This window comes from Schistocerca cancellata, chromosome 5 (assembly GCF_023864275.1).
Source record: "Schistocerca cancellata isolate TAMUIC-IGC-003103 chromosome 5, iqSchCanc2.1, whole genome shotgun sequence".
NCBI classification, from domain to species: domain Eukaryota; kingdom Metazoa; phylum Arthropoda; class Insecta; order Orthoptera; family Acrididae; genus Schistocerca; species Schistocerca cancellata.
In genome coordinates, this window is record NC_064630.1 from 419,079,408 (window position 1) to 419,223,586 (window position 144,179).

A 144,179-nucleotide genomic window follows, 5' to 3' on the forward strand; every position below is an offset into this window, starting at 1 on the left:
CAGAATTATGTGACGAGAAAAATAATTTTGATGTTACTTGAAACTTAGCAGGAAAACTAGATGCAAAGGATAAAGCAAAAAGGCGCTACTTACTGCGTTCTAGATGTTGTTTAATGGGTCTGCAAGTATTTACTTTCTCCAGCAAATAGATGTATATGTTCCGAAATGTTTGGATGAGACTTTTCCTATTCTTTCAATTACCACACGACCATTGACAAGAAAGTCCGCTATGATTTTTGCTTTAGGTGTTAATAAACTCTATTATCACTTCTTCTTCCTAGATTTTGTTATTGATTTCAATTTTTTTCTAAAATGGACTGTCCCTCATAATTTCAGTTTCACCTTTCACCTTCAAAACTGCACGGCAGATAGCTCGAAAAATACGCGCAATTTTGGCGCTGACGTGTAAACGAGAATGACCACTCAAAACAGACGAAAATCAGTACACGAATAAAACGCCAGGGGAGCTACAGTAGACTCGCTTGTCTCGAGTAGTCAAACGAGACAAGAAAGTAAAAGGGAACTGAGGAGGGACTAGTTGCACAGCGATTGTTTGCAGAAAGCTTTGTTGTCCATAGCAGCAAAAATGTCGCGAGGAGGAGATAATGAATCATCTAGTGTGTTATTTATAACACGGAAACGTCGCCATGCAGTGCGACTGACATCATACGAAGGTAAGAATTCATCTGGTCCTTCAGTAACTGGTCAAATTAACTGTTTGATCCTCGAGGCAACTAGCCGAACATTGTACATTTTGCAAGAGCACAAGTCCCAGAGTGACTCAACGGAAAGCTCAGCAAACTCGGTTCCGCGCCGTGTTAAGACTGCTGTCGGCAAGGTACATGATGTGCCATATGGGTGGAACCATCCTTCTAAGACAAAAACAGGTGGATAAACAGAAATTTAAAATCAAGTAGTATGAGATGGAAGAGGGGGTGCAAGGATACGTTACAAACATGGCAGCCCTTTTGGAATCCGTTACCTTGTATGACACTCGTAATTTAAAAAGGAAAGCGGTTATGGAGATATCAAATAGATAGAGAAACCCGTGGTCTAGGATGCCGGCACGGTAGCTCATTGTGTACTCTGAATAAAAAAAAAACTGAGTAAAGGAAACAACGATGAACTTGAACGGATGTCTTGTGGCGTCCGCCCAGAGCAAACACAACGAACTATATCGAAGAAAAAAAAGGGGGGTAGGGTCTTTCATTCATAATCAAAACGCCTTCGGTCCCGGGTTCGAATCCCGCCGCTGCTTAAATTTTGGTTAATAACCAGCATTGGCGGCCGAAGACTTCTGGCATAAGAAATCATCCCTCATTCTGACAACGGCCTTGACAAAGAGGGCGGAGGAGCGGACAGAGGTTCAGGACACTCTCTTGTTCTAGGGATGGGAAACTTCCCCTAAAGGTGGAAGAATCAGGAATGGTCAACGGCATGAGGATGCAGAAGGCAATGGAAACCACTGCATTAAAGGCACGTAACGTGTATCCACAGGACATGTGCCCTGTAATTGAAGAAGTGTATGATGACCTCTCCATTGGCAAAAGATTCCGGAATAGTCCCCCATTGGGAACTCCGGGAGGGGACTGCCAAGGGGGAGGTTACCATGAGAAAAACATTAAATAATCAGCGGAAGGATAACGTTCTGCGAGTCGGGGCGTGGAATGTCAGAAGCTTGAACGTGGCAGGAAAATTAGAAAATCTGAAAAGGGACATGGCTCAATCTAGATATATTAGGGGTCAGTGAAGTGAAGTGGAAAGAAGATAAGTATTTCTGGTCAGATGAGTATAGGGTAATTACAACAGCAGCGAAATGGTATAACGGGAGTAGGATTCGTTATGAATAGGAAGGTAAGGCAGAGAGTGTGTTATTGTGAACAGTTCAAAAAACGCTTCAAATGGCTCTGAGCACTATGGGACTTAACTTATGAGGTCATCAGTCCCCTAGAACTTAGAACTACTTAAACTTAACTAACCCAAGGACATCACACAAATCCATTCCCGAGGCAGGATTCGAACCTGCGACCGTAGCGGTCACGCGGTTCCAAACTGTGGCGACTAGAACCGCTCGGCCACCCCGGCCGACCCTATCTGTTATTAACAGCTGGTTGTGTCAGCACGTTGTGTCTGAACAGTTCAGTGATAGGTTTGTTCTTATCAGAATCGACAGCAAACCAACACCGACAACGATAGTTCAGGTATACATGCCGATGTCGCACGCTCAAGACGAAGAGAGAGAAAAAGTGTATGAGGATGTTGAAAGGGTAATACAATATGTAAAGGGATATGAAAATCTAATAGTCATGGGAGACTGGAATGCAGTTGTAGGGGAAGGAGTAGAAGAAAAGGTTACAGGAGAATATGGGCTTGGGACAAGGAATGAGAGAGGAGAAAGACTAATTGAGTTCTGTAACAAGTTTCGGCTAGTAATGGCGAATACTCTGTTCAAGAATCATAAGAGGAGGAGTTATACTTGGAAAGGGCCGGGTGATACAGAAAGATTTCAGTTAGATTACATCATGGTCAGGCAGAGATTCCGAAATCAGATACTGGATTTTAAGGTGTACCCAGGAGCAGACATAGACTTAGATCACAATATCGTAGTGATGAAGAGAAGGCTGAAGTTTAAGACATTAGTCAGGAAGAATAAATACGCAAAGAAGGGGGATACGGAAGCACCAAGGAATGACGAGATATCGTTGAAGTTCTCTAAGGCTATAGGTACAGCAATAAGGAATTGCTCAGTAGGCATTACAGTTGAAGAGGAATGGACATCTCTAAAATGAGCCATCACAGAAGTTGGGAGGGAAAACATAGATACAAAGAAGGTAACTGCGAATAACCATGGGGAACAGAAGATATACTTCAATTGATCGATGAAAGGAGGAAGTACAAAAATGATCCGGGATACTCAGGGATAGAGAAATACAAGTCGCTGAGGAATGAAATAAATAGGAAGTACAGGGAAGCGAACACGAAATGGCTGCAGGAAAAATGTAAAGACATAAAAAACGAAATGATTGTCGGAACGACAGATTCGGCATACAGGAAAGTCAAAACAACCTTCGGTTACATGTAAAGCAAGGGTGGCAACATTAAGAGTGCAATGTGAATTCCACTGTTAAATGCAGAGTAGAGAGCAGATAGGTGGAAAGAATACACTGAAAGCCTCTATGAGGGGGAAGATTTGTCTGATGTGATATAAGAAGAAACAGGAGTCGATTTAGAAGAGATAGTGGAACCAGTATCATAATCAGAATTTAAAAGAGCTTTGGAGATCAAATAAAGCAGAAGGGACAGATAACATTCCATAAGAATTTCTAAAATCACTGGGGGAAGTGGCAACAAAACGACTATTCACGGTGTGCAGAATGTATGAGTCTGGCGACACACCATCTGACTTTCGGAAAAGCATCATCCACACAATTCCGAAGACGGCAAGAGCGGACAACTGCGAGAATTACCGCACAATCAGCTTAACAGCTCATGCGTCCAAGTTTCTTTCAAGAATAATATACAGAATAATGGAAAAGGAAATTGAGAATGCGTTAGATGACGATCAGTTTGCCTTTAGGAAAGGCAAAGGCACGAGAGAGGCAATTCTGACGTTGCGGTTAATAATGGAAGCAAGACTGAAGAAAAATCAAGACCCGTTCATAGGACTTGTCGACGTGGAAAAGCATTCGACAATGTAAAATGGTGCAAAATGTTCGAAATTTTGAAAAAAAAAATAGTGGTACGCTATAGGGAGAGACGAGTCATATACAATATGTACAACAGCCAAGAGGGAATAATAAGAGTGGACGACCAAGAATGGAGTGCTCGTATTAAAAAGGATGTAAGACAAGGATGTAGCCTTTCGCCCATACTGTTCAATCTGTACATCGAGGAAGCAATGACGGAAATAAAAGAAACGTTCAGGAGTGGAATTAAAATTCAAGGTGAAAGGATATCAATGATACGATTCGCTGATGACATTGCTATCCTGAGTGAAAGTGAAGAAGAATTAAATGATCTACTGAACGGAATGAACAGTCTAATGAGTATACAGTATGGTTTGAGAGTAAATCGGAGAAAGACGAAGGTAATGAGTGTAAGTAGGCTGTTTATGTTTTCTTTATGTAAGTAGGCTGTTTATGTTTTCTTATCGGCAACGTTACGTACCGCTCTATATGAAAATCACTGGCTGTGCTGTGTGCAGTCTGTGGCTAGTTTGCATTGTTGTCTGCCATTGTAGTGTTGGGCAGCGGCAGCTGAATGTGAACAGCGCGTAGCGTTGCGCAGTTGGAGGTGAGCCGCCAGCAGTGGTGGATGTGAGGAGAGAGATGGCGGAGTTTGGAAATTTGCAATACTGGATATCATGAACTGCTATATACATTATGACTTTTGAACACTATTGAGGTAAATACATTGTTTGTTCTCTATTAAAGTCTTTCATTTGCTAACTATGCCTATCAGTAGTTAGTGCCTTCCGTAGTTTGAACCTTTTATTTAGCTGGCAGTAGTGGCGCTCGCTGTATTGCAGTAGTTCGAGTAACGAAGATTTTTGTGAGGTAAGTGATTTGTGAAACGCATAGGTTAATTTAGTCAGGGCCATTCTTTTGTAGGGATTGCGTTGCGCTAAAAAAATTTTGTGTGTCAGTTTAAGCAAAGTCATGTATAATTGTTCTAAGGGGACGTTTCATATGAGAAGTAGTAGAAATGAGAACAGCGAGAAACTTAACATCAGGATTGATGGTCACGAAGTCAATGAAGTTAAGGAATTCTGCTACCTAGGCAGTAAAATAACCAATGACGGACGGAGCAAGGAGGACATCAAAAGCAGACTCGCTATGGCAAAAAAGGCATTTCTGGCCAAGAGAAGTCTACTAATATCAAATACCGGCCTTAATTTGAGGAAGTAATTTCTGTGGATGTACATATGGAGTACAGCATTGTATGGTAGTGAAACATGGACTGTGGGAAAACCGGAACAGAAGAGAATCGAAACATTTGAGATGTGGTGCTATAGACGAATGTTGAAAATTAGGTGGACTGATAAGGTAAGGAATGAGGAGGTTCTACGCAGAATCGGAGAGGAAAGAAATATGTGGAAAACACTGATAAGGAGAAGGGACAGGATGATAGGACATCTGCTAATACATGAGGAAACGACTTCCATGGTACCAAAGGGAGCTGTAGAGGGCAAAAACTGTAGAGGAAGACAGAGATTGGAATACATCCAGCAAACAATTGAGGACGTAGGTTGCAAGTGCTACTCTGAGAAGAAGAGGTTAGCACAGGAGAGGAATTCGTGGTGGCCCGTATCAGCATATCAAACCAGTCAGAAGACTGATGACCGAAAAAAAAAGAGAAACAATAGTGCCTTTCTTTTAGGCACAGCATTATTCGCTTTTGAGTCATAGTCATGGCAGACGTTTCTTGTTTACAGGTGACGTGTCAGCTGATGGCAGTAACACAAAGAGAATGCGCTGAGATCGTCCCGATATTAGGAGAGAGGAGTACACATGTTATCGCAGAAGGTTAAAACCAACGACACCGCTATAGTCTACCGATTACCCATTGTGTGGTTTTAAAACTTTTCCGGAAGTTAACTGAAACCGGCTGTGTTGCAGACAAACTGAAATGTGGATGGTCAAAACCGGTTACAGATGATGAAGCATCAATCGCTTTTCTGGCATAGCTCAGTAGGAGTGCAGGACGTGGTACCCGCCGCATCTCGCATGAAACTGGGGTCATCCGTACATAAATAGTGAGAATTTTGGTCACACATAAATGGCACCCTTACAAAAAGCAAATATTACAACATCTCATCGAGGAAGATATAGGTTATTCGGTTCAGTTTACATTATGTGGGACGAGCAACCTAAACGAAAACCGCCGTTTACCCATCACCGCGCTGTTCGACGCTACATGATCAAGTCACATTAATGCATATGTTCGACGTCAAGGTGCAATTACCACTTACAGACAGCAGGTGGCAACACTAGCAGTCAATGGTATAGGCCTGTAAATAGCGTGCCGGGGGAACGCGGAAAACGGTGCAGTCGTTCTCGTAATGCGGAAACGGAGCGATTTATTTGACGTCCAAAAGGGTGTGGTCATCGGCTTTCGTGCCAAGGGTGAAAGCATTTCCAAAATTGCTAAGTTTGTAAACTGTTCACGCGCTGTAACGGTTAAAGCACACTCTGCATGACAAAATGACGCTATCGAAATCCGGCGCCGAGGCAACTGTGGTACATCATGGGTACCAGGGGTGAACGACGGCTGCAGAGATGTGTATGGGCGAATAGACGTCCAACTGCTGAGCAAGTGACGGCCCAGATGAACCAAGGGGCACGAACACCGTTCCTGAACGACCGTTCAGCGAACATTGCTGCGTGTGGACCTCCAAAGCAGGTGCGTGGTTCATGCACCCATGCTGACTGCTGTTCATCGGCGACGAAGGCTGGAATTAGCATGCCAGTACCGCAACTGAGTGGCGACAGGTGGTCTTTCATACGACAGATGGCCGTTGGCGTGCACGGCGTGAGTTGCCAGAAAGCAAACACCTGCAACAATCGTTGGAAGGTTCCAGGCCCGAGGAGATAGCGTGATGGTCTGGGGATTGCCTGGGTGAATTCGTTATTCTGGGAGACACAACAGATCCACACAAGAATGCATCCATCCTACCCCTACATGCAGTTTGGTTTTCATCGGCACGATGGCGTCTGCCAGCAGAACAATGCAACGTGTTACACAGCTTGAAGTCTACCTACGTGGTTCGAAGAGCTGCAGGATGATTTCACGCTACTCCCCTGGCCGCCAAACTTCCAGGATTTGAACCCAATCAAGAATTGTGGGACCACCTCAATCAGGCTGTTCGCGCTATGGATTCTCAATCGAGAAGCCTGGTGCAGCTGGTCACGGTACTGGAGTCCACATGGCTCCACATCGCTGTCGGTACATTTCACAACTGCGCTGACTTTCTTCTTACACGTGTCGTAGCGGACCGTGGTGGTTGTTCAGGTGTCTGACTGGTGGGCACATTAATGAGACTGGACAGTGTAATTTCTATGTGAATGGAGAGGTTAATAAACAGAACCAGAGACATTACTGAGGTATCAAACCGCAATAATTGAATCTATCCAAGGTTGTTGTAGAATTAGAAGTCATAGTTTGGTGAGAATGGGGGTTCTCGTATTGCTGGGCCCTTCTTTGTTCACACTGACATCAGCCCGTTAACTGTAGTTAGTAGACACAGATGTACTGTCGTCGCTGCTGTTTGGAAATAGGACATTTCCAACTTTGTTACAGAACGATGGTGCTCCAACTCACTACGGGTTAGCTGCCCGGGCTAACTGGATATCAAGTTTCCCCAGAGTTGGGTATATCGTAGAGGACCGATGGATTGGCCACCATTCTCCCCACATATGAATCCATTAGATTTCTGTCTTTGGGGACATGTGAAGGCAGTTATGTGTGTGGTGTAGATCAGAAGTCTTGCACACCTCAAAGAGCTTATTCTTGATGTCTGTGTTGCATTCTGGTACATGCGTTGGTTAAAGTTCACGAGGAGTCGGTGAGACGGGTAACAGCAAACTTATAGGATGCTGGACACCACGTTAAGTACATATTGTTGCTTTTATGTATTCCCACTAGTATTTCACCTCTTGTGGAGAAAGTGTGACATGATTTGAGGATGAATGATGCTTTGCTCAAATGAAAGACACCATTGTTTTGCTCGTGTAGTTCTCGTGTTTGATATGGCACATAATCCCCTTTTTATTTGAAAATTTCGAGCTACTTCCAAGACGACGGCTTCCAAAATGGCCACCTTGTTGATAACATAAACTCACAGACTTTCCTCCTCTCCCATCTCACGCCACTCGCTTATAAATATCGGTTTATGCATCTGCTTTCAGTTTAGAAGGATGTTTTCAAACCCATGGACCACCCTGCACAACCAGATCACTGCAAATGAGAAATACTTAGGTAGCAAAATCGTCTCAAGTCTGCGATACTTGAGATGATCACTGTATAAATCACTACAATCTGTTCAAGTATGACGATAATAAGTAAATCTATGATCAATGACAAGTTATAGGTTTCCGTGCTAGTAGAAACAAAGATAGGTAGTCGATGTAGGAGTACATAGCGACAACAGTTGTTAGCTGTGCTATGTTCAAGCCCCAATGTGTGTTGCAGGAATGGTGAGTGTAACACATTCTTTCACGTGCGTGATCAAGCAGGTGGTGTCATCTGCAGGAAATTTACTTCAGTTAATTCTGTAGGCTTTCTGAAGCACTGTGGGGCCACGGCTCGAAAAACTGAATTTAATATTTACAGACATTACCAATGAAAATGAAAGTCAGAACTGAATAAGAGGCAATACATTCCAATAATTAGTTGAAATATAGTTAAATAGATTCTCTTCTCCTGTCACGTGTACTCTTAGTACTACTTCTTATATCAGTATTTACAGTAATTGTCTTATTACGCTGCATTTAACTGCCTTACTACACCGAATGAGATACACCCACTTAAACACTGTCACAGTTAAATTACTAACCACGACTTTGATAAGTGAGATCATTCCAAGCTCAGCTGGAACAAGTCCACAATCTAGGTCTGTGCGAGCCAATAATACTGTGAAAAGCAGAGAACTGTCAGTGACATATGCACAAACACAGTGAAGCAAGAAAAAACAAAAATCAGGGTACAGTAACGCAAGCCAGTCAGAAAAATACGATGTGCAGATATCATGCAGTAGCTGACACAATGCATAAACAGAGAATTGCTGGAGAACAAAGGTGTCAGGTCCTGCGTGCTAGCCTCTGGTCACGTTGCTTGTCCACGTCCTGGGGCGCGTTCTCGCCAGCAGATTGCCGTTGGCAATGACTGTATTGACACCACTGACTATGTTGGTTTGTCCGCATGTGTTCCGCAGTCTTTCTGGCTGGAATATAAGACGTCTCTCTCCCAAACTTGCCACACACAGCTGTAAACAGTCAAACTTGTCACTAAGGGTGAAGAACATGCTGGTATCCTACTGACCAACTGCCCACCAGATCGGCGAATCGTAAGCTTTGTCCATTTAGACTTCCCACATAAATAGGGGTGATTACAGGGGCACCTGTGAGGGTTTGTTGTCCAGTTGATCCTCTGGTAACTGCCACTTAGACTAAGGTGTGGGCCCTTGTGAAGCGATTCTGTGAGGGAGGAGGGAATAGAGGCCGGTCCCACCACCTTGTTCTGCCTCCTCATACTGCTAGTGTAGGCTCCACTGTGCCACTTGTGCAGCTTACGATGTCCACCGGTTGGGGAATGAGAGAGAAGTGTTTCAATCTGGTGCCGGTAGGTCCGGCCTATGGGTGTTCCAGCATCTATTACACATATGTCTCGGAGACCACCACTGCAGTTCACATGTTCGAAACCAAAGAGGCGTACCCGGTAGGTATCTGCCGAACCACCGTGGTACTGCTGTCCGTGCTGGTAAACGGAGGTGCAGCAGCATCCATGACTGGCACCCATGAAGGATATCCGCCAGACTTTGACGGTAAGTGTTAAGAGGTTATGTAATAGTGTCACAGTTATTTCTGATCATGCTTCACTCAGAGCCTCCTTCTGGATTTTAAATGGTTTTTTCATGCACTCACATTCTTTATTAGGGTGTGGATGAAACAAACGCCTGCAAAAGCTCTTAATCCCGATTATATAAAAATAATGAAAATTTCTCTGATGCAAACTGAGGGGCCGTTATCCGTTAAAAACAACCTTAGAAAGCTCGTCAGCTCTTCTATAGCAAATGCTTTAATAATAGCTTTTGCTGTTGTTGTTACCATTGTGGTTTTGGATCAAGTATGGAAATCTAGCTTGTAAAAGGCATCTACAACGATTATTTACATCAATGGGGGAAGGATCCAATATGATCTATAGTCTATGTATTCTTTCCCAAGGTTGTTTTGGTGATATAGTAGTAGTAGTAGTTTTATTCATCTGCAGACCATTTTTACAAGGATATTGGACATGTACTGATATTACAACTTAAGAACAACAAAAATAACGTAATTCTTTTACATATTTACAGTTTTAGTTTGACAGGGAGGGTCTTATAGGAGGAACCATCCAGGCATTTGTCTGAAGTAATTTAAAGAAAACCTAAGTCAGGATAGCCAGATGAAGAATGGAGCCTCCACCCTCCCGAATACGAGGCCAGTCTGTTTAGAACAGTACTACCCCATTCGTTTTATCCCTAGTGTACAATAATGTTTTACAAAGAAGTTAATTAACAATGTACAAGGCTAGCGCTACACTGTACATTCACTTCTTAATCCTAAACACTGCGAACACTACATACTTTATACGCACATTGTTCCGTATTGTAACATTATACACATTGTCAGCCGATGTCAGGACGCTAGCGACGACCTCTGTTTTCCACTCTGCGTATCGCAAACTTGCCGTTTGCTAGCCTGAAAAACTGAGTCAGCATCCGTCGATAACGACAAAACGTTGAGTTCAGAAAGAGAGAAAAGTGTTAATATTGTACAGAACATTGCATAGCTTTCAGAATAATTTTTTTCCGGAAAAGGAAGAAAGAAGGCAGAAACATACTGTGAAAGTTTAATGTGAAATGATATGCTTTATTATTGTTGTTATCATTTATATGTCTTACATATTTATATCTGATCCCTTCTCTGTGTTAATTAATTAATCCTTCAGTATATAGGATGTATTGCTTAACAGCTGTTTTAAATGCCTTTTTAAATAAATCTGTTTTAGTAATCGCATCTCCTTGGGTAATTTATTATACAGTTTTATTCGTTGCGGAAAATGCTGTTTTGAGTTTTATGCTAAATGTGAATGTAAGTTCAATCTTGCTCTTGTTCCATGGTCACGGGCAGAACCATTTGTCCAGTAGTCATCAGAATTATTTTTGATGTGTACAGCTGATCTGTAAATGTAGCTAAAATCCCCAGTGTTTTGAACAGGTCTTTACCGTGGGTTCAACTGCTACTTTTGGTAATTATTCTTAGGCCCCTTTCCTGTAGCTTGAAAACTGTATTCGTGTTTTGTGGATTTGTTCCTCAGGAAAGAATTGCATAGCTAGGAACTGAGTGTACAAATGTATAGTAAGTAACTAAAAGACACTGGCTCTGACACATTGATCACCCCAAGGGCATAACATGTTGACATTCAATTTGCAAGTGGTTTTATGTGTTAACCCTGCAACAACTGAGAAAAAATATTCATTCATAGGTCACAGTAAAAATGATTGGTACTGATTGATTCCGATTACAACGACTGCAACTACCAATTCATTTATCAGTGTGTGCAGAAATTCCCCGCCAGTATGTTTATCATCTTGCCAGGGTCTTCGTGCAGCTTATTCCTGAGTGCCCTCTGTGCAGAATGCGTATCTCTTCTAGTGTTTTTCTGGAATGGCAGTTTAGTGGCTGCCGTTTCTCTAGATTTCAGGATTTGTCTCGTTAGAATAGAGTGCCAATGCCTATGAGTGGAGAATGTTAGGACGTCTCTTGATGTATTTTTGGGCATTCGTTGTGGCCAATCGCAGCCTCGATGTCATGTCACTCTGGAAAGGATTGTGTCCTATGTCTTGGCTGTCGTAACTAGTTTTGCAGTGGCGGAAACTCTGTGATTTTTCATCTGTTATATCTCTCGTGTAGATAAGAATAAATGTTATCAATCTTCTGCAACTGAATGTTTATTATTATGTTTATTATACATGTTTCATTGAATCATATTAGACACCTTCAGCGCATTCCATTGTGCACTTTGTGAGATAACGTTAAGTGAATATACTATACGTTCTCAGTCAACTACACGTCTCAGTTTTATATTTCATTGCACATAACCTCATTTGATATTCACTGTACGTGTCGTCGCTGCTTGGTTAACCTAGCTGCATTCAAAAACGTTTACATGATTTTATTTGTAGTGTTGTTGGTTAAGAGATTCAGTTATGCTTGGCATATATGTCTATTTTCAATGAATATACAGAATCTGAATAACGTTTTTTGAAATTTTGTATTGTTTTATTTGTACACATACACTAATTTACAATAAATACAAAAATAATTAAAACAAAGAATTTATTTTAAAGTCGAATGCCTCTGTTTGTAGAAGCAACATAATTGAGAAGTTCCTCACTGTCTTCACAGATGAAAGGCTTTTCGTGATAGCAGGCGACATCATGCCAAGCGATGCCATCATTGTAGACATTGTTGAGGATAGCAAGGCATGATTCGTTAGTGCCGTTGATGTCGAATTCTGCATTGTCAGGTTGGCGGAATTTCTTGTGACCAGTTTGACTCCAAGGGTTGAAACTGAAGCCGGGAGGAATCTGATTCGTAGGAGCCATCTTCTGGCGTGTTGCTGACCAGAACCATCCAAATATGCTCTTTGGCTCAAGATCACGGCGGTTTTCACAGCCTTTGAAGTCACAAAGACGTCCACTTGTCCATATGTAGGGTACGTCACCTATAAGGAGAAAGATGTTATCGTTATATACGATAAGTAAGAGCTCAAATGTTAAATGTAGGGACTGACTCGAGTAACAATAGTTCACAAATTCCCAGAAACTGTGATTATAATTGTTTCTCATTAACAAAACTCAAAGCCTCTGGATGTCACCATCCCATAGAAATTTATTTGTGTTTAGATCATTCAACTGTTGTGTTCTATGTTATTAAATTCTCCAATCTAAAATGCACTACAAATTAAAAATTATTTCTTTTACTTCATTCAGATTATAGGGTGTGTCGGTTATGTGTGAGAAGCTAAAACTGTGTCCCACAGGCAGTCTGTCACCAACTGCGCCAACCAAGAATGCCGAAGCTGACTCAAAGCTTCAACTTGTCACAGGCTCCTCCCATCCCTTTCAAAGTCTGGTAATAAGTTACCAATGTAGTCAGTTATGTGCAGGAATGTCTCTTCGTACCTTGCTGTATCAGCCTGAAGGCCAAATTATTTTCTTCCTGAGTTTCCATGGAGATCAGATCCATACAGTATTCTCTGCATATGTTTCGAGCGTCTAGCCAGTCAACACGACTATTGCGGTACTGAGGTACATTACCGCTGAAGAAGTAATTATGACCATTGAAGAAAAATTGCTTTGGTCCTGTAACAAAATGAAACAAAAAAGTAAATTGCATTCACACAAAGTCCACTAAAGTTTATAATCACTAAGTCACATTAAAAGAGCAATTATAGGTTTTATGATGCAAACAAATTATTACAGATCTACATTAAATATCCTTTCAAATCACAATGACTGTGTCCAACAGATTTAGCTTCATGTATGTAAATGACAGTTTATGCTGTTTTTATTTGGTCTTAAAAATTATATTTCTTCTGGAGCTCTTTTATGCAGTAATAAGCCATCCATTTTTTACTGATGTAGCCATGTAAAAATTTTAATACGTTTTACCAATAACCATACGCCGAAGTACAGAAAAAGTGAAATACAAGCACGAAAGCTAACCTGGAAGAAATTTGCATGATTAAAAAAGACAACAAAGTCACGGACGTAGGAATACCTATATTTCTTTCTTAGTTTCTTCCAGAATTGAACATGTAGTGGAGAGAGGAACCATTACCCCACACTGCCCTTGGGTGACAAAAGTCATGGGAACCTCTTAATATCGTTTCGGACCTCCTTTTGTCTAGTGTAGTGTAGCAGTTCGACATGGCAGACTCAACACGTCGTTGGAAGTCCTCTGTGGAAATATTGAGCCATGCTGCCTCTACAGCCGTCCATAATTGCGAAAGTGTTGCCTTTGCAGGATTTTGTGCACCAACTGACCTCTCGATTACTTCCCATAACATGAGATTCATGTCGAGCGATCTGGGTGGCCGCGTAATTCGTTCGAACCGTCCAGAACGTTCTTCAAATCAATCACGAATAATTATGGCCCGGTGGCACGGCACGGCGCATTGTTACCCGTAACAATTCCATCGTTGTTTGTAAACATGAAGTCCATGACTGGCTGCGGTTCGGTTGGACCAGAGGACCCAGTCCATTCCATGTAAACACAGCCCACGCCATCATTGGGCCACGACAACTTTGGACCGTGGCTTTGTGGGGTCTGCGCCATACTCGAATCCTGCAATCAGCTATTGCCGAATGAAATCGGGCCAAGGTTTTACAGTCCAAGCCAATACGGTCACTCACCGCAGTGAACGTTGATAAATGGACTGGGTAAACTCAACTTTGCCAATGAAGTGTTACCAACAACGTTGTTTGTCCTTCCGTGGAACAAGTCTACATGTACAGTCATACCCTGTAAGTGCTTGGTGAAAGGTTCCATGTACCACTGCTAGCCAATAGCTTCTCTGTTCCAGTCGCAAAGGGAGCAATGGAAAACAGCTCTCTATGTGCTTCCGTACGAGTTCTGAGCTCTCTTATTTTGTCTGTATGCCACGGTTCTTACGCGAGACGTATGTTGCTGGTATTGGATCGTTTTTCAGTCTGTCACAAATGCCAGTAATCTAAACTTTCTCAATAGCGTTTCGTGAAAAGAACGCCTTCTTCCCTCTAGGGATTTCGATTTGAATTCAGTTAGCATTTCCGTAATATTCGCGTGTTGATCGAAACTACTGGTAACAAAGCTATCAGCACGGCAGCTTAGATATTTATTCGACGTGCCTGTGACAAGTAGCACACTAATAATACTGTATTCGAACATTACAGGTTTATATTTGGTGTAATGAATGGCAACTTTCTATATATGTGGAAAAACGTAAGATAATGCAAATGAATAGGAAACTGGTGATGGTGTTCACTTCCATACAAGAACAGACGGTACAATGCCTTAGACAATGTGGTTTAGTGGGATCTCTGGAAATAATGTTAAGAGAAGGTCAGCAGTAACAGATGAGTATGGCATATTGCGAAGTGTACTTTCGCTCAGTTACGGATTCATTTTCAGTACATGGAATCCTTAGAGGATAAGGATGATGTTGGTCATGAAGAACTGCATACAGAGACACAGGTTACCTCTTGCTCAAAGCGTTTGTGATGCAGTTCATATGTTACCATCTTTCAGAGTAGCTAGCATATAAAATGAAACTGACCACATTTTTATTCATTAAAGTGTCTTCTGTGTACATGTAATCACTCAATAGTGTGGTATGAACAATGAAAAGTTTGATTATGTCGTATCATCCAAGGATCATGGTGTTATACAACAACTGGCAACGCGCATTGATACTACAGACACTAGCGATGTCACGTTGCAAACCGCAAAGACGAATGGGGGAAGCTAAAGAAGACACGCCCTCTCTCTCAACACAGCAGCGCTCTCACACGTAGGTCAATATAGAGCCGAGCATGGAAGCGCTGTGCCCCAGTTCATGATGTCAGCTGAAACAGTCAACATCATCGAGTATGACTAAAGAGTTACTCAATGTACTTTCATAAATCCTGAACATTTTACCTCAAGGGAAGAGTTGTAGCTGTATGGATCTTGTGATGCTTTAATAGTCAATAGTCAAGCACTCCTGTGGCTAAGGATTTTATCAAATTAAGTGAATCTTTTTATCATTCACGTAATAAAGTGTTGTAGCTCAGATGAGCAACCTCGCAGAGCAATTAAAGAACCGACAGCTGTTGCTGGACTATTGTAGTTTCGACTTGTAATAACACATTAAGCACATAGGTCTAACAGAACAGCATTAAATATCCAGTTAAATTATAATGATATTGCACCTATAAGATTAATCTTTCGTAATAAGAGAAGACCCTGGTATATCATGGTAATGGGTGGAAGAACACAGTGGATGGGTGTACATCGATTTATATACTTTATTAGTATTTTTGTACCTTAATCACATGAAACGCGTAACCTGGTGCCTCAGACGCAAGCTGGCGAAGGCATGGGATTTATACGGAGGAGAGACGAGACTACAGGACTAACTAGCGACCAGCCCCGCCTTCACATAGGTATCTACGACTGGACGACTTGTCTGACGTAGCGGTATTAAATTATATGTACAAATGAATCTCTGTTCCTATTAGTGAAAACCGTATCAAAATCCCAACAGTAGTTCCTGAGATTAGCCTTCACACACAGAAGGAAAAAGTGCGGCAGGAAACCTTAATTTATTAATATGTGTAGATAAGGGACAGCACTGGTACTCGAGAGGTGTAGAGTTCCAACCTATGACCGAATTACACGATCAACGTTTCCTGTGGTTTTCCTAAATCATCTCACGCGAATATCGTAATAGTTTGTCCGACAAGTTAACGGCGGGTTCGTCCGCTGTGTATTTTTAATTTGCGCCGGTAGGTCATTGGTATGGCATGGTTAACAGAGAGAACACGCTCCGTTATTAAATGTCACTGACAGTGTAGCCTAATACGAAAACGCACCTCTGTATTTAATGAATATTAAAGGGACAGTTTTTGCATGTAAGAAAGTTTCCCTTCAGCACACAATCTATTGCAAAGTGTAAATTTATTCCGACTCAGTTTTTGAGGTACGGATTCTAGTAGCATGTTTTGTGAAAGGGGAGATTTTTACTTTCTGTCGCCTGTTCTGTCGAAAGAGTCAAGTTAAAGAATGCGGATCAACGTGAGCCGCTGGCGCACGCCGCTTGCGTCTTATTGAGAATTCTTGAAGCGATTGCTCGAAGCTGGCCAAGGCGGTGCTTTCTCTTTCACACTTTAGTTTCACTGACATGTTACATATCTGCAAACACATGCGTCAACTCCCGATGTGGGAGACGCTAGTTACACCTAGTAACTTATCATAGGCACGGTGTATGAAGAACGGAAAAGTACATCTTTTTACGTTTATATCTACATCTACACTCTTTAAACCACTGTTAAATGCATGGCAGAGGGTACTTCTCGTTGTACTGCTTATTAGTGCATTTTCTCATCTCATTCGCGTGTTGAGTATGGGAAGAGTGACTGCTTAAATTCCTCTATGCGCTCTATAATGAGCCTAATAGTCTTCGTCGTACCCAAGGGAACGGTAGGTAAGGGACTGTAGCATATTCCTAGACTACTCACTTAAAGTTGATCCTTGAAATTTGTAAGCGGGATTGCGTAAAATAGTTGGTTTCTGCATTCAAGCGTCTCCCAGTTTAGATGTTTTGGCATCTGTGTGGCGCTCTCCCACGGGTCAACAAACCTATGACAATTCGTACTGTCTTTCTTTCTATACGTTAAATATCCCTTGATAATCCTATATGGTGTTGGCGCAGCAATGTTCTGGGATGCATCACATCTGTGCTTTGTAAGAAATCTCCTTCGTAGACTGACTGTTTTTTCCCAGTATTCTAGGGACTGCACAGGATCTGGTGGCTGATGGGCAGTGACCTATTCTTCAAAGCGCTGGACGGGTTCGTTCATTTGTTCACAATGGGGGGTCTACAGCGTTTGCCCGCCTTTCGGCCAGTCGGCAGTGACAGAATCGAGGCGCACACCCTACAATCTTTCTTAAGTGATGTTACAGAAACCATTCGGGAAAAAAATTTATTTTTTGGTTGGTTATAGTTTTATATGTCAGCTTCATGCTGACGTGCCCATCATTCCTTAATGGTTATACTTATTGTGATGTTTGCATGGAGGGAAGACACTGCGCGAAATTAGAAAAAAAAAATGGTTCAAATGGCTCTAAGTACTATGGGACTTAACATCTTAGGTCATCGGTCCCCTAGACTTAGACCTACTTAAACCTAACTAACCTAAAGACATCACACACATCCGTGCCCGAGGCAGGATTCGGACCTGCGACCGTAGCAGCAGCGCGGTTCCGGACTGAAGCGCCTAGAACCGCTCGGCCACAGCGGCCGCCTTGGAGGGTCTCCTAAAGTTGCTAGTAGACATTATTCCGCTGTCTTATCATGATTTAACCTAGCCACCGACCTATCCGCACTCCCCTTTGCGAATAGTGTGTGATAAACGGTGCTGTCTGAGACTTTTATTCCTTCCGCAGAATTTTGCTGCGCTGCAACCTGTGACACAGATTCCTACCTGCGAAGTCTTAGCGTGTGGGGTATCTAACGAAGCTTACTTTTTTGGATGAGCCAGATCACCCTACGCTTCACTGTTTACTTGTGATTTCGCAACCATTTCCAAACTTTCGATGCGTACTGATGACCGCAGGATGTCAATATCAGTCGAGTAATTATCGTTCTGGCGTTTCGAGTTGTCAGACGCAGACTCATCATCATCTACCTTTTACCAAAGTCACTTAAACCGACTGTTTTCCTCATTTCTTGGCCAAAGTGGTGACCAATGAATTTTCTTCATCATCAACGGCTGTTAAAAAGTACAAGGTTCCGTTCGACCAGGTCTAACCACCACAAGGGTGGATCGTCGTATTGTGCACCAAGTACATCGTAACCACCTTTCATCTGCGCCTACTACCCAAGAACAAGTAACAGACTCTCTGCAACATTCTCTATTGTTCCGCACCATTGATCAGATTTCGCAACTCTTGGTCTTGTGGTAGCGTTCTCGCTTCCCACGCACGGGGTCCAGTGTTCGATTCCCGGCGGGGTTAGGCGTTTTTTTCTGCCTCGAGATGACTGGGTGTTATAGTGTCGTCTTCATCATCATCATTCATCCCAATTATGGTCGGAGGAAGGCAATGGCAAACCACCTCCGCTAGGACCTTGCCTACTACGGCGGTGCGGGTCTCCCGCATCGACCCCTATGCTCCTCGGAGTACGGGACATTGTCATCATCATTGATCGGAGATAATCAGCAGCTGGACTTGGAAATTCGCGTCCCTCGCTTAGGCTGCAGTAAATACTACAACAGAAACGGACACGTTTCGGGTGGTGCCGTGACAAAGGGGCATACATTCTTGTTCGACGGACATTCGGGCACCCTGTAGCACGCCGACTGGACTGTTGAATCGCCTAATCTTAACATCACAGAAAATGTCTAGGACTACATGGAACAACAGATGAAATATAGTAACAAAGATTCCCACAACTTGTTAGCTGAACTGTATCCAAACATCAGGCAGTGGCTTCAGATGGATGTGGCATACCTGGAGAAACTTGCGGACTCTCTTCTTATACGAGCCGTTTTGTCCGATTTTCTTTCGTCAGTCGTGTGTTCGATATCAGTTTGCGCGTGTATGGGGTCACACGCTGCAACAACGTTACGCCACGGGTCAAAATCAACATTCCGTATCGATATGTTCAACAGGCTCGACTTCTGAGAAATACTGAAGAAATGATTTAACACAATTTGCCACTCGTAATACATCTACATACGTACTCTGCAAGTCACCATACGGTGCATGGCGGAGGGCACATTGTACTACTTGCAGTCATTTCCTGTCTCATGAAAACGAGTTAAGAGAAATTCGGGGTCGTACAGAGGCATATAGTCAGTCGTTTTTCACTCGCAGATAGAGCGAGGGAAAAACGACTGTTTATATGCCTCCATACGAGCCCAAATTTCTCTTACCTCGTCTTTGCGGTTCTTAAGCGAAATGTAAGTTGGCAGCATTAGAATCGTTCTGCCATTATCTGTAAATGACGGCTCTCCAAACTTTCTCAGTGTTGCTCAATAAGAAAGTCGTCTTGCCTCCAGGGTTTCCCATTTGAGTTAATGAAGCATCTCCATAACACTCATGTTTTCATCGAATCTGCTGGTAACAAATCTAACGGCACAACTTTGAATTGCTTCGAACTCTTCCTGTAATCCGACCTAACGGGAAGTCCAAGCACTCGTATAGTATTCAGAATAGATTGCACTTATGTTCTGTATGCGGCCTACTTTATGGATGAGCTACACTTTCATAAAATTCCTAATATAAACCAAAGTCTACCATTTATCTTCTCTGCTACCTCGCCCTAGCCGTCTACAGCTATATTCCACAATCCACCTGGCGTTATGTGGTGAAGGGTAATTCTGGCGGCATTATCTTATCCCCCTTTTCCCTGTTTCATTTTCTTGTGTGGTGTGTGGGAAGCATGACTGTCGTTAAGCCCATGACGAAATGTTCAGATCTTCGTTGGATATTCTCTTTCTCTTCTATCAGTACTACCTGGTAAGGATTCCAGATTGATAAAAAATACTCAAGACCCACTCGAACAAGCGCCTTGCAATCCACTTCTATCATGGATGAATTATACTTCCTTAAAATTCTTCCTACGAATCTCTTTGGCATGCGATTTTCCTACTATTCGTTTTATGTAATCTTCTACTTCAAGTTTCTTCGGGTATTTCAGCAATTTGTTATCAACAGTATAATTGTACAGTAGCGGATTTGTTTGTCATTTACACACAGTATGTCACATTTATTTACGTCCAAGGTCAACTAACAGCCCCTGCGCCATTCAGCGGTCCCCTGCATATCTTCCTGCAGTTCGCTACAGTCTTCTGACGTTGCTAATTTTTTACAGTCAATCACATCATTTGCAACTAAGCTAATGAATGTTCCCAATGTTATCCACTGACCTTATCACAATTCCTTGGGGTACTCCTGAAATTACCCCTACATCTTTCAGTTTTGTTGCGTTGACTTCTATTAGCAATGAAATCTTGAGTTAAGTCACAAACCTGGTCCACCACTCGATAAACTCGTAGTTTTTCTGTGAGGGGGGGGGGGGGCGGTAATCGGTTCTGTATCAAATGCTTTCTGAGTTTGAGGAACACAGCATCAACCTGGGCGCCGATATCTACAGCACTGTATATCTCATGAGGGAAGCGAGCGAGCTGAGTTTAAGAAGATCTCTGTTTGCGAAACGTTTAATGACTTTTGTAGCGGAGATTTTCGTTCTCCAAAAACGTCATAATACCCGACAACAAAACATGCTTTATAATTTTGCAGAAATATGGAAAAACCTCGAGAAAAGTTGCGCTATTGTGTTTGAGCACAAACGTACCTGTGCAACGTCGTCAATATGTTGCAAGTGTCAGTCGGGGTCTGTGTAGTTGTCAGTGCGTGTTATCGAATTTCAGTGCACTGGAATTTGACCGAATTGTTGGAGCTCATATCGTGGATGCCGAAGGATTTTGTGTTTCCAGAAGCACCGTACCGAAGATTTATAGCTCGTACAGGGTTGGTTGGGTAGTTGATTCGGGGGCGGCGATCTAACAGAGAGGTCATCGGTCTCATCGGACAAGGGAAGAACGGAGAAGGAAGTCGGCCGTGTCCCTTCACAGGAAGCATCCCGCCATTTGCCTGAAGCGATTTAGGAAAATCGGGGAAAACCTAAACGAGGATGGCCGGATGTGGGTTTGAACCGCCTTCCTCCCGCATACACGGAAAGCGGGAAAACATCACCCGCTAAGTCACAATGCTGACGACAGTGTGTGTTGAGTGATCGTGAAGGACGATCATTGAAGAGGATTGTGACCTAAAATAAGGGGACGACAGCTGCAAAAGTCACTGTAGAACAGAATGTCGTGCGCGCGAACTCTGTCAGTACCAAAACAACACGAAAGGAGATCCAGAAGCAGGGGATTGCAGCGCGACCTGGAATTCCAAAACCGTAACAGAAGAAACGTGTCGCCGAAGCGATAAAACCTGGATTGTGGAGCAATGGAAGAAAGTCATTTGGTCGGAGGAGACTTGTTTCACACTGCTGCCAACTTCTGGCTGAGTTTACGTTCCCGGAGTCAAACATGCCGGTGGTTGGGTGATGATTTGGGCAGCCGTATCGAGGAATTCCATGGGCCCCAAGGTTACTCTGCAAGGTCGCATTACTGACAAGGATTACGTGAACATTTTGGCTGACCAGGTCCATCCCATGGTACAATGTTTGTTTCTCAATCGTTACGCTGTCTTCCGAGACGACAGGGTCCCCGTTCACACAATTCGCATGATCCAGGGCTCGTGCTGTCGGTACGAGGATAAATCGTCGCACGTGCTATGCCGACAACAGTCACCAGATCTCAATATTACTGAGCCTTTGTGGTCTACTTCGGAGAGAAGTGTCTGTGATCGCTATCCATCCTCGCTACCTGAACTAGACGCTATTTTGAAGGGAGAGTGGTGTAAGATTCCCTTGCAAACCATACAGGATCTGTTTTATCCATTCTGAAACGACTGGAAGCTGTTTTTAATGCCAACGGCTTTCCTACGCTGTGTTAGGCATGGTAATGGGTTTTGCTTATGGTGTTTCCATATACTTGTTCACCTGCTGCAGTCCTTTGGAAGTGTGTCCTACAACCGTTCTTGATAACGGGAATGACCTGCCCTGCTTTTTTCTAGTTGCTAGTTACTCTTCGTTGCTGGTTGACCACAATAAACTGCTGCCAGCAGGGGAACAAGTTCTTTCGTATAATCTTACAGGTATCCCATCCGGTCCACATGCCTTTCCATTACAAAGCGACTGTAGTTGCTTTTCTATTACGCGATCAGTTATCTCGGTTTCTGCTGTCTGATTAGAATACTTGATGTGAGAGGAAAGGTACAGTGTGTGAAATGTGTGTATGTGTGTCCTCACTTTGCGAGCACTTGGCGGGCACGGGCAGCGACAGGAACCTGCCGGGCCGCGGCTGCCGCTGCTGGCCCACCTCGCTGATGGCCGGCGAGCCCACCACGAGCGCGCAGCCGAACACCGCCAGCATGCACACTGCCACCCTCATCTGCAACAGGCACACACCACCACTGTAAGAGTGACGCAGCCACAACATAAAAAGTCTGAAAATGTCATCATCTAAATCATACAGTAGACAAATGCGCTGTATGGTTAGTGTTATCACTTCAGGAAATACAAAAATCCATACATTCTGCATTGACAGAAATGGTAAATGCTACAAGAGGACCCTGAATAAGCACTACCAATCTACACTGAAGAGCCAAAGATACTGGTACACCTGCCTAATATCGTACACGCAGAAGTGCCACAACACGACGTGTGGACTCGACTAATGTCTGAAGTAATGCTGGAGGGAACTGACACCATAAATCCCTGCAGGGCTGTCCATAAATCCTTAAGAGTACGAGGGGGTAGAGATTTCATCCGAACAGCACGTTGTGAGACATCCCAGATATGCTCAATAACATTTCCGGGGAAAATGTTTTTAGTTTCGTTCACGATACAACGTAATGCTGTTAGACTCCTCAACGTGTTTCATCCATACAGTGCTAAGTGGAAGTGGATGACTGTGGTTGGCAGGTATCTCAATATAATGGGCGATGTGCAACAATTACTCCTCTTAGAAAAAGCTATATTCTCTACGAATTTTGAACTTCACCGTATTAGCCAACGTACTCTCTTACACAGTCCTCACCCTGTTCCATCCCTACCGGCACTGTTTTGCACACACTTATTTAACCGCGGGTAACACCACGAGGCCAATTCTAGTATAATGATATTGTCTCAACATATAGTATTTAAATGAAGCTGGAAAGGAATTGAAGTTACTTTATTTCATTAGGCGTTAGTGAAGTGATTGACGAAAACGTGCTAAATTATGAAAAGGATTATACTCACGAAGAATAAGCGAAATGTTTATGCGAAATCACTTTAGTGAACCATTCGATTATTCGTTTTTTAGTTGCTAGTATTTTTACCTTGGAGTCTATCTCGATTTTTTTTTGTTTCTCCGTCCTTCGTCGGATAAACTTCTATGCTTATGTTTCTCTTATGAAACTCGGCGTCTAACATTCTGCAGGCAGTTTATGTTGATTAAGTTATCTAACCTCCGTCACCTGCTCATAGCGACGACTCATAAGCAACAAAACGTTGCACGTAAAACTTGACATACACTTTAAAGCATAAACAGGAAAGCGTTACTCGTATTACTTTTGCCTGTCACCGACCTCACGGCTGGTCGGTGTGGCCGTGCGCTTCTAGGCGCTACAGTCTGGAACCGCGTGACCGCTACGGTCGCAGGTTCGAATCCTGCATCGGGCATGGATGTGTGTGATGTCCTTAGGTTAGTTAGGTTTAAGTAGTTCTAAGTTCTAGGGGACTGATGACCACAGATGTTAAGTCCCATAGTGCTCAGAGTCATTTGAACCATTTTGAACCGACATCACGAATATGTTTTCGATCTTTTGTCTGTCAGCTTCAGCTTCAGCTTCCGCAAATAGGATCAAGTTCTTATTGTGCAGCCAAAAGTTTTAAAAATGGAAACGAAGTCATAAAGAGTACGCTACCCAGTAAGAGACGTCGAAATATACACTCCTGGAAATTGAAATAAGAACACCGTGAATTCATTGTCCCAGGAAGGGGAAACTTTATTGACACATTCCTGGGGTCAGATACATCACATGATCACACTGACAGAACCACAGGCACATAGACACAGGCAACAGAGCATGCACAATGTCGGCACTAGTACAGTGTATATCCACCTTTTGCAGCAATGCAGGCTGCTTTTCTCCCATGGAGACGATCGTAGAGATGCTGGATGTAGTCCTGTGGAACGGCTTGCCATGCCATTTCCACCTGGCGCCTCAGTTGGACCAGCGTTCGTGCTGGACGTGCAGACCGCGTGAGACGACGCTTCATCCAGTCCCAAACATGCTCAATGGGGGACAGATCCGGAGATCTTGCTGGCCAGGGTAGTTGACTTACACCTTCTAGAGCACGTTGGGTGGCACGGGATACATGCGGACGTGCATTGTCCTGTTGGAACAGCAAGTTCCCTTGCCGGTCTAGGAATGGTAGAACGATGGGTTCGATGACGGTTTGGATGTACCGTGCACTATTCAGTGTCCCCTCGACGATCACCAGTGGTGTACGGCCAGTGTAGGAGATCGCTCCCCACACCATGATGCCGGGTGTTGGCCCTGTGTGCCTCGGTCGTATGCAGTCCTGATTGTGGCGCTCACCTGCACGGCGCCAAACACGCATACGACCATCATTGGCACCAAGGCAGAAGCGACTCTCATCGCTGAAGACGACACGTCTCCATTCGTCCCTCCATTCACGCCTGTCGCGACACCACTGGAGGCGGGCTGCACGATGTTGGGGCGTGAGCGGAAGACGGCCTAACGGTGTGCGGGACCGTAGCCCAGCTTCATGGAGACGGTTGCGAATGGTCCTCGCCGATACCCCAGGAGCAACAGTGTCCCTAATTTGCTGGGAAGTGGCGGTGCGGTCCCCTACGGCACTGCGTAGGATCCTACGGTCTTGGCGTGTATCCGTGCGTCGCTGCGGTCCGGTCCCAGGTCGACGGGCACGTGCACCTTCCGCCGACCACTGGCGACAACATCGATGTACTGTGGAGACCTGACGCCCCACGTGTTGAGCAATTCGGCGGTACGTCCACCCGGCCTCCCGCATGCCCACTATACGCCCTCGCTCAAAGTCCGTCAACTGCACATACGGTTCACGTCCACGCTGTCGCGGCATGCTACCAGTGTTAAAGACTGCGATGGAGCTCCGTATGCCACGGCAAACTGGCTGACACTGACGGCGGCGGTGCACAAATGCTGCGCAGCTAGCGCCATTCGACGGCCAACACCGCGGTTCCTGGTGTGTCCGCTGTGCCGTGCGTGTGATCATTGCTTGTACAGCCCTCTCGCAGTGTCCGGAGCAAGTATGGTGGGTCTGACACACCGGTGTCAATGTGTTCTTTTTTCCATTTCCAGGAGTGTATTTTAGTAATAAAGATAGAAACAGACTTGCATGGATAACTACGCTCACATACCGAGCGAGGTGGCGCAGTGGTTAGACACTGGACTCGCATTCGGGAGGACGACTGTTCAATCCCGCGTCCGGCCATCCAGATTTAGGTTTTCCGTGATTTCCCTAAAGCGCTCCAGGCAAATGCCGGGATGGTTCCTTTGAATGGGCACGGCCGACCTCCTTCCCCATCCTTCCCCAATCCGATGAGACCGATGACCACGCTGTGTGGTCTCCTTCCCCCAAAAAACAACCCCAACAACAACTACGCTCACATTCAGTCGGAGCGATGTTGCAACACATATCCGGCCACTCTGGTTGAGGAACTCTTTGTTTTACCTAAACAACTGCAACCTAATGCCGAGATACTTCATTTACAATGACTGTCGCCGATTTATTCGCTAATATTCTTCCGGCTGAGTTTGTGCGTAGTCCACAATTTTCTCCTATGTGTCAGTAACAAGTAATGATGAAACTTGAATAATATATGGGAAGAACTGCTACAGCATAGTACAGAAGGTAAATGAAAGAAATACGCAATGAGACGAACAGATATCACACTTTTATTCAAAGGCAATAATCACTGCGATTCATGATGGTTCCCTGATGATTAAAAAGGGCGAGAGGTGGTTCTTAAAAGGGTGTGTGATCACCACGGACAGCAATGTATGCTCTATAAAGCTCTCTCACCCCGGTTACAAGGGTAGTGAGGAGTTCCTGTGGCAGGGTGTTCCCTTCCTGCAACAGCGCGGCTGACGACTGCCGATGCACGCGGAACGTGCTGCTGTACGACTCCCCAGCGCCTCGCACACGATATCGATGGAATTTACGTCGGGGGAACGGGCAGGCCAGTCCTCGCATCGTACCATGAGCACCTCCATCTGCGCTATTCGATGCAGTAAAAATGAAGTCAGGACCGAATGCACCTTTGAAAAGCCGAACGTGGGGAAGGACCAGAAATACGAGCACGTTCACCTGTGTCTGCACCATTTCAAAAGATTTGGCGGTCAGAATCCTCCTGCAACACTGTACTTCCCCGCACTATAGCACTTGGACCACCAAAACGATCATTTTCGACAGTGCTGGACGTACCCTCATACGGCGAGAGGTGGGAATCCGTACTGCAACCAGGAACGTTGTCGAACATTTAATGCATGGGATTGGTGAAAAGCCTACTGATAAACATAGGCCATAACTTATCCAGTATCTTCACGGGGTCGCCATGTTTGCAAGCCAAATACACACATCAAAAAAAGTTTTGCATACCTCGGTTTCCAGAACTCCTGAAGATAGACGTCGACTGTTCATATTGTATCGCAGACATAGTCACTTTGACTATTCAGAGATGTCACTAAACCCGCCAAAGATGTAAACAACCATGCATGAGCAGCGCCTATTGGACGGAGGCGTGTTCGACAGCCTATCAGTTCCAGTCATTCCACCAGGAAGGATGTAGACGGCTCTTGTTGTCTGTAGTTCAACCAAGCCTAGACTGTCAATGACGCGGTTCGATCGCGTCCGCATTGTTACATTGTTCCAGGAAGGGCTCTCAACAAGGGAAGTGTCCAAGCGTCTCGGAGTGAACCAAAGCGATGTTGTTCGGCGGACATATAGGAGATACAGAGAGACAGGAACTGTCGATGACATGCCTTGCTCAGGCCAAGGGCTACTACTGCAGTGGATTACCGCTACCTACGGATTACGGTTCGGAGGAACCCTGACAGCAACGCCACCATGTTGAATAATGCTTTTCGTGCAGCCACAAGACGTCGTGTTACGACTCAAACTGTGCGCAATAGGCTGCATGATGCGCAACTTCACTCCCGACATCCATGGCGACGTGCATCTTTGCAACCACGACACCATGCAGCGCGGTACAGATGGGCCCAACAACATGCCGAATGGACCTCTCAGGATTGGCATCATGTTCCCTTCACGGATGAGTGTCGCATATGCCTTCAACCACACAATCGTCGGAGACCTGTTTGGAGGCAACCCGGTCATGCTGAACGCCTTAGACACACTGTCCAGCGAGTGCAGCAAGGTGGAGGTTCCCTGCTATTTTGGGGTCGCATTATGTGGGGCCGACGTACGCCGCTGGTGGTCATGGAAGGCGCCGTAACGGCTGTACGATAGGTGAATGCCATTCTCCGACCGATAGCGCAGGCATATCGGTAGCATATCGTCTTCATGGACGACAATTCGCGCCCCCATCGTGCGCATCTTGTGAATGACTTCCTTAAGTATAACATCGCTCGACTAGACTGGCCAGCATGTTCTCCAGACATGAACCCTATCGAACATGTCTACGATAGATTCAAAATGGGCGTTTATGGACAACGTGACCCACCAACCACTCGGAGGGATCTATGCTGAATCGCAGTTGAGGAGTGAGACAAGCTGGACCACCACCTCTGAAGGTCTCGCTTTATGGTGCTACAACATGCAATATGTGGTTTTCATGAGCAATAAAAAGTGCGGAAATGATGTTTATGGTGATCTCTATTCCAATTTTCTTTACAGGTTCCGGAACTCTCTGAACCGAGGTGATGACAAACATTTTATGATGTGCGTACTTCCGATGAAAATTTCTTCCCACAGTGGGATTTGTGTCGGCGTCCTCAGGGATGAATAGCACACGAATGGCATGCGTTACCGATTTCAGCTGTGGACGTGTCGCTTTCTCGGATGAAAGTCAGGAAGGGAAAACGAGACAAGAAACAAAAAGTGAGACGAGTATTAAGGCTGAGACGCCGAGAAAAGATTGAGACGCTAACAGACGAAAAGAGAACGGACGATAACTTAGTTGTGTATCATGTTGACGTAGCTTCCGGACAGAACAGTTTAAAATGTACGCCCAACATAGAATGATGACTACCTAAAAAGCTGAATTAATACAAAGTTGTGTTGCCAACCGAGTGAGATAGGCGAAAAAGTGTATCTTTATGTAGAACTGACACCAGAAATAAAGGACAGTCATCATAAACGAAATGAGTGAATGTTACTGCGAAGTCCCTAGATTGAAGTATTTTCTTTATATAGCTGTTCAGATAACCGGTCTTCTTGTTTTCCCTGACCTTCATGGGGTCGACATGTTAATTTTTGGACTTGGAAATGTTTGTGGTAGAGGATGATAGTTTGCCCTTCTTGTAGCCACTCCTCCTCGGCGCAGTCCCCCCCCCCCCCCCTTCACCCCCGGACGGAATATGTGCATCCCAACTTTCTGTATCTACTATTATTCCACGTGGGAACGTCCCAAGGCCCGAACGTTTCGTAAATAATTGCAAATCGTGTAACTAAGGCAGGAAGTCGGTACCAGCTCGGCATTCACCCACTCGGATGTGGGAAATCGCCTAAAAATCACATCCAGGCCCTAGTCGTTAATCCGGGACCGGCGCGCTTTCCCAAGTCCCGGATGCGACGTGCTAATGCGTGTGACTACTCGGATAGTTCTTTCACTAACCTATAACGAATTATTTTCATTACCAGCCTACTAATTTCCAGCAGGCGAAAAATTAATTCCTCACGTAATATTACTTAACGGAGGGGAAAGTCCTGCGATACTGGCCGGCTCACAGAACTGGCCACTAATGTGATTTTCCTTTCCGCGTCCACATGGCAGAAATGTACAGTAAGCAGAAGAAAGCTTGGGTATCCATCTGCACTGGAGTAGGATATCTTCTTCCTCTTCTCAGTGTTTTGTCTGCTCTGAGTGCTTGATGGTGTTGCTATAGCTCTCAGTGCACGGGAGTTATTTTGAGGCTGTAGTACCCGTTTCTAAGGCAAGTCATAAATTTCGTTGCTATATTTCGGTTATCTATGGTATGTGAAGAATTACATCTAAGAAATGTTTCATGATAATTTGTGTAAAGGAACGTACAATGTGACAAGATCCTCTACGTGTCGTGCAGAACCGGCCACCTCATTGTCTTTCAGTATCGGCCAAAAGATAATTTCAATTTTTAAATTATATTTTCTTCTCCCTGCTTCTTTCCAGCTTGCAAAAGCGAAAAATGAGAAAAAAGTGAGATAAAATGGAATGTAGAGTGCCTGAAAATAAGTTTATTTACGACAAAATGACAGTGAGCGAAGCAGCTGAAGCGTTTTCAACAATCAGAGAAGAAAAAGATCGCCACCCAGGAGAAGAGTTTAAAAGCAGACAAAACAAAGTCTGAAAGAGAGTTGAAGAAAGCTGGGGTGTTCCAAAATAAAATAAACATGCGAAGGATGGCCCGGAAAGCCAATTACAAAGCGGCGAAGGAACCTGGAGTAAGTTACTGGAAATAACGGGTCAACAGAACACAGCGATAAGTGTCTTATATGTTTGAAGTGATTTGAAGACAAACTGGATGCTGTGTATGAAGTGTAGAGTCTGGTCACATTCGTATTTTATTTGCGATATCTGTAAAACCTTGAGCTTAACATTAGTGAACTGAGCTGAAATGGTAACAATAAGTTCTGATGTTTAAGTGTTCTATTATTATTCTATAAGTATCAACGTAGTGTACTATTAACAACGGATATTATGACAGAAAAGACAATGGCCGACATTACAAGAAACTGTCTACAACCCTTTAATAGTAGCTCTTTTAGTTTGATGTAATTAATTACTGTTGTTGTTGTGATCTTTAGTCCAGAGACTGGTTTGACGCAGCACTCCGTGCTACTCTATCCTGTGCAAGTCTCTTCATCTCAGAGTAACTACTGCATCTACATCCTTCTGAATTTGCTTGGTGTATTCATCCCTTTGTCTCCCTCTACGACTTTTACCCGTATATTAGTATTCCGATTAACCGCCACAGTTACACTGCAAAGTCAAAAAACCTAATGCGGCCGATACTGTACGACTCTCCCCTACATGATAATGGTTTTTCAACTGATATTAATAATCTCGACTACAAACATGATGTCTCAAGGACAAGCACTACTGGTTTCGTGTGGGTTATAATTCTGGACATATTTTAGTCGGCTTCAGAAGATGACGTGCAGAAGAAGTTCATAAGTCAGAAACGCTGAGCGTACTGCTTCGGCTCTCGGCACATTCATTTCCTTTTATCGTTTGCGCACTGGGTGCTGTGTGCGAGAGAGTCATCGATACTGAGGGGAAACGACTCCGTTGAAGAGCCATATTTGTTTGCAACTACAATTTATGCGCGGCTGTCAGAACAAAAGCGTTGCTATCCATACCGCTTGCAGCAAGACCGCACCGCCAGCTGGGAATCCACGATGCTATCTCGCCGTTTGTTTCACAACGCTGCCGTCTTCGCGTCCGCTAAATGAAAGGCGGCCTGTGTGAAATGCTGGATGGCCTGTGTTGAAACGACTATCGCCTGCCCCGGATCTGCGCCTGGATGCTCGCGGACGGGCCAGCGCGCCTCGGCGGCGCGCATTCCGAGGGGAGAACAAAGGGAAGGCTGCAGGAGAGCCGTGATCCGTTGCACGCGGCCGACTGCACCGCGAGCGGAGGGTCTGGCACTGTGGGTCAGTCTGTGCAGGGGCGGGCATGCTCACTGAGCTGCTGAGATACCGCGCGTAATGACTTCTGTCGACGCAACTTTAGTTTCAAAAGCGAGATTAAAGACTGGCTTCCCATCGACAGAAAAATGCGCTGGTGTGTAAAACTTAACTCTTGACTGCTATGGATTGTCTTTCAGACCGCTACAGTTTTTTTTTTCGTGATATTTCACGAACCCCTGTGTGGTGAAGTAAACTGTTCTGTGTTCCTTCCTATAGGATGGCAAGCTACGCGAGCCAGAAATCTCGTATTGTTGTTGTTATTAGTTACTTATTTTTGGGCCTTGAGTGATCTCACAGACGTACCACAGTGTTTGTGTGTCATGTTTTTGTTGAACGTTACCGTTTCTCCGTGGTTGAGGAAAGCTACACCTTCTATGTAACGTTTTCTATGCGAGACTGGTGTGGGTGTTCTCATGGTAGTCATACAAATTCCCATGGCTACTCTTCAGACAGATCGATTCCGCAAAATACATGTCACAACAAATGGTTCAAATGGCTCTGAGCACTATGGGACTTACCATCTGTGGTCATCAGTCCCCTGGAACTTAGAACTACTTAGACCTAACTAACCTAAGGACATCACACACATCCATGCCCGAGGCAGGATTCGAACCTGCGACCGTAGCAGTCACGCGGTTCCGGACTGAGCGCCTAGAACCGCGAGACCACCGCGGCCGGCATGGCACAACAAAATGGCTTCAAAAGGCTCTGAGCACTATGGGACTCAACTGCTGTGGTCATAAGTCCCCTAGAACTTAGAACTACTTAAACCTAACTAACCTAAGGACATCACACACATCCATGCCCGAGGCAGAATTCGAACCTGCGACCGTAGTGGTCGTGCGGTTCCAGACTGTAGCGCCTTTAACCGCGTGGCCACTCCGGCCGGCATGGCACAACAGATGAAGACATTGATGACAGTGGTAATGGCCCTGATTTTGAGTATTTAGTGATCTCGATACTAATTATGAGAAGGTAACTAAAAGTGATGAAGATGTGATAGGTTACGACGATGGAGAAGCGTAATTCTTCGGTAAGAACAGGAAGGTGTTGTCGATGGAGAAAACAGAACCCGCTACCTAACGTAAGAGCAAGGCAGCTCAAGATTGTCTCGCAGCTGCCTGGACTGCAACTGATTCCGAAAAGTCTCAGAGAAAACTTACTGTTTTGGAGATGTGAGCATCAAATACGGAAATAGTTTTTTGAAAACAAAAAACATGAACCTTGCGTTGTCCTTGTTTGAAGTGCAAAACAAGATATCCGTGTCAAAAGTATCGTGTTTCGATTTGGCTGGAGAATTGTAGGAGGGGTCTGCGTGAAATGCATGCAGGCTGAAATCAATTAAAATTTTATTCAGCACCTCAGAAGATTATTTTCTTCTCGATTTGTAATATAAAAATTTGGCAAAATTTCTTCCTTGATAGAATTATGGGGTGGAATAAACGCTCTAAGGCTGAAATGATGAGTAGTGAACTCAAAGCTGATTCCACATAAAATTTATCATAACTCAAATGTGTTTTTCCATATAGTTTTGTTGCGAATCTGTAATACCATGTCCCTGATGATAATTTGTGAGTGGCTAGAGAGGTAACTATGTGCTGTTATTTTAGTAATACATAAAATAAAAATAAACTGCAAATTTCTCTATGTTTTAGTTTTTAAAGTGTTTTAAATTCTGGACTGTTTAAAAAGTGCAATTTTCCAGAAAGTCTGTTTCCAAGAAGTGTAACGAATAACAGGAATTCATGTAAATATATATTTACCAAAAAAGTTGTTTTATAAATAAAAAATAAAAGGGCGGTCTCAGAGACCCGTCCATAGTAATTGTCTTCCTGTCAACATCCATAGTAGCTAAGGGTTAAGGACGAAAGTAATATCCGCGTGATGTGTCACTGCCCAGTAACATAGCTCGATGAACCTTGCAACATAAATGGAAAGAACTGTTACAGTAATGTACTGAGGGTAATTGAAAGAAATACACAATGAGACAATCGCAAATGACACTTTTATTCAAATAGAGCAATTATACTGAAGTCACCGCCATTCAGCATGGTCCCCTGGATACCAAAGATGAACGGACATGGTTCTTAATAGGGTGTGTGATCATCAGGGTGGGCAACGACCTCCCATGCTGACCAGAAGACCGGTTAAGAGTTCTTGCGGCAGGGCGTTCCGTTCCTTCATCTGCTTGGTTGAAAACTGCTGGATGGTCGTTCGTGCATGTAGATATGCTGCAATAAGTCTCCGCATTACATCCCACACATGCTCGGTGGGAGGATGGCAGGCCAGTCCATTCCAAGATCTCCGCCCGCGCTGTTCGATGCGGTCACGTATTCTCATCCATAAAAATGAGGTCAGGGGCGAATGCACCCCTGAAAAGACGTACACAGGGAAGAAGTAAAGTGACACAATGAATTGACTGGTGAGTGCATCCTGCTCTAATTGGATCTGGAGGTCAGTACGCCCACGAAACATCATGACTCCCTACACTATAACACCTGAATCACCAAAAGGATCATATTCGACAATGCGCCTTGGTACATCACGCGTTCCTGCCTCTAGCCGCATGAGGTTACGTCCAGTATTGTCATACTTGATCTTTCTGCTGGCATAGCTGTTATGTTGTGAGAAGGCATAATGTTGCATGGGCATACTGATCTGCAAATCTTTCAACAAGATACACTCACCGGTCAACGCCACTGTGACATTGTACTCCTTCCCCATGTATGTCATGTGCAGTCGGCTCTGACTTCAGTTTTGTGGATGACAATGCGCTATCACATCGAACTACGCAGGTGGAACAGCTCTTTGAACGAGAGGAAATTCGGCGAATGCACTAGCCTCCCCTTCCTCAACTTATATCCCATAAAGGACGTGTGTAATGGGTTTGGAAAACTATTGCGGCTCGTCCACATGCACGAGTGACCATAGAGTAGCTGTCAGCAGCGCTGGTGGAGGAATGGAAAGCCCCACCACAAGAAATACAGGGTGATCAAAAAGTCAGTATAAATTTGGAAACTTAATAAACCACGTAATAATGTAGATAGAGAGGTAAAAATTGACACACATGCTTGGAATGACATGGGGTTTTATTAGAACAAAAAAAAACCCTCACAAAATGTCCGACAGATGGCGCGTGAAAGATCTCTTGCGCGCGTCGTTTGGTGATGATCGTGTGCTCAGCCGCCACTTTCGTCATGCTTGGACTCCCAGGTCCCCAGACCCCAGTCTGTGCAATAATTGGCTTTGGGGTTACTTGAAGTCGCAAGTGTATCGTGATCGACCGACATCTCTATGGATGCTGAAAGACAACATCCGACGCCAATGCCTCACCATAACTTTGGACATGCTTTACAGTGCTGATCACAACATTATTCCTCTACTACAGCTATTGTTGAGGAATGATGGTGGACACATTGGGCATTTCCTGTAAAGAACATCATCATTGCTTTGTCTTACTTTGTTATTCTAATTATTGCTATTCTGATCAGATGAAGCGCCATTTGTCGGACATAACTTCTGTATTTATTTTGGTTCTAATAAAACCCCATGTCATTCCAACCATTTGTGTCAATTTGTACCTCTCTATCTACATTATTCCGTGATTTATTCAGTTTTCATATTTATACTGACTTTTTGATCACCCGGTACTTACGGACCATGTGAACAGCATGGAAACGCGTTGCAGGACTTTCTTTGCCGTGTGTGGTGATCTGATACCCTAGTGAGAATCATCACCCGTCCTTTGTAACGTCCAGGAGACCTTCATGAATCGCTGTTACTGCACTACCATTATTGTCTTGAAATAAAAGTGTCACTGTGTGTTTCTTTCAGTTGCCTTCTGTACTACACTGTGGCAGTTTTTTCCAATATGGCCCAAGCTTCATCGTGCTTTGTCACCTAGCAGTGACACATCACGTGAAAATTAGTTTCGACGTTGAGTTTTGCAGATCAGCGTATTAGGGATCAGAGAAATAGCTCAGTTGAATGAGAATTGGGATACGGTTGGCTGTGGCCTGTTGAACCACCCCAGCGTTCGTATGAAGAGACTTAGGCAACCAACGCAATAGCGCTACGAGAATCTGAAACTCGTTTCAGCCGAACACGGAAAGGGGGGAAGGAATGTCAGGGGTGAGCATTCGAGCTACAGCTGGATCACTAGTGGTTGAGCGAAGGCTTTCACTGGGGAAGGGTTAGGAACAAAAACTGGTGACACCTTTTCAGAGGAATCATTCTGACATTAGCTTTGAGCGATTTACGGAAACCCTAGAAAACCTAAATCTGGATAGCCAGACGCGGATTTGAGTCCCCATCCTTCCGAATACGTGTCCAATGGGCAAGAGTCCGTTGTATTAAAGATTGTCCCCTCCCCTCCCTCTCTCCCTCTTCTGGATAATGCATACGCCATGTCTCTTCCCACTGCTGTAAACAACAGAAAAAAGTGACCAGAAGAGAAAAAGCCAGTCACCGAAGAAAGCACCGAGTAATTAGCATACAAGATGCTCCGTGACACTGCACTCTTTGTATGACATGGTCCTTTCGCTTTAGCCTCTGCTTCAAAAGTCATTAGAAGGTTCCGTTTTAGCGGCACCAGCCCTCACAGCTTCAGAGAGGTTCTGCCAGGACTGACGATATGAAGTTGAGTCATGAGTCAAGGAAAGATTACTCCTGGTCCAGCGCACAGTTTCAATCTGTTTGGAAGTTTCACGACAGCGCACGCTTCGTTGCAGAATGAAAGAGCCACTCTGGAGACGTTAAGTACCTCAGTGCTGTAGCTGTAGGATCAACAAGGTCTAAAGGGTGTTTTAAAAAATGTGTCGCATATACGTACAGGATATAGCATTGGTCAAGACTAGAAGAGAAAGTCCGATAATTATACAAGGTGATTCAGCTGCCCTCATCGTGTCGTTTTGTGTAACTCGCAATCTATAGCTAGCCTTCATAAACCACGCGCGAGATTTTCATATTCTCTCGCTTGCCACGAGTAAACTATTAGTCCTACTAAAAAAAATGTACAGGATATTTTTGTGGCAAACTTACGTAGTTAAATTTTGTACTGGGATACGTTTTCACTGAAGACCGTAGTTTCCGAGTTATTCAAGAAAAACGTAGAAAGGTTTCCTTCACTGTTCCCGCCATTGCCGCATTCGGCCCCCATTGGTCAGGATTTCTAGTATGTTGTTCATGGATCTCCTTCCTACCACAGTACAAATATTTGCGACTGCAAACTCGAAAACCGCGGCCTTCAGTGAAAACGTTAAATTTCCTGTAAAAATATGCTGCTCATTTCTTCTTTATGGCTAATAGTTAAAGCATATGAGCGAGAGAATATGAAAATCTCGCGCGTGGTTTATGAAGACCAGATAAAACATGGCGGGTTGCATAAATCGACAGCGGTGGGGGCAGCTGACTCACCCTGTATGTCTGGAAACTAACACGTGTTCAGAGATGGGCCGTTTTACTTGTGTCGAGTAATGTGTACGTACAGATGAGGTAGGATTCACAAGATATGGCATGGAAAATTACGACAGTACTGACTTGCGGGCAGACGGAAATCCTCGAGCAGTCTTTGAGGCGAGACATAGCTGTCGCTTCAGAGACAGTGTACGGGCAGCAGTTGTCCACGACAGACTCAGAGAGTTGTACAGTTTACCAAACAGGATAACAGATGCTGTCTATAACTGAGTTCTGAGTGATCGATTATCGGCGCTATTGGAGAGCGCTACCCTTGCAGAAAGTCAATGACTGGTTTTCTGCATGTCAGAGAACCATCCTATTTTTTACTCATCGCGCAACAGTATCTCATCACAAGGTTTCATGGGTGATGGACTGGTCTACGAAGTCCAGTAGCAAGGCTTCCTCGTTCACCAGACGTGAATTCTTTGGACTTCTGGCTATGGGATATTTAAAGGCGTTGGTGTATGCACAACCCATCGAGAACGTGAAGGTGTTACAGGAGCGTTTGACCAATGTACTCGTATATGACGCAATCCGTATCGAGCTAGGTGTGTTTGAAAGAGTGCATGATTTATCGCGAAGAAGGGCTGAAAGATGTTCCAGGATGCGTGATAACCACATGCTGCTTTGTCTCTCGTGTCTACTTCTGGTTAATATAAAGATGGGATTGTGAGGCCAGACAGACTTATCATTCTAGGAAATTCTGTTCTAGTTTCGACCAATACTACCATCTGTAGCAAAATGCGACACATTTTTTCGAGACCCTGTGTACCTTATCTCACTGCGTTATCTATAGGTAAGTTTGGGAATGTTACACCGACAGCTGTCGAGAAGTGAAACTTGATTGTACACGGTCGACGTTCGTCTCCTGAATAACAGTTAGAGAGCTATTCTGAATAGACTCTAGAATAATTGGCGCTGTTAACTAGTATACGGTAAAGGTGGCAAAAAGTTAGCTTTAGATTGTAATATATATCTCTGCTTCATTGTTGCTATCTATCTAGTTATACTTTTCAGAGGATTATCACCTCGAGACGCCGGAAAACCATGCTCATTTGTTTCGACCACCTTTTAAAACTGCGTCACAGATATTCAGATTTCTTTTTATTAAAAAGCATGGGTTGACCTTTTTAGAACCGATCGCAATAGCCATTTATGGTGAAAAATTAGAATTAGGTTTCTCTGAGATTATTATATTGATTTCAAAACGTGTGGAAACACAGAGCAGCTTTCACGAAAACTGGGTACGCTTTAGTCGCAGTAGTGCTGCAGGAAACTGCAGATACAGACAAACGTCAAAATTGTGTACGGGGAAGGCATTTTTATGTTTTGGAGCACGACCGCAGCTGAAGTCGTAGGAGTGAGGGAAGACAGGTGTGACAGCCACGTTGGTAGAACGCCCCGTGTCATTGCTGACAAGGTAGTTACATGCTCGTCCTTCGATTGGTCTTACATTATTATTATAAAACTGTTTAATCATCAAGAAGCGAAGTGTGCGACGCACAGTGATACCGAATGAACACCGTCATCCCCACTACGGTTTACCTTGATAGCGATAAATATACTGGGATATTATAAGCTCTGTGCGCAAACGGCTGCATCAAGGTGGTTTGAACGTGCGAGGCTTACCCCACGCGTGAATCAAGATGACGTCTCGTCGTAGGGAGAAATGTTCGCAACAACATGCGAACACGTACGCAGGTCTGCTGTACTGTCATTCTCTGCATGATATTGTTCCGGTCTAACTTATAGGAAGGAGTTCCCTAAAGTTTCTGGTACAGTTTTGCCTTGGGCTGATTTTCAAGATACGGTTCGTTTGTTCTGCAAAATAACTTAAAATAAATAGCTTTTAAAAATCTGTGTTGCTGGAGGGGTTGTTACCTCACATAAACTGGCAACTGAGATGTTTCGACTTGGTGATAAATACAAGCTCGTTATAATCCTCCAAAAATACGTGAAAGGGGTTCTTCTGAGACAGTACTGTGTGTGTGTCCTGGATCTCTACGTTGTTCCACGTGGTACTGTGACTGGCGCTTCCACAAGGAAGATCAAGTTTTTGGACATGCGCTTCCACACCTGACGGAGTAGGCAGTGATTTCGTTCTACAAGGACAGCTCCTTCACACAGAGCTCACTTCGTGGATAGGTGTCTCTAACAGCAAACAACCCATATTGTGGACAATGGTGGCGCTTTATGCCTTTAGGAAGCACGCTTGGGTGTCATTGACACTCGCGCTGTTTCTAGTATGCGACTAGTATGTTTCCCGGATTGAACGTAAATACAAACGTTCTTTTCTACAGAGTGATCAAACCACAACTGGTCCTGAAATTACACACCAAACACCATTCTGACCATTATGCAACGACTATCCAGTGTACTGTACAGTGTGGGGCTTCAAGTTTGAGTACTTTTCAGATGACTTAATGTGATAAACATTTAATTGCAGTAAAACCCTCGTGGTTAAAGACGCAAAACTGTAATTTTACCACATGAATAGCATACATTTAGTAAGCGTTAAACTGTTTTCCTTTCAATATTTTTCAGCGAAGAAAGCGAGAAAAAGTTTAGAAAAGCTTTGTTTGAAGTTTGTCGGAGGTCGCTAAGTGCTTCCATTACCAAAACCTGGATGAGTACAGTCTGTGTAATTTGTGCTTCTTTTCTTTACATAAAAAAGGTATTTTTTCACTCATTTCAGTGTCTATGATGTCATACGTCCCGAACTGTGTGTCGTACAAAGATAAAATTTCGCAAGGATACTTAGCGCTATCCGCTGATACTGTCAGTAAAATGTGTTCCGAGTGGAGTTACTAGTAAAGAAGCAATAAACGAAAATATCTTGCCTGATGCTGTAGTTTTACTCCACGAACAGCGAAAGTAATGAAATTTTTCGTTGCTTTATTTCGTGTGTGTGGGTGGGGGGGGGGGGGGGGAAAGGGGGGGGGGTAGAGTGGGAGAGAAGGTGGGATGTCAGGAAGAAGAACTTTCGAAAAGGTTTGAAACTATTTGTAAAGTTTGTTGGAAGTCGCTCTGTGCTTTCATTCTCAAATGCTAGATGAATGTAGTCTGGATAACTTGGACGCCACGTGTTTCGCTGCCTCAAAACATAAGCGCAGTTTTTAACTTTCATATTTGAGTTATTGTGTTAAACCTTTAACATAAAATTATACCTCTTAATGAAAAGACAGCATTTTACATTTTAAAATTCTGCAAGTAATTTTAAGAAACACCGTAAATCACTAATTTTTCCCCTGGAACCCATTAGATAGGGGACCTGCGATGGAATATGGATGACTAGTTGTTTAGTTGTATAAGTCTGCTAACCTGACACAGGAAGCATAGTAAGGGGCAAAATTATAGAAATAAAAAACAGGCGAAAGATGAATGATTGAAAAAACCATCTGCCAAATTGTCTGAAGGGCGCTTGGAGAATCAGGGGAGACGGATAAATTATTCCGTGAATCGCACTTTATCCGCTCCGGTACGTCTAGACTAGCATAGAGCACCGAGTGAAAGACTGAAGATACCACTGTAAGCAGAATGTGAAGGAAGTGTGCGACAAGCTACTGTGCAGCTGACATCGTCTCCTTGCTTGCGTTTATCACTGTGTAACTACCTGCAAAATTTTGTTGCAGAAGTGGCCACACGAATCTCTCACACTGCTTCTGACGTAACACGCTTGGTGTGCTCTCTGGAGACGTCTTGATACTCGGAGTCCTCTTTGTCATAGCAGCTTCACAATAAGAGTGGCAGCGACATACGAATTCGGATTCACTCAGCTACCAAATTTTTCGCCTGGGTTGTACTGACTCGAATTAAATTAAAAATAGTTCCCACCCGAAGTTCTGACAAAGGTTTTCACTAGGTTTCCCTTGGTTGTAAGGTAGATGCCGGAAATGTTTTATCCCAGATATTGCGAACTGGAACTCACACAACTATCGGTCCTCTTGATATTTGAATCGAATGTCCCTCACACTACAATAGGCCATCAGTCGAACTGCCAGAATGAAACGTATAATAAAAAGACTGCTACGCGTGGATCCTACAGATACTAGCATTTTAAAACACAATCCATTTTCCACTTCGGCTCTATTCTGATGAGAGTCATCTATTTTCTTACTATTAGCAGATTTCGGCGTTGTGCCATTTTCAGGTGCTTCCACATTTTCTCATAATTTTACAAAGGATACAAGGAAGTGCTTGAAAGTGGAACATCGCCGATATCTGTTGACAGTTTGAAAGCAAATGTCATCATAAAACAACCAAAGTGCAAAATGGAGACCTCTTTTAATAAATCTGTGGCTATGGTGCCCGATATGAAAAACTTGTAGAGTATTTTTGTCGTCGTTACTTTGTCTACAACACACAAATGTGAGGAACGTTAACCACAGTTAGCCGTTTCGGCAGTCAAGCCCCCATCATCTGGTTGGCTGCATTCAAGCTACGTACTCCTAAAGCACAAAGCTGTCATGAAATTAACAAAACAGCGAATTAGATGCTGTCGATTTTAAAGTAAGACAAGGACTTTCTTGTCTGAATACGTTTATTTTATTTCATGGCTAGATTGTGCTTCTTAAGTACGTGTATCTGACAGCTTGAACGCAGGTAGTCAGATAATGAGAGCCTGACTCCTGAAACGCCTAGATGTAGATTCCTCACATTTGTGTGCTGTATGCTAAATAACGATAATAATTATATATATATATAACCAAACGCAGCTGGGAACCAGTTGCTTGCCATTTAACTGCTGTCTCCGGAAGACAGTGCTAGAAGGCAGTGAGTGCGCTGTGTCAACACAGATTTCGAAAACAAATTAAGATGGATAGAGTGTCTGCCATGTAAGCAGGAGATCCGGGTTCGAGTCCCGGTCGGGGCACACATTTTCAACTGTCCCCGTTGACTTATATCAACGCATGTATGCAGCTAGAGGTATTCATTTCATTGTAATAACAATTATCTTCAGAGCTTCTACCTCTAGTCCTTAACATAGATAACGTCTTTATGCAATATTTTACTTGAGACAATCACGTTTCGCATGTACTATGCTAAACCTATGAATCTATGGCATATATTTCAATCGTTTTCTTAGTTGGTAGTAAGCACGAAGAAAATTATTTAGCTCTAAGCATAGAAAAAAAAATCGAAGCATCAAGAAAGAATTATCCAAATGGAATGGAAAACGGGAGATACGGTGAACATGTATAGTCAAATCTTACAATTTGAGAAAAATTGGATAATTTATTGAAGAGAGAGAGCTTCACAGATTGAGTAAGTCAGTAACGTAGTTTCCCACTTCTGGCTCTGATCAGGTAGTTATTCTGCTTTACATTGATTGATAGAGTTGTTGGGTATCCTGTTGAGCTATATTGCGATAAATTCTCTCCAATTGGTTCATTAGATCATTAAAATCCCGAGGTGGTTGGAGGGCTCTGCCCGTAATGTTCCAAACGTTCTTAATTGAAGAGAGATCCGGCAACCTTGCTGGCCAAGGTAGGGTTTAACAAACACGATCACAAACAAGTGAAACTCTCGCCGTGTGGGGGCAGACACTGTCTTGCTGAAATGTAAGCTCAGGATGGCTTGCCGTGAAGGGCATCAAAACGCGGCGTAGAACATCGTCGATGTACAGCTCTGCTGTGATGATAACCCAAGGGGTCGTGCTGTGAAATGAAATGACACCCGAGACCATCACTCCCGGTTATTGGGCAGTAGGCGGGCGATAGTTAGGTTGCTACACCACCGGGGTCCAGGGCGTCTCCAGAAATGTTTTCGGCATGGAATCTCACAGACTGGAGTAGAACTATCTTCAGTGACGTGTCCCGCTTCCAACTGAGCCCCGATGACAAGCGAAGGCGTGTCTGGAGATGCCCAGGACAGCGATAGGATACCAACCCGACTGTAGCCAGCCATACGGCCAGACAACCAGGAGCGATGGTGTGGGATGCCATTTAATGTCACAGCAGGACCTTTATGGTTATTATCTATGGCGCCCTTACAGTACAGCAGTACATCGACAATATTCTACGCCCTGGTTTGTTACCCTTTATGGCAAACCATCCTGGGCTTACATTTCACCAAGACAATGCCCGCCCGTCCGCACACAGCCAGAGTATTACGGTTTCTTTTCCTGCTTACCAAACCCATCCTTGGCCAGCAAGGGCGCCGGATCTCTCCCCAATTCAGAAAGTTGGGACGATTGTGGGCAGTGGCTTCCAATCATCTCGGGATTTTGGTTATCTAACGCGCCAATTGAGCAGAATTAGGCACGACAGCCTTCAGAAGGACATCCAACAACCTATCAATGGCAAGCCAAATAACCACTTGCGCCGGCCGCAGTGGCCGGGTGGTTCTAGGCGATTCAGTCCGGAACCACGCGGCTGCTACGCTCACAGGTTCGAATCCTGCCTCGGGCATGGATGTGTGTGATGTCCTAAGATTAGTTAGGTTTAAGTAGTTCTAAGTCTCGGGGACTGATGACGTCAGATGTTAAGTCCCATAGTTCAAATGGCTCTAAGCACTATGGGACTTAACATCTGAGGTCATCAGTCCCCTAGACTTAGAACTACTAACTAACCTAAGGACATCACACACATCCATGCCCGAGGCAGGATTCGAACCTGCGACCGTAGCAGCAGCGCGGTTCCAGACTGAAGTGCCTAGAACCGCTCGGCCACAGCGGCCGGCAAGTCCCATAGTGCTCAGAGCCATTTTTTTAACCACTTGCATAAGGGCCAGAGGTGGACCTACGCGTTATTGAGTTGCTCAATTTGTGAAGCTCTTTCTTTTGAATAAATTATCCATTTTTTAACATTTTAACAATCTGTTTGTCAGTAGTTGTTAATACATCTACCGTTTTTCGTCACATTCGGATAATTCATTCGTGATGCTTCGTTATTTTTTGGCTTAGTGTATTTATATATTGTCAACTGTTTTCATTATTTTTAGAAACCAGATATTTGCTCGAAGGGAGTAACCGCTCTAAGAAAGATACAATCAGCGGACTTTCGCTGCATAATGGGCTAACTGTGGAGAGCTGTTAGCGAAACAACGAGACGCGACAAATGCGTTTGCTGGTTACGCCAGCGCCGTTGAGCTGTCGATTAACTTTCTCCGGCGCCGCTGAGGTGACGCCCACATCGCGTTTTATGAGATAACTCTGAGCAGCGAATCCGCGACCCTCCCAGCGCCGTGTGCCGCTCCCGGGTCCCACGCTCTGCCGCAGGCCTTCCGGCGTGCTCCCGCGGAAGCGAGGGCAATGGCACCCAGCCAACAAGAGCACTGCTTTCTTTTACGGCGCCCTGCCGCGCCGCGGAGAAAACAACGTGTGCTGTTCCCTGTCAGCTGGGAACCAGTTGCTTGCCATTTAACTGCTGTCTCCGGAAGACAGTGCTAGAAGGCAGTGAGTGCGCTGTGTCAACACAGATTTCACATTAGATGGCTCGGAAAATATTCCTCAGCCCGGTAGTGAAAGATTTTTTTCAATTATTAAAGAATGACATAATATTTCTACAGCGTGTTTCACAAATCATGTTACACGATTCTAGAGGCTGTAGAGGGGACTTAGTAGGCCATGTTTTACTTAGGAACCCATGTCCAGAAATGTCATCCAACACCGCTACAAAGCATCAAAGTTATAGGCGCCGGCGCATGTACCGGGTGATCAGAAAGTCAGTATAAATTTGAAAACTTAATAAACCACGGAATAATGTAGATGGAGGGGTAAAAATTGACACACACGCTTGGAAAGACATGGGGTTATATTAGAACAAAAAAAAAAAAAAAGTATTGCTAGACGCGTGAAAGACCTCTTGTGCGCGTCGTTTGCTGATGATCGTGTGCTCAGTCGCCACTTTCGTCATGCTTGGCCTCGCACGTCCCCAGACCTCAGTCCGTGCGATTATTGGCTTTGGGGTTACCTCAAGTCGTAAGTGTGTTGTGATCGACCAACATCTCTAGAGATGCTGAAAGACAACATCCGACGCCAATGCCTCCCCATAGCTCCGGACATGCTTTACAGTGCTGTTCACAACATTACTCCTCGACAACAGCTCTTGTTGAGGAATGATGGTGGACATATTGAGCATTTCCTGTAAAGAACATCATCTTTGCTTTGTCTTACTTTGTTGTGCTAATTATTGCTATTCTGATCAGATGAAGCGCCATCTGTCGGACATTTTTTAAACGTTTATATTTTTTTGGTTGTAATAAAAATCCCTGTCATTCCAAGCATGTGTGTCAATATGTACCTCTCTATCTACATTGTTGTTGTTGTCTTCAGTCCTGAGACTGGTTTGATGCAGCTCTCCATGCTACTCTATCCTGTGCAAGCTTCTTCATCTCCCAGTACCTACTGCAACCTACATCCTTCTGAATCTGCTTAGTGTATTCATCTCTTGGTCTCCCCCTACGATTTTTACCCTCCACGCTGCCTTCCAATACTAAATTGGTGATCCCTTGATGCCTCAGAACATGTCCTACGAACCGATCCCTTCTTCTGGTCAAGTTGTGCCACAAACTTCTCTTCTCCCCGATCCTATTCAATACTTCCTCATTAGTTATGTGATCTACCCATCTAATCTTCAGCATTCTTCTGTAGCACCACATTTCAAAAGCTTCTATTCTCTTCTTGTCCATTATTCCGTGATTTATTCAGTTTTCAAATTTATACTATCTTTTTGATCACCCGGTATATAGATGATTCCGTGATGAAGTTACAGACTTTCAAGGACGATAGAGAAGGATAAATGTATCAATTTGAGATAAGTGTGTTTGTGCCGGAAACGTTCGAGTCGCAAGGTATGAGCTAAAACCGTTCTGATAACTTTGACAATGAACACATGTACTGGTAATGTTGTTGATAAGATCGTACGGTATGTAACTTTCAGAGTTGGTAGTACGGAACAAAACCAGGAAAAAATGTCGAGTAAACATGGCCTCTAAAATGCATATGTTACAAACAATGAGCATTTGTTCAGTAGAGGAGATGTGTTTCACAGTAGCGAAGATGAACAAGTGCTCATAGCTCCTTAGGTATACATTTTAGAGCCCATGTTTAGTGGATATTTTTGCCTTGTTTTGTTCCATACCACCACCGCTGATAGTTGTCTACCCTACGATAGCAACAACAGTACTACCAGAGGTACCAGAATGGTTTTCGCTTATAACTTGCAACTCCCTCGTTTCCGATACAGGAACCCTTACCTCAAATTGATAAATTTAACCTTCTCCATAACCCCTGAAAGTTTGTAGCATCACCACTTAATTCTATTGCCACATAGAATAACTCCGAAAGTATGATAGTAGCTGAAAAGTTTGTGGGACAAATGTTGCATGGGACAACGGGGGCTATAATATGACGTTGGTTTGCTAGGTGGGGACGCGTCAGAGATATGAAGGTCAACTTTGTTTTTTTAAATGGGATGCTTTAGTTTGGTACTTATTTTCTGATAGTGGCTATCGAGACCAATCCAATGATATTAACAGTGAGGTCTTTGAAGGTCAACGAAGGTCACAAAGGTGGCATGACCTTCCATTTACAGAAGATGTTCGAAGTGATGACCGTTGGTATCAATGGAGTGCTGCAATCTTCTTATCATGGATTGAATGGTACTCCTCATCACTTCGGCACTTACTCTAACATTGTCAGAGAACATGCTCTGACAATTCTCTCTCGTATATCGTGGAAATAGCAAATATTCGCCGAATACGGAGTATCCATCTAACGTGCCATTGACATGTAAACACCATTCGACGGTTTCGCAATACAACACTAATAGTAACAGTAAGACTAGTATGGTCGAATCGAGAGAATGTAAATGATGTATTCCTTCGAAGAACAAGTCGATATGCTTCTCATTTACGGTTAACGCCAACGAAATTCGGTGAGAGCTAAAGACTTATACGCTGAAAGATATCCTCAACGTACTCACCCTACACGTCGTACATTTAAATATGTGTATGATAAATAAGAACAACTGGATCTTTACCGCATCGGAAACATATCCGGCAAAGAAAAATTACTAACAAGGAAACGGAAATTGGAACGCTTGCCACTGTGGGTCGAGATCCTTGTGTTAGTTCGCGTCAAATGGCAAGGGAATCTAGCATGAGTCAGAGTAGTGTTGTCCGTGTTCTGCATCGCGGTAAATATCATCCTTACCATATCAACTCCACCAAGAATTACCTGGTACGGATTGTACGCGTCGCATTGAATTCTGCCGATGGGCTCAACTTCAGATTCAGAGGGATGACACATTTATTAATTTGATTTTATTTACTGACGAGGCTACATTCACGAACCATGCAAATGTTAATTTGTATAATATGCATTACTGGGTAATTGCAAATCCATATTGGCTGCGGCAAGTTGCACACCAAAAACCGTGGTCGATGAATGTATGGTGTGGGATTCTGGAGGGCAGAACTATAGGCCGCTATTTCATTGAAGGAAATCTTAATAGTAGGAATTACACCACATTCCTGCAAGAAACATTAGGTCTGTTATTGGAAAAAATATCATTAGGGACAAGAGACAGAATGTGATATCAGCACGATGGATTCCGGCACATTTTTGGCTGACGGCTAGAAATGAGTTGCAGAGACATTTCCCAAACCGTTGGATTGGACGCGGAGGAGATGTGTCGTGGCCAGCTCGTTCGACTTGGCGCCTCTCGATTTTTTCTTGTGGATATTCGTAAAAGACATTGTTTATAAAGACGTTCCAACTACACCTGAAGATATGCCGGAGAGAAATGTCAGCGCATGTGCTTCGATAAGTGCCGATGTGATAAGCAATACCACTCAATCCATGATAACAAGATTGCTGCACTGCATTGATACCAATGGTCATCACTTCGAACACGTTCTGTAAATGGACGTTCATGCTACCTTTGCGACGATCGTTGACCTTCAAAGACCTTACTGTTGCATATCATTGGATTCATCTCGATAGCCGCTATTAGAAAATAAGTACCAAACTATAGCATATCATTTTTAAAAACGATGTTGACATTCATATCTCGGAAGCGACCCCTCCCACCCAGCAACAAAAAACCACCGTCATATGCATGTCCCGTGCAACTTTTCTCCCACAAACTTTTGAGCTCCTGTCATACCTTCGGAGTTATTCTTGGTGGCAACAGTTAGTGACTCACCCTATAATCATACATTTACAGACGCTGGGGCCTATAACCTTGACGTTCTGTCACCCTGTTGGATGACATTTCTGGACATGGGTTCCTAAGTAAAACATGATCTACTAAGTCCCCTCTATAGCTTCTAGAAGTGTGCAACATGAATTTTAAAATACCCTCTAGGTCAGGGCACTTTTTCCCAGTTTTGGCAGTGCGTAGATTCCTTTCCTAAAATGAAATTCACGAAGGCCTGGAAAATTACTCATCTCTTCACTGTACTAATTTTTTTCAACCACATATTTCCTTACACGTGGAAACAGGGGAAATTCAAATTGTACCAAATTGGGCGAATAAGGTGATGTTGCAGTACTTTATACTTGAAACGTCTTTGTGTGAGCTAGTGCATTGTCCAGATGAAAGATGATTTCATTTATATGAAACTAAAGGTCGTCCTCACGATTTCTTTTTCCACGCTGTTTGTCCCGAACAGTTATTGTTTCACCTTTTGAAAGGTAATCCATGAGAATAAGCTCTTTTGTATCCCAGAAAAGGCTAGCCTTAAGATTCAAATTTGGACAAACCTTTTTTAAACACGCGTTTTGCACGTTGCAGCTGAATGCAGTTAATCACCCAGTCGCGTTTCGCCTGTTTTAACAAGGGGTCATCAGTGGCTAAACTGGAATGTAATATGGTATTGGTTTACAGGTATTCAGTTTAGATTTTAAAAAATTCACTCATATATTTTAACGTAAAATGCAAGGGTGCTTTCAATCAAAAGTATTTCTCACTTCTTGACTACTAAACTGCTTTCACTCATGTGGTAACAGATTGAAAGTCGCACTTTTCTGGTATTTTGTGTGTTCTTAATACGTTTGAGGCAAAAAGTTTCGTCTTTCACTAAATTCTTTGCATATACCGTGATTTACACTTTAAATTCAATGTGAATGGCGTCACTTTAACAGTAAACACAACTGCATCCTTTATTCGAGGTCTTTGGTGTGTCATTTATTTGTGTAAGTGGTGCAAACAGTCTTGACTTTGTGTTAGCTTTATCTGATTCTGTGTGTGTGTGTGTGTGTGTGTGTGTGTGTGTGTGTGTGGTTAGCAGAGATGTGATGGGGGGCGGGTTAAGATAGCACATGTGTTTGTGAGAAGTATATTGTACCTTTTGAAGGCACATGGGTGGTAAGAGATTGGTGGCTGACTGGATTTTTTGGGGAGGAGTAAGGAAAGGAATGTGATTGATGGTTACCTATTAGAATGATTGTCTACGATGTTATAAATTAGTGTAAAAAGTGAGTTGTTTATCAAGTTACCCTGGTTATTTAAGAGTAGTGTCTTTGCTGAGTTTGTTTTGTGTAAATGATGCGGTAGTTTTCTGAAAATTTGACAAATGGCTTTCATTATTGATTCTAATTATTTCCAAGTCTTTTGTAGTTGACCTGTGGTTCAATTGCCTTTTTTGTCAACAATAATGACTGTCTCCGTAGTTCTTTAGCGCAACTAACTTTCTTACGTAGATTACTTTGATAAGAAAGCGAATGGGAAACGATGGAAGAATTACGGTTTCTTATGTTTATCTTTACTGCTAGACCAGAGTCCCAGTATCCAGTCAATTTCAAAGCTTTAAACCGTTGAAAAAACTTTGATTATTTTTTTTTCGAAATCTCCGCTGAGTTTTCGATGTTGGGAATGATTGAAAACGAGGAAATTTCCCGGTGTGTCACAGTTGGTAAATGCCTCGCAGTAATATCACATGATAAGTGGAACAGTTTTCTTTACACGTCTTTTTAACGTAGTTGTAACGTGTGTGTTTCATTCAAGAGAATGAAATGGAATACTACGCAGTCACAAAATTGTTAGTTTTATGTGCTATGTCGCCGATGGAAGTTCATCTGACGTACATGAATATTTATGAGGAGTGTACTTCTTGAGTTTAAAAAGATGATAAATGGGTGACTAGACTCAATGGGAGCCATAGTGCTCCCGAATATCATTCAGGTGAAGGAAGTCCCGTAATTGAAACAGTTGTAAAGTTGGGAAACGCACAATACAATAACCGTATGTTACTTCCAGCCGACAGAGATCAGAGAGTAAAAATGTACGAGATAGCTGCCGCGACGGACACCTCGGAACAAACAGTACGGAACATTTTGCATGAAGAATTAACTGTGAGAAATACTTGTGGAAAATGGGTACCGCATTTGTTGCTTACTGACAAACCAGACAGTTGGAAACGAATGTTCCAGCAATATTCTAACCGTTTTGAGAAACATCCAACTTACTTTGTGCCGCCATATCAACTACTGGTGAGACGGGTGTGCACCACTTCTAGTCGGATACGTAATAGCGAGGAGAGCAGTGGGCGGAGCCTGTGGCCTGACTGCACCGAAGAAGGCGAAACAAATTTCTTATGCCAAAAATATCGAGATCAGTCTTCTTTGGGTTGTAAAGTGGTTCTTGTTTCTGATTACTCTGAAAACAATAAAATAATAACTGAGACATTTACTCAAGCTTTTGGATCAATTGCTTGAAAAAAGTGTTTACGAAGATGCCTAGACTTTAAAGTTTTTCCACGACAATATATCGGCCAACAGAAATGCTTCAGCAATGGCAGTACTGAGACATGTCACGTATTAATTGTCGGAAAACCCATCGCATTCATCACATCTCATCTTTCTCATTGCCTTGTGTTTTATGAGGTTTACATTGTGATATGGCTGGAAAAATGCTTATGAAGACGCCTGGATTATAAAATTTCTTCACGACAATGCATCCCCGAACAGAAATGCTTCAGCAATGGCAATACTGAGACATATCTATTACTTGTTGGAAAACCCACCACAATCATCAAATTTGATCTTCCTCCTTGTCTTGTTTCGTATTTTACGAGGTCGGCATCGTTATATGGGTTGAAGCAATGCTAGTAACAGCTGGTGGTCGGATGCCCTTTCCGACCCCCACTACTCCTCTTGGGACAGACTCAAGTTCCCCAACTGTCTGCATCTAGATTAACACTCGTGGTCAAGTGTAAGATCGTCTTCTAAATTTTTACGTTGCGTGTATCTGAGGTGAGATCTGGGTTCAAAAATGTTCAGATGTGTGTGAAATCTTATGGGACTTAACTGCTAAGGTCATCAGTCCCTAAGCTTACACAATACTTAACCTAAATTATCCTAAGGATAAACACACACACCCATGCCCGAGGGAGGACTCGAACCACCGCCGGGACCAGCCGCACAGTCATGACTGCAGCGCCTTGGACCGCTCGGCTAATCCCGCGCGGCTGAGATCTGCGTACTAGCCCTGTGTTTCAGGAGCTTCTCGTCCAGGTCATGAAGGCCCAAACAATGTCGACCAGCCGCCGTGCTATGCTGTGCATCGCGGTGTCATGTGCAAGCGGTAAGGAGGGCGTGTGGTCAGCACACCGCTCTCCCGGCAGTTCTGTCGACTTACCAGACGGTGGAGCCTGTACTACTCAATCAAGTCGTTCCTTAATTCAAATCACGAGATTGAGTTTGCCCTGTACCACTCCTACCACCGAGGAAAACGCCTTAGCAGTACCAGGAATCGAAACAGGACTGACCGGCCGGGTATTAGCCTAGTCGGATATGGGAAACCGCCTAAAAACCACATCCAGTCTGGGCGGTACCCCAGTTCCCGTCGCTAATCCGCCAAGCAGTCTGTCTAGGGCCTGTGCGTCTCCCCGAATCCCGGAAACGGCGTGTTAACGCGCTCTGTTATCCTAGCTGGTATTCGTCATATTTCGTACGCTCTAAAAGTAGATTATTTTCCCATCTACTGAAATTTGTTCCTCGAAAACATTTTGAGTGCAATGGAGAGCTTGTGGCAGCCATTCGTTAGTGTTTTGTAGAGTATCCAAAAGTGCGCTGCTGGGATGGAATTCACAGACGTGAAAAATATTGGATAAGTGCATTGGCCCGAAAGAAGATTTCGTTCGGATGTCACTGCGGGGCCAGTAAAACGCGATTAAATTTTACGCATGCCTCTCGTAAGTGTGGTGTCCACGGTGGCTGCTCTGTATGCTTGCTACGTGGAAGCAATAATGTGGCTTGACGGCACGGTATCGTCAAGGCTTCGTAAGAAGGTGCGCGTGAGTCAAAACGATTGCTGAAAGTGAGGCCGGTTGCTAGGGGACGAGTGTCGGCGGTTGAAAATGGGGGTCAGGATCGAACCAGGCGGCAGGTGCTAGTGACCCCAGCAGCGGCGGACGCGGCGCCGTTACGAAAGCGCCTGTGGTGGGCGTCGTGGCGAGGCGTCCGCAAACGGGACGCACGGCGTCGCTGGCTGCGTCACGCGCGGCGGTGAAAGTGCGCGCGGCTGTTGCCAAGACTGCGCCTCAGGCCGGGACGCTACCTTGAGGCGCGTCTACTGCGAGCGTCTAGCAAAGGCGAGGCCTGGCTAGCACAGTAATGTCTGAGGCCACTGCTGCAAGAGCCTACTGCTATATATGAGGGGCGCGCAATAAGTAATACAACAAATTTTCTTTCACGCCCATTTCTGGTAGAAAAAATGTGGGATTTACAGTGGGACATCGCGGAATATTCCCACTTCTGCCCCTGTAGTTTCACGAAGTTCCGATAGGTGCCGGTACTTATGTAGCCTTCAAAATGGCGTCTGTAAAGGAGGTGCGTTCCAAGCAAAGAGCTGCCACTGAGTTTCTTTTGGCGGAAAACCAGAGCGTCGCAGACATTCATAGGACTTCGCAGAATGTCTGCGGAGACCTGTCAGTGAACAAAAGCACGGCGAGTCGGTGGGTGATGCGTGTCTCATCATCGCAACAAGGTCTCGCAAACTTGTCAGACCTCCCGCGTGGCGGCTGGGCGCACACAGCTGTGATTCCTGCAATGTTGGAACGTGCACACTGTGATTCGAGGTGATCGACGGATAACAATCAGACACGTTGCTGTGCAACTGGACGTGTCTGTTGGTAGTGCTGACACACTGGTCCACCAGTTGAGGTATTCAAAGGCGTGTTTCTGGGTTTCTCGCTGCCCAACAGCAGACCATAAAAAACAACGAAGGACCTTCTGTGCGGAACTGTTTGTGCCTTACAAGGCTGTTCGTGACAATCTTTTGTCGTGCATCGCCACAGACGATGAAAATTGGTTCATCACTTCGAACCGGAAAGAAAACGGCAATCCGTGGAATGACGCTACACCACCTATCCTACGAAGAAAAAATTCAAAGCCACACTCTCAGCAGGTATGGTTATGACGAGAGTCTTCTGGGACTCTGAAGGCGTCATTCTGTTTGATGTCCTCCCTAATAGTACAACGATCAACTCTGAGGTGTATCGTGTTATCCTCATGAAACTGGGGATAAACTACAAAAATGGAAACGAGCTTCTCCTTCTTCGGGACAACACAAGGCTTCAGACAAGTCTGCGCATCCGAGATGAGCTCACAGAACTTCATTGAACTGTTCTTCCTCGTCCAGTCTACAGCCAGGATGTCGCATCTTCCGACTTCAGTCTGTTTGGCCCAGTGAAAGGGATGCACTCCAACGGAGTGGATGATGCGGGTGTTGTTGATGCAGCAAGATACGGGCTCCGACGTCGACTAGTAGAGTGGTTCGATACAGACATGCAGGCCCTCCCAGTAAGGTGGCGTAAGGCCGTTGCACTGAACAGAGATTATGTTGGTAAACAAGGACTGTACCCAAAAGAGTGGCGAATAATACGGTGTATTATAATCCTGAATAAAACCAATTGCATTATTGAAAGCCTCTTATATTTCCTTGAGGACTATTTGCAACGTTGCAAACGTTTCAGAATGATTTACTTGTTTCGCTGTTAAGATACGGTAATCATCCAAAACATTATGACAACCGCTCGCGGCAAGAGTGGTTGCCACTTGGTTTCATTGCGGGCACGTGACGTGTCATAAGGGAAGTATACATACAGACCAGGGGCCATTCTGACGACTACAATGGCAGAAAATGGGGAAATTCATGACATGAGCGACTTTGAAGAAGGACAGAGTGTTCTGGCTGGGCGCCTAGGAACGAGTTTCTCGGAAACAGAGAAGGCAGTCGGCTGTTCCCATTCTGTTGTCTTGAGTAGCTATGCAAAGTGTCTGAAACCACGAACATGCGATAAGGTGTTGGACCTCACCTCATCACATAACGTGGTCGGAGGCTTGCCTGCTTGTAGAGACGGACAGGTGCTGCTGATCTGTGGACCATCTGACGACATGGTGGAATGGCTACAGGATTGTGGAGATCGAACGTTAATCAAAGGGAACACGTCACCTGGTCGGATGAATCACGTCATCATCCAAGCCAACGGCTGTTCGATACATAAACCTCGCCACGGACGCTGGTCGGTGGGGGCAGCATTATGCTATAGGGGGCACTCACCTGGGCTTACATGATAGTTGTGCAGATAATCATAGGCACCATGACAGCTGTTGACCACGTGAACATTGAACATTATTGCGGAACTCCTGGATCCCTTCATGGACGACGTCTTCCCCAACGGCGATGGCTTCTCCCAGTAGGATAACTCCGCGTCATATGGTCAGAATCGTGCTACAGTGGTTTTAGGGGCATGATAATGAATTCACGTTGATATCTTAGTCACCAAATTCGCCCAATCTGAACCATTTGGAACACGCCTGGGACGCTATCAAGCATTAGCTCGACGTCCACATACCACCGGCCCGTAATTTACGTGAACTGTGTGGCCTGTTCGTAAATATCTAGTGCCACATACCCCAGAAACTTATCGAAAGTATGCTGCGCAGAATCGCTGCTGTGTTGCGTTGAAAAGGTGGGCCAACACGCTACAAAGCAGGTGGTAGCAATGTTTTGGCTCATCACTGTATTTAGCGACGGAAAGGTTTATGATTTAGCACTCTTTCGGATTTAGTACTCACACAAATTGTGGGGCACATACAACAGCACTAGTTGCTTGCGATGCTGTATGTGTGTATGTAATTCGATATCTCAGCTTAGTGCTCAGCATAGATGGTTGCTATGCGGAGGACCAGGGTTTGATTCCCTGTACTGCCGGTGTGGGGCGGACTAGCCTCGTGATACCAACCGAGGTGCTGTTTGATGGAATAGCAGCGGCTTCACCGCCTGGACATTCTGCAGAACGGCCGGGATAGTCGTGTGATGACCACACGCCTCTCCAAACCATATCTGCGTGACATCCCAGAACACAGAGTGACAGGCATCCCGTAGAGATCCATCGGGCCTCCAGGACCTCTCGAGAAGCTCTTTTCTCATGTGTGTACGTACTGAGCGATAATTAAGTGCAAAACTCAGTGAAAACCTCGCTACTGGTCTACTGATTCACTTGCCCACAACGCCAACAGGCGGTATTTAATCTCGTGGTGGGCAGTGGACATAATGTTTTGGCTCGTAAGTTTATTGACTACTGTTAAAACGACATCCGTCCAAAGTTTGTATGTTAATGGAAAATGGAGGAACATTTGTGTTAAACGTCACATCTTCGACAAGGTCATCACAGACGTAGTCCTAGGTTGGATAACGATGGACGTAGTAGTAAACTGGCTGCTGTATTTCCGAAATCTCGTTTGGTGAGCTGACGGAAATATCAGCAGTTGTTGAAGATGTCACTGGGCAATTTTCTTATTTGAACATTTTATACGCCAGGAGAAACTCAGGTTTCACAAATATTCAGATGTCACCTCAATATTCATAGGAATACTCCGTATTTAACGTTGGCTATAAGTTACACCCAATGCCTTGTTAACAGTTCACAACTACAACTTGCACGACGTCGATCTGTTTCTTCCTTATTTTAAACAGTCGGTTTAAGAACATGTTTCTCTGTGTCTTTCTTGAGTAAAATCGCATAATTGAAAGAACAAGCCTTAACCGAGCTACTTTATGTACTTTCGGCAAGTAAAACTGCAGATAACTGCAGTTACATAATACTGAACTGTCGATGACGAAGAGGAGGAGGAGCAGATTAGTGTTTAACGTCCCGTCGACAACGAGATCATTAGAGACGGAGGACAAGTTCGGATTAGGGAAGAATGGAGAAGGAAATCGGCATTTGCCTGAAGCGGTTTAGAGAAAGCACAGAAATCCTAAATGAGGATGACCGGAAGGGGGTTTGAACTGTCGTCCTCACGAATGCAAGTCCAGTGTGCTAACCACTACGTCACCTCGCTTGGGGTCCACTGTCCATGCATAATATCTGCGGTGGATAGTAAGAGATTGTTTGCAATGGAAAATGTCTTTGACGTAGAATTTTTGCTGTTCTAGAGCATTTGCCTTCCAAATTATGCTCACTGTAGATTTGGTAGTTCGGCTTAGAGCTTCTTATGTAGAGTAAAACTGAAGTTCCCCGCTCTAAACAAGCTGTTTTACGTTCTAAAAATTTAGACTTACTTTAAATAAATGAGATTTCCAAATACTCTTACCAGTTCTACAAATCATTTAGTAAGACTGTGGCTTTAAAATTTAGCATTGAACAAGGCTGGAAAATAACACGGGATATATGTTGTTTTAGTCTGGCTGACAATTAGCTCAGAAATGGCTGGTGGTTTCCTCTGTCCTAACGACTGTTTGCTCTGTAGAACATTGTGAGATCTAGTATATAACTTTGCCACTGATGATGTCACTGCCGGCATCATGTCATCTACAAGAGCAAACAAGAGGTAACAGCCCTGAAATCACGCACGACGTTAAGCGTACACAGATGTGAGGAAAACCACTTAACTTCCACAGTAAAACATGAAACCACAGGGTTTTAGTACCATATTCATTCATGTAGCGGATTGTAAAGCCGTATTACGTAAAAGTCTGAAAATACAGTTGTATAATTAGCAGTCTCCGCAGATAAACGCATATCGTGAGTCGTGAGAGACAGTTAATGCGGAGTGTGAGGTAAAAAATGTAACCAGGAAGGAGCTACATCCAACGCCCTGTGTCGTTACCACGCTTGCGTTTCTAACCGTTTAAATTGTGTTTCGAAACAGCGAAGTGTAGGTGCTGACAATCTCTTATTCACTGCTTCTCCACCATTAAATTCTTCTGGTTTTATGAGATGTAAGGAAGGAGTCGTCAACAAAGCTTGCTATAAAAAAAGGACAGTTGTTCTATGGGATCATTAGCCAGTTAACACAAACGGATAGTCACATTAATTGGGGAGATTTTCATTTTCATGCATAGACACCTTTCCTCGCGTGACATGTTACATCTTAAATGTAACTATTGAAATGACTGTGATAGTCCACTTTCAGGTGTTATTCTTCGACGTTTGTGTCTTCTTCACCACACAGCCAGATCCATTGTGGATCGTGGTCCATGGCGGGGGGGAGGGGGCAGCATCGTCTTCAGTAATCTTCCGCATCTGTACATGCAGCTGCTGGTTGGCTGCAGAAGATTACTGAAGATGATGTTCCCAGACGGATCAAGAGTGACAACGAGGTTGGCCATCTGAAGAGGAGACAAGCATCGAAACGTAACGGCTGAAAGAGATGTTCGTGATTATATCTGAAAGGAAAATTTCTTGTTACAAATGACTATTGCTCACACTCAGCCAATAAATGGCTAATTTAAACATTGTGCTCGTGTTTTTGATAAGATAAGGGGGAAAGCGAAATGTGGTGTAATCATCTTGTCTCCCTCCTTGCGAATGGTGGGACATAAAATTATCATCTGAAGTCTTCATCCGACGATCAGAGCCGGTATCACATGTCCTCACTTGACGAGGGGCTGTGGAGAGATTTGGGCGAGGTTCCAGCAAACAGCCCAAAACTGTGGCGAACAGCCACTACGTAGCTACACCCTTGTTGGCCAAAGTGTGGCGAAGAAAATTTATTTCACTGCTGGTGTCCTATAGCAACATTTTCTACGGAATCGGTTATAGACTTTTGTTGATCACTTCGGGATTCGGCTATAGAGCTCTAGGAAAGTCATTTACTGAAAAGACAGAAATCGGAAAACATTCCTAAATGTTATGTTTCGAAAACGAGGAGAAGAAGTAGCACATGTTTTTAAAATTATCTTACTGGAATTTTCCCCAAAATTCGCATAATTTCGTTTCTACTCTCCTTTTTACCGCTTCCCAAACCCGCTGATTTCAGTGAAACAATCTATGCCTTCCAGTCAGCGTTTAATATTTTTAAACTGTAGCACTTGGCTTCAACAGAGCGTTCGCGTGTTCTGCAAATACTAAATGCAGACTTACGTGGAACAGTAATTACAATCTAACAAGCAGTTTTTCAACAATCAGAAGACGTGGTTTACGTCTCTTTCGTCTCTATTGATACATTCAAGTATGGTAAGGTAAGCACAAAGAGGCCACTATTTACGTACTACAGGTAAGTGCAGTTTCCAGTTGCCATTAACGACTTTGCAAAGGAACAAAGACCGCTTGTTCTCTCGAACCATCTGTACAAATTAGAACCAAGCGCTGATTTTCTTTCGGTTTGTTCAGTTACTTGTTCAGATTATTTGATAGGAAACACTTAATACGTAATGCGATCTTGCGACAAGGAATCTCAAGTGCTGTAAACGATCCTACGCGCTAGCGACTGGATGATTCTGAGGAGCTGTTCAGCTTCCCAATTGGGGAACGTTGGCTCAGCTCGAACAGGGTTTATCTCACGTGAAGTATGAGTGAGTTATATCAAATGTAGTTGTTCGGCATCTGCATCTGCCTTTGTACTAGACAAGTCTAGTACGGTGTGTGGTGGAAGATACATGGTGTGTCAGATTCATTAAGTTGAAAGGTGTAATATGTCTCTAGAATTACTGTGTACTGGAAAATGGGCTCTGAAAGTTCAGGTTATGATCCACCGTCTTGCACTACGGATTTCTTGTCGCCTGTCCACTGTGGTTTGTTGAGCATTTCTGTGATACCCCCACATTAACTTAACTGGTCCACAGCGAATCACGCAATCTTCTTTGAATCGTCTCTATCTCTGCCATTAATTCAATTAAAAATGGTCTCAGTCTGACGAACAACAATTCAAGATTTCGTCGAACCAGGGACTTGTAGACAACATTCTTGAATGAATTGTATCCCTTTAAAATCATCCAGGCAAATCTCATTATGGTTTACAAGTTGTCTATGTCTAGACTTATGAATTTGTTCCATTATAAATCGTCTAGGTGGATATTCCTACACCGTTGATGGTTCTGACTACCTACGAGCAGTCAAACAATTTCTTTTTCGTCTGGTAGATACCTAACCAGCGATCCAGAGTTAGACGTCTTCAAACCATCCGAGACCAAAGTGAGAAACAGTTACCCTAAAAAGGATAGTCTTACATCGATTCCCACGCCCGGGTTCCCGGGTTCGATTCCCGGCGGGGTCAGGGATTTTCTCTGCCTCGTGATGACTGGGTGTTGTGTGATGTCCTTAGGTTAGTTAGGTTTAAGTAGTTCTAAGTTCTAGGGGACTGATGACCATGGATGTTAAGTCCCATAGTGCTCAGAGCTATTTGAACCATTTGAATCTTACATCGATTTCCTACCCTTGCCCAGTACCATAATATGATTCGGAGAAAAATACTGGGAGCTGTCAATGTAGTAAGGACAAATAAAACAGAAACTTTTAAAACGAATCAGCTTCAAATGGTTGAAATGGTTCTAAGCGCTATGGGCTTAACATCTGAGGTCGTCAGTCCCCTAGACTTAGAACTACTTAAACCTAACTAACCTAAGGACATCACACACATTCATGCCCGAGGTAGGATTCGAACCTGCGACCGTAGCAGCTGCGTGGTTCCAGGCTGAAGCGCCTACAACCGCTCGGCTACAGCGGCCGGCAAAAGAATCAGGGATAAATTCATGCTGGTTGTACTGGATCTCGAGTACTGCAAAGACGTATTGTTTTCATGATAGGAGCACACTGCATTTGGTCCTCTTACAATTGTCCTGATATTCCGTAAACGTGTACTTTATTTATTAAACAACGATATGGAACTGTATCGACAGCTGTGCAGAAGTCAGGAAACACGGCATCGACCTAGGCTCCGCTATCTACCATTTTCTTCAACTCGTAAACGAGTAGAGTGAGTCGGTTTCACACAGTCAGTGTCTACGGAATCCTCTTTAATCCGTACAGAGAAACTGAGAACACTGCAAGAAAAATCCATTATATGCGAGCTCAAGATGTGTTCGATACTTCTGCAACAAACTGATGCCAAAGAGGTGTTTATAAAGTTCTGTTCATCTGCCTTGCCATTCTTAAACAACTAGAACGCCCCGAGCCTTTTTCAGACACTGTCAGTATGTGTGTCTCTGATGAATAAAGTATTGCGTTCGTGTTACTTATGACTGTGGAAGAAGACAGAAGGTGAAACTTGATGCCGCTATGTGGCAAAAACCTCCAGTTGTCCAAGTGGTACAACGTGTCCAGCCAAAGGACAGATCGCCACCAAGAGTGACTTATACTTTCTCCTCACAGTATGCTGCAGAGGCCTCTGGAGCTTCAACTGAAGATAGTGACACATGGTTTAGCGATGGAGAACATTTTTAGCGATCTCTCCTCCTTTTATTGGCAAAGTTTCTACAACGAGGATTGTTACCTCCACGCAGAGAGCCACATTTTCACCTCGTTGTTACGGAACCGACTGCCTTGCAGAGTAATCGAAGCATTGTGACGCTCGTGCAGTCATCACGGATCCTTTTATCGTTCAATATTTTGGAAAAGAGGCGGTAAGAAGCGAACCGGGCCAAGATAATTGCTGTTAGCGCCGTCATTACGTTAGTGATTCAGTGCGCGAAACGGCCTCTCTCGTCTGCTCGGTATTGGTGTTAAGGACGCTTTCGTGCCTCACAGCTGTGTGTTAACCGTGGGGCTAAGCGAACGACCGTTGAATGAAAGACAGTGCACTCCGCCGCTATTAAATGGGGATGGGAAACAATACGCTAGGCGATTTTTAAATGGTGACTAACTATCTTTTGAGTTCGATTACTTTCTGAGTGATAAAGCTATATGCAACAGTTACATAATTTATGTAAGTCAAAGCGTCTTCACAACCTTGGTAGGTTTTACGGTGAAGTTTAATATAAGAAGGCGTGCTGAAAAGCTATGTCTCCCAATTTTTTATGAAAATTTTAAAGCTTTTTAAATAGAAGAAACGTCATTAACATTCTACGTCTTTGTTCTTCATTATTACATATTTGCAGCCCTCTGCTACTTGAGGGTTTTGAATTGCATTGTGTAACGTGGAGGTATGTAACGTAACTATGTCGGTGTGTGAGAATTCGAAGATTTCGTCCGCTCATGCAGTATCCTCTCCTTAACATGACAATGCCAGACCACACGCGAGCGCTGCGAGATCTGCAATAATCCGACGTCTTGGGTTCACAGTCGTCGATCGTCGTCCATGCGGTCCCGACTTGCCTCATCTCATTTTTGTCTTTCGAGGACTTCACTTTCATAGTGATAAGGCTGTGCAAGCAGAGGTGATATTGTGGTTCCGTCAACATTCTACAGTGACGGTATCAAGAAACTGATCTCTCGCTGCGAGAATGTTGCCAGGGTGACCAGTGATATGTAGACATGAAGCATAAAGATGTAGAATGTTAATAAAGTTGGTTTTATCTAAAAAGGTTTAAGATTTTTCACATAAAAAATTCGGAAGCATTAATTTTCAGCACGCCCTCGTGGAGTCGATTGCACATGCTTCACACAGTGTTTATTTAGCTCTCGCAACCAGTTGCGCGATTTAACGATTCCATCTTCAGGTGACATTTGCGTGGTTGTTTATCAACGTTCACACCCACTCCCTCCCCCCCCCCCTCCCTCCCTTTATCAGAGTCATATAATCGAGTCAAAAAAATATTCAAATGTGTGTGAATTCCTAAGGGACCAAACTGATGAGGTCATTGGTGCCTAGACTTACAGACTATTTAAATTAACTTACCCTAAGGACAAAACACACACCCATGCCCGAGAGAGGACTTGAACCACCTACGGGAAAGTCTGCGCAGTTCGTGAAATGGCGCCTCTAACCGCGCTGCCACTCCGCGCGGCCTATAATCGAGTCCACATGAGTATTTGTGTTCATTACGCTCACACAAGGAAAAGAAGGAACGTTAAAGTTTTAGATCCCGCCGACGACAGAACACAAACTCGAGTTAAGGAAGGCACATTTCTACTTCTACATCTTTACTCCCCGAGGCACCTTTCGGTGCGTGGCACCAGTGATATTTTTGCGGAACCTGGTGCTCGTGCTGGGATAAGCGGGCTGTTGCAGGTAGCATACAGGCACAGTACGAAGTTGGTTTCCCACCTAGCAGTGTAGCACAGTGTGCTGTTGCCTACGACACCTGTTAGTAGGGCACAAGCTCCAACATGATCGCGAATTGAACACTGACCCGAAAATGGAATAAATTTCCTTTATTTCACGTCTATGGTCACAAATTTTTAGGTCCTCAGACTACCGGTTTCGGTCAGCAACGACCATCTTCAGATCTGTTTTATAAAAACTTGTTCTAACATACAGGTGCCGTAGTGGCATTTGACGATGCCACTATGGCTCCAGTAAATTACGGCATTAGAAGGTTGAAAAAGTGCGACCTGCTGGTTTTCCCCAGTATTCGAGTGGGAGCTAGTTTGGGTTGGAATGTGACAGTTTGGTTGTGGCTTGGCGAAGCCAACGAATGTGAAAGCAAAGAACCACCTCAAGTGTCTTGGCCTCCACAGAAATGTCAACACGTTCCATCTCCGCACAAGTGTCACACCGCACAATTGTCGCAAACTGACGATATCGTCCAGGTATTCATCTTAAGTGATTTAGGGAACTTACGGTAAACTTAAATATGTTCTGGATGAATTGAAGGGGATTCGAACCGCCTTCCTTTGGAATACGAGTCCAGTGTCTTAGTAAACGCTCTCAGAGGTCAAGCACCTGAAAGCATATCTCTGTAAGCGAGCTGTGTATAGAGCGTTATACACTCTTGTTTACTTTCGACTAGTGCATAGGATGGCTAATGTTTGATAGATGTGGGTTTGGGAACATAAACGCCAAACGCTCATAACGGTTATTACTTGCAGATGGTATTGTTAAATCGCAGTAATGGCAGCGAACATAAATTAAAATTCACAAGAAACACACGCAGGCAGTATTTTCAATTTGCCCAAAACCTTTACACAAGAAGAGATGACTCAGAATCTTAATTCTCTCAGAGAGATGTTTCACATTCTTTTGCATACAATTCAGTCTGATGCTGTTATGGGCAAACTGACAAAGCGTCGAACGTATTAGAAGAAATCCACAAATGAACTGGAGTCAAAGCAAAGCATACAGAAAATGGTGTCAAACTCGGTAAAGAGCTCACTCTTAGATTGGTTGCCTTGGTGACCACATGGGCTGGTGCAGTAGGCGTGGATGTGTTATACATGCAATAAAGACGAGTGTCGTGATACGGATTTAGTTTTCGGCATTGGATGTTCTGATGGGAGGAAAGCGAGGGCACAGCGCGACGCCGAGCCACACTTGCTGACCAGAAAAACTGAGAAATAAACAGAAAACAGCGAAGAAAAAGAATGTGATGTTCGAAGTGCTGTATTTCGAAAGACTAACGAAACATAACGGATATCAGAATCGAGTTGGTTCAGGCGAAGAGCCGGCCGTGGTGGCCTAGCGGTTCTAGACGCTTCAGTCCGGAACCACGCGACTGCTACAGTCGTAGGTTCGAATCCTGCCTCGCGCATGGATGTGTGTGATGTCCTTAGGTTAGTTAGGTTTACGTAGTTCTAAGTTCTAGGGGACTGATGACCTCAGATGTTAAGTCTCATAGTGCTCAGAGTAATTTGTTCAGGCGAAGAATTGTTTTTCAGGGACTGGATTTTCTAATCGAAGTGTAGGTATAGAAATTAAGAAGGAATTTCTGACGGTGTACGTGTGAAAATGAAACTTGGACCGTGTGAAAGCCGAAGGTGAATAAATGTGTGAAGCATGTGGAACGTAGTGGTACGGAGTGATGATTTGTGTTCTCTTACTTTTTCAAAAGAAAGTTTAAGAATCGTAAACAAACGCTATAATAATTCGCCTGCTGCACTGTTATATCCCCTGATGTCACTACTGAAAATCAGAATTCTCAACTTAGGAGTCAAAACCGTGCAGCAAACAGTATTTTCACTTTTTGTCATTAAGTGATCCCTATACACTGCTATTTCTTCATAATTCAGCTCAGCCATAGCCGAACCTTTTTATTTGCATTATTTTAACGAGATCTCCAGAGCCTCAGCACAGACATTACGTGATCATCGCCAATTTTACATTAATGTTGCTGATTATTACGGTAGCGCCGTTTGAGAATCATGGAAGGGATAAGACTTTACCATTACTTTGATTTCTATTGTTCAAATATTTTTTCAGTTTGTTTTAAACTTTAGTTAAAAAAGCTGATGAGTTTTCGTGAAACCTGTACAGCAAAGACATTTTGTAATTTACCACTAGTATGTATTTATAGCCGGGAAGGGTAGGAGAATTTCTTAAGAGGTGAATCCAAGTCGTTATCTTCTTGGTCTGACATCGATAAAAGTACATATGTTATGAACAGGAAGGTTAGCTGAAACAGAACATCGCTTCACTAAGTTAGTCCGATTGGAGGTGGCCATGCTGCAAATAATTTGAAATATTATTGTTCTGCTGGTACTAAATACATTTAGATGGAAGCTTCTAAGTGAAATGACAACGAATTATTACTTATCAGACTCTGCAGTACTGCTTATGTGGTGTGGAGACGAGAATGTTATGTTAAAAACGACACATAAAATTTCAACGCCACGTAACTAATAATAAAAATTGTCGTAAAATATTTTCATCTTTGTTCTCAAATCAGACTGAATCTAAATGTGTCTATCGTTATCATCATTACAACTTTCGCGGTGATAGCAAATTTTTTTCGATGTTGTTCTCAGTAAATTTTTGCATTTGATGTCTTATGGGGGTCAGAAGGTGACTTACGGACGAATAAAATTTTCAAGATGAAAAAACATCGCGACTGGTTGCCGTTCTTCTAAAACAAAAACAAAAAAAAAAGAAAAAAACGGTCTTTGACAGCGTCGACGGCAGCCGCGTTAGCGCATCCACTTACCTTGGAACGCGGGACGAGAGGCGGTTAGAAAATCCGTGCGCTGCGCCGCAGTCGTGTGTTTATATAGGGTGGGGTGGGGGGCGCGGAAGGCTGCTGACGGGAGAAAGGAAGAGGGTGAGGAGGGCGCCCGCCGCGGATCATCCTCTTCCCCTCCCGCCTACTAGACTCTCCCCACTCCCCTCTGCCCCCCACACCCCCCTCCTGACAACGCGGAGTTTACCGACTCATCCTCGGCGGCAGCCTCCGCAGTACCGGCGTCTGCACGAGCTCCTGACCTTGAGAGCTCTTCAGCTGCACTTTCACTTTTCTTCATTCAATGTCAGTCCGTGTATCCTCCTCCCTTCCTGCCGCTTGCAACCAGGATAGCTGCGGCGGCGGAGCTCCTGGAAGTCAGTCGGTACTAAAAATTCGTTCCCGGTAAGACCACAAGGTCACCCACGGTTCAAGAACCCGAGAGAGTCAACGGATAGAAGAGACCGGAGTGGGGTCTGATATTACAGTTAGCGAACGCCAAACAGTATTCAGTGCGCACAAAACCAACTGGCTAGGCACTAGTGCTCTCTGTTAGCGCAGCAGACGTTAATCCATAACCACATCGTACCGTGTGCTGTATTCGTTTTTTTGTTTTGTTTTTTTGTTTTTATCAAATTCTGAATAGGAGGTAGGTACGAGGGTCATTCTATCAATCATTGCAGCTAAGGTATATTGTGCGAACGTGTGAAATCACCGTATTCGCAGTAAATACGTCTAAAGCTCGCGGTGAACATTACCGAAATCAGCCGAAAGATTGCGACCGCATGCAAGGATGGTTTGGTACCAGCGCCTGAAATATTCAATATGAGGTTGACCGTGCTACAAGATGGATGCTTTCGCACCCACCCTACTCAGCCCATGCGATTTCAACCTCATTCCACAGCTGAGGTAACCATTGCGTGGGAGGCGCTTTTCAACCAGTGCAAATGTCCTCGCGGCATTTCGGCGACAGGAGGCATACAACGCCTTCTCCATCGTTGGCAACGCTGTGTGTATACATGGGGCACTGTTTTGAAGCACGGTAGTTGACTTGGATTCATTTTTGTGCATTCTGAACTCGTGCACAATGAGTTTTCAGAGTTCCAACGCGAGCGATTCATTTCAACCTCTGAAGTGACCTCCTGTTCTGAAACTCAATTTTACGTTGACTTTCAGATACACACTGCCGTACTGGTTCAATGTACATGCCGGTCGCTGTGGACGAGCAGTTCTAGGCGCTTCAGTCTGGAACCGCGCGACCGCTACGGTTGCAGGTTCGAATGCTGTCTCGGGCATGGATGTGTGTGATGTCCTTAGGTTAGTTAGGTTTAAGTAGTTCTAAGTCTAGGGGACTGATGACTTCAGATGTTAAGTACCATAGTGCTCAGAGCCATTTGAACAATCAAGGTACATCGTGGAACTCTCTTGTTTATCGCAAGATATACCGTAGTAGCCATGACTAATGGAACGATTCTCGAATATGAGTGTTCCTGAAGGAAAAGGACCACTCCGTTTAGCAACAATGTTTGTGTGTATACGAATTTGTAAATTCGGAGGAGTTGGTAGATGCATTTTTGAACATTAGCTCAAAAGTGATTACAGTAATAAGAAACAGAATATAAATACAGATAACTGCCATTTTTACGTACAAAATATTTGTTTATTTCTATTAACTAGTTCAGGAGAGGCATGCAGAAGTTACATATTCAAGCTTGTATCGTTATCGGCTTCCTCCGTCGCAGGTTCGAGTCCTCCCTCGAGCATGGGTGTCTGTGTTGTCCTTATACTAAGTTAGCTTAAGTTATATTAAGTAGTGCGTAAGCTTAGGGATCGATGACCTCAGCAGTTTGGTCCCATAAGACCTTACCACAAATTTCCAGTTTTTTTGTATCGTTATACAGGGTATTGGAGGTTGCTTCTTGCGTCAGTGTGGGTAGTATTTGTGTTAGCAACTTTGTGTTGGCAACTTTTATTTTCAAATTGCATATCGGCCATAGAATTAAGTACTATTTATTAGAGTAGATGCACCAAATAGCTGCTTACAATAAGTAATCTTTATTCATGGCAGACTGTTTCGGCTTTATCGCCATTTTGAAGTACGTCTAGATTGACGTGACGTCCATGTTACGTCGTTAGTGGATTGTCTTATAACTGTCGCTGTTTCAATAAGATGTTAAATGCTGACAACACGTTGAAAATAAACTATTAATTACGATTGACAGTAGTTCGACAGTTCCACTCTTACGATGCTATATGTTTATGGACGTCACATCAATCAAGACGTACTTGAAGATGGCGAAAAGGCGAAACAGTCCGTTGTGAATAAAGATTACTTATTCTAAGCAGATATTTGGTAAATCTATTCTAATAACCATGACGTTATCTTGCATATATTATGCTGCTGGCCCTAAAGAAGAAAATTGTTAAGTACTATTTACAATAAACGATGTCAGCAGATATCTGCCAACGTCCAGTATGTGCAGGCTCGAAAACTAGTTAATAGAATTGTGCAAGTATTACGTAAGTGACTGACCGCATGTATCTGTATCTAAATTCAATAAAACACAGGTTATGGCCTGTTAGTTAACTATGACTTGCGCCGTAGGCGTAGTTGATTATTTGTAGCAACTGAATATCAGAATTAGTCGTACAATATAGCACATTTTCTCCTAAAGTGTAGATAATCCGAATTATCACCTTTTGACGACTGTCCGATCATTGAACTTTTCAACAATATTATCGAAATAATTAGGACTCACACTGATATAGTACGCCATCCTACAGAGTGCTACCACGATAGTACAACGAAAACTGGTATTAATCTAGATGACATTCGAACTTTGGCCTTGTGTAGTGTCTAGACAACAGATTATATGATTGCGCGAGCAAACAGAACAACTAAAAAAAGTGTGATAATATTGCATACACTGTTAAAGCTATCGAAAAAAAAAGGAATTGTCAGCATGTGATAGTAAGCAAAAGAGCGACTGTTTTGGTGTATGGTTAGCACTTGTATCATTTTCATCTGCTGGTTGTTTATGTTTCAATATTTGTTCTCACGTGCTGCAAATTAACAGTAAAAGCCAATCCAGTTCAGATTAATCCAGTTGCCATTACATCGTAGTAACATGATATACTACGATCCAATTTAACTATAGAAAAATAGTGAGTTTATTGTGTAACAACAGCATCTGTATACAGTCAATTTTTGGTCCTGATCTCGTAGGTGGCTTGCTTAATTCGTCGATTCCTTGTCGAAGTTCTTTTTACATCCGATCAGATAAACATCTCTCAACGGGAAATATGTGATAGTTCAGATAAGATATACTTACGTAAATAACTTCATTATCCACGTTTATTTATACATCATCATTTTCCAGAGCAGCAGAAGCAAATTTTAGCGAAAACATGTAATTCTTCTCTCATTTCAGATTTTGCAGTTTCCTTAACTGATATAACGGAAACTACAACTTTGGTACAGAAATCAGAGACATTGCTTCTTTTTAGAGAGACTCGACTACAACTCGCAGTTGATTCATTATGCTATATCTGTTTTCCAATCCAGCTTGTTTGTTACTCTGGCTTTAGTTAAACAATAATGTAAAAATTAGGTATACCGCTGATAAGTCATAATGAGCGTGTAGCTCTTTATATCGCTTGTGACCAGTTTCTTGTGTGGAAAACATATTTGTTGCAAATAATTAAAAATTGGATAGCATTGACGCTTCGTACCACCTACTCTGTTCCAAAAATTCAAAGAAGAATTGCGCAAGTCTCTTATTCTCCATATTTGCTCACTTTTATCATTTGTTTCACTTACCTATATTCTCAGACGTTTTAGCTTTTGTATTTGTCTAATAGCTTTATCTATTTTGTTGGGCAATATGCAACATATTTTTTTTCTCGAAATCCGTTATCCCGTTATCCAGGATATTTCGTAAGCTGTAAACAGTACTGAAGAAATCTTTGACCACGTTTACTATGATCTTTTTGTTGGCCCTAATGGTCTCATCCAAAATCTCTGATGATGGGATGAGATGACCAGTTAGCATAAGTACCAGTTTCGTTTTTTGGAAACTGTTTCTGTCGGTATTTCGGACTGGCTACTGTGGACTCTGATATTTTTACGCAACAGTATATTTTTTTAACTCAGTTAAGTTCTACAGTGTGATTTAAATAATAAACCGCTGTACTAGCTACATTTTTACATGCGTAGCACGACGAGTTTCGCGAATCCATTACGATTATCGAGAGCAAATATTGATATTGGTATTTTACTGTGATGTTTCGTGTATGTTGTTCTGCCTCTCTTGCCTACACTTGTCTTTTTATTGATTTAAGGTACTGTGCCTGCTTCATAGAAATCCACATACACGCAAACCATCACTCACAGCTGAGTTAGTACTTGATAGAAGGTTTGTGTTCCTTCGCGAGCGGTGTTCTTACTTGTTGAGCTATCTGAACACTAGTCACGAGTTTTCTCCAGAGCTTCAGTTCAGTTCTGCCAGAACCTCTTACCAAAATTCATAGAGACCCTCCTGGATACCTTGCTGAACTAGCACTCCTGATAGTAAGAATATCGTGAAGCTTTTTTCTTTTGTTTTTTTTTTATATTTTTTTTACAGTTTTGATGTTTTTAATCTTTTCATTCGGGCCTTCCGCATGGAAATCTAACTATCTTAAAGGGATATTCTTATTACGCACTTTCCTTTAAATAATTGTTTTGTCGTCTTCAAATTTAAAATAGCACGCTGTTGCTGTATGGTTTAAAATAAACTGTGATTTTTGAAAGTGGTGCGAACTTGGTAAGTGAGCCCCCAGGTTTTTTTTTTAAAAAAAGAAAAAAAAAACAGAGATAAGATTCAGATGGGAGTTGGAGCAGGATCGGATTCCACGCTCACTCGGCACTGAACCTAAAATTAATGGCGGATGAACACAACAAAATGGCCGATGATATCCAACGTATGAACGTCGAATCAAGTGGAATTGTGCAATCCGGATATAAGCTTAACTTAATGACAGTCGAAAAGCACACATGAAAGACGGCATGAGGCGTGATGTCGCGGTACCGATAAGGAGAAGAAGCACGAGTTTTGGCTGCGACAATAAAGTAGCGGAATGACGCCTGTTTTAAATTCTGTGTATCAGGGGGAAGAGAGAGGGCTTTCAGTAGAAGAGAGGATGAACCGTATTATCAGAGAGACTTTTTTATTCATCAAATGCGTTCTTTCTCCTTTTGTGCGGGGAGAGATATGAGAGGATAAATTTAGTGTGCGAGCCAATGGAAAGGCTCGATAGACTGTGACACAGTATAGAGGTCCTAATAGTTCGACTCTCAGTAAATCATGGATTTTATAATAATATCATAATTTAATATCTGCCTTTGTTGCGTGCTGAAATCGTTATGTGGTTTAAATACTGTGAGCCTCAGGAGGAAATGGTTATTCCTTGGCATGTAATACACCTCCCAATCTATTGGTAAAATAACGAATAAATACACTGCTCTGCAAAACTTAAGTGCGAGCCAGATAAAGTAACATAACATGTCAACAACACGGTGGATGTGAATGGAAGTGGGCAAGGATCTCGCCAGAGGTTTCCCCGGCAGCGCACAGAATGCTGGACGCCACATGGTGTGAGGTGAGCGTGACTGTAGCGCAGCGTGGAGCTGGCCCAGCAACACGAGGCAGCTGAAGCAACGGGGAAAGGCAGTGTGAGTCAATCAGCGAGCGGTTATTATGCGGAAAGAATACCGTGGCAGTCGCCACGAAAACTGCGACTGCCTGAGGGGTGAGGACCGTTGCCCGGGAACAAGCCCCGCCTGCCTCTCGAAGGGATGCCATCCTACGTCCGCGTTCTGTGCTTCAACGAAACCACAACTGACATAACGGTCGTAGGGATCACTGTTGTTGTGGCGAGAGTCGCATTCGAATCCCTTTATGCACCATGATTGGTCTCTTCACACATTTCAAAATAAGAAAACAAACAACCCACAACACAAAGTAAATTGTACACAAAGCATTTGGTGGTGGCTACAGAGCAATTGTTTGGTGCGGTTGGCAGTGGGGGTTCAGGCCCGACCTCTACCGGCGTCTTACTCAACCATAGTTCAAAACACTCCTCACCTAAAGCTGCCACGATATAGTGTCTGCATAATACTGTGCGCTGTGGTGGTGCTCTTCATTACAACATGGCCTCGAGAGAATATTTGAATGATGTCACACGATGACGAATCATCCGGAAACTGGAAGAAGGACGAAGTGTGGCGGGTGTAGTCCAGGAGTTTGATATTACTCACAGTATTGCTTCACGCTCACGGGGAGTACTGCTGCCCGAAGGAGAGGGGTGGTTGACCGTGGTCAACTATAACAGTAGATGAACTCTACATTCTGCAACAGACAAGAAGGGACCCGTGTCAAACTGTGGATACAACTGCAACCAATTTTTAAAAGGACTACAAGGTATGAAATCTCACGCTGCACAGTGGCAAGGCGTCTGTGTGGGGTGGTCTCTTTGCCTGGAGGGCAGTACGTTGTATACCATTGAGACCTGCACATCGGCGACACAGTGTGTGATGGTTCCAAGAGCACAGGGACTGGATCATAGAGCAGTGTGGTCACGCGCTGTTCTCAGATGAGAGCAGATTTAGTCTAAATAGCGCTTATGGAAGTACCCTCATGTGAAGAGCTATGGGAACACGTAATGCACCCGGGGACATTGTTGACATGACCATTTTGGTGGTCCAGGTGTTATGGTGTGGCGAGGCATAACGTTGCATGGGTGTACTGACTTCCAAATCTTTGAACATGGTCGACTTAGTTGTGACACTGTACTCAGCGCTTGGTACAAGAGGATATTCGGCGGCTGGACTGACCTGCCCGTTCCCTCGAATTAAAGCCCATCGACCACGTGGGGGATGCGTTGCGCAGACGCGTTGCAGCAATTGTCAACTCCACTTGTGGGGAATTGGGACGCTATACCACAAGAAAGCCTTACCAAAAATTTGTCTGACATGTGTGCACGTTGCAGAGCATACATTGTTTTTCGTGGTGGTCACTAACCCTATTAAAAGCTATATCCCGCCTTTTGTAATGTCCATGGGACAATCACGAATCGTGATAACTTCGGTGTGATGCTGTCTTTGAATAAATGTGTCATTTCTGTTTGTCTCACTGCGTATTTTTTTTCAGTTCTTTCTTGACTACACTATAACGTTTCTCTCTATGTGTGATCCAAGTTTCATCGAACTGTGTTACATGCGAAAGTTGATTTCGTCCTTACGTTTTGCACACCAGTGTATGTGCACTATCTCAATCGTTTCTGAGCAACAGCTCTTTCTACAGTCTCGAGTAGGAACAGTGCGGACGTTAAAATGCTGTTTTCTACTGTCAGTTTTCCTTTACTTGGAACAGTGCGGACGTTAAAATGCTGTTTTCTACTGTCAGTTTTCCTTTACGACTCATGGTTGGTGAAAAAAAACATTTTCTTGTACTTGTAAGAGGTGTTTCTGCACTTGTAAGAGACTGTTTTGCTAACTGATGGTGTGGATATTCATCTGTAAGGTGCACAGACATATTTAAAGCGCCGGAGAATAATTTCCCCATTGTTTCCAGCTTTTGTATGTTGACTTTCTTCATTTGCTTATCGACAAACAATGATCTGATGGAAACATTCGTTGGGTGCGCAACTGCGATCAGTCCGACGGCAGGACAGGTTTCATTGAGGTACTGTATCACAGATAGTGACGATGTGTATAACCGTGAGTCTGTCGCATTAATATTTTGGCCCTTGTAAGTCGACGGAGCATCCACCAAGTATTCCGGCAACTTATAGTGCAGCAGTTTTCACATCATTGTGCATTCAGACGATTGTCTCTAATACAAGGGATATTTGGAAAGTAAGTTCCGATCGGTCAAGAAATGGCAACCACAGTGAGAATATAATAAAACTTTGCACATATGTGTTGGCCAGTGTCTCTAGTATGCCTGTCGGTTACATCACTTCGCTTTTTTTCAGTTCTGAGCGCATGGTGAGCACATAAAGACGCGTAGAAAATAGTGTCTCCCGCCAAGTATGAGGTCCTGGTGAGAGATTTTGCCTGATGTTATGCAGCCCACATTACAGAACTGTCATAAGGTTTCAACTTAGTGACAGTTCTCGGTCGCAATCTGCAGGGCAATGAAAATGCTGCTGCAGCGTTTCCTATGGGAAGTGTTTGATCACCTGCAATGCAGCCCGTAGTTGGCTCCCTCTGTGTTTCATCTCTGCTCACATTAACTACTGGCTATGAAGACAACATTTTCGCACAGACAACGAGCTTTGGGTGAGAGTAGAGAATTGGCGGAAGCATAGGCGGCTGCCTTCAATGACGAGGATATTGGAAAGTTGGTACAACGCTACGACAGATGTCTAAGCCGTAGTGGTGACTATGTAGAGCAGTGGCTGGAGGCTGTAGCTAACTGTTGCAGATAAAATATTTCTGATTTTCACAGTGGTTTCCATTTCGCGATCAATCGGAACTTACTTTCCGAATAGCCCTATTATTTCGGCCCTTGTAAGTCGACGGAGCATCCTCGAAGTATTACGGCTACATATAGTGTAGCAGTTTTCACATCATTGTCCGTTCAGATGATTGACTAGAATAGCTCGACCAATAAGTTATTGATAATCAGTAATTCTGTCCTATACGTCACCTGAAGAACAAGGCTAAATAACATTTCGAGCTATAGTAGCGTTACCATTTGGACATGCTCATGTGTGAGAATTACGACTTATTTTCATCATGACAGCAACACCAGCAACCGTTACGAAATTGTCTCGAAAGAAAAAACAGTCCACAATTGCACTAATTATGTTTACTTTAAATCTTGACCATGATTTTTGCTATGATAATATAGCCCTCTTCAGAAGTCATAAGCTTTGAAAAATGAAAAATGTCTTAGGCCAGCGGCTGCGTCAAGACCAATAAAATAAAATAACTTTAACAGACATAAGCCTGTTTCGATCATAGGTCATAAGCCATATGACTTGTCTGTTGAAGTTATTTTATTTTATTTATCTTGACGCAGCCGCTGGGCTAAGACATTTTTCATTTTTAAAAGCTTATGACTTCTGAGGAAGGCTATATTATTACAGCAGAAGATACAGTCAAGGTTTAAAATAAACATAATTACTGCAACTATGGGCTGTTTTTCATTCGAGAAAATTACCACTATACGCAATTCAGTCGTGGATAAGTGTTGATTCCTCACTTAACGATCGCAGTAAAACAAATATATTATCAAAGTTACATATACATTGAATATTATCATTTTCGTTAACGTACTACACATGCTGGTAGTGATAACCTTTCTTGTGTCTTCTGTTGTTTTTGGAATACCTGGTTGCACATTCAAACATTACTTTTCGGATCATGTTCAAATGCACAAGTAATGTTTTCCATGCTGTTCACAGTTTGATGGCACAGATTTTTCTGTACCACGCAGGACTGAAAAGAGAACCGCATTCAAACAACGCGTAAGGGACGCCAGACAGTGTTCTGTTGCCTGTTATTCGTTTAATATATTTTCGTCTGTGTTCTCTAACAAGAGCAATCGCAGTTTCATGCAATAACTGTAGATGTACACCATGTGTGCGCGCCAGCAACACTGTGTGGAGTGTCGCTACACAGAATACTAACTGTACTAATAAGCTGTTGCTAACTCAGGCAACCAGGACAATACGACCAGCTGCTCGAGTACTCAATCCAGATGTATAAGTACAGCAGAGTCGGCGAGAAACGTTCTTTGACAACTGGCGAAAAACGTTGTCTGACAGCAGCAGTGGACTTGGGATGGCTGCTCCGCTCTTCTGCCTCAACCAGTTACGTAATGCGTTTTGCAAACGTCTCTATGGCAACGCCTCAATGTTATCGCATCTCTATACACATGGCTATTGTTTTCGCCTGAAGCTGTTTACGCTTCAGCTGGAAACGGCGCTGCGAGCTGTCAATGGCCTTTTTTCGCAGACTCTACTATACAGTAACTGGCGCCCAAGTCAAACAGCGGAACTGCACGCCTGCTAACATCTTCCCGTTTCTCCGTTTCTTTCTTGCTTCCTCTTTTTTTTTTTTGAAACTTGTATTTGTTTAGCATGTTTATTCGTTTGTTGGGATGATCATGACTTTTCAGTGAAGTAAGCGGTACACACATCAATAATTGTTTTTCGTAATTCAATTCAAAATATGGAACCGCACGGTTCAACGTCACATTGCTTGCAACAATAAAGGGATTCCTTTTTCATTATTTCATCGCCGATCAGTACAAAACTATAACAAACAAAACAACAAACGCAAAATATACCCTTTACGCTTACGCTGTGTTGTTTTGCTTAGCATAAAAAAGTCGAGACTGTTATCCTTTACCTCTTTATAGGATGAAAGTTCAGCCATCTCCATACTGCGAAGTCCACCCGACTGAGATTGCAGACCTCTGCCGTGTGATACTAGCATGTTCATGATTTGGCAGACTACGCTGGCAGTTTTCTAAGGCCTTGTTCAGAGCAAGAATTCCATAACCTACACATGTGACGGACCTGTTTCGACAGCTGACCACAATAGACTATGTCAGTATTGCCCGGTTTCTGCGACAAGTGGATATCCAGTTATAAATCAGACACAAAGGTTCAAGCGTAAGAAGTTGTAGCATATGGCCTGTATTGAGTGTGTAAATGTACGAAGTGCTATGAAGTCTGCGTGCAATTAATACATTTTTTTTGAATATCCTCAAGATTCTCTTTGACACATATTCGTCACCTTATACTTTACTGCTCCACAGTTCGCCCCCATCTTTTTCTCCTCTTTCTTCTTCTTCTTCCACGACATCCTACTTCGCTCTCCCACTTTCCACTTTTCTTTTGCCATTCCTTCATTTCTCCGCCTGTGACAATACTACGTCCCCCAGAAACTGGTGCCCAGAAAACATGCCCCCTTCTGCTGTACCCTACAGTTACTACACTGACTCCATGTCTTTGTGCATCTTGAGGTAAGCAAAGCCTACATGACGACCGCTTAGGATAAAACATAAGTTTTTTACTTTTTTCCCTAATAGAGTGTTCCACACAGTTTACTCATTCCACGCACTTCCCTCCTCCTGAAGTGCCTTGTTTTTGAAGCTAAGTGTAGTTGATTCCAAAACCTATAGATGTGTTAGCTTGGTTATCTTTCGTGGCGTTCGTAAGAATAGCTAAGTTCGTGGCAAATGCGGATAAAAGCTTTTCACAGGTGTTAGCTCGGCTGGCGACACTGATGTATGATGGAAAGTAGCAGCAAAGTGCGAATGTGTGTTCCCTTGAGTTCGTCTTCGAGACGACAAGAGGTACCAGAGAAAACCAAAAGAGAAAAGAACTGTATAAGAAAGTATTGCGCATTGGTTTCACTGGAATTTTATCACGATGGTTTTCAATTATCATCAGCCAACGATTTTAAATAGTTTTCAATTTTTCAGTCTCAGAGAGATAGTAGCATGTGCAAAATGCAGCAAGTTGTTACCCACTTTTCTATCCAATTCACATCTACATCTACATCTACAATCACATACTTATTCTCCAAATCACTATCAATACACAGAACACCATTTTTTGCGTTTTGTTATGGGTACGATTTTACGTTTCTAAACATTTAAAACAATTTGCCAATCTCTGCACGACTTTGAAACGTCGTCATGATCTCGCTTGGTAAGTAAATATGCAGATTTTTATTTTTATTTTTTTTATTTCAAACAGTAGGAAAGGTTCCACTGTACGATAAACTGAATTTTCATCACAGCAATGGCTGTTGATAGAAGTTCGCTGGTTACACATATAGTAAAGTATCATATCAAATATTTTTAAGAGAGATAGAAAATACAATACAGGAACTATATGTATTTTTAAGGCTTACATGATGATCACTTTTCCCAACCTACGGGGTAATGCGGCCAATGCCATTACAGTAGGGTTCCGTTTCTGTTGTTCTGATTTCCAGAAATTTTTCTAGGCATCTTTATGTCCTAATACCTAAAACAGTACGAAGTAGCTGCAGGAAACCGCATGTTGTTTTTGTATTAGGCCAAATATAACATTACCAATATACTATAATTTAAAAAATCAATTCTATAAAATGTACTAAGACATAAAAACAGGTTGCAAATAATGTAAATTAATTATTACTTTTGAATGCATTACGGGAACAGCAGTGATCAATGTCTTATAAATAATTACTATTAAAAACAGTCTTGATCACGATTTATTTAACAAGGTGACCGGTTTCGACCACTACTGTGGTCATCTTCAGAACATTGAGTAGGAACCTCTTTCTGTTGGAGAATTCTCCAACAGAAAGAATTCCTACTCAATGGTCTGAAGATGACCACAGTAGTGGTCGAAACCGGTCACCTTGTTAAATAAATCGTGATCAAGACTGTTTTTAATAGTAATTATTGTAAATTAATTAATTCAAAATCGTCACAAAGGGATAGAATGAATGGACGATAATTTTCCATGTAAAAGGATTTAGAAGTCAAACTAATATATAGTATTAAGCGTGGTGTACAGAAGAAAATAGCTGTTATATGGATAAAGACCTTGGCTACGTTTCACAACCAACAGTATGGCCACTTTTCTCGATCGCATGTCGTGTCGGCATTGTTGATTTACAGATGAAACTCTCAAACTAAATGAAACATGGTATTACTCTACATATAAGTGAGATAAAAATAATAATATATATGATTTTATATCAGGCGACTAAAAATCAGAAAAGTTTTTACTAAAATAATAGCGGAACAAGTCTGCTTTGTCCTACTCACTGAAAACAAAGATGGTTTGAATCAGAACTAGTCTGACCGCTTTTCGGCAGGCAACAGCTCTGTTCAGAGCACAAAATGGGCAACGGCCATTTTTCCCGGCCTTGACACTAGGCAAGACCGTCCCCGGCTATATCAGCTGCAATAAAGTCGGATACTGCTATTAATATTGTCTGCTAAATTATCAATGTACAACAGGAAAAAAATCAACACACTTTCTGGGGCAAACCAGGAGTTAGTTTTACTTCTGTCAGTGAGGCTTCATCCAAGACAACTTCCTGCCTCCTGCCTACCAGCAAAGCTCCAATCCAGCCACAAATTCTGTTTGACACACCGTAAATCATACTTTTTTTAATCAACACTGGTGTGGCACGGAGTAAATGCTTCTGGGAAGTTAAGGAAAACTGAACTATCAGATTTCCTTGATCCACGACCTTCAGAGTGTCATGTGAGAAAGGCGCAAGAGAGGTTTCTCATTATCGGTGTTTTCGTAATTCATATTGGTTGGCATAGGGAAAATTGCGCTCTTAAAATTAGGAAATTTGTAGTAAGGTCTTATGGGACCAAACAGCAGATCATCGGTCCCTAAGCATACACACTACTTAATCTAACTTAAACTAACTTACGCTAAGGACAACACACACACCCAGACCTGAGGGAGGACTCGAACCTCCGAAGCGGGGAGCCTTACGGACCGTGACAAGGCGCCTGAGACCGCGCAGCTACCCCGCGCGGCAGCTCTTCAACATGCTGCATTTTGTATGAGCTCAGAATATGTTTTAGGATTATACAACGCCATAGACGACAATGAGATTTTTTTTTCTTGTCACTTCTGCTACGCTTCTTGTGCACGGATCCGCCCTCTGCTTCCTTCCAATTACTGGGAACAGTCTTTCGTTCAAGGGATCTACGGTGTGTAAAGGTTAAAACGGAAAATACCTAAGTTGTGAAATCAGTATAGAATATGACACGGGTTCCATCGTATCCTGGTTCAAATGGCTCTGAGCACTGTGGGACTTAACTTCTGAGGTCATCAGTCCCCTAGAACTTAGAACTACTTAAACCTAACTAACCTGAGGACATCACACACATCCATGTCCGAGGCAGGATTCGAACCTGCGACCGTAGCGGTCACGCGGTTCCGGACTGAAGCGCCTAGAACCGCTCGGCCACAACGGCCGGCCATCGTATCCTGGAACTTTCTTCTGCTTTAATTTCAGCCGTTTCTCAGCACCAGTGACACTGACATGTACGACACTCCTTTTTGGAGTGGAGTTAGAAGTAAACCGGGGAAGAGTTTTGATATCTTTTCTGGTAGACGAATGTTTCTGCTTTTGCTCAACCACCGTCAAATTCCAGTTACTGCGTCATCCACGAGTGTCTGGACACTGACTTGAGTGTCACTGACATTCTTTGTGGCACAGCATTTGTAATACTTTAAAATGTAGTTCAAAAGAGAGTAGCGATGCTCTCGGAATAAGTGGCAGCTTTTGCTGGATCCTAAAGAACGACCAAATACACTGGGATGACGAAAGCCATGGGATACCTCCCAATATCGGGTCGGATCTGCTTTAGCCTAGCGTAATGCCAGAGGACCCAGTCCATTCCACGTAAACACGGCTCACACCACTATGAACCCCCTCCAGCTTGCACACTGGCTTGTTGACAGCTTGGATCCATGGCTTCGTGGGGTCTGCGCCACACTCGAACCCTACCATCAGCTTTTCCCAACTCAAATCAGGACTCATTTGCGCAGGCTACTGTTTCCCAGCCGTCTAGGGTCCAACCGATATGGTCACGAGCCCAGGAGAGGCGCTGCAGGCGATCTCGTGCTGTTAGAGAAGGCACTCGTGTCGGTCATCCGCTATCATAGCCCATTAACGCAGTATTGCTTGTCTGTTAGCACTGACAACTCTATGAAAACGCTGCTACTCTGGGTCTTTAAGTGAAGCCCGTCGGCCACTACGTTGTACGTCGTAAGAGGCAACGCCTGAAATTTGGTATTTTTGGCACACTCTTGGCACTGTGGTTCTCAGAGTATTGAATTCCCTAACTATTTTCGAAATGAATTGTCCTATGCGACTAGCTCCGCATTCAAAGTCTATTAATTCCCGTCGTGCGGCCATAATCACATCGGAAAGCTTTTCACATGAAGAAAACTGTCTATTGACACAGTCAACATATGTTTAGAAAACATCGTTCCTGTGAAACACAACTAGCTCTTTATTTACATGAAATGCTGAGTGCTATTGACAAGGGATTTCAGATCGATTCCGTATTCCTGAATTTCCGGAAGGCTTTTGACACGGTACCACACAAGCTACTCGTAGAGAATTTCGTGCTTATGGAATATCGTCTCAGTTATGTGACTGGATTTGTGATTTCCTGTCAGAGAAGTCACAGTTCGTAGTAATTGACGGAAAGTCATCGAGTAAAACAGAAGTGATTTCTGGCGTTCCCCAAGGTAGTGTTATCTACATAAACGATTTGGGAGGCAATCTGAGCAGCCGTCTTCGGTTGTTCGCAGATGACGCTGTCGCTTATCGACTAATAAAGTCATCAGAATATCAAAACAAATTGCAAAACGATTTAGAAAAGATATGTGAATGGTGCGAAAATTGGCCGTTGACCCTAAATAACGAAAAGTGTGAGGTCATCCACATGAGTGCTGAAAGGAACTCGTTAAAGTTCGGTTACACGATAAATCAGTCAAATCTAAAGGCCGTAAATTCAACTAAAAACCTAGGAATTACAATTACGAACAACTTAAATTGGAAGGAACACATAGAAAATGTTGTGGGGAAGGCTAACCAAAGACCTCGTTTTATTGGCAGGACACTTAGAAAATGTAACAGATCTACAAAGGAGACAGCCTGCACTACGCTTGTCCGTCCTCTTTTAGAATACAGCTGCGGGGTGTGGCATCCTTAGGCGGAGTAAATCGTAAAAGTTCAAAGAAAGGCAGCACGTTTTGTATTATCGCGAAATATGGGAGAGAGTGTCAAAGAAATGATACAGGATTTGGACTGGACATCATTAAAAGAAAGGCGTTTTTCGTTGCGACGGAATCTTCTCACGAAATTCCAATCACCAACTTTCTCCTCCGAATGCGAAAATATTTTGTTGACACCGACCTACATAGGGAGGAAAGATCACCACGATAATATATGGCAAATCAGAGCTTTTACGGAAAGATATAGGTGTTCATTCTTCCCGCGCGCTATACGAGATTGGAATAAAAGAGAATTGTGAAGGTGGTTCGATGAACCCTCTGCCAGTCAGTTAAATGTGATTTGCAGAGTATCCATGTAGATGTAGATGTAGAAACACCTATCCTTTTATAGCGTGTGTACGAGACACTATAGCCATCTGCATGTGTACTTGTCGCCATGCAGTCATTTTTGTCACCTCAGTGTACTTCTGGCGCTGTAGATATTGAGGATAACATCTAGAGTATTTATTTTAATGTAACTACAGTTTTGTGCGAGTCAATTTTCAAAGCAGTAACGTACGGATACGTCACAATATTTTATTGTCCATTGTTTCTACAGAAAGCAACTCTTCATTCAGTGAATAAACACATTTTCAAAGATTACACACCCTTTGAGAGCTCACTAAATAATTACTCGTGACAAAGAATAATTGACAACATTTGCCCATGCACGTGTTAGATTCGTCACAGCTTCGCTTTGTAAAAGGATTGTCTTTTGTGCAGAGCGCCGCTGCGTGGTATCGGGGACGCAAGTCGCTAGCTGTCAGTGATTCCCGTGTAACCGCGGGGACAATTCATTACTGACGAGACGCTCTGCTATTCGCCTGGTCGCAGAACTCATCAGAATACTGCGCTAGAATTTCTAATTAGTGCCGTGGAGAAACCACGACTGGTTGGTTGCGAGATACATTACTTTGCAATGGCCTGGAAGCTTTCTGGATGTGTCTAGTCAGTGTGAAATCAGTACTGCAATCCTACTTAAATGAGTTCACGATAATTTCAACAGTACTGCTTCCTTTGCGTATCGTGCTGCCATATTCTGCAATAGACGCTTATTGGCAACCATTTCCAGTGTCATAATTTGTCCTTCTGGTGCGGGGACTGTGTGGTAAGTGCAGCGGACAGAGACACGATCACCCGGGTTTTGCTGTGAAACGTTCTGTTTCTACTTCGTTAATAATACTTTAAACATACAACGCGGGGGACGTAACACGTAGGTAGAGAACGAAAATTATGCAGCCTATCACTCACGGTGCCGGCGGTTCTAGTCGCTTCAGTCCGGAACCGCGCTGCTGCAACGGTCAGAGGTTCGAATCCTGCCTCGGGCATGGATGTGTGTGATGTCCTTAGGTTAGTAAGGTTTAAGTAGTTCTAAGTCTAGGGGACTGATGACCTCAGATATTAAGTCCCATAGTGCTTAGAGCCATTTTTTTTTACTCACTGCGATTGATTCATTTTCACTCTTTTCTGGTTCAACAACTATCACATTAACTGAACAGTCACTGAATGACGACACTTTCCCGTATATTACAGCTCCATCAGCAAACTGTCAGAGATCGTTGCTCGCCCTGTACGTCAGATTATTTATGTGTATGTATATGGAGAACAAGGGCGACTCTATCATACTTCCTTGGTGCACGGCTAACTATCCCATCCAGGAAAAATACTGGGTTTACTTGAGAAGGTCGAGTCACTCACGTATCTGAGGCTATTCCGTATGCATGGAGCTTCGTGAACAGTCTACAGTGTCGCACTGTGTCAAACGCCTTCCGGAAATATATGAATATGGAATCTGCCTGTTGCCCTCCAAGTGTGGTTCGTAGAATGTCATGCTGGAAAACGGGTGGCTGAGTTTCGGTAGGGCGATGCTTTCTAAAACCGTACTGATTTTCGAACAGAATCTATTCCCCCTCAAGGAAATTTATTACATTCGAACTTATAATATGCTCAAGGATGCTGCAGTAAATCGAAGTTAAGGATGCTAATCTGTAATTTTGCATTCTTTTAACCCTCTTTTTGTATAATGGAGTCACCTGAGCTACTTTCTAGTCGCTTGGGATTTTGCACTGGGTGAGAGATTCGTGGTAAGTACAGGTTAAGTAAGGGACCTGTGCCGAAGAGTACTTTCTGTAAAACTTAATTCGTATTCCATCCGGACCGGGCGACTTCCTTGTTTTCAACTCTTTCAGTTGCATTTCAACCACCTGTGTTCTGTCTACAAGTGATTATGCGGCGGTCAAACGATGGTATGTTTGTACGAAGCTTCTGCCTGAAGTATTATTTAAACGCGAAATTCCAAGGAATCGGGTCTCCTATTGCTGTATTCTATTGCCAGAGTGACAGTAGGGAAGCCTTCGACCCTCTTAACGATTTTACGAAGGACCAGAATTTTTTTGGATCCTCAGCAAGATTTTACGCAAACGGAAGACGTTGAAAATTGTTCTTTGCTTCGTGCATTCATCCTGTTCAGATTGACGAATTTCTGCTAATTCTTGTCTTCTGATGTTTTTGCATTCTTTCTTGAATAGAAAGTTAAATAATCTCTGTTTCCACGTCATTTTTTCATAATTTTGTTATTAAACCACGGCGGGTCTTGTCCATCCTTAATCCATTTACTCGGCACATACTTTTCCAGAGCTCGATTTAAGATCAGTTTAAAGTTTACCTATGATTCCTCTACGTCCATTATATTTGAACAAAGTGATGTCCATTTATTGTTTAAGTAGGATGTTAACAGTTATTTATTTTCTTTTTCCAGTATAGAAACTTTTGTAACCTTCTTGATTGATTTACTAATATTGGTAGGCATCATGGCTACGGTGGCATCTGATTACTAATCCCTGTCTCTATACTGACACCGTCGATAAGATCAGGGTGTTTGCAGGAAGGAGGCATAAAACATTTTCATTACGTGTTGGTTGTCGAACTAGCTGGTAACGACATTTCTCGGAGAAATGTTGGATTTACTGCTACCAGATCTGTCTGGACCGTACCACCTGCAATCCACAGACTAACCTGGACTCCAACTAGTACTGTAAGATTATGTACTCTAATTATTGTTTATAATACCGTAAATTACCTAGAGTTTAGTATACAGTGTTAAAAGACATGTTTGTTGCACAACATTAATAAAGAGTACTCAGCTTAACAGTATCTCAGGGGAAAAATCCATTTAACCTGTAATAATGTGTAGTTTAATTATTTATTGTGCTGAACATAGTCCATTTTCTAAAGTATAATTTCAACATTAAGAAACAAGTTTGATGCACAACACTCTATGTAAGTGATTGTATCTTCGACTATAATGTCTGGTTACGTGAGAAGCAATATTCCTTCCAGACAGTAGTCAGTTGTTTCCTGAAGTTGGCCTAATAAGCCGAAAACTGGTTAGTAATAAACAAAAAATAGTTGAACAAAAACAGTGTACTTATCATTTAGCCTTATACAATATTGCATTATTGGGATAATGCCGCGGTGCTGAACGTAGACTTTTTTTTGAATTATTCTACAAGTGTCAGAGCGGAGTCGGGTGACGCTAAAGACATCCGACGGTGAATTTTAGTTCACTTACTCGGTTGTTCACTTCCAACCAACTTTGCAGTCAGACTCAGTTTCGACCTCTACAAGCATAATATTTTTTCGACTGGAGTGAGCGCTCCCTCCCTTAATGTATACGTTCCATGTCTCGTTAAACATTGCGGAGCTTTCTACTACTGGGTTCTTGGTTCTGAGCATAATTTGAATGCGAGGGTATTGCTGTAGACCAGTAATTCTTGGATTTTGTTAGGAATATTCGGCAATTAGCTGTTAAAATCATAATTTTAGAAGTGTCGTTATTTTGCACACGACTTGATTTCTCTCTCTATGTATTGACTGGCGGGCATGTGTCAGAGACCCTCGAACTATAACTTAGCCTAAAAAATATCCCTGTGCACTACATACGTACCGTGCTACCCAAGTAGCTGCTTTCTCTTTGTAACTCAGTCCTGTCAATGGGAATCTTACAGTTCTTCCCCTCATAACCCAGGTCCAGAAATATATAGCCTAAACCGTCACAGGATCGACGGAGCCTCTGTTTGATATCCTGCATGAATAACACGGACATAAGTCCCTGGGATGTGGAAAGAAGTCAGAGATGTGCATTGTATGTAACCACAGCGAAAGAACGAGTTAAAATTATAAAGTATGATTATGCGCGAGGACTTCTTTGTCGGAAGAGAGGACCTGTTCCGAGCTTCCTGTGGACACGGCTCTGTTGCGGCACGGGTAACAGGTGCATTATAGTGTGCAAGTGGAGTGGCACGGCAATTGGAAAAGTATTCCAAAGCTGAAATTCTGGGTCAGTAAGAGTCTTGTGGGCAAAACGTCTAAATTGTACACTGATTCAACGTGAAATTCTGGCGGTATATGAACCAAATGCCATGTTACGTCCAGCTGTAGGGAAATGGTGCCAACAACTGGAGAAAGGCTGCACAGACATGAGTGATGCTGATCGGAAAATCCACATCTTGCACATGCGATTTCAATCTTTTCGGCAAGGCGAAAGGACATCTGGGCGAAAGAGATTTTTCGATGATGATGACATTCGTATAGTGACTCTCGAATGATTCTGCGATCAAGGAGCTGATTTCCGTCGTCGAGGAACTGAACGAATGGTAGAACGTTCCGATCGTCGTTTGCAGGAACTAAGTGTCCACGTTGACAAATTGCGTCATGTACTTGAGTCAGTGTAGTTTAACAATCAATAAAAGTTACTTCGCCTGCAATAATAATGCTTACATACTTTTTGAATTCCTCTCATATTACATTGCTGATATTAAATATGAATTAACCTAATATAATGATTTCAAGAATATTTATGAAAATTCTCTTCTAGAGAGTAGAAGGTATTGCCCAGCAAACAGTTTTTTATCTTTAACTCCACCGCATTACTTCCAGGGTATTTATTACGCACTGGCAGTTTGCTGAACCTTTTGTATTTGTATACTGTGAAGCGGTTCTCAAAATACCAATATTAAGCGGTTTTTGCAAGATGTTATCAAACCTGCCTCTACTTTGGTTCCTGTATGTGGGGGATGGTAGACTAATTATTGACAAACCATAATGTATAAGAAAAATTTGGAATTTTGTGGTAAGGACTATGGGACAAAACTGCTGAGGTCATCGGTCCCTAGGCTTGCGCACTACTTAATCTAACTTACACTAACTTACGCTAAGAACAACACACACACCCATGCCCGAGGGAGGACTCGAACCTCCGACGGGGGGAGCCGCGCGGACCGTGACAAGACGCCCTAGACCGCACGGCTACCCCGCGCGACAATGTATGTGTGTTCAGTCGACTTCACGCCTGACGAAAGAAAAGATAAAGGAAAAAGAGTTTCACACTGCGATGGGAAAAATATAGGGTAGTCCTGAGCGTTTTGTGGTTAGGCGATACTGCACTGGAAATTGTGTCAGGAGTAAGCTAGAGAAATTACGTGAACTGTGCCTGAAAATGTCCTGAGATAACAACTGAAGCTATGAGGACACTTGGTTCGAAGCAGCCGAGATGCCATCCCCTCTGCATCCAATAGGAAGGCTGTTGGTCTTTCGTTGTAACGCTCCAGAGTGATTGCTCGAACATGATCCTAAAGAGTCGACGACACAAACTAAAACGGTTACAAGAATAAGATTAATGACTCAAGGGACAGTAACAGATTGCGTTGATTGGCCAACTTCTCTTACCTTTTATCTCTAGTGCGTGTTACGGTTCTGTAAACAGTTGGTAACATGATACCAGGTGAATACTGGGTGTGGTGATGAGGCGTGCCCTAAATACCGCCGGACATTCGAGTTACCAAGTACTGCTCGCTTCCCGAACACATACACTGAGGTGACAAAGTCATGGGATACAGATTAATATCGTGTCGGACCTCTTTTTTCCCGGAGTTGTGCAGCAGCTCGACTTGGCATGCACTCAACAAATCGTTGGAAGTCCAATGCAGAAATATTGGCCCATGCTGCCTCTATAGACGTCCATAATTAGGAAAGAGGTGCCGGTGCAGGCTCTTGAGCACCAACTTACTTTTCGATTACGCCCCACAAATGTTCAATGGGATATATCTGGGGCGATCTGGGTGTTCAGATCATTCGTCTGAAAGTTCAGAATGTTCTTCAAATCAGTCGCCAACTACTGTGGCCCGGTGACGTGACATCGCTGCTTGGGAACATGAGGTCCATGAATGGGTGGAAATGGTCTCGACGTAGCCGAACATAACAGTTTCCAGCCAACTGTCGTTTCAGTTGGACCAGAAGAGCCAGCCCATTCCATGTAAATACAGCCCACACCATTATAGAGCCTCCTCCATGTGAACACAGCCCACACCATCAAGGAGCTGCCACCAGCTTGCACATTGCCTTGTTGACAGCTTGTGTCGATGGCTTCGTGAGGTGTTCGCCACACTCGAACACTACCATCAGCTGTTACCGACGTAAATAGTGACTCATCCCACTAGGCCACGGTCTTCCAGTCGTCGAGGTCCCAAACAATATGGTCACAAGCCCAGGAGAGGCGCTGCAGGCGATGTCATACTGTTAGCAAAGGCTTTCGTTTCCGTAATCTGCTGTCAAAGACCACTAACGCCACATTCCGCCGCACTGTCACGATGGATACGTTCTTCATACACGCCACACTGATTTTCGTGGTTGTTTCACTCAGCGTTGCTTGTCTGTTAGCACTGACAACTCTACGCAAATGCCATTGCTCTTGGTCGGTAAGTGAAGGTCGTCGGCCTAGATGTTGTTTGTGATGAGAGGTAATGCCTGAAATTTGGTATTCTCGGCACACTCTTGACAATGTTGGTCTCGGAATATTGAGTTCTTTAACACTCTCCGAAATGAAATGTCCCATGCATCTAGCTCCAATTGCTATTCCGCGTTCAAAGTCTATTAATTCCCGTCGTTCGTCCATAATCAGGCCGGAAACCTTTCCATTGAGTCACCTGAGAACAAATGGCAACTCCGCCAATGTACTGCCCTTTTACACCTTGAGTACGAAATACTACAGTCATCCGTATATCTTCATACCGCTTTACCATGACGTTTGTCACCTTAGTGTAAGCTTCCAAATGGGAGATTTGAGAGCCCAAAGTCACACCCTCCCTGCAGCACACCCACGAAATTTCAACAGCGAATAGCTTCGTACTCGGAATATATACAGGGTGTCACAAAAAGGTACGGCCAAACTTCCAGGAAACATTCCTCAAACACAAAGAAAGAAAATATGTTATGTGGACATGTGTCCGAAAACGCTTACTTTCCATGTTAGAGCTCATTTTATTAGTTCTCTTCAAATCACATTAATCATGGAATGGAAACACACAGCAACAGAACGTACCAGCGTGACTTCAAACACTTTGTTACAGGAAATGTTCAAAATGTCCTCCGTTAGCGAGGATACACGCATCCACCCTCCGTCGCATGGAATCCCTGATGCGCTGATGCAGCCCTGGAGAATGGCGTATTGTATCACAGCCGTCCACAATACGAGCACGAAGAGTCTCTACATTTGGTACCGGGGTTGCGTTGACAAGAGCTTTGAAATGCCCCCATAAATGAAAGACAAGAGGGTTGAGGTCAGGAGAGCGTGGAGGCCATGGAATTGGTCCACCTCTACCAATCCATCGGTCACCGAATCTGTTGTTGAGAAGCGTACGAACACTTCGACTGAAATGTGCAGGAGCTCCATCGTGCATGAACCACATGCTGTGTCGTACTTGTAAAGGCACATGTTCTAGCAGCACAGGTAGAGTATCCCGTATGAAATCATGATAACGTGCTCCATTGAGCGTAGGTGGAAGAACATGGGACCCAATCAAGACATCACCAACAATGCCTATCCAAACGTTCACAGAAAATCTGAGTTGATGACGTGATTGCACTATTGCGTGCGGATTCTCGTCAGCCCACACATGTGGCAGTGAATGGAGGAAGTACAGTACATACTGACGAAACTAAAATGAGCTCTAACATGGAAATTAAGCGTTTACGGACACATGTCCACATAACATCTTTTCTTTATTTGTGTGTGAGGAATGTTTCCTGAAAGTTTGGCCGTACCTTTTTGTAACACCCTGTATGTCCTATTTGCTGCAGTGTTAATGCCGTTCATTCACTGTGTGATCTGTGAGTCTACAAAGTTGTCGATTAGAGATGTAGAATATGCTGTAACATACTATTTAACAACAACTGGAAGTGTGATACTATATTTGCAGATGAGAGTTTAAAAATATATCTGACGTTTCTCATTTATGATGTCTTGACATAAAAAGGCAACACTGAATTTTGAGGCAGCCTAACAATACATCTGTTTTAGGCAGTAACGTGTAAGGGGTGGTCAATAAGGTTTTACGAGGGTAATCCCAAAAGTAAGGTCTATTTTTTGATAAGTTCATAGACCTGTTTATTTCTACAATGGTTTATATCAGTTTACAGCTTGAACGCTTAGCTATTTTTCGACATAATTACCATTGCTGTCGATGCGTTTTTGTAGATGCTGTGGCAGTTTTTGTATGCCCATGTCATACCAGCCTCGCCAGCATGCTGTACAGAAAGTTATGAATCTCTTCTTTCACCTCGTCGTCGGAGCTGAATCGCTTTCCGGTCAAATGTTCCTTTAACCTAGGGAACAGGTGATAGTCACTGGGAGCCGAGTCAGGACTATAGGGTGGGTGGGTGATTATGTTCCACTGAAACTGTTGCAGGAGAGTAACGGTTTGCCGAACGATGTGTGGGCGAGCGCTGTCATGGAGAATGTGTACGCCCTTGCGCAACATTCCTCTTCTCTGCTGAATTGCCAGTTTAAGTTTTTCAGCGATTCAGCGTCTACAAAAATGCATCGACAGAAATGCTGATTATGTCGAAAAATAGCTCAATGTTCAAGCTGTAAATTGATGCAAACCATTGTAGAAATAAACAGGTCTATGTACTTATAAAAAAATATATCTTACTTTTGGGATTACCCTCGTACTCATTGCCGTAGTGCCCTTGACATCAGGCGCTGGAGGCATCCCGCACAACAGGTACGTCGTTTGGGTTGCCATAAGCTCCGCCCCTACCGAACAATCACGGCGGGCACTCTCAACCGTTAGGTGACGTCAACAGCGTTTCGGCCAGGCCAACAGGCGGGGCGCATGGCGACGGTCGAAGTAATTGCCGTACTGCAACTTTTCCTGCATCCCAGGGTCACGTGCCTAAAATAGGTCTGCATGGGTCCTTCCGTGAGACATTTGTTTAGATCAGCTTAACAAAAGAATTCCATCACGTTGTGTTCGAGATTTAAAATTGTATACTGTAACTACCTGCCTTTTTAGTGGATATCTCCGTAGAACCGGATGTATTATTTATCACCTCAAAAATGTAAAGTTGCGACCATGAAAGTTGGTGTCAGCCTTTCTCGCATAATTCATCTTTCAATGGAACAGTTTGCTCCCAACTTTCCGGAGATCTTGGATGTAGAAATCTGGATTTTGGCTGTTCAAGAAATGTTTCATCTCTGAAATCGCGTCGTCGTCATTCTGGACATACCTGTCGTGGATCCAAAGAAAGAGGTAGACGTCACCGGATGTCATGTCAGAAGTGAGTTAAAATTTTGTATACCAAAGAAGCATGAGTGGCTGCGTTCTGTGCTGTATAGGTTGGGGCGTTGTTGTCGAGCAAAAACATTCCCTTAATTTGCTTCTGTTACTGTTAGTAATTGCACCTTACGAAAATAATCTGCTAGCACCATACCAGAAGACACTCAGTGTCAGTTTGCCTCATGATGAATGTGTCTTTGCCTTTCGCACTGCTTGCTTTGCTCCTTTCTCTCGGGTCATAATGATATTTGCCCAACATTCTAAAAAATTGGTAGATGTGGTGTACATGTACAGAGAAACAAATGATTACAGTTTCATAAAATTTGGACGATTTATTCAAGAGAGAGAGCTTCACTAACTGAACAAGTCAATAATGCGTTCGTCCACCTCTGGTCATTATGCAAACAGTTTTTCGGCTTGTCATTGACTGATGGAGTTGTTGGATGTCCTTTTAAGGGATACTGTACCAAATTGTGTCCAATTGACGCGTTAGATCTTTCAAGTTTCGAGACGGTTGGAGAGGTCTGCCTGTAATGCTTCAAATGGTCTCAGCTGGGGAGAGATCCGGCGACATTGCTAGAGAAGGTAGGATTTGGCAAGAACGAAGATAAGCAGTAGACACTCTCGCTGTGTGCGCGCTGACATTACTTTGCTGAAATGTAAGTCCAGGATGACTTGCGACGAAGGGCAACAATGCGAGGAGTAGAATATTGTCGACTTACCGATGTACTGTAAGGGTATCGTGGATGACGACCAAAGGGGTCATGGTATGGAAAGAAATGGCATCCCAGACCATCACTCCTGGGTGTCAGACTGTATGGCAGGCGACAGTCAGGTTGGCATTCCGCCCCTGTCCGTGGCGTCTCCAGACACGTCTTCGCTGATCATTGGGGCTCAGTTCGAAGCGGGACACGTCACTGAAGACGTTTCTACTCCAGTCATTGAGATTCCGGGCAGACAGGGCTGGGATACCAACCCGACTGTCTCCCACCATACAGCCCGACAACCAGCAGTGATGATCTGAGCTGCCATTTCTTTTCACATCAGGCCCCTTTGGTTATCATTCGCTGCATTCATACACCACAGCGGTACATCGACGATATTCTATGCCCCATTTTGTTGCCCTTCATGGCATGGCATTCTTGGCTTGCATTTCAGCAAGATAATACCCACCCCCAAGAGGTGAAAGCTTCTACTGACTGTCTTCGTAATTGCCAACTCAGCCTTGGCGAGCAAGGTCGTCGTTTCTCTACCAAATCTAGATCATTTGGAGGATTATGGGCAGGGTCCTATAACTACCTCGGTATTTTGACGATCTGACACTTTAATTATACAGAATCTGGGACGATAGCTCTCAGCGTGTCATCCAAGAACTTTATGAATCGTTACCAAGCGGAATTACTGCTCTCATTAGGGCCAGAAGTGGAATAACTCCTTATTGACTTCCTCAGTTGGTGAATCTCATTCTCTCGGATAAATCATCCAGTTTTTCAAAAACTGTAATCATTTGTTTGTGTATGTACATCATATTTACAGATTTTCGTCCCATTTGGATAATTCCTTGTTCTGTGTCGTTTTTTTGTTTTTTATCTTTGAGGTGTATTTCGTCTGCTGCTGTAGTTCGGCGGGCGTTTCGATGCAAGTTGCTGTACGCATCTTCGGAACCAATCGGACGGCTATATTTGTCGTGTTTAAAATATCGAAAATTGATCAGTGACTGATTTCACTTATTCCACTATCAACTTGTTTGTGATACGCCAGCTTCAAGCACAAGGGCCTCCAGTTCTCTTGCGGTTTCCAGTGCATAACAGTGAGGTGATCTGCCGCTTCAGTCTTCGTCATTCGGACTTGTCAGACCTCACTGGAAGCTTCTGACGCACATGATAATTGTGACATGCTATGATACGTTGCTGTCGTCCACCTGAACTAACTTTATATGGAAATTTGCAGCTTGATCCCCCTACAATTGCAGAAGACGAATTACCGCACGGTACCCTGTTATTTCAGTGCCCTGCACCATTTTGTTTTGGCTCCTCTAGCGACGTTATACGGTAATTTAATTTTAAAATTTCAATGTCTACCAGGACTTCAGACATGTAGGTGGAAACAAAGAAAAGGCGAATACGTAAATATATATGTATATATATATTTTGACGCAATAATTGAAACTCTATGACTATCCCGCGTAGATGTATTAATTCCTAATTTCAGTCACTTATTTCATCAGCGTTAGCCACGTTCTGTGAAATCGCCAGATTTTTAATCGTACAGCAATCTCTGTAGAGCGCCTGATGTGTTTGGGTAGACGGATTGATTTATTTAATGTGTAACGAGATGGGTGATAATCAAGATCCACACGTGAAAAGACGAATGTCAACCTCTCGCGAGACGTATCAAGACATTCAGACTCTTTTCTTGCATTACAAGTAAAACTGTGTTGTTAACATACAAAAATTTAAAGGGAAAGTAAATTTTTAAGTACCGAGTTAAAGTGCCCAGTGAATGAAACAAAGATTCCGAAAACAATGTAACGAAGTGTAATGTGTAGTTCTGCCAACTACCAAGGGACTAGAGACGTACACAAAAAGAAAATGAGAAGAGAGCTTCGTACATACTTCAGTGGATTGTGAACAGTGTGACAGGATACGAGATACTTCACAGACGTTAATCGCACAATATAAGAAGCGAATCAACTGTAATACTTTTTCGGGTCGCCTCTTCCTTCTGGTACGGCAGACGACAGCAAAACTCGAATGCGCTGCGGGAACTGAATAAGCCGAAAATGTTGCTGTGTCTAGATCTCGATATTCTACTATAATCGCCACCCGAGGAATGCAAGCCATCGCTCCACAGACTAAGGCGAGACACTATTGTACGAATTGCTCTTTGACGCACACACACACACACACACACACACGCACACAAACACACACACACACACACACACACACACACACACACACAAACACAAACACACAATCTGCAGAGTACACACTTGTGTTGCATTAGGTTAGTGCATACCTTCGTAGCGTTTTTTCGTAAGTTTAATAAACGCAACAGATACACATAACGGAGACTATAGTCGTCAATTTATATTCTCCTTCGCTGTTTATAACAGTCTGGCAACGCTCGGGTAGCTTTTTGATTCCGCAACTGTAGAAATCACGTTGTTTTAAGGTGAAGAACTCGTCGAGCCATTTTCCTCCGGAAAGGAAGTTCCTCCAAGGTTGCTCGATAAGAGAGCGGTAAAGATCAGTGCAGAATGACTTTCCAACTCAACTCCTGTGTACTGTTTTTTGTCAATCTAGCAGAACGCCGGCAGACGTTATCGTGGAGTAGCATCACTTCACACAGTCTTTCTGGTAGTTGTTCTTGGACTGCGTCTGCAAGACATCTCAGCTGTTGACCTTAAATGTCAGCAGCGATCGTTACACTTCGGGGAAGCAATCCGCAATACACCACACCGTCGCTGTTGCAAAAATGGTTCAAATGGCTCTAAGCACTATGGGATTTATTATCGGTCATCAGTCCCCTAGACTTAGAACTACTTAAACCCAGCCAACCTAAGGACATCACACACATCCGTGCCCGAGGCATGATTCGAACCTGCGACCGTAGCAGCAGCACGGTTCCGGACTGAAGCGCCTAGAACCGCTCGGTCCCAACGGCTGGCTCGCTGTTGCACCTGGTGCACAATATTACCTTTTGTGGATACAGGCAGTTGCTGCTTTGTTTAGGCTCAACCACTCCTTTCTTTTCATTATATTATCGTAAATACACCAATAGTCGCCACCAGTATACGGGATAGGGATGGTCTGTGTTGTTCACGAGCCAATTAATGACGAGCAAGCAGAGATGCACATATGGCCACCCGCTGATTTTCGTGATTTTTGGCTTAGAGCGGCACCTATACATCTTGTTTTTGAACCTCCACCATTGCACGCAAATGTCGAGCGATGGTGGAATGATCACAGTTCATCACATTTGTCAGTTCTCGAGTACACTGAGGTGGATCATTGTGAATTAATGCTTTGAAAGGATATTTACCAAACCCCGAAGGTCTCCCTGAACGCGGAGTATCACTAACATCAAAATGATCCTGCCTAAACCGAGACAACCATTTCCTCATCGCGCTCTGTCCAGTGGCATTGTCGTCGTAAATATTTCTGGCTGCCTCCTTGCCGTCACCACTCTACTGAACTCAAACAAAAGATCATGTCAGAAATGTGCCGCTTTCTCCACTTGGCACTCCATTTTCTAGCTTCCGCAGCTGCATTCACTATCTCCAAACGACAAAATTACAATATTTATGCTCAAATAACAACTGTGAAGTACTAATAAAACACTGCAATCGATAAACAGCCCATAGCAACCGGAGTACCGACTTGCGAAGCAAAAACGCTACCAACTTATGCGCCAGCCTAAGATATTTTGTCTGTGACAGCTTTATCTCAGTAGAAATAAAAATTACTTTCAACCAACGTTTCTGGGAGACTTTTCTTGGTAGTAAGGCAAATCTCATTGCAGATACTCCCAATTAGAAATCTCCTTGTCCCACTTCCAGTTTTCTGAGGTCTGGCTGAGTAGAACCAAGTTTTACAATTAGCAGTCTTCCGTCCTGCTCACCTGGGTAGAGGGTGAAATACGTAAGCTAAAAAGGAAGAACCTAGAGAGAAAGCACGTCAAGCGTTACATCACGTCTGCAGCCTATCAATTCCTGCACCATATGTCCTCACTTTCAACTGTCCTCCTGAAACTCTGTACATCGCACTCGCTAGCTGGTTTGTCCCTTTTTGATCTTATCCTATACATTAAATACTTAGTCGAACCTGTTTTATTCACTATCGCTTTCTGTTTTATTGTCATCTTATTTACAGTACTAGGCAAAATCTAGCTTGCAATGGTCTTTGGCGAAAAAAAAAATCTGCAATAAATTGCTGTCTTTTTTGTAAACTCTGAATATTAGTTTTTGGCAGGTACACCCGGTGGAGCACGAAATATAACATCCTTGAAGTATGATAAGGCTGTCATCAGCAAGGCCTTTCCTCTTAAATGTCTATAACCCCACCCTCGCCGCACCTCTCGTTTCTGTTTGCAGTGAACTGTTATGTCTGCTGCTAGGCAGAGGACAACGTGGAATTCTTCTTCTGCGGCAGGTTGTTTTGTCCTTGAACCGTCAGCGTCTCAAGCTAGAATAGACGTGTGACGACAGACAGCTGTGTGAGGCCTCGCAACGGTCGTGTCTTGCGATGAGTAACATACTTACTTGTGCCACGTTTACTTGCGTTCGATAACTTCTTGCTGCGTACGAAATAACGATGTGCGCTCAGGGGCATCATATTGGGTATAAATTGGCGTACAGCAGACTTGATGAATACTGTGCTATTAAGGACTACTGACCTACCTTGTGAATTTAATTGTTGTTCTCCATAGAAACTGTTACTTCAAACCAAGACGCAAAGATCAAAGGCATGTATCAACACAGGACGTTTCAGAAAATATGGTCCGACAAAGGACAATGTTCAGTAGTTTATCACGCTATCAGTTCTGATTTACAGCTCTTTCATGTGCCAAAAATACCGGTCACAACAAAAATTATGGTAAACGCTGCACTGTTTGGATTAGCAAGCGTAGATCATGTGGATGGCAGGTACATCCGTATGACAGATGTACGTATAACAAAATAGAAAAGAAACAGAGAGGTCTTTTGGTTACCACTTCCGTTTTGTACGACTAAATCAAGGTCATACTTTTACGGAATGCCGCTGGGAACGGGTATAATAGGAATGGGAATGTAGTCGGACACTGACATGATACCGTCACTATTATTTGCCTTGAGGATGAAAATGAAGGGAAAACTGTTATCAGACAGGATTTTTGACGTTAAAGACCTATCCAAGAACAGGGACACTGGAAACTTGCCTTCTCTGCAAAGGAAACCAGGTGGAAAAGCTCGTAGGTGATATATCTCAGGGGTAAAGGGTAGAGTATAAGCGAACAGCCAGTTACTAAACAGCAGAACTGGAAGGGAAGACAGCAGAAGGAATCAAATATTTGTGTGCAGAATTGGTTAGAAACTATTCTTCGAACTATATTGTACTGTAAGTCGTAAGGGTAGAAGCCATATGTGACAATCGACACCTGCTGTGTTCTGGGAACGTGGAAGTGCCACTGAAGCTATTCTCTGCTTGGGCTTACTAAATAATCATACCAAAACAACTATGTACCTATAGAAAGAATTCGCCAGTGGAACGTGGAATAAGACGTCCCAAAGCATGAGAGGACTGTGAACACAGTACAGTAACAGAAGAGTAACCTACAACATCTACAAGAACAAAGCGGGGGTACTGAAACTGGGAATTTAAAAAAGACTAATTATTATTAAGAAGGGTCTAAGACTTGGTTTCAGCTGTTGTTCAACATATTCTTTCGGGGGTCAACGAAGGAAATAAAACATTTCGGAACGTAAGAAAGATTTCAAGGGGAACAGGTACCAATGCTAAGGCTCGCAGACATGGCAGCGCATTTTTCTGAAATTACGGAGGACTTAGAGGAAATATTGACAAGAGAGGAGAGCTCCCCATGCTCAGAATTTGTTTGAAGAATGAACAGAAAAAGGAGAAACGTATTGAAGAGTAGAATATAAACGAACATCCAGTTACTAAACTGTAAAAATGGGAGGCAGCGTATTAGAAAGCATGAAATATTTCTGTGCGAAATGGGTAGAAAACATTCTACGAAATTTATTGTGCATTAAGTTGGCTCAAATGGCTCTGAGTACTATGGCACTTAACATCTGAGGTCATCAGTCCCCTAGAACTTTGAACTACATAAATATAACTAACCTAAGGACATCGCACAAATCCATGCCCGAGGCAGGATTCGAACCTGCGACCGTAGCGGTCGCGCGATTCCAGACTGAAGCGCCTAGAACCGCTCGGCCACACTGGCCGGCTGTGCATTAAGTCGTAAGGATAATAGCCATACTTGACAATCGACACATGCAGTGATTTTATCCAACAGTTTGCACGAGAAGAAAGAGCAGTTTTTTTAAATAATGTTTGCTAATACTTACGGAATACTATTCTCCTACAACAAGAAAGACAGGAGGGCATTCCACTTGAGAAGACAGCTGTGTCCACATACGAAGGGCGTTTGAAAATTCCGTGCAGAGTCCGAGAGATGGCACCATCGGCACGTATCGAGGTCATGTATAATTAGTGGCATCTTTGGAAAGAACGCACACCAAGTTTCAGCTGTACTAGTCTATTTCTTTGTGTTTGGCATTCGTGTGAACCAAGTAAGTCGAATGATTGTCAAAAAATAGACGAAAAAGAATTTAGTGTGGTGATTGAACATTACTTTATGAATGGCAAAACGCCTCAGGAGACTAAAGAGAAGCTCGATAAACATTACATTGACTCTGCACCTTCGATTAGAACTTTTTATAAGTGGTTTCAAAATTTTCGGTGTGGTCATATGTGCACAAGTGATGCTGAACGTTCTGAACGCCCTGTGAAGGTTACGACTGCAGAAATCATTGATAAAATCCATGATATGGTATTGGATAACAGAAGAGGTAAGGTGCGCGAGATTGCTAGTGCTGTGGGCATCTCGAATGAACGGGTACATAATATTTTGCATAAACATTTGGACATGAGAAAGCTATTCGCAAGTTGGGTTCCGCGATTGCTCACGCTTGACCAAAAACGGAGCCGTGTGTAGTGTTGCAAGGATGGTTTGCAGCTGTTCAGGAAGAATCCGCAGGACTTTAAACGTTGTTTCGTCAGTGTTGATGAAACATGGATACATTACTGAGACAAAAGAACAATCTAAACAATGGGTTACCAAGGGAGAATCTGCACCAAAAAAGGTGAAAACCTTCCTTGGGCCGCAAAGGTTATGGCGACTGTCTTTTGGGATTCGCAAGGGATAATCCTCATCGGCTATCTGGAAAAATGTAAAACTATTACAGGTGTATATTATTCATCATTATTGGACCATTTGAAATCCGAGCTGCAATAGAAAGCCGGCGATTGGACCGCGTCCGCAGCTCGTGGTCATGCGGTAGCGTTCTCGCTTCCCACGCCGGGGTTAGATTCCCGGCGGGGTCAGGGATTTTCTCTGCCTCGTGATGACTGGGTGTTGTGTGCTGTCCTTAGGTTAGTTAAATTTAAGTAGTTCTAAGTTCTAGGGGACTGATGACCATAGATGTTAAGTCCCACAGTGCTCAGAGCCATTTGAACCATTTGATTGGACTGCAAAAAAGTCCTTTTCCCTTACGACAATGCACCAGCACACACCTCAGCAGTTGTGGTCGCAAAATTAATGCGAATATGATTCCAACTCGTTTCACATCCTCCCCCCCCCCCCTATTCTCCAGACATGGGTCCCTCGGACTAATATTTATTCCACAATTTGAAGAAATGGCTGGTGGGACAAAGATTTTATTCAAACGAGGAGGTGATTGCAGCAACTAATAGCTGTTTTGTAGATTTGGACAGTTCCCATTATTTGGAAGGGATCAAGAAATTAGAACAGCGTTGGACGAAGTGTATAAGTCTGAAAGGAGACTATGACGAAAAATAAAAAAGGTTTACCCCAAACTCGTTAGAAGTTTTTACTTTTGCACGGACTTTTCAATCGCCCCTCGTATGTGTATCAGTGCCGCTCACGTTTATGGCAGTATAGCACTGGACTGTTGATATGCTCCAAGGACAGATACACTTACGAAGCAGCTGATCGTCACATGGAATAGATAATATAAAACACCTGGCACACGCAACCAAAAGCAGTCACGCGGCAGTTTGTGTCTTGTCTCAAATAAGCTGATCAGCCAGGACATTATGACTACCAAGCTACTATCGATATAAAGCCGTCCAAGCGATAGCAGCGTCACCTATCGAGGAATGACAGCAAGTCAGACATACACACGTTGCATGCAGTATCGGTGAGATGTGAGTGGGCTGACTGTGTGAACGGGGAAGGCGCACGATATATCTGAGTTCGACTGAGGGAAGAATGTGATGGCCCGGAAGTTTGGCACAAGCATTTCTGCAAGTCGTGCAGACTTGTCGGAAGTACGAGGGGTGCTGTTGTGACTATCTTCAGCACGTGACGAAACCAAGGTGAATCCACTTCCAGGCGTCGTGTAGTTGGGCGGCCACTCCTCATTACAGATGTCGGACGTCATGGGTTGGGCAGACTGGTAAAACAGAACAGACGGCGACCTGTGGAGGAACTAACATAAGAATTTAATGCTGGCAGAATACATGTGTGTCTGAACACACAGTGAACCGAGCACCCTAAACGATGGGTCTCCGCAGCCGACGACCCACGCATGTTCCAGTGTTATCAACATCGACAACTACGGCAGAAATGGGCACGTGACCATCGTCACTGGACTTTGGCGCAGTGGCAGAGCGTTGCATGATCTGATGAATGCCGATACCTTCTTCATCATGCCGATGGGAGGGTACGAATCCGTCGTCTGCCAGCGGAACAGCTCTTTGTAACCTGTATTGCGGGACGAAGATAAGCTGGCGGCGGCTACCTTATGCACTGCGTAACATTCACGCGGGCATCCATGGGTCCAGTGGAGCTCGTGCAGGGCACCATGACGCTCAAAGAGTGTCGTACACTGATTACAGACCACGTACATCCTTCATGACAATTCTGTTTCCCGACGGAAGTGGTATTTTTCAACAGGGTAATCCACTATGTCACAAGGCCAGGAGTGTGACGGAGTGGCTGGAGGAACACACTGGTGAGATCCACTTGATGTGATGGCCCCACAATTCGCCAAATCTGAACCTGATCGAAAACATCTCGGATGTGTTTGAACGTGGTATCGGAGCTCTTCGCCCCCGTATCCGGAATTTACGGGAGTTCAGTGACTTGTGTGTGCAGATGTGGTCCCAACTCACTCCAGCGACCTACGAAGGCCCCACTGCTTCCATGCCACGACGCGTCGCCGCTGTTATCCGAGCCAAAGGTGGGTATACCGGCTATTGGGTAGGTGATCATAATTTAATGGCCGATCAGTGTATATTCATTGTTATCGCCGTTAGGTGACGCGAGCGTTAATGTGTATGAAGTATTTATAATCAATAAAATTTCCAAAGAACACTATTCACAGAACTTTTTATGTAGGCTTTCAGTTAAAGCCATCTCAGGTCTCGATCCTCAAGGGCGGCACTATAATGGCGAGTTACCGCGTGGTATGACTGACGCATTGTTTATTGTCTGTCTGCACACGTAACGATCTCACAGCTTTGGTACGTGTAGTTCACTATCAAAATTGGGACAGGTACAAAAAATGGTTCACATGGCTCTAAGCACTATGGGACTTAACATGTGAGGTCATCAGTCCTCTAGACTTAGAACTACGTAAACCTAGCTAACCTAAGGACATTACACGCATCCATGCCCGAGACAGGATTCGAACCTGCGACCGTAACAGCCACATGGTTCCGTACTGGGACAGTAGAAGACATGAAGCGAGCATGTAACGGGAAAACAACATGACAAATGATGGACGAAATAAGATAGCCATAAGGAGATTACTGGCGTATGTGACAGACTTCCATCGAGAGCATAAGTTAAGAATTAAGTGGGCTTTTGAAATACAAAATAAAGAGATCTCAGACAGAGTATGTGCAGAAACGAGTGCATAGAAAACTGTAACAATTTCGTTGGAAACGGATGGAGATCGGGTCGCTGCGAATCTGTGAACAATGAGCTGGAGCAACTACTAGCTACGAAAGAAGCAGTAGCGGAGGCAACTTTTGTGACGATGAATTCGTAATTTATTTTATTTTTTTGCTTTCGCTTCTTTAGGTGCTGAAATTAATTTTTGTGATCTTTTTACGTGGGGGACCGCAGTCACTGCAACTAATTAAAAGAGTTTTTAAGTACCTACTGTCCCGCCCTACAGTTTCGCAAAGTCAGTATCCAAGCTTTGTGGTCGTCTCTGTACGCCTTCGCGGCGCAACTATTTATGGTTATTGTCATAGTCCAGCAGATTGTTGTCTGAGCAATTACACGCACATTTCAAAACTTTTACGCTTCACGTTTCATCAGTACGTTTGTGTCTTTTTTGGCACGCATTTTTAAACTCTCGTTTTACGTGCCGTCAGTACGTCTGTGAACATTCAACCGTGGCACTGCTGTAAGAAAGGAAAGTTGTCGTTTCAGTTATGTCGGAATTAAACGGAGCGAGAAGCGCGTTGTAGACTCGTCAAAAGCTTTTTGCTTAGATTGTAGAGATTGTACCCAGAAGAAAGAGTTGCAGTAGATGAATGGAATCAGTTTGTTGTCTAAAGGAAGGGACTTAAGAATTTAATGACCCCTCAAATACGATGTTACTATAATAAGAAAACTAGCTGCATGGTTAAAGAAAAAGTCGGCTACGATCTTGTTTAAGGAATCCGATTGATGTGATTTTGAGGTCTGACAGGGATTTACGAGGATCGTTCAATAAGTAATGCCCCACATTTTTTAAAAATCCATTGATATACATATACAAACGTTCTTGTTCGTGCTTGACATTTGATGTTTTTTCTGTGCTCCGGTGAAGTTTCGAACCGTTCTGGCAAATGGCAGAGCCGTCAAAATGGTCTTTACATACGACTCACATTACGAGCAGCGTGCTGTGCTGTGCAGGAAAAGAAACCGTGGTGAACATCTATAATCGTTTGGGTGCAGTGTATGGCGATGCTGCGGTTGATAGGAGTACAGTTGGGCGATGAGTAAACAAAGTTACAGCCTTAGGAAATGCAACAACAGAGCTCCATGATCAGCTACGCTCGGGACGTCCTGTCACAGCCACTGCTCAACACTTGCTGAATCGTGCGGATGCCATTATTCGTGCCGCCCGGCGCATCACAACTCGACAATCGGCTCTACAGTTATAGGTCAGCATTGGAAGTGCAATGATCGAGACTCTCTGACATTCAAGGAGGTGCTCACGATGGGTTCCACGAATGTTCACAGCCGACCACAAGGTTCAAAGAAAGGCCATTTCATTTGAATTGTTGGAGCGTTTTGAGACTGACGGAGAGGCGTTTCTGTCACGCATCGTTAGGCGGGATCAAAAGCTGCGTGCACCACTTTGCACCGGAAACAAAAAAGCAGTCAATGGAATGGTATTATTTTCATACACCATAAAAGAAGGAATTCAAGTCAGCCCCCTCTGCCGGAAAAGTCATGGTGACAGCCTCTGCCGGAAAAGTCATGGTGACAGTCTTCTGGGATTGTCATGGCGTCGTTCTCGTGGATGTGGTGCCAAGAGGGCCAACCATCAATTCAGATGTATACTTGAAGACTCTGAATAAACTCAAGAACCGTTTCCGACGTGTTCGATCGGGCAAGAATCCAGCGGAAATCTTGCTCCAAAACGATAATGCACGCCCACACACAGGTCGGAGAACCCGGGAACATATTGTCCAATTGCGTTGGACACCATTGCCTCATCCACCCTACAGGCCAGATCTGGCACCCTCGGACTTCCATCTCTTTGGGCCGCTTAAAGGTTCTCCATGGGGACACACTTTAAAGACGACAAGAGTGTCAGTTATGCAGTGAAAACACGGCTACGCCTACAGGACAAGAGATTTTACCAGCAGGGAATAAATGCTCTTCCACAGCGTTGGCGTACGGCCACAGAACGTGACGGAGACTACGTAGCAAAATAGGACATGGACAACACATGTTCATGTATATTGTTACCAAATTCTGACTCTTAACAATAAATATGTTCTGAGAAATAAAAGTGGGGCATTACTTATTGAACGACCCTCATAGCATTACGACCACATTTTTATCGTATAGACTGCCTATTTGTCGCCTGAATGAAAAGTCAGTTTCAATGTAGGTATCAAAACAGACAAAGAGGATAGATACTCTGAATTGTCTATACAGAGTATATCATATTTAAAGAAGGAGAACGGCAGGATTTTTATATTGAAGCACCTCATAAAAACGAAAGCAGAGATGATAGAAATCATGTCAGTCGTTCTAACTGTCTGCGATGATGTCGCATATAAGTGTGACAAGGACATAGATAAGAAAGTAATTAAAATTGGAAATACATTTGGGGCAACAAACAAGTATTTAAAAAGAAGACGCGGAAAATAATGCGGATAAGGTAATGGCCGTCTTCCATGGATGTGAGTCGGTGGTCATATACACCCGAAAAGAATGTAATATCCGGGTGGATGATATGATATCCTTGCGGCTGTAATAGCTTGTACCTTTACAGGAGTTTTAATAAACAACAATATTATAGAACAGTGAAACATATTTAACTTAAGAAACAAATCAAGAGAAATAGGAGAAAATGGAGTAATTTGTCGACAAAATAAATTTTTTTAAATTTTATTTATATATCAGGTTTCGTGGGATCATGAGAGTCAAAGAGAAATTAAGGAATTCATAAACGACGATAAAAATTGTGAGAGAGTGTACGAATAAATAATGCAGCAGGATGAAAATTTCTCAACTTTTGCGAGGAAGTAGTGCGAAATAGGAGTGGGCCACCAAGTAACTTATCAACTAGACTGGAAGACCTTGGGTTTATCGTACAATTTTTTCAGTTCTGTAGCAAGTTATTGAAAATGAAACCTGATGAGCACTGCACACCTTTCTGTGCAATACTTAGAGTGCTATCCATTTGAATCGTTTTCCGCCTAGCATTTACTGAATGAATGTTACAGTTTATTCTCAATAGGTCACTGTCGTTAACAACAAATACCATGAGATACTATATGTACAGGGACGGAAAATTAGAATATTCTGGGACATCTGAATAATGGCCTACACACTGACGTTTCAGGTCAGCCTGACCGCCAGTTCCTGGGCTATGGATATTCTTGGAGAGTGCACAGAGTTGCCCCAAAATATGATACCAGCTATATAAATACACTCCTGGAAATTGAAATAAGAACACCGTGAATTCATTGTCCCAGGAAGGGGAAACTATATTGACACATTCCTGGGGTCAGATACATCACATGATCACACTGACAGAACCACAGGCACATAGACACAGGCAACAGAGCATGCACAATGTCGGCACTAGTACAGTGTATATCCACCTTTCGCAGCAATGCAGACTGCTATTCTCCCATGGAGACGATCGTAGAGATGCTGGATGTAGTCCTGTGGAACGGCTTGCCATGCCATTTCCACCTGGCGCCTCAGTTGGACCAGCGTTCGTGCTGGACGTGCAGACCGCGTGAGACGACGCTTCATCCAGTCCCAAACATGCTCAATGGGGGACAGATCCGGAGATCTTGCTGGCCAGGGTAGTTGACTTACACCTTCTAGAGCACGTTGGGTGGCACGGCATACATGCGGACGTGCATTGTCCTGTTGGAACAGCAAGTTCCCTTGCCGGTCTAGGAATGGTAGAACGATGGGTTCGATGACGGTTTGGATGTACCGTGCACTATTCAGTGTCCCCTCGACGATCACCAGTGGTGTACGGCCAGTGTAGGAGATCGCTCCCCACACCATGATGCCGGGTGTTGGCTCTGTGTGCCTCGGTCGTATGCAGTCCTGATTGTGGCGCTCACCTGCACGGCGCCAAACACGCATACGACCATCATTGGCACCAAGGCAGAAGCGACTCTCATCGCTGAAGACGACACGTCTCCATTCGTCCCTCCATTCACGCCTGTCGCGACACCACTGGAGGCGGGCTGCACGATGTTGGGGCGTGAGCGGAAGACGGCCTAACGGTGTGCGGGACCGTAGCCCAGCTTCATGGAGATGGTTGCGAATGGTCCTCGCCGATACCCCAGGAGCAACAGTGTCCCTAATTTGCTGGGAAGTGGCGGTGCGGTCCTACGGTCTTGGCGTGCATCCGTGCGTCGCTGCGGTCCGGTCCCAGGTCGACGGGCACGTGCACCTTCCGCCGACCACTGGCGACAACATCGATGTACTGTGGAGACCTCACGCCCCACGTGTTGAGCAATTCGGCGGTACGTCCACCCGGCCTCCCGCATGCCCACTATACGCCCTCGCTCAAAGTCCGTCAACTGCACATACGGTTCACGTCCACGCTGTCGCGGCATGCTACCAGTGTTAAAGACTGCGATGGAGCTCCGTATGCCACGGCAAACTGGCTGACACTGACGGCGGCGGTGCACAAATGCTGCGCAGCTAGCGCCATTCGACGGCCAACACCGCGGTTCCTGGTGTGTCCGCTGTGCCGTGCGTGTGATCATTGCTTGTACAGCCCTCTCGCAGTGTCCGGAGCAAGTATGGTGGGTCTGACACACCGGTGTCAATGTGTTCTTTTTTCCATTTCCAGGAGTGTAAGAATGTAATTGTTCAAATAATTTACGGGTTTGCTGCCGGGTGACGTCGTCGACCACCGTTGATATTTCGACAGGAGCACACCCTGCCATTCTCAAGGCACAACTGCAAGGAGGAAGCAATGTGCAAGGGAATTTAATACCTCGGTTCACAGAGAAGAAACAAGGAAGATACCACACACAGAACAAGTAACTGCAAAGTCAACACACAACCAAAGATAACCAACATCAGAAATATCGATAGTGACCATTAATCAACAGGTGAGGTAGTCCTAATTCTGTCCCTCTGTTTTTTGATGAGAGAGCCAGATTCCAAGCAGCATTTAGACAAAATCCACCATCTCTGTTTATAAGGTTGCTTGATAGTTTGATTGCAACTGCTTCCTTAATGACACTATCCCAACAGCTGGACGTGCAAGCCAGAATCTCCGTGTTGTATTCCATAGGATGACCGGTGTCAACGCAATGTTCCGCAATAGCGGATTTGCTCGGCTGTTGTAAGCGTGTGTGACGCTTATGTTCAATACACCGGTCTTCCACAGTCCTATTGTCTGACCAATATATGACATGCCACAACTGCAAGGAATACGATAGACACCACCCTTACGCAAACCAAGATCATCTTTTACGGACGCCAACAGGGCCTTAATCTTAGAAGGTGGTCGAAAACACATCTTACATCATATTTCTTCAAAATACGGCCAATCCTGTTGGAAATGCATCCTACGTAAGGCAAAAAGGCCGTAGACGTAGGTGCCACTTCGTTGCTATCGTCACTCACCCGTTGCACTGAAGGCTGATAGCACAACGCACGTTTGATCTGCCTCTCACTATAACCATTCTGACGAAAGGTGACTTCGAGATGTGATAGCTCAGCTGCCAGACTTTCACGGTTTGAGATAACGTTGGTCCTGTGAACCAAGGTATGAAGCACTCCTTCAGCTGAGCTGGATGGTGACAACTATCAGCTCGCAGATACAAGTCAGTGTGAGTAGGCTTCCTATAAACAGAATGTCCCAACGTACGGTCAGTCTTCCTTCTGACCAACACATCAAGAAAGGGAAGGCATCCATTCTTTCCCACCTCCATAGTGAACTGAATATTCGGGTGGATTGAATTCAGGTGTTCCAAAACCCGATTTAAATTCTCACTACCCTGAGGCCAAACAACAAAAGTATCGTCTACATATCTGAAAAAACACGCAGGTTTCAAGGTCGCTGACTCCAATGCACGTTCCTCAAAGTCCTCCATAAACAAATTGGTCACAATAGGTGACAACGGGCTTCCCATTGCAACTCCATCAGTCTGTTCGTAGTACTGACCATTGAATAAAAAGTAAGTGGAAGTCAGCACATGTCGAAACAAATTTGTTACCTCGACACCAAACTTAACCTCAATTAGGTGCAACTAATCAGAGAGAGGAACGCGAGTGAAAAGAGAAACCACATCAAAACTGACTAAAATATCAGAGTCTTTCAAACGTAATCCCTGCAATCGACGTAAGAAATCTACAGAGTTCTTAATGTGGTGTTCACACCTACCTACTAGAGGCTCAACAAACTAGCAAGATGTTTAGCTACACGATATGTCGGAGCACCAATATTAGAAACAGTAGGCCTCAACGGGACAGCCTCTTTATGGATCTTAGTGAGGCCATATAATCTAGGTGGTACAGAAGAGTGAGAATTAAGACTCTTGATAGTCTCCTGTGACAAAGAACTTTTCTTCAGGAGGTTTTTAGTCTTTCTCTCAAGACTCTTAGTAGGATCAGCACCAATTTTGCGATACGCCGAATCAGAAAGTAGACATTGCATCTTTTGAATGTAATCGCGCTTGTTCAACAAAACCGTGGCATTTCCCTTGTCCGCAGGTAATATAACAATACCAGGATCTATTCTGAGTGAATGTGAAGCAGCCGCCTCAGCTGCTGTAATGTTACACTTGGATGGACGGACCCCAGTCAACACACGGCACGCTTCCCTTCTTACCTCTTCCGCAGTCTCGGAAGGTAGTTTATAAACAGCCTGTTCAATAGAACTAATAAAATCAACGACTGGCAAACTCTTAGGCGTCGGTGCGAAATTCAAACCTTTCCCCAGCACAGACCAAGCCTCGTCGTCAAACGATTCCATCGTGAGATTGATCACAGAATGTCGAGAATTAAAATTAGAATTAGATGCTGAGCCAAGGAAACGTTCAAACTTCGCCGAATGACGAGCAGTTACAGATTGAAATTCCCAGTGAGACTGCGACCAAGAGGCACCGTCCCCGAATCCCAATAAAATTCAGAAACATTAGACGCAATCATTAACGTTTGCTAAGGTTGTGCATCATATTAATTCTCCTGACGCCAATCGCATCAAGCAACGTGCTGGTTTAGCTCTTGTTTCTGAAAGGATCCACTATACTCGCCGTCAATTAGATTTTGTTTCCAAGGAATTATTTCAGCTTCATTTAATGATGGCGTCTAATGTCCAGTGTGCTAACCACTGCGCCACCTCACTCGATCAGATGCGGAGTACGTCCAAAGCCTGACAGGTGGTGTGCCCAACACGAACGTCACAGTTCGTACACTGGCCCAGTATTCCATTTCTGCTTCTGATTAAGGGATTTCAGGTCTACCTATTACGCAAACAACTATTCTTCTTTAATGCCTAAACAAGTTTCAGTGAATAGTCCGTTAAATTTCGGGCATGGAGCGGCGCAAATGAAATTTCTTCCACTGATATTTGCGACTCACTCTGAGGATTGCAGGACGATACGCGGCCGAAATACGAGTGGAAGAAATTTTATTTGCTCGGCTGCATGCCAGAAATTTAATGGACTGTTCTTCACGCCGCGAAAAGTTGATAATGCACATGTTTCACCAACTTTGTGTCATCGTCTGTGGGTACTTTTATTCAGGTATTTGGAACGAAAACTTGTTTTAAGTAATAACTATTGTAACATAAATTAGATCTAGGACTTTTATGTCTGTTGTGATTATTGTATTATTCTCTATAACAGGGCTTCCCAACCTTTTCAGCTGGTGGACCCCTTCTTCAGTCGAAAATCCATGGCGGACCCCTAGTCAGTCAAGAGCACAGTAAATTTAAACCCATGGGGACTGAAAGCTTCTTAATGCAAGTCCCATGTTCCCAATGACCCCTCCCCCCCAAGTATCAATAGTCTTTGGTTTAGAGATGAATGAAAACAACTTGAAGGTCAAAAATCGACTCATGAAATAAGCAGTGCACTGACAAAGCAAGTTTAACATTTAATGATGCCTGGGGCCTCATACGTACCAGCGAGCGCTGTGATTGGTCGACAAAGCCCGCTCCGCGCATGCGTAAAATGTTTCAGCGCATCTACCGCCGTGAGCTGGCGCACAAACGACCCTCGTATTGTTGTGAAACAGTCGATCAGAGAAGCCGCATTCTCCGGCACTAAACTGTGTGTGCGTTCTCACTTAGGAACCGCAAAGCCTGCTTGGGAATACGACCTGAAGTAAAAGTACACATTTTTTCACACGAAAAAAATAGTGATGAATTTGATTTTCACATTTTTATTCAATAATTTTACTCATTATTTTACACGATTTGGTGAAGGGTGGCCGCGGACCCCCTAGAAAGAGCAGGCGGACTCCTAAGGGGTACTATGAGATCATCTTCCTATTATTCTATAGTTCGTTATCTGCTTGGAAATAATCTGACATTGAGGTTTTGTGACGAGTTAACGAGTCGTTTTATCTATGAAAGTCATTTTGTCAGACGAAATACTTCACGATTATTTTTTGCGGTTACTTGCATTTGTTTTTGTGATACGTGTCTTCATCAACATCCTCACTTACTCGTATTTTTGGAGTACACGCGAAACGCGGTATGTATTTTTGCTTTAGTACATTCACGGATTCAAACTTCGAAGCTTCACAAAAAGCACTTTGCCTTTGGTCTCTGGTCATGCTGTCCTGTTTTCATGCTCATTCAGGCGCCTCAGTTGCACTTCATTCTCTCTCTCTTTCTTTCACTGTCTCTCTTTGTGTGTGCTTGTGTGTGTGTGTGTGTGTGTGTGTGTGTGTGTGTGTGTGTGTGTGTGTGTGTATGTTTCTGTGCATGCTCATGAGCATATTCATTTTTTTCTGGTTTTTTATTATTATTTATTTATTCTTTTTAACATATATCTCTACTGTCTGCATGTGTCGTCTTTTTGTGTAGTACCTATAACGTGTTGAATAGTGGGTTGTTGCATAGTTATAGCGCAGTCCTTTGTAATCTGCTTCGTCTTTTTGAGTTGGATGGAGGTCATGGCAAAGCAGAGCTCCGCATTGTGGCACAGGCTGTCCATTGGGGACCGAACGACGCCATGTCATCGTCTGTTAATGGCGTCATTTGGGTGCTATGTGGAGGGGCATGGAGTCATCTCACCGCTCTCCTGACCGTTGTCGGCTTTCCAGATCTTGGAGCCACTGCTTATCATTCAAGTACTCCAGTCGAGTGCTCCCTCCAAGGAAAATCCGTGGTAGCACCAGGAATCCAACTGGGGTCCTCTGCATAGCAGGCAGACACGCTGACCACTGAGCCACGGGGGTGGACGGTTGTATTAAGTTGATAAATATTTTGCAAATGTGCTGTGTGAGCTGTTCATATTTACAGCTCTGAACTGTCATGAATATTTTGTTTTCAAATTTTTAAGTGTCTGTCCTATGCATACTGGCTGACACGAGCTACATGTAAGTTGGTGTATGCCTGATCTATTGAATTTGTCCGTGGTTGTGACCTATGATTTTTCTATGTCTTGTTGTGTGTTCGGTATCAAGTTTGAAGTATGAATCATCACAGGCATTAAGTTTCACGAGTAAGACAGTCTGTCTATGAGGGGTGTTCATTAAGTAATGCAACACATTTTTTTCAGAAAACAAGTTGGTTTTATTCAGGATTCCAATACACCGTATTATTCCTCATTATTGGGCTCCAAAATGTTAATTTTCAACATAATCTTCGTTCGATGGGACGGCCTTACGCCACCTCACTGCTAGGGCCTGTATGACCGTATGATAGCAATCTGCTGGTCGACGTCGGAGCCAACGTCTTGCTACCATCATCCACGTACTGCTTTCCGAGAATGTATCCTTCAGTGGGCCACACAGATGGAGGTGCGGAGGTGCGAGATCAGGGCCGTAGGGAGGACGAGGAAGAACAGTCCAAGGAGGCTTTGTGAGCTCCTCTCGGACCCGCAGATTTGCGTGAGGCCTTGCGTTGTCACGGAGAAGGAGATCGTTTGCATTTTTGTGGCGACGAACACGCTGAAGTCGTTTCTTCATCTTCCTGAGAGTAGCAGAATACGCTTCAGAGTTGATCGTTTCACGATGAGGAAGGATATCAGAATAACCCCTCCAGAGTCCCAGAAGGGTATCGCCATGACTTTACAGGTTGATGGTGTATCTTTGAACTTTTTCTTCGGAGTAGAGGTGATGTGGCGCCACTCCATGGATTGCCGTTTTATTTCCAGTTCAAAGTGGTGAATCCATGTTCATCACCTGCGATGATGTTCGAGGAAAAATTGTCACGATCAGTGTCGTAACGCGCAAGCAATTAGGCACAGATGGTCCACCGTTGCTCTTTACGGTCCTCTGTTAGGTCGCGAGGAACCCAGCGCCAGACACGTTCTAGTACCCCAACCGGTGGACGACTGTATCGGCACGAACAGAGGCGTACAATTGAGCAGCGACGTATTTGACTGTAATCCGTTAGCCACCTCGAATGAGAGTGTCCGCACGTTCCAACATTGCAGGAGTCACATATGTGTGCAGTCAGCCCCGGCAGGCGGGAGGTGGGACAGGTTTGCGCGACCTTGTTCGACGAAGACAGACGGTTTGCCCAACGACTCACCGTGCTGTTTTTCACTGCCGCCAACTATCGGAACTTCATGAAACTATAAAGGCTGAAGCGGTAGTATTCCACAATTTCCCACAGCAAATTCCTCACTTTTTTTTCAACTGAAAATGGGCGAGAAAATAATGTGTTGCATTACTTATTGAACGTCCCTCGTACGACAAGAGACAGGTGACGACTGAGTTTCACATCTTTCGTGGTTGCGACTGTCTTCCAGCAAGGCCTCGGTGCACACGATCGCCCTCCCACGGGGTGCGCCCACTCGGTCAGGGAGACGAGAGGTGTCTGACGCGGTCAGAGGCGAGCCCAGTGAACGCCCTGCGGCCGCGTTGAGCCTCCAGCGAGCCAGATGCCGCTGATACAAGGAATCGACACGGCCGGCCTTGCATTCTGTTACAAAGGGCAGCAGCGAGCGAGATTCCCTCGCGTTCAGGGATGCGGCCGCGGGATGGGTAAACCCCAGACCTGAAAAATGCCGCGTCGGCATTCGTCCAAGGCCCCCGCCGCCACGAAGAAGCTCCGTGGATTCTGGCTGGCATGTGTGCGCGCTCGCTAGCTGCGCTCACACACACACACACACACACACACACACACACACACACAGTGAGTGTGTGTGTGTGTGTGTGTGTGTGTGACAGAGAGAGAGAAAGAGAGAGACAGAGAGAGAGAGAGATTTCCTGGAAACTACTTGTAAATAATCGATACGATTCCCTTTCCCCTTGTGTTCTAGATGACAGATGAAGCTTATCCGCTACACAGTATTCACAGTTTGATGCATCGCAAGACTATGAAACATGTGTGACAGTTTTTTTTTAACACACCTCTAGCGGTTGGACAAAAATACGAAAACACCCGGAGAAATGTAGGTGCTAGTCTAGTCTACAAAGTGTGCTGCTGTATCTGACCACGAACTGCACTTGTGATAGTGTCAGATCTGGTCACAACAGCGTTCTGTGCAGTTGTGAGTGCAATGAGTCGAAACTAATTGAATTCTAACGTAGGCAGATTATTGGTAGTAGTACGATGGGGCTTCCGTACGGAAGGCAGCCGAAGTATTTGAGAGGCACTGTATTGAAGATCTGTATTGCATGTAGCAAAAGGGGGAAAACGTTATCCGCAAAGTCACAACAGAGGATGATTGTTGCCAAAGTCACTGCATATCTGAATGTCGCGGTATCGAGCCATGTCAACACTAGAACAACACGGAGGGAGCTCCAGAAAATGGGAACTGCAGGGCGACTTGAATTCCAAGATCATACATTAGCGATGCAAAAGCCCGTGAGAGTAAAACGTAATGCCGAAGCCATAAAATTTGGACTACGGAGCAAGCAAGGAAGTCATTCGATCGGATGAGACGTGTTTCAAGCTGTTCCCAACTTCTGGCCCAATTTAAGTTCCACGAGGGAATCACGTCGGAGTTTCGGTGATGATTTGGGCAGCCGTAGTGTGCTATTCTATAAGGTCCGTAGTTACTCTGCAAGGTCACATTAGTGCCAAAGATTATGACACCATACAGGCAGATCAGGTTGATCCTATGGTAAAATGGTGACGCTATGTTCCAAGACAACTTGCCCCTCCTCACACAGCTTCGTCTTCAAGGGCTGTTTTTGTGAGTTCTTGAATGAATTGTCGAATCCCTCATCACAGTCACCAGATTAAATAATATTAAACCTTTGTGGACTACTTTGGAGAGAAGGGTGACTGATCGCTACTCACCTCCATCGTCGCTACCTGAACCCTATAACAACCGCACGAAAACCATACAAGTGTTGTATTTATCTATTCTAAGACAACTGGAAACTATTTTGATGGCCAATGGTTTTCCTGTACTCTATTAGTTGGTGTTTCAATATTCTAGTCGTCTCGTGCATGTCGGGAAACAATAGGGTCGTGTCACACGTCTTCGAGATGTGCTGGACGCTGCTTTGATATCTGTCGATGTCTTATGATTAAGAACGGCCTGTTGGATTCTGTTTGCTACGTCTTTAGTTCATCCGCACATCTACAGGATCTGCAATATGAGAATTATAACATTATGTATTAAGTGGGATATACATTGAAGTGACGAAAGTATTGAGAGAGCGCCTAATATCGCGTCGGACCGCCTTTCGCCCAGCGCAGTGCAGCAGTTCGACGTGGCACAGACTCAACAAGTCGTTGGAAGTCCCCTGCAGAAATATTGAGCCATGCTGTCTCTATAGCCGTCCATAATTGCGAAAATGTTGCCGGTGTCGAATTTTGTCCAAGAACTGAGCTGTCGATTACGTCCCACAAATGCTCGACGGTATTCATGTCGGGTGATCTGGGTGGCCAAATCATTCTCCATAACTGTCTAGAATGTTCTTGAAACCAGTCGCGAGCAATTGTGACTTGGAGACATGACAGATCGTCATCCATAAAAATTCCATCGTTGTTTGGGAACATGATGTCCATGAATAGTTTCAAACGATGACAGCTGGTTCAAAGGGACCAGAGGACCCAATCCGTTCCACGTAAACACAGCCCACACCATTATGGAGCCATCTCCAGCTTGCACAGTGCCTTATTGACAACTTGGGTCCATGGTTTCATGCGGTCTCCGCCGCACTCGAACCTTACCATCAGCTCTAACCAACTGAAATCGGGACACGTCTGGCCAGGCCACGGTTTTCCCGTCGTCTAGGGTCCAACCGATATGATCACGAGCCCAGGAGAGGCGCTGCAGGCGGTGTCGTGTTGTTAGCAAGGGCACTCGCGTCAGTCGTCTGCTGCCATAGCCCAGTAACGCCAAATTTCGCCGCATTATCTTAACATATTAGTTTCTGCGGTTATTTCACGCAGTGTTTGCTAGTCTGTTGGCACTGTCAACTTTACGCAAGTGCCGCTGCTCTCGGTCGTTAAGTGAAGGCTGTCGGCCACTGCGTTGTCAGTACTGAGAGGTAATGCATGAAAGTTAGTATTCTCGGCACACTCTTGATACAGTGGATTCCGGAATATTGAATTCCCTAACGATTTCTGAAATGGAATGTCCCATGTGTCTAGCTCCATCTACCATTCCGCGTTCAAAGTCTGTTAATTACTGTCGTACCGCCATAATCGCGTCGGACAACTTTTCAAATGAATCACCTGAGTCCAAATGACAGCTCCCCAACGCACACCCCTTTTATGCCTTGTTACGAAATACTACCACCATCTGTATATGTGTATATCGCTATCTCATGAGTTTTCTAACTTGACGTGCTTTAAAAGACCATGGTTTGCATCACAAAAGACAGCAGGATTTAAACGTTAAAACAGCTAAAACCAGTGCAGTATTCGAATGTAGGAGAGCATAAAGTAGAACTTTCTTTCTACCACTGACGGCGCACTCTTGAGGCAGCAGAATGTTTAGGTTGCTGGGGGCACAGCGCCTCATTTTAATAGCAGCCATCTGTAGAATAAATAAATCGCAGTGGATGGCACAGCCAAGCAGATCGTTGTAAGTGTCAAAGCAGGCATTAGTAGCAAATTCATTTTCCTCGTTAAACTTTCTTTCTGAAACGTCAGTCTCCATTTAAAACACGGAGTCGCCTCCCTCTTTGTATTTTGTCCCTCATTTCTGTTTGCTCTTCAAAGGTATCTATGTTAAGCTTCTACTAATCAAAAAGGTAACCTTATGCCGTTTTGTTATTATTATAGATATGGGAAGCGTTATCAATGGACGAGGGCTTGCGTGGTGCACGTAGGCTGTGAGCATGTAGTTTTGCAGAACACTGGCTGCAAATTTCACAGACTTTTGTATGGGCGTAAATTTCCCTGGAAGCGTTTCTCATGCAACGATAAAACTATTTGTCTGACGGAGACTCGTATCCGAATCATTGTCTGTCTCGGATATTGCTCTTAGGCGATGGAGGGGCACTGTCATATTGCTTTAGGACAGTAATGATACGAGTGAGAATATTTCAGTTAATTCCCGTTGTCAAGTATAGCCTTTCCTCATCCTAACTCACAAGATCTATCAAGTACATGTCACTATAAGGTAAACTACTTCTAACAGCAATTAACACTCCACTACGAATTGTATATAATCTATTCTTTCACGACACCGTTAGGTCCTTTGTAAAAATTTCGGTTGAACTCATCTCCGACTTAAGCCAGCTTTCAGTAACTACAACGATTTGAGCTTCAATACTTTCTACAAGCTTTTGGAGCTCTGCTTCTTCCGCAATACAGCTACGGCCATTTACACCTGCCATACTAACTTTTGCTAGGTCTGCCCTCGTCCTGTGTTTTCCCTGCACCTTTTGACACTGAAACCCTCTCTGTACTTTCCCGAAACCGCTAACCTACAAAGCTGCCCAGTCCATTCCACACAGCCGAATTACCCAGGTAGCTGCCTCCTGTTTGTAATGGTCCCTGAATTATTTAGCGGAACCCGAAATATCACCTCATTATGGCGAAAGACGAGGCATCTGCAGCCTACGCGGTCGCAGAACCATTCACGCTGCGCTCTGCATGGCATCCGGAAGGCTCCGTTTCACATCTGGGATGACTAAAAAAAAAAAAAAAAGGTTCAAATGGCTCTGAGCACTATGGGACTTAACATCTGAGGTCATCAGTCCCCTAGAACTTAGAACTACTTTAACCTAACTAAGGACATCACACACATCCATGCCCGAGGCAGGATTCGAACCTGCGACCGTAGCGGTCGCGCGGTTCCAGACTGTAGCGCCTCAGACCGCTCGGCCACACCGGCCGGCCTGGGATGACTCCACCCCGTATGCATACAGAGTGCATACCTTTCGAAGTAAAAGGAAGATTTGTGATACTATTACATCCATTGCCTTAAAGAGCGACATTTTCAAGTCTAGGCACCAACAATCAAAAAATACCCTTGCGAAATGGAGTTTCAGGTGCGATATGGTTTCATCCTAGTTGCTTGCATCCCTTGGACACTTGGATAACAAGAATAGTGATTCCACTGGATGATGTATATTCTAACGGAGCGTTAAAATGTCTCGACCATTCCTGCCTCTGACAGTGAGACATATTCGTATTGTTATTCTGACGATTTAGACAACACCTGTATAACTGTTCGATTTCGTTACACAAGCTCGTATATTGCCTGATAATTACCTAACAGGGTGATATCCCTTTCATCAGTATAGTGTTGCAGCTACACGTCAGAGCAGAAACAGATCATAGCAAGACAGAAGGCAGATCCATTTTTGAAGTACAAGTAAATTATTGTTCTGTCTAGTTTTATTCTCTTAGTACAGACGTCAATGTTTAAATTACAACAAAGATTCCATTCAGTGAAAGTGTAGTTATACTAATATAATCCTTTGTTACGTTTTGAAGCCCAGCCATCCACTGTGGAACGCTCGTATTAATATTCATCGGGAAGTCTAAGTAACGACAATACTCTTTCCTTGTACTATAATTCTATGCTACGATATGCACTGCAGTCTATGATGGATGCATGGGTAATGTTCCTGTAGTTGTGGATGGAAATAAAAGTGAGGAGAAGTAAAATAAACGAACCAGTATTTTTATGCAGTCCACTCTCTCTCGAAAGCCTTCAGACTGGGCGTTAGGAGTAGATTAAATATGTTTTGCATTCAAATATGACGACCTATTTTCGCAGAGGGAACAGTTCCTAGGAACCAGTATGGATACTGCAGTTGATAATCAGGGAAGCTCACTTCGGTTTGTTTGTCCACGGGTACATAAGATTACAGATAGCACTACTCTGGTTGTTTGTTTCTTGACTTACGGAAACTGTTTGATCTAATTCCAGTTATTAATTACTGATGAAAAAGGAGTGCTACATATAGACAATTATTCAAAAATAGCTGCTGGCGAGTCTTCCTGGTTGTATGCAAGGTCCAAGAAATTTTTTGGTTCCAGATGTTTCGATCGGAGCTTTGCTGGACATCTTCGGAGGTGACCCTGGTGACGCTGAATCTTGCATCGCCAGGAGCATCTCTGAAGATGTCCAGCACAGCTCTGAACGAAACATCAGGAACCAAATACTTTCTTGGACCACTGCCATACAACCCGGAAGACTAGCCAGCAACTAAAACATTCCGTCGTGAAAGCCTTCAGTGTATACTCAAAGATAGAGCGGATGAAAATTTTATAAGCAGCTTCCTCCATAACTTACATTTTATATTAGTTATTTTAATTAAACTTCATACGAAATCTTCTCTTCCGTCGAAATATGTGTAATAGTTGTAATTACAGTTGCGGCGTGTGATATAGTTCTACTTTTGATTGACTTTTTATATGTGGTGCAGTGCAGTCATGCAAGATAAAGATCACTTCGTCTGTTTGTACGCATTACGTTAAGTTTGCTTACACTGAGAGTAACTCATCAGGCTTGCTATCAGTGCATGCAGAACATTTGATGTTAGTATAAAATCAAGTTTCTCAGTGTATAAGAGCAAATAGTAACACACTTCTAACAGTGGACAATCGAGACTGATATTAGAAAAACATGCGAGATTGTGCTACTCGCGAAAATGCAAGCCCTCGAAACAACTAGGACACCCTAGAATTCAAAGCATTCAACAGCTGGTTAACAGCTCGCCCTGTACATACAGTGCAGGCATCTGGTAATGAACAAAATGACAAGAAACGATAAAAAGTGTTAAATAATAATGTCACCAGTTTTGTAGGTGGTAGCTGTTTTTATAACATATCCCAGAAAGTAAAGTATTTCTTATTTCTAGAGATTGACAAGTATTTTTAAGGTATTGTATGTAAATGCTTTTATTAAACGAAAAGAGATTTCGCGTGCTTGTACAACATTTTAATTTACATTCATCGGGTTAGTGGTTAAAAATAAGATATTATTTGTATTAATTATTATTCAATGTTTCATAATTAACATTTTGATTTGGTAACAAAGACAGAATTTAGATGAGAATGAAAAAAGCTGCTACTAACGAGGCATGCATCTGCGGCTTTGCAGCTACTGGCATCTCGTTCCAAGTTCGAAATGTTTTGCACTTGGCGACGTTAGGAAATCTAATATTCGCTGGCGATTTTTCAGTTTATTTTTTATTTTTATTTTTAGGTCCCTTTGTAAGTGTATTGCGATTCAGACCGTACGTATCACAGGCTCTGACGTATAGGAAGCGTTACATTCGCTACTGGAAGCGTTTTCCAATTAATATGACGTATTGGATTTTGTCTGCAAGGAAGTTTTGGATCAAGCCATGTATTTGGTCTACTATCATAGTCACGTGTTTTACTTTCTGATCGTGACAGTTAACCTGTAAAAAATGCTTTGTGCAAGCGAATGAAGATGACAGGTGGAGGCACCCGTCTTAATTCCAACAGTGATGTTTCCTTAATTATACAAAACTTCGGCATCAGTGATGTAAGTCTGCAATCGTGCACACCTGTCCTGCGACCTTCCCCACTGGAACGAAATGTGCTCTGTTTCAGCTGAATGGAATGTTCTTGATAAACAACCGAAAAAAAGAGCTCAGCAGCGTTTTGTAAACAATATAGAATCTACAGTAGCTACTTTGAAATTCAGTGACCTAACTGGAATAAAATGAGCTTAACTTGGCTTACCTCGATTATATCATTTTTGTGGCCCATCCGAAGATCAGTGTCAAGGAACTGAAGGACAGTCTCTTTCAACTAAACAATATCGATCACAGAACTCAAAATTTAACCATTCGCTTTATTGACAACCATTTTCGTACGTGTGTGTACCACGGTGCTTCAGATTTGCCAATTTATTTTACGTATGAGAGAAAGGAGAACATATCTCGGACTGGCGCAGAAATACTGCTGCAGTTAAAAAGCGAATTTGCTTTTCTGTGTTCCATTTTAAGCTCAGCGCACTTTGTCCAACTTCTTACAGTGAGCAGATTTCGGCTGAAAGTGGTATTTTGATGATCTGCAAAATATCCATTTTCGGCTGCCCTAACTTCTACATTTACAGCCACAGGTGTGGGATCAGAAGTAAATTCCATTTACTTATTAGCATTGTGGCAGGATGAACTATTATTTTAATCCAAGTGTGTATTTCAGTGTATTTGAGTGTACTTCACAATGTTCTTTCAGTCTGTGCTCTAATAAAGAACCCACTGATATACCACAAAACACTAGCAATAAACTTCCACCTCTACGTTTTAGGCGCGAAGCAACTGGTTCCACTCATCGCTTTGACTGCGTTCTATTTCTGGCATTAAGTGGAGGACCCATAAATCGACAACTGACCGGTTAAAAATGAAATTCAGTTGGATTCTTTTGAAAATGGAGGAACAATCTTTTTCGTATTGGATTAAAGTTACCTTCCACAAATGCGGACCGAACTCAAACAAAACATTCTCGTAGATAAATCTTCACGTAAAATGTACAGCACAGTTTTGTCTGACATGGGTAGGACATCAGCATATACATACATACTTACTACTATTTCTTCATCTGAAGCTGAATCTGTACTCTGCGAATTACTGCTAAATATGTGTGCACTATAAGCTAGGCTTTCTTCCCGTTCCAGCCACGGATGTAGCATGGGAAGAATGACTCCATGCACCTCTCCGTAAGAGCATATTTTAACTGCGCGATCTCTACGGGTTGGATATGTAGGAGGCCGAAGAATATCCGTAATCCCTTTGGCAGGTTTGGGGGAGGGTCATCGGTCCCACCGGGTTAAGAAAGGATGGGAAAGGCAGTCGGCCGTGCCCTTTCAAAACAATCATACCGGTATTTGCCTGGAGCGATTTAGGGAAATCACGGGAAGCCTAAATCAGGATAGCCGGAACTGTAGTCCTCCCGAATGCGAGTACAGTGTGCTAACCACTGCGCCACCTCGCTCGGTATATAATTCCTGTCCTGAAAAACGTTTCTTGAAGTTTACTATACGCAGCGTGTTTCTTCGAGTGAGTTAGTTACTATTTTTCGTTTCTGTTACTTTCTCTTCTCAGGCAAATAATCTTGTGACTTCACAGCACCCTCCGTTATACACGATCGATGGCTGTTGAGCCGGCCGGGGTAGCCGAGCGGTTCTAGGCGCTACTGTCTGGAACCGCGCGACCGCTACGGTCGCAGGTTAGAATCCTGCCTCGGACATGGATGTGTGTGATGTCCTTAGGTTAGTTAGGTTTAAGTAGTTCTAAGTTCTAGGGGACTGATGACCTTAGAAGTTAAGTCCCATAGTGCTCAGAGCCATTTGAACCATTTTTGATGGCTGTTGTTAGCCTGTCCTAATATGATCCTATGCACTTGAGCGCTCATAGTTGCGGAGCGTTCAGTAAACTATTGTCCGTTTTTAAGTATTTCCATCTGTGGTTGGAGTTTTGTGACGGACTTCACGAAAGTGTTTTTAGATAGAAGTCCGATGAGATTGAGCACTTCTGTAGGATTAGTAATTGTTACAATTAGAGATCAGACTTCTATAAATTTATGAATTAATTTCCATTGACGATAAACTATCCAAATCAAATAATTTTATATCAGCACTTACCTCAGTTTATCCATTTGAAAGAGTCATATATGAATACTTTAAAAAGGCGTATAATGAAAACTTCGGCATATTAAGTTTCCACTTAACGGACACTGTTGTTCAGCGTGTGGTAAGGTCCGTGAGGCTGTTCGCAGGTGATGCGGTTGTCAGCAAGAAGGAAGCGACGTCAAAAGACCGAAGTGAACTACAGGAAGACCTGCAGAGGACCGATGACTGGTGCAGTGACTGGAAATTGATCCTAAAGCAAAATAAATATGACATACTGCGCACACATAGGAAAAAGAAAGCCTCTACGGTGCAATTATACTGACGAGGAATTGTTGCAAACCGTATCTATCTTAAAATATCTAGGAGTAACTATCCAGTTCTATCATAACTGGAATGCTTACATAGAACAAACAGTAGGGAAAACATATCCCAGACTGAGATTAATGAGAAGAATCTTAAAGAAATGTAACTCATCCATGAAATCAGGGCATACAAAACACTTGTCCGACCGAGTCTTGAGTATTACTCAACAGCGTCGGACCCTAACCAGGTAACAGAACAGACAGACAAGATTTGACGAAGAGCCGCTCGTTTCGTTACTGGATAGCCAGCACGAGAATGTTACGGAGGTGTTCAAAAAACTCCATTGGCAGACGCTACAAGACAGAAGTTGTGCATCACGGGAAGGTTTGCTATTGAAATTCATAAATGGTTCAAATGGCTCTGAGCACTATGGGACTTAACATCTGAGGTCATCAGTCCCCTAGAACTTAGAACTACTTAAACCTAACTAACCTAAGGACATCACACACATCCATGCCCGAGGCAGGATTCGAACCTGCGACCGTAGCAGTCGCGCGGTTCCGGACTGCGCGCCTAGAACCGCTAGACCACCGCGGCCGGCGATATTCATAAATGCTCGTGCCGTCAAATATCTATATGTCGCAGTAGAAGAACCTCAATTACCGGAATAGTTGCTGTTACGAGGTGGCTTGCATGTATCCAGCAACTATACAGTTTCGTCTCAGGGCAAAACAGGGTTAGGCAACATCTGTGACAAAAATAAATGACAACATAGGTTAGCAACGATTTACTGTAATCTATTGATAGATGGTTTACCTTATTTAACTGATGTGTGATGGCTGTGCGCGGTAGTGTAGTTCAGTGTTCACTTCACTGATCTCTCATAAACGCTGGTAAATCCAGTGAACGATGCCAAACATTACTTGTATAAGGTCCAGTGTCTTTCTTCTTGGTGGCGACTGTGAATGAGTGCTGACAGTGTCTAAAGTACTGCTTCAGAACTGTCTTGAGTGGAACTCTGTGTCTGCTCATATTCACGTCTGGTGGACGGACGTCCCCTTGGGAACTATTTGTGTAAAAAGGCGCATACATAACGTATAGTCCGTGTTGTATGCCCCATCTGGTATTTAATTTTCACCATGTTGGGTCTGAGACGTAGGCAGTACGGTGCTTTTCTGCGTAGACTGAGTCCAGTATGTTTTCGAGGAGACAGCACTAAGAGAGTACTTTCTGTGAAGAGTCGGGCAACATATTAGTTCCTCGATGTATGTATCACGAAATGACCACGACGAGAAAGTCTGAGAAATTAGAATCAGTGTGGAGGTTTACAGAAAATCATTCTTCCCATGCGTCACTCGCAAATGGAACAGGGAAGCGGGGAACATACAACGTTACCAGTAGTTTTCCCACCGCACACAGTGACTTGGCTTGCGGAGTACGGACGTACATGTAGACCATAAACATAATTTAATCGATATCTGTGTCATCTCTGTGCCAGATCGCGAAGCTTTCACATCACCTTCGAAGTATGAATGGTAATACAAAATTGCACAGACATGCTAAGCAGAACTTGATCAAAACTCATACTGCGACAGGCAAGTGAACTTGTTACAGAAAGAGCAAACAGTAAAAATCTCATTATTAAGTGATCTGAGATACATAGTACAAATATTTCCAGCGCCTATTGCCGTAGCATATACATCATCCAACGAGCGCTGTGCTGGTTTATCAACCCTAAGTGTGTTCTATACTTCACGGAGGTAAGGCAAAAATCCGGATTTCCCCTGATGAACTGCGTGCACAAAAGCACGGGAATCGAGAAATGTAGTATTATAAAGATCTTAATCAACAGATGGGAGCCACTAAGGTTACAGCCATAAGAACGATACCAAGTGCCTTAACAAATATTAAACACATTTTTTCGAGTTCAGCTACGTAAGCAAGAAGCACGATCCGCTGCTTATCTTAACATACGTACATACGAAGAACAGCAAGAAAAATTATCGAAAGGAAACCCACTCTCAGAAAAACTAGAATATTATCTGGAGTAATTTACACAGTAATGTGCTGTTGTCCATGTGGTATACGATCGTTAATGAAGAAACAGAAAACAGAGAAAAATTAAACAACATTTCACCCGTCATACATGTGGTCTATTTGATAAGTTAACTCACAGGTTCACCTGCGGGGCCCCGTGTGAAACCTGGTCTTGCATTCGAATGAGACTTGCAACAGTAGATCACACAACCGAAATCGCACAGATGTAACGGAAATGATAAGGCCACAAAATCTACGATACGCATGATCCAAAACCAACACCGCAATCTCGATGATCGGATTCGAAGCTGCTTACATAATTCACAATCGGTCAGCTGTTTTCAACGATTATTACCCATAAATAGAGTCAGAACATCAAACAATAAGATTCCATAAGAACTATGCAGAATTAGTTGAGAAACGGCTGGACACATGCTCACACCACTGTAGCTAAGAAGAAGACGAGGAAGAAAAGGAAGAAGTAGGAAAAAAGAGGAGGCTACAACAATGATCATGTAAGACTGAAATACTTCCTTGTGTCGACTTTTCATTCACGTGATGGAAGAAACACAAAATACATCACAAGGCTAATTTTATATTATGCTTCTAAATACTAATTTTTGTTGTCATGTCACTATGCACACTAATTAATGTTATTGATAAATTGCTTTAAAAAAAAGAAACTGCAGTTTACAGACATGGCACATATAATACTCGCATGCACGCGGAAACTTTGCATGTTCTCCTCAACGCAGCGACCTTTCAGCACCACTAGCTCGGTACAGCGATGGCGTATGTATGTTGCGACTGACTCGATGGCAGAGCGTGCGGTCTTAATATATCGGCTCCCGAGAACAAAGGTCGCCACCGTGTTTGAGGAAGAGCGCCATTGCTTTCACTGGTCCATTACGGCGGGAAGGGTGCAGACGCTAAGGAGCCTCAACGCAGCCTCGACCTGCCGGATCGTGAACTGGGAACAGGCCGTAAATTGAGAAACCCGAGATCTACGGTCGAGCGCCAGCCAACCGCTGTAGCCTGCGGCATTTCCAGAACAGCGCGGCGCGATGCTACGCCTCGCTGCCCGGAATTCGGGCGGGTCACGCTCCGGCAGAACGCGATAGACCGTCACAGTTGTTCTGGTCCCGACAAGGAAGTGCCCTCTAACGACGACCGATACACTGATTACGGCCGTGAGGCGGGTCAGTTACTGACAACGGATCTCTGCCTTTCGCTGCTGGCGGTAAGTTCCTTGCAGGCGCCGACGCAAGGGGAGGGTCATGCGGGTCATGACACCTCGAAAAATCGAGTTAGTTAAACAATTTATGCAGGGGATATACAAGAAGTGTCACGCCCTCCTACAACAGGTGGTATTGGTCAAAACTAGGAGAAAAGTTCCTATAATTACACACTGGCTAATAAAAAATGCGAAGCACCCACAAAACATGTCAATGTACACTGAAGCGCCAAAGAAACTGATATAGACATGAGTATTCAAATACAGAGACATGTAAAGAGGCGGAATGTGGCACTGTGGTCGGTAATGCCTATATAAGACAAGTGTATGGCGCGGTTGTTAGATCGGTTACTGCTGCTGCAATGGTAGGTTGTCAAAATTTAAGTGAGTCTGAAAGTGGTGCACGAGTGATGGGACACAGCATCTCCGAGGTTGCGATGAAATAGGGATTTTCCGGTACGACCATTTCTCGAGTGTACTGTGAATATCAGGAATCCGGTAAAATATCAAATCTCCGGCATCACTGCGACCAGAGGAAGATCCTCCAAGAACGAGTCCAACGACGATTGAAGAGGATCGTTCAACGTGACAGAAGTGCAACCCTTCCGCAAATTGCTCCAGATTTCAGTACTGGGCCATCAACGTCAGCGTGCAAACCGTTCAACGGAACATAATCGATATGGGCTTTAGGAGCCGAAGGCCCACTCGCGTACCCTTGATGACCGAACGACACAAAGCTCTACGCCTCGCCGGGGCCCGTCAACACTGACATTGGACTGTTAATGTCTGTGGTCGGACGAGTCTCGTTTCAAATTGTATCGAGCGGATGGACATGTACGGGTGTTGAGAAAACCTTAGGAATCCATGGACCCTGCATGTCGGCAGAGGACTATTCAAGCTGGTAGAGGCTCTGCAATAGTGTGGGACGCATGCAGTTGGAGCGATATGGGATCCCTTGTACGTCTAGATACGACTATGACAGGTGACATGTACGTAAGCATCCTGTCTGATCATCTGCACCCATTCATGTCCATTCTGCATTCCGACGGACTTGGGCAATTCCAGCAGGACAATGCGACACCCCACAAGTCTAGAATTGCTACAGGGTGGCTCCAGGATCATATTTCTGAGTTTAAACACTTTCGTTGGCCACCAAACTTCGAAGACACGAACATTAATGAGCATATCTGGGGAGTCTTGAAACGTGATGTTAAGAAGAGAATTCCACTCTCTCGTACTCTTAGGGGTTTATGGACAACCCTGCAGGATTCATGGAGTCAGTTCCCGCAACACTACTCCAGACATTAGTCGAGTCCATAGCACGTCATGTTGCGGCACTTCTGCGTGCTCGCGGAGAACCTACACGACATTAGGCAGGTGTACCAGTTTCTTTGACTCGTCAGTGTAGCTTCGTACACATGAACACCATCAGTGGATATGAAAGCGATGAGAGTTGCAGTTTTTTAAGACAGGTAGACGACCACTAGAATGCATTAGTGTTGTTAGTGTTTTGTGTTAATATCTGGCCTGGCAGTATGTAAGGGGTGTGAACAGCTTCAGACATTTACTGATCACTGTCTAGGACAGCGAGATACCGTGTACCCATGTGAGACAGCGTTACCAGCAGCTGTGAGAATCAGAAAGGAGTCTCAGTGTGTGGGTCTCCATTTGGTGGGCTGGTCGAATCACGCAATATCCAGATTTGTGACGCTCTCAGATGTGACAGTGGCCCCATTTTGGACTGGATGTAAACCTGAGGGCAGGTATACTCGTATCAACATTCCAGTCGACCACGCCTGACCACCAGAAGGAAGGATCGCCGTATTGTGCACCAAGCACATGGTAACTCTTTTACAACAAAATCGGCGGTATATGGATTTATTTTTTGGCGGAGCTTTACAGTTGTCAATATCGAAACCTAATTGTAGATGACCATCGACTGTTTATTTTTATGCTCAGTGCTATGGATTTCGTTCAGTTAACCATGATCAAGTAGAACCAAAGCGTAACCAGATTGTCAGTACGATATTTGAAGCGAAGAACTACGATGTAGGTGGAAAAACATAGCTTCTGTTACAATAAATAACCTCCAAAAGGCACAGATACCTAAAGATGGACATATCTCCTATACAGGGTGGTCCATTGATCGTGACCGGGCCAAATATCTCACGAAATAAGCGTCAAACGAAAAAACTACAAAGAACGAAACTTGTATAGCTTGAAGGGGTATAGCAGATGGCGCTATGGTTGACCCGCTAGATACTGTGCGGCTGGTCCCGGCGAAGGTTCGAGTCCTCCCTCAGGCATGGGTGTGTGTGTTTGTCCTTTGGATAATTTAGGTTAAATAGTGTGTAAGCTTAGGGACTGATGACCTTAGCAGTTAAGTCCAATAAGATTTCACACACATTTTTTTTGATCCGCTAGATGGCGCTGCCTTAGGTCAAACGGATATCAACTACGTTTTTAAAAATAGGAACCCCGATTTTTATTACATAATCGTGTAGTACGCAAAGAAATATGAATGTTCGAGTTGGATCACTTTTTTCGCTTTGTGATAGATGGGGCTGTAATAGTCACAAACATATGGCTCACAATTTTAGACGAACAGTTGGTAACAGGTAGGTTTTTTAAATTAAAACACATAACGTAGGTACGTTTGAACATTTTATTTCGGTTGTTCCAATGTGATACATGCACCTTTGTGAACTTATCATTTCTGAGAACTCATGCTGTTACAGGATGATTACCTGTAAATACATTAATGCAATAAATGCTCAAAATGATGTCCGTCAACCTCAATGCATTTGGCAGTACGCGTAACGACATTCCTCTCAACAGCGAGTAGTTCGCCTTCCGTAATGTTCGCACATGCATTGACAATGCGCCGACACATGTCGTCAGGCGTTGTCGGTGGATCACGATAGCAAATATCCTTCAACTTTCCCCACAGAAAGAAATCCGGGAACGTCAGATGCGGTGAACGTGCGGGTCATGATATGGTGCTTCGACGATCAATCTGCTTGTCGTGAAATATGCTATTCAATACCGTTTCAACCGCACGCGAGCTATGTGCCGGACATCCATCATGTTGGAAGTACATCGCCATTCTGTCATGCAGTGAAACATCTTGTAGTAACATCGGTAGAACATTACGTAGTAAATCAGCATACATTGCACCATTTAGGTTGCCATCGATAAAATGGGGGCCAATTATCCTTCCTCCCATAATGACGCACCATACATTAACCCGCCAAGGTCGCTGATGTTCCACTTGTCGCAGCCATCGTGGATTTTCCGTTGCCCAATAGTGCATATTATGCCGGTTTACGTTACCGCTGTTGGTGAATGACGCTTCGTCGCTAAATAGCACGCATGCAAAAAATCTGTCATCGTCCCGTAATTTCTCTTGTGCCCAGTGGCAGAACTGACACGACGTTCAAAGTCGTCGCCATGCAATTCCTGGTGCATACAAATATGGTACGGGTGTTAACGATGTTGATGTAGCTTTCTCAACACCAACGTTTTTGAGATTCCAGATTCTCGTGCAATTTGTCTTCTACTGATGTGCGGATTAGCCGCGACAGCAGCTAAAACACCTACTTGTGCATCATTATTTGTTGCAGGTCGTGGTTGACGTTTCACATGTGGCTGAACACTTCCTGTTTCCTTAAATAACGTAACTATCCTGCGAACGGTCCGGACACTTGGATGATGTCGTCCAGGATACTGAGCAGCCCGTTGGGCATTTTGATCACAATAGCCATACATCAACACGATATCGACCTTTTCCGCGATTGGTAAACGGTCCATTTTAAAATGGGTAATGTATCACGAAGCAAATACCGTCCGCACTGGGGGAACGTTACGTGATACCACGTACTTGTAAGTTTGTGACTATTACAGCGCCGTCTATCACAAACCGAAGAAAGTGGTCCAACTAAAACATTCATGAAACTTCCTGGCAGATTAAAACTGTGCGCCGGACCGAGACTCGAACTCGGGACCTTTGCCTTTCGCGGGCAAGTGCTCTACCGACTGAGCAACCCAAGCACGACTCACGCTTCGTCCTCACACCTTTACTTCCGCCATTACCTCGTCTTCTACCTTCCAAACTTCGCAGAAGCTCTCCTGCGAAGGCTGTGGCTAAGCCATGTCTCCGCAATATCATTTCTTCCAGGAGTGCTAGTTCTGCAAGGTTCGCAGCAGAGCTTCTGCGAAGTTTGGAAGGGAGGAGACGAGGTACTGGCACACTCCGCTGCAGAGTGAAAATCTCATTCTGGAAACATCCCCCAGGCTGTGGCTAAGCCATGTCTCCGCAGTATCCTTTCTTTCAGGAGTGCTAGTTCTGCAAGGTTCGCAGCAAAGCTTCTGTAAAGTTTGGAAGGTAGGAGACGAGGTACTGGCAGAAGTAAAGCTGTGAGTACCGGGCGTGAGTCGTGCTTCGGTAGCTCAGATGGTAGAGCACTTGCCCGCGAAAGGCAAAGGTCCCGAGTTCGAGTCTCGGTCGGGCACACAGTTTTAATCTGCCAGGAAGTTTCATATCAGCGCACACTCCGCTGCAGAGTGAAAATCTCATTCTGGAAACATCCCCCAGGCTGTGGCTAAGCCATGTCTCCGCAGTATCCTTTCTTTCAGGAGTGCTAGTTCTGCAAGGTTCGCAGGAGAGCTTCTGTAAAGTTTGGAAGGTAGGAGTCGGATACCGGCAGAAGTAAAGCTGTAAGTACCGGGCGTGAGTCGTGCTTCGGTAGCTCAGATGTAACATCTGTCGACGCAATTCCATCCCAACCCAAGTGCCAGGATATCAAGTACCATTTACAGCAAACGTGGGCCAGATTGCCTGAGGAGATGATACAACGGCTTTATAACTCTCTTTCATCAGTGCATGGATCCAGGCCAGAGAAAGCAAAGTCAAAATCGTAACCGATGTCATACTGTCAGGTTCTATGTTTCATTGATTCTGCAGTAATATAACCTACCTTCTCAAGCCTTGAAATTCCATTTCGTTTCGCTTTTCCCTTTTGGATGCCTCAGAATTTTGGAGAGACACTGTATATCTGGAAACCAATACTTTTTGAGATATGAGGCGTTTTACTTGGTACAAGTAATGTATATTATTCTGAGGTGTAGGCAATGATATGGCACAGTAAATTACGCAGCTGCAAATCTTCGAGCAATTATGGTAAGGCACAGGGCTCTCTTCAGTACCTATGTATGGAGAGGGCCATACACTTTGCCAAACTGATTAACAGGTGTTGTCTATCATTGATGTCTGCGCGATGAGTTACCAGCGCTGTTAGATAACGTTACTTTTGTAGAAAAACGACTGTGGCTTATGGATGACGGGGAAGTATGCCGTTTCCTACGGATCATGCGACAGTACCTCACCGCAACGTTTCATGGGCGATGGACTGGTCGATGAGTTACGCTAGCATGGCCTTTCCATTCACTGGATCTGAATCCGTTAAATTTCTGGCTATGGGGACATTTCAAAGCTTTTGTGTATACTTAGCCCAGTGACAACGGGCATATGTTACAGAAGAGTGTGAAGAATGCATGTGACACAATTCGAATGAAGGAAGATGTGTCTGAAAGAGTCCGTGATCACTGTAAAGAAGAGCTGAAGACTGTGTCAGTATGCCTGGTAACCACATGGAACACTGCCTATAGCGTCTGTTTCTACGTAAGAGGCAGATGGAAATGAGAGAACAGATTGGTCCATACCTCGATAGTTACTGGTATTCAAACATATCATTATCACAACTGTTCTAGTTTTTACCAAAACAACCGCTCGGATTAACATGTGATACGTTTCTTAAACAACCTGTATATTTACATACGTCAGTTTCCAAACTTTTTAGCCAACGTATGGTGAATAACGTGGCACGAACAGTAAAGGTCTCGAAACTGGCAAGGATACCTGCTTTTTAACCGCTTGTCTGAGAGATGGGTGGGCAGACCGGCCTTCTGTAGAAGAGATTCCGGCCAGCTACAGGCACATTGTCACAGGCTGACGGTACCAATTGCCAACGGCAAATCTGCCATATTGACGAGTACAAGGAAGTTGAGTGAATCATGACAGAAAGGGAAAGACCTTCCACTAAGTGTAAGAGGCCCAGAAAAAAATTAATTTTCCCAAACGTAGGCGAGAACGTCCGAAACAAATAGTATTTCCCCGAATTTAAATACTTGCATAGTCGTAGCCTGCAAAATCGTTCTCATTTTCTTAACGGTAATTGAAATACTGAAAATGGCGAGACCACACTTGTATATCGTGTAAATCATGAAGTCGTCAAAACTGTAAAAGTTTGTTACTGCTATATTTCTTATATCTGCTGCGTCATGTATGTGATTCTCAAGTTTTGGGACGAGTACTTTTCAAGTGATGTATTTCTATTAAATGCAATCGCTTTCATGTTAAGCTATAGCGATGTATTGAGCACTGATTTTAACAAGTTAAAATAGTTATAGCAAACATTTTATGTTTTGTTATTGTTATTATTGTGAAAATCCTAGGCACATGTGGTATGTTGAAACTGCTGGTAGTGACAAACCGTACCTCTAGGGAAAGAAAGTAGCTGTAGACATGGATAACTAATGTAAAAGTAGCTTATATACTGAGCAACAACGAAAGTGTTTGGGCCGGGGGGAGTGGGGGGGGGGGGGGGGGCGGAGGAGAAGGAGAGTAGGGGTCAATCTCATGCCCCCTTCCACCAGCAGAGACGCCGGAGACGACGCATGTTTTGAAAACCAACCTAAATCACAAACTGTAACCCTTCCAGAACTGATTCTAGGTACACGTCTGATACCTTGACTTAATCGCCCATAAATGTAGTTATTCTGTTTCCCTCTCCCAAACTGCTTCTAGTACTTTTAAGAAATATTCATTATTATCCCATCCGCTACCCACAAAAGTAATTGAGAAAGCTAGTGCTCTGAAACTGTTAAATCATTGAAGACTAAACTAAAGATGAATAGCTTTTCATCCTTTCCTTCATCATAGCTAACATAATAGCATCATGCACAAACTGAGGCGTTGTGAGTTGTTTCCGCTCTGTGCTTGCGGAAATAAGATCATTGGCATGTTGACACACTAAATTCTTTGACGCGAGAGTCACACAGTATTTAGGTTGACTCAGAAGTTAGCTTCTGCAGTAACCTCTTAACAGAAAGCGCGGGGACCAAATGTTTGTTTCCAGGGTTGGTTGAGTCTGCTTCGGCCACCTTGCAGAGCTGCAGATTGCTGTGGAGTCTCAAGCATCATACACGAAACTGATTCACTTATTTGTTTACATTTGATCGTAGTGTCAACTAATGTTCATTCAGTTGTGTTTTCCTAAAATTTGTTAAATCGAACACTGAAGTGTTACATGTTCCCCAAAACATGAGTGTCACTAGTGTAAAATGACCTACAGACGCAGTCATTTTCAGGATGGACTAAAATACTCGTTACTAAAACACCTCTATCAAAAGGAGGTAAGTGGACAATACATTGCTGCCATTGTTTTAGAAAATGTTTGAGTAGGAAACGTGTATGTGATTAATAGCACATCTAGGTAAACATGTATTAAAATCAGAGGACACTTTGAATTCAGAAATACATTTTAATCTCTTACGTGCAAGGAAATTGCCAGGCTAAGTGATAAAATGAAGAAAGTAAGTTTTTTCTAGAGATAAGAAAAGCATATTTCAATGTGTAACACACTCAGAAACTTCAAAATATGAAATAAAGCTAATTAGAGCATTATACGGTAGTATCTGTAAGTCCCAAAGGTCAACACGTATGTTTAGGCACATATTGTTCATTATAACTCTATTGAAAACAGAAAATATATTAAAATATGCCAACAACATCTTTTAAACTTGATCTTAGTAAAATGTTTCACCGTTTTAAGCCCCTGGGGTAAGGAAAACGATAAAACGATCTAACATTGGCAATGGTTGTCAATACCACTGCACAAGTATGATGTTATGACCAGAGCATCATTGCCAAAGTAAATTCTCTGATCGTCCTCTTTCCAAAAATGTGACGTGGCTTAGAAAGGATTTGAGGATTGTGATTGGGTGAGCTGATACGTCAGTAAAATTCTGAGCTGTGGCTGGGTTAAATATGATTGTTTGCTTAGACATTATCTGAATGGTCTATTTCCAATAAAAGGAGGCGGATTACAAAAAGGAGAGGGAGAGAAAGGTTGTTGACTTAGGCAGAAAGGGTTGGGAGCTGGGGGCAGGGGCATGTCTTAGGAAAGGGGTGTGATGTTGGAAAGGGGAGGAACATGAATTTATGTGTTTGCCCTTGCATGTAGACAACCCGAGAGTCAATGGTCAAATTTGATCCAGAACGCCAGTTGCATTGCTACTGTTGAAGCCACAGAAACTTGGCCATGGTCCTTGACAAGGAAGTATTTTGGGAGATGGTGTTGAATCGTGTGGTAGATGGTTATAAACAAATTTCAGCTTGCCCTTTAAATACACACTCCAAAGAATACAATGTGGAGAGTAGTGCTAAAGCTCTGTTCAACTTTCTATCATAAACAACGTGTGCAAATGGTGGGGCCGCATGCTTATGACTCCAGAGCTGAGTTCCATCTATGGAGTATCCAGCACAATAGTGTGGTGCAATACAGTTTGTCTTGCTCACAGATGAGGCCTATTTCAATTGTGGTAGTGCTTCCAACATCTGAAATGTCTAAAGTGATTAAAATCGATACGTCGTGTTTGTCTGAAATGAACATGACAATGCATCATCCATGAGAACCTGAATAACAAATACCTTCACAATTGAACTGGTAGAAGAGGTGATAGTGCGATCGCTGTAACACATCCACCAATTTTTTCCTATGAGATTACATGGAGTAGTTGGTGTTGGAAATCGTAGGCAAAACTGATTGGTAGCGTTCTAGCTGCCTGTCTCATTGCACAACAGACGACAGGTATATAAAGCACGCATTGAGGCTAGCGCTCATCAGCTTTAACGCTTGCTACGAGCCTGTTGCTATCAGGTAAGTTGTATATGTCACTAAAATGTAAGTATTCACTTATCTCAAAGTACTCAGTTTAGAATACTGTACCTTATGTATAATTTTGACGCTAAAAGTTTTGGGTATCCTACATACGTGTCGAGTTATGTCGTCGTTATTCAGGGAAGCAGATAGCAAGGAAAGTAAATAAGCCGTAAGTCAGTTTATGAACCTTCCCTATATTTCACTTGCTGTGAGAAACCTATTTAGGACGGCCAAACAGTTATTTGAAACTTGGGAATCTCAAACGTAATTTGAGATTCAGTGGGAACTCTATTGTTTGGTAGATGATGCACACGGGAGGGTGTAGATGAATGCGGAGCACGAAGAGGCGAGCAGGACAGTAAAAAATTAAGTTAAGGATAAGTTCAAAATGGCTCTGAGCACTATGGGACTTAACTTCTGACGTCATCAGTCCGCTAGAACTGAGAACTACTTATACCTAACTAAACTAAGGACATCACACACATCCACGCCCGAGGCAGGATTAGAACCTGCGACCGTAGCGGTCGCGCGGTTTCAGATTGAAGCGCCTAAAACCGCTCAGCCACAACAACAAGGATAAGTCAGATAAGGCTTTGATACGTGTGAATGCTGGTTGATGATTGAAATCCAAGTCGTCAGTACAATATATAAGTAGTTTTAGTTTGTTGCTGTTGCTTTATATTATTTTCAACTGTGGTAGACAGTGTAGCCAAACGGTTGTGACGTCACGAACCTCGAAAGGCTCGTCAGATGTCGAGACATCGGGACAGCCACGTTTACGTTCACGAGAGATCGCTAACAAAGAAAGAAACCAGAGAAAATTAATAAGCAATACATACAGGGTGTTACAAAAAGGTACGGCCAAACTTTCAGGAAACATTCCTCACACACAAAGAAAGAAAATATGTTATGTGGACATGTGTCCAAAAACGCTTACTTTCCATGTTAGAGCTCATTTTATTACTTCTCTTCAAATCACATTAATCATGGAATGGAAACACACAGCAACAGAACGTACCAGCGTGACTTCAAACACTTTGTTACAGGAAATGTTCAAAATGTCCTCCGTTAGCGAGGATACATGCATCCATCCTCCGTCGCATGGAATCCCTGATGCGCTGATGCAGCCCTGGAGAATGGTGTATTGTATTACAGCCGTCCACAATGCGAGCACGAAGAGTCTCTACATTTGGTACCGGTTTGGCGTTGACAAGAGCTTTGAAATGCCCCCATAAATGAAAGTCAAGAGGGTTGAGGTCAGGAGAGCGTGGAGGCCATGGAATTGGCTCGCCTCTACCAATCCATCGGTCACCGAATCTGTTGTTGAGGAGCGTACGAACACTTCGACTGAAATGTGCAGGAGCTCCATCGTGCATGAACCACATGTTGTGTCGTACTTGTAAAGGCACATGTTCTAGCAGCACAGGTAGAGTATCCCGTATGAAATCATGATAACGTGCTCCATTGAGCGTAGGTGGAAGAACAAACTAAAATGAGCTCTAACATGGAAATTAAGCGTTTCCGTACTCATGTCCACATAACATCTTTTCTTTATTTGTGTGTGAGGAATGTTTCCTGAAAGTTTGGCCGTACCTTTTTGTAACACCCTGTATAATTGTAGATTCCGTGCCCACTTATAATGACGCTCTCACTAACGAACTTGTTATCGTGTCATCAATTTTATTTCGTTGTTCCCCAATAAAATGCAAATTTACCGATGATTGAAAATTCAGAGGTAAAAAAAACATAATATTTAGACTCGATACATATTTAAGAACAGTATTCCAGAATCTAAATTCGAATGCCATCATTCTGAAAAGATTTAATTATTTGCTCAAGATGGAAGCAACCGTTAAATTCAGACAAAAATTCAAATAGCTCTTTTTCCTCCAGGGGGCGCAGCGATACTGAAACAGATGTATTAGGACGATTGGCGTCAAGGTAGGGTGGGAAAAGTCTATGCCCACAAGATGTCGTCGGTGCAGTAAGTCCCAACAGGGAGTCCGTTGGCACTGCCCTTTTGATCAGTTGGCAATGGCCTTATTTATTGAGATCGAAAGCTCAGCGGTGAGAGGACGTTCCTAAATCAGAAAACCTCAGAGCGCAGCTGCAGTTTGCCATCTTCTGTTCGGACCAACGGTAGCGGCAAGGCGGTTCCGACGGTCTTGGTACTTGCTATCTTGTATCAGACTACATACAGTATGCCTGCTCATTATTTTGAGAAGAAGACAGTAATGTCGCTCGCGTATAGGCGTCACGATTTTCAATCACCGTGCGACTTCATTGCGCAGTTTCCGCTAGATAACACACTTCGTCCTGTGGTAAGCAGAAGCAATCACAACAATCCCCTCCCCTCCGTCCTATGTCACATCGGCCGCAGTCTTAGCTCTGTCTAGCAGGTTAGGATCCAGTCATGAATTGAACTATCTGCAGGACGTCAATATTTCAACAGCTGTCTGCGTTCTTTTGATAAGTACATATGTTGATTCATGCATTCCCTATTTGCAAGTAGCATTAACTAGTCAGTGAAGGCTGCCTCCGCCTATATGTTTATATAGTCTAGCAGAATATATCCTGTTTTTAAATTTTAATCTCAACATAGGATTAAACAGCCAACTAGTAGGACATAGACGGTAGGTACATTGACCTAGGTTTCGACACCTACTAGGGGTGTCTTCTTCACAGTGAAATGTTGCTAAATTTTATAAAATAACACATAGAAAATCGTAAGACAAAAAAACATTAATCAAGACGACAATTTTTTGTGACTCACAAAGGTTACTTAGGTAAAATTATATTGCTAAAAAGCAATAGTCAGAATATGGAGCAGCTATGCTCAAGTCAAAAGTAAAATAAAACGTTCTACCCTTTGCATGCTTCTAAATTCTTACATTTGACCTCTAGCCATTCCTGCTTAGCAATGTTGCTCTTCCTGTCAATCTCATTTTTTAAACGTTTGTGTCGATGATGTAATGGACTGTTGGCAATAAGAAGTATTCAGAGTGAAGGTCATCAAAGATTGTAAAAGTATGAGTGAAGTAGGATGCAAAATGATAATATCTGCTTGACGGGAAAGGATAACAATTGTTTCGGGATGGGCCGTAAAGAGCAAGGTTGTTGCTAGTTATATGGTATAAAATTTTTCAGTACCTGAAGGATTTTATGGGTAGTGTAGTGGTGACGTTGGTACAGCCTGGTGTTTCTTTGGATATAGTATATTTCCGAAATATCTCTGCGTTACTCGATGTCATGTGAGCGTGTACAGTCACAAGTCTACAGATAGGATCGGTATAAGTGTATTTACAGAGTAGGAGCAGAATTTGCGGAGGGGGTGTTGTGAAGTGTGGATAGATTAATTTGGTTGGAATGTCAGACGATATGGCATCTAACAACATACACTGCAGTAAGGAAATGGAGTGTGAGATACCATCGGTGTATCTGAAAGTTAAGGTATGGTTTTCGATTTGAGTGTCTATGGATTTGCAATAGACGTTCCATTTCCTGCAGGGGTGGTCTTGGATAATTTTTGGATAGGCGTTGGGGTGAATATTAGGCCGTGCAGTATTGTGAATGTGATAATCGACAGGCAAGTGATACCTTCCAGTTGGGTCGACGACGTCTCCAGCAAAGCGTTCAAGGAGGCATGGAGGTTATGAAATGCTAAAATACTATCTGGGGTGCAATTATGTTTGAGACAGGTCTGTTGTGGGATGGGGACTATGTCATCTTGAAGGGAGTCAGTAAATCTATGCCATCAATGGAGTTTAGCAGGGGATGTTTAGGTCTGTGGGAATAATGTAGGTGGAAATTGCGCGATCTGTGTGGGTGAAGAAGCGATACAGAATGGAATGATTAGGTTGGACACATATAGTGACACAATTACTGGTTAAGATTTTGAAGGAAAGTGTTATGATGAGGTGCTCATTAGGAGTATTATACAAGAATAGTTGTGAACAAATGTCGGTATTCTTCAGATGAACAACAGAAACCCTACATCGGGCCAATGGAGGTGGATTTTCTGTGTCGTCTGGGATATAGGGAAATTCGTATGGTATAATTGCACTAGAGGAAGATTACGTTAGGGATAAAGACATGGACTTCATGTTGAGGGAGGGTGCATAAATAGTTTTTTTTCGCTATAATGCTGTCGCACAGTTATGATGTGTATGGTGCTTTAGGGTGAGTGAAGTTTGCAAATGTTTACGAAGACGAAACATATGTATGGGGCTAGATGTCTATGGTGTTGAACTGGAAGATGGAGTGGGCTGCGAGGGAGATATGTTGTAGGATGTGTGGTTTCTGGTATGGGTGGATGTTATATGAAACGGTGTTATGGAGTCTCATAGCATCTTCTACAGCAGGAGATGATGGGAGTTGCGTAAGTGAATGGGATTATCAATGGGCCAGATGGACACAGTTGGTTTTGGGTTAGTAGATGGGGCACCCATGGTCTACTGAAGGCACCCATGGTCTAGAGCTGGCGTCTGTGAGTAGTAATGAAAATGCCTTTGGTCGCGGATTAGAAACCTGCCACAGCTTGAACTTTGATTAATAATGAGCATTGGTGGCCGAAGACTTCCGGTATAAGAAGTCACCCTCACTCTGCCAACGGCCTTGTCAGAGGCGGTGAAGCAGGGGACAGAGGTTCAGGGCACTCTTGCCCTAGGGGTGGGAAACTGTCACTAAAGTCGGAAGAATCAGCAATGATCGAAGGTATGACTATGTAGAAGGCAATGGAAACCACTGCATTAAAGATACATAACATGTATCCACAGGACATGTGGCCTGTAATTGCAAAAATGCCATGATGATCTCTCCATTGGCAAAAGATTCCGGAATAGCCTCAGTTAGGATCTCCGGGAGGGACCGTCAACGGGGTGGTGACTATGAAAATAAGATTGAATAACCAATGAAAGGATAAAGCTCTACGAGTCGGGGCGTGAAATGTTAGAAGCTTGAACGTGGTGGGGAAGCTAGAAAAATCTGAATAGTGAAATGGAAAGGCTCAATCTATTCATAGTTCGTAGATATAGTGGGAGTCAGTGAAGTGAAATGGAAAGAAGATAATGATTTCTGGTCAGATGGATATAGGGTAATGTCAACAGCAGCAGGAAATGGTATAATGGGTGTAGGATTCGTTGTGAATAGGAAGGTAAAGCGGAGAATGTGTTACTGTGAACAGTTCAGTGATAGGGTTGTTCTTATCAGAACCGACAGCAAACCTACACCGACAACAATAATCAGGTATATTTCCCGACGTCACAAGCTGAAGATGAAGAGGTAGAGAAAGTATATGAGGACATTGAAAGGGTAATGCAGTACATAAAGGTCATGTGGAACTGGAATGCAGTTGTAGAGGAAGGAGTGGAAGAAAACGTTAGAGGAGAATATGGGCTTGAGAGAAGGTATGAGTGAGGAGAAAGAGTAATTGAATTCTGTAATAAATTTCAGCTTGGAAAGGGCTACAGTTTGATTACATCATAGTCATACAAAGATTCCCGTAATCAGGTACTGGATTGTAAGATGTACCCAGGAGCAGATTTAGACTGAGATCACAATCTGGTAGTGATGAAGAGTAGGCTGAAGAGATAAGTCAGGAACAATCAACACGCAAAGAAATGGGATACGGAATACTAAGGATGATGAGATACGCTTGAAGTTCTCTAAGGAATAGCTCAGTAGCCAGTACAGTTATAGAGGAATGGACATCTCTAAAAGGACAGTCACAGAAGTTGGAAAGAAAAACATGGGTGCAAAGAAGGTAACTGCGAAGAAACCATGGGTAACAGAAGAAATACTTCTGTTAATCCGTGGAAGAAGGAAGTAAAAAAATGTTCAGGGAAGTTCGGGAATACAGAAATACAAGACGTTGAGGAATGAAATAAATAGGAAGTGTAGGGAAGCTAAGACGCAATGATTGCTTGAGAAAGTGAAGAAATCGAAAAAGAAATGATTGTCAGAAGGACTGACTCAGCATATAAAAAATGGTTCAAATGGCTCTGAGCACTATGGGACTCAACATCTTAGGTCATAAGTCCCCTAGAACTTAGAACTACTTAAACCTAACTAACCTAAGGACATCACACACACCCATACCCGAGGCAGGATTCGAACCTGCGACCGTAGCAGTCCCGCGGTTCCGGACTGCAGCGCCAGAACCGCTAGACCACCGCGTCCGGCTCAGCATATAGAAAAGTCAAAACAACCTTCGGTGAAATTAAAAGGGAGAACTGATAACATCAAGAGTGCAACGGGAATTCCACTGCTAAATGCAGAGGTGAGAGCGGATAGGTGGAAAGAGTACATTGAAGGCCTGTATGACGGGGAAGATTTGTCCGATGTGATAGAAAAAGAAATGCGAGTCGATTTAGAAGAGATAGGGGACCCAATACTGGAATTAGAATTTAAGAGAGCTTTGAGGGCCGTAAGATCAAATAAGGCAGAAGCGATATATAAAATGCCATCAGAATTTCTAAAATCATTGGGGGAAGTGGCAAGAAAACGACTATTCACGTTGCTGTGTAGAATATATGAGCCTGGCGACATAGCATCTGACTTTCGGAGAAATATCATACACATAATTCCGAAGACTGCAAGAGCTGAGAAATGCGAGAATTATCGGACAAGCAGCTTGCCCACCAGTTGTTTATAAAAATAAATAGAGAAGAAAGGAAAAGAATATTGGGGATGTGTTAGATGGCGATCAAGAACGAAGTGCTCAGTTTAAAAAGGGTGTAAGACAGGGATGTAGTCCTTCGCCCCTACTTTTCAATCTGTACATCAAAGAAGCAATGCTGAAATAAAAGGAAATTTCAGAAGTGGAATTAAAATTCATGGTGAAACCAAATCAATGATGCGATTCGCTGATGACATTGCTATCCTGAATGAAAGAGAAGTAGAATTACTTGATGTGTTGAATGGATTGAACAGTCTAATGAGTACAGAATATGGATTGAGAGTAAATCGAAGAAAGACGAAAGTAATGAGGGATAGCAGAAATGAGAACAGTGAGGAACTAAACAAATGGTGCAAATGGCTCTGAGCACCATGGGACTTAACTTCTGAGGTCTTCAGTCCCCTAGAACTTAGAACTACTTAAACCTAACTAACCTAAAGACATCACACACATCCGTGCCCGAGGCAGGATTCGAACCTGCGACCGTAGCGGTCGCGCGGGTCCAGACTGTTGCGCCTAGAACCGCTCGGCCACTCCGGCCGGTGAGGAACTAAACATCAAGATTGATGGTCACGAAGTAGATGAAGTTAAGGAATTCTGCCATCTTGGCAACAAAATAACCAATAACGGGGGGAGCAAGGAGGATGTCAAAAGCAAACTAGCACTGGCAAAAAGGGCATTCCTGGCCAAGAGAAGTCTTCTACTACCAAATACAGGCCTTGATTTGAGGAAGAAATTTCTGAGAATGTATGTTTGGAGCGTAGCATTGTATGGTAGTGAAACATGGACTGTGGGAAAACCGGAACAGAAGAGATTCCAAGCATTTAGCTGTGGTGTTACAGACGAATGTTGAAAATTAGGTGGACTGATAAGATAAGGAATGATGAGGTTCTGCGAAGAATCGGAAAACAAAGAATTATATGGAAAATATTGCCAAGGAGAAGGGACAGGATGATAATACATTTATTAACATGTCATGGAATAACTTCCAGGAGCCGTAGAAAGCAAAAACTGTAGAGGAAGACAGAGATTGGAATACATCCAGCAAATGATTGAGGACGAGAGTTGCAGGCGCTACTCTGATATGCAGAGGTTGGCACAGGAGAGGAATTTGTGGCGGGCCGCATCAAACCAGTCAGAAGACTGATGACCTGAAAAAAAAAAAGAAAAAAAAGATGGCGTCTTGTCTTTTCATTTCACAGAATAATTGAGATGGGACTGGTTGCAGGGGTCAAAACACCGTTTTAAGAAGTGAAGTGATATGCAATGAAGGCAGGTGGGAGGATTTTACAATTGTTGGTGATATGATCATTGTATATGTGGTATCTTTGGCAATGGTACGACTGAGGATGGGATTTTGGTGGTTGGATTTTTATGGCAGTGGTGGTACATCATAGATCTTTCTGTGATTGGGTGGCCAGTCATGGAGGGAAATTCTGTGAATATTTGAATAATGAATGTGGAGCTAGATTCGCTGATTTGAGGAGCTTAATGGATTTCTCTGTTAGATTGAAAATTTGGTATGGATTCCACTGCTCTTGCTGTGAACTATGGGTCAACTCCTTTGATGACGGCAGTGAGTGTGGAGGTCAATGGGGAGGCTGGGGTTGTTTGCCTTGTGTGATGGTGGTGGTGAGGGTGGCCAAGAAAGTTTGGTAGCTGAAGGTGGTGTGAAAGATTTTTTATTTCTTTTGCGGAAACGTGTGGGATATATTTTTTGTCTAATATTAAAGATTTAGGGTTAAGAAATTTTCGAGCTGGGTGGAATAGGACGAAGGTGTGAGTTTCTGGGAACATTGGAGTGGGTACATGGCGTGATAAGGAGTGATTCTGTGTTCGGATGCTGTGGAGGTGTCTTTCAGACAGTGGGCTTAAGAGGTGGTCAGGGAACTTCAGGTGGCGGGTTATGTCCTTGCTGCAATTTAAAAGTCTCCTGGTAAACGGTCACTTTCAGGTCACGAACTTATCTTTGCTGATACATGGAAAAACGTGTCTGTAACCAGTATCGAGAAATACGGGATAGATTTTTTGGATTTGCCTCTTTGAAATGCGATGGACGAGATGTGGTCACTTCTGACGGCTTTCGCGTGCTTCCAGCCAATCAGCACGCTGACGATTCAAACTACATGCTGGCTGTTCACTTTGAAGCAGTATCTGGCGTGCGAGTGGCAGCTTACGGCTCGACGCTAGATGCGGTGCGATTTAGTTGCGGTTACTGGATAGAAAGTTTCATTTATTTGCGGTTATTCGACGTGATTGCTTTCTGGGAAGATATACGATCAATTGATTCCTATGGCTTTCATATTCCACGGATTAATTTTCATTAAGTCGTGTGATATATTTGCTTTGTAATTCGAAGTCGGGCATGTATCCATGCGCCCAGTGTTAGAAAATCTCCATGTCTTTGTGAATTAGTGGAGTTGAAGCTGGTTGCAAAATCTCGCTTTTACCATTCAGTACGTAACGTTATGCAGTCAATCACTTTCTTCAGCAATTTATCTGGGTTTACGTTCTCGATGGAATCGCTAACATATTTTAGTCGTTGAGATTGCTTAAAATCCTGATTCATGTGCACATATTTTTCGGAGGCCAAGTGGCTTGAATTCGAAGCTAATTTGATTTTCGGAAACATTTATACGAGCTAACAGCATACGCTGTTTCTCATTTTCACTTTCCTAAGTAATTTATTAAATATTTGCGTACATTTTTAGACGTGTTTCGTACTCTTCCATTTTGGTGATTACGTGTGGCAGGTTGGCACCGTCTCTACTTGACAGTTCCACTTAATAAAACTCATGAAGCACTTCAGTCCACAAATGGTTTCCCCCTATTTATAGTTATGAAGTTAGTTTTTAACGACGATCGCTGAGTGAAGAAAAACTGCGGTGAGACCATAAAGTGTATATGTTCATATTCCACGTACTAAATTCCATAGAATGTTACAACGATGTGTCCAGTACTACTTAACAGATCAAGTGTTTTCATGTCTTTCGAAACGCACCTAATCACAATGATTTAGTTGCGTATTCCCAGCACTTACTCATTCTTCATATGTAATATTGCTATTACAAAGAGAGACCTCGATTCCCATTGCACAGGGGTCAACTGTAAGTTGGTCACTACTACACATAGTACTTTTCGTAGGATATTGTGAGTGATCTTCCTATCCACTGATTCATGCTAAGGCTCTCGTTCAATGATTTTGCACGATTTATGTAAATGTGAGCTACTCTCTTCATTTCCCTTTTCATTACCGATGTCGGATATCCATACAAAATTCATTAAATGGGACATGAATTTGATTATAACAAGACACAGTTTCACTAAACTAGGGCTTAATGGTTACACTTACACTACCGTTGGATTACCTTTGTTGATAGCACAGCATCAGCTCAGCGCCTCTCCTGTGCTCGTGACCATATCTGTTGGACCCTGGACGACTGGAAAACCGTGGCCTAATCAGATGAGGCCTGATTTTAGTTGATAAGAGCTGATGGTAGAGTTCGAGTGTGGCGAAGACCCCACGAAGTCATGGACCCGTCAACAAGGTACTGTGCAAGCTGGTGATCGCGCCACAATGGTATGGGCTGTGTTTACGTGGAATGGACAGGTACAATTGAACCGATAATTGTCTAGAAATGGTTATATTCTGCTACTTGGAGACCTTTTGCATTCATTCATGGAGTTCATGCTCCAAAACAACGATGGAATTTTTATGGATGATAATACGCCATGCCAACGGGTCACAATTTTTCACGATTTGTTTTAAGAACGTTCTGGACATTTCGAGCGTACGATTTGGCCACCCAGATCTCCCGACATGAAACCAATCGAACATTTATGGGACACAACCGAGAGTTCAGTTTGTGCACAAAAGTCAGTACCGGCAACACTTTCGCAATTATGGACAGCTACGTGGGTCAATAGTTCTGCAGAGGACTTCCAACGACTCGTATGGTCAATTCCAAGTCTACTGTTGCACTGTGCCGGGAAAAAGGAGCTGTCCCATGACTTTTGTCACCTAAGTGTAAATTTTTTAAGACTAGCATTAACATGCGTGTAGAATTTCTCTTTTCACGAGCGAAAGTGTTGTCTCAGGGATTGAAACAAAGCTTTCAAATAACGA

General features: G+C 43.5%; 1 protein-coding gene across 1 annotated transcript; it reads right to left on the minus strand.

The window, feature by feature from the left end:
• Positions 1-12,014: 12,014 nt before the first annotated feature.
• On the minus strand, positions 12,015-64,776 carry LOC126187652 (uncharacterized). The gene is made up of 4 exons (XM_049928862.1): positions 64,734-64,776; positions 22,432-22,573; positions 12,947-13,126; positions 12,015-12,486 (listed from the first exon to the last, which is right to left on the minus strand). Exons 2-4 carry the CDS (start codon positions 22,571-22,573, stop codon positions 12,104-12,106), a joined length of 705 nt encoding a protein of 234 aa, XP_049784819.1. The 5' UTR covers positions 64,734-64,776; the 3' UTR covers positions 12,015-12,103.
• Positions 64,777-144,179: the final 79,403 nt, after the last annotated feature.

Coding starts and splice junctions, on each gene's coding strand:
- LOC126187652 (XM_049928862.1), bottom strand. CDS start 22,573: ATGAGGGTGGCAGTGTGCATGCTGGCGGTGTTCGGCTGCGCGCTCGTG. Junction 13,127..22,431: donor GCCCGCCAAGTGCTCGCAAA/GTGAGGACACAC, acceptor ATTTTGTTACAG/GACCAAAGCAATTTTTCTTC. Junction 12,487..12,946: donor CTTCAGGCTGATACAGCAAG/GTACGAAGAGAC, acceptor TTCTCCTTATAG/GTGACGTACCCTACATATGG.